The sequence below is a fragment of the Rattus norvegicus genome, chromosome 7 (assembly GCF_036323735.1).
Source record: "Rattus norvegicus strain BN/NHsdMcwi chromosome 7, GRCr8, whole genome shotgun sequence".
NCBI classification, from domain to species: Eukaryota; Metazoa; Chordata; class Mammalia; order Rodentia; family Muridae; genus Rattus; species Rattus norvegicus.
This window is the reverse complement of record NC_086025.1, coordinates 20923074-21033822: the sequence shown is the minus strand read 5'-3', so window position 1 is coordinate 21033822 and position 110749 is coordinate 20923074. Positions and strand designations below refer to the sequence as shown.

Here is a 110749-nt window from a genome sequence, read left to right as displayed (position 1 = left end):
TGAGCACTCGTAAGCTGTAGCTCACAGCACATTTATCGTTTTCATTTGTGTGAAGGCCGATGAACTTGCCCCTGATCGAAGAGCTGCTAAGTGTATCTGAACCCAAGCAGAGAGTCTCATCCTGGACTGTGAGCTGTTAGCTACTTGGTCACAGGGCTCCTTGATTCTCCCAACCGAAAGCATTTTCCACTGTTGTGATGCTAACAAATGCTAACCCAGCATTTACCTCTCCTTCTCTTGGGGTCTTTCTTCCCATTTGACTTAACATCCTAAGAAAGAGTGGTAGAATTTGTTTGCCCCTGGTCTGGAGACATCTTCTGCATTGGGTAAAGGCTTTGGTAAGCAGGTTTTAACCTCTCCCTCATGTGCAGCCTAGATGGCTGTTTTTGTGGGAAACCTGGCCTCCTGGGTAGGGGAGAATGATATGTTGTGACACCAACCAGGGTTTTTCAGAGAAAGGACTGTGGGCATTGGAGGTAAGTGAACATTTTTTCAATTCTGTAGTCTTGCCCATACCCAGACTCCCCTCAGTATGCAGAACATCTGCCCATGCGCATCCCCCACTCACTTGTGATAAGATGGACTTTAAGGAAGATCCCTTTGCCTTCTCAGACACTGGGACCCTCCTTTCCCCAGCTGACTTCTGGGCTCCTGGCTCTTTGTGAATATATCCCTGGACAGGTACAGCACTGGAGACATTTTCTTCCACCTGGAATGGACTGATGGAATATATTCTAGTGTATTCTGCTAAAGCCTCAGGAAACAGATCTAAATTCTTTCCCGTGAGACAAAGGCTGTGAAATGCCCAAGTCCGCTGGCTCTCCAGTGCCGCCAAACAAACCCATCCTTGGCAAACCCTGCACGAGCAGCACATTCAGTCGCAAGCATAGAAAAGTAAACTCTTTTTTTTTTTTTCCGGAGCTGGGCACCGAACCCAGGGCCTTGCGCTTCCTAGGCAAGCGCTCTACCACTGAGCTAAATCCCCAACCCCAAAAGTAAACTCTTAACGTGCTCTGTTCTGTCTGTTAAAACGTCTTTGCCTCCCCATACTTTTGGTGTGGTGTTATGATTGAGTAATTAAAGAAGTGTTAGGTCTCAAGGAAACCTGGAGTTTGCATGGGACTGAGATAATTAGAGATTTAAAATCCAACTCCACTTAAGTGACAAATCTCAAGCGCTCTCTCTCTCTCTCTCTCTCTCTCTCTCTCTCTCTCTCCCTCTCTCTCTCCCTCCCTCTCTCCGGGGTCTCCCACACCTCTGTGCAAACCGTCAGGCTTTTGTCCTAATACCTTAGTAAAGGGAGAGAGCAGCATAAACCCAAGGAAGCACAAAACTATCCCTGGCTTTTCCCCACCTTGCTTCAAAAGTCTACCCTCCTAGAGATAAAAAAAAAAAAAAAAAAAAAAAAGTCATGGGTCTGGGATATAGGTGCAATGCAAAAAGTCTTACAAGGGATTGTGGTCTAATAGACAACATCATCACTGTCAACCAATTGTAGCTGTGGAAGATTAGGGACTACTTCCTCCAAAGTGTCCTTCGTTTCACAAGAAACTTTTAAAAAATCAGGATGAAGAACAAGAATGCAATGTTAAATGTATTATTACCTACTGTGATTTTATTTTCGAATTATGAATTAAACACAAGCTTATTAAGGAACAAACAATGCACTAGAACCTGGAGAACAAGGTGATTCTAGTTCCAATGGTCACAGCCTGAAGAACTAGACAAGTACAGAGGTTACGGTATTAGGTCACAGCAGTGGAGAGCTTTGCTAGAGATGTAGATTGACAGCTCCTGCCTGCCAATCAGAAAGCTGAGATTTTTAGCTCTCCAGGTGACTGTGATCTGTGGTTCCACTGTGAAGAGAACCATCTTCATAGTGGAAATCCAAGATGCCTTTGTAGAAGACAGCTGACACACCTGAGCCAAACTTGCTGTCCTGCAATCTGTAGATCACTTTCACAATCCCTTCCAGACTACACTCTAAGTACGGTGCTCTCTGGTAATTTAATTCACAGGGATCATTCAAATGTAGTCTCTCCAAGTGAATCTTAAGGATTTAAGGAGAGGGGCTGGTCACTCTTAGTTTTAAATGATTATCTTACATGTGAGTGTGGGGATCAGAGGACAGCCCTCTAGAGTTGCCTCTCTTCTTGGGCGCTGTACCGAGCTTTCTTGATGGCCTGCATTTATTCATTTATTTATTTATTTATTTATTTATTTATTTATTTATTTATTCACCTGGTTTCAGAAGTCTACCAGCACAATGTTTAGAATTAAGCACTGAGGTTTAACTAGCTAACTTGGTAAGCAGATTACCTTAGGGCCAGGTTAAAAAAATATCAGAAAGCTTATACTTAGAAATTTTAAGAACATCCTTATAATGGTTTCATTATATTAGGTACCACCAGTAACGTTAGGTGAATGATTAAATGGTCAGCAGCATTGTGCACACTCGTGTGACACCATCCATCTCCATGACTTTTGCATTTTCCCAAACTGAAACGATCAGTAAACAACTTTGGGCATCTTTTACCCCTTCTTCCCATGGGATTTTTCTTCCCGCTGAACGTGCCTGAACTCATTTCAAATTTCAGTGGCAAACCCCCTTGTCTTCTACCAAACATACACAAAGATGTGCATGTTTACTATTCATAGAGATTTTAAGTGTATTCTAAAAATTTTTTAAAAACAATTAGTGCAATGATGAAACTTTAAAACTCTATTAGTAATCCTTAGGCTTTGTTTCCATCCTTGAATTCCACCACAAGCCATTATTAATACATTATCTTTTCTTTGGAGACAGGGTTTCATGTAGCTCAGGATAGCCTCAAACTTGCTAGGTAGCCAAAAATGCCCTTGACTTTCTGGATTCCCTACTACCTCTAGCTTCTAAAAGGTAGGTTATAGGTGTGTGCTACCATGGGGGGTTTATGTGCAACCCCTGGTTTATTTGTTGTAGTGGGGAACAAACCTGTGCACAGTACAAACTCCCTCCCGCTGACATTTTCTCCTACTGTTATCCTATATAGAAATATCTGACATAGGATTTAGATGTATCTTTTTCTCCCAAACCGTTAATTAACTCTTCTAATATAATTTATTGGGTTTTTCCTACCCATTTAATTTTGCGAGGGTAATTTACTCCAAGATCACACATCTGGGAATTTAAGTAGCACTTTTTTGTTATACTTTATTGACACTAGAACATTTCTTCCCAACCTATTACGGTCATCCTATGAGATTTGATTGTTGTCCATTACACGCAGGTACTGTTGTACTGCACAACATACGTACAGTTTAAATTGAGTTAAATCTCTGCTTTAGAGGTTCACGTTGTGGTCAATGTGTATTACCGAGTCATTTTTTGGATTAGTTATACAGTTAGAACTACTATATTTTTGCCGTATCTAATCATTCTGGGGATACTGGATATAAACCTGTCTGTTGGGAGTCTAGGCGAGACCTCGGAAGTACACCAGTGGGTGCAGTTTTCCACATCCGGCTCGGTCACTTCCGGGTTCCTCCGCAGGTTAGGCCCGGACCAGGCGGAACCTTTTGAAGCGCCTCCCGTAAACAAGCGCAGCGGGGACACTGGAGGACTACGCACACCACTCTCCGCGTGCTGTTTGAATGGAGCCGCACGGGCGGATGTGAACATTCTGCCTTCTTCCTTTACCGTGGGTGGAATGGACGTGCTAGCTGAGGAGTTCGGGAGCCTGACTCCGGAGGAGCTGGCTGCGCCGATCCCGACTGTGGAGGTAAGCGCCGCGAGCGCACGCAGCGGAAGAGGCTGGAGGCGACTGAGGAGGGGTTGCCGGGAGAGTTTTTTGAGAGGACGAGGGCGGGACACTAGACTTCTGCGCATGCCCAGGACTTCTGCACATGCTCAGAGCTCCCGGTGTGTGAGCCTTTACAAGGTCTGAATCTAGCATGTTGGTAGCCGCATGAACAGAGGGTCGCTTAGTAGCGTCTTCCGTTTAGAAGCTCAGCCAGTGGCTCTCGGATGAAGCATTTCTAGTTCAAGTATGCTCTGGCAAGAATTGGCCCTTGTGTGTTCTCTGAGGAACAAGTATCTTTTTGCCGATCTCACCTGAAAGGACACCGAGATCCTGAGAGCTTAGGCAATGTTCTTGAGGTCACATAGCTGGCTTTGGTGGTTAAAGTGAATGTGAATCTCACGCTGGTCATCATTTTCGTTTAAATCCAGAGTTTCTTTGGACTGCAGGCTTAGTTTAAGTATCATGAATATCCCCTCAGCCCCCATTTTTGACCTTGTATTTTCTGAGGGGCCCCTATAGCTTTCATCAGATTCTTAAGCGATAATTGCTCCACGCTGAACTGTCTGATGAAGTGCAGTGGCTGACATGATTTTGTTTCCTGAGAAGGTATATAAATTCTTTCTGGACCTTGACATCTTTGGCACAGAATATATCTAGGACTGAAAATGGTCGAGGAAGAAATTCAGGCAGAGGGACAGACTGTACACGACCCTCAGCCACACTGTCGGATGTTTCAGAGGAGGTGCTGGGGGAGGAGGGCAGTAAAGAGAAGTTCCGGATTCTGAAATTAACTCTCAGAAGGTGTTAAGACTTTCTCCCTGGGAATAGTAAAACACCATTGAAGGGTTTAAATGGGAACGACCGTCGTGAATGATAAAAACTTCCTTAGGGCCCTGAGGTGGCTCAGGGATTGAGGACTACTAGTTGCTCTAACAGAGCACCCGGGTTTGATTCCTTCTGTCACAGTTCAACAGGGTGTGGGGAACCATGACTAATCCCAACATTTGGTCTGTGGAAGTAGGAGAATCACAACCTCACTGTCTCAGAGGGAGTTTGAAGCATGAGTTCCAAGAGTCTCTTATTGAAAATATACAGTATTTCTCTTTGTGTTTGGCTTATTTCACAGTGTTTCCCCACTCCCACTCAACAGGACCTGCAGTCCACACAGCAAAGGATAGTTAAGCATGTAGCCCAGTACAAAACTATAGACTTACTCAAAACATGAGTGCTATTTCATTTTCCTTTTAATATTCTTTGGTATGACTCTCAAGTGAGAATTTTGCAGATCACAGTGTCGTATTACAGTGTTCATGTAAGGAACCCTCCTCACATTCGCCCTGAATTTCAGCATCAGTTGGGACTCCATGTCTTCCAAATGGGACACTACAGTGCTTTCTGATCCTTGTCTTTGTGTTCCTCACCCCTAACTCAGCATTTGAGCCACAGTGCACTGGCTCATTGGAACCTGCTGTCACCACATTTACTACCTTAAGCTTCCTCAGTGTACCTACCCTCCTCTCCTCACCATGTCTAATCCGTAGAAGGCATAGACATCCTCAGTGTTTTCAACCCTGCCAGCTCCTTCAACCCTGTTGCTTGTGCACAATGGCTCCCTTTATTTGGAATGCCTCCCTCATTCCCTCACCATGCTCAGGCATAGCAGTCTATCTAGCATCTATACTGATCCACCTCACTATGGCTTTGGAAGCCAGGAGACACGTCTGTCTGCTTGTTTAAGTAGTAAGACGAATTAGTATTTGCTCAACTTTTCAATGAATAATAACCAGCCCCAAAGCTTGAGTAACTTTTCCCGCCATGGTATAATATGAAGGAAAATATATTAGAAATTATTGATTCAAATGAAACAGAGCTCCGGCCTAGAAAGTGTAGAGAATGCAGGTTGGGAGTTTGAATAGTAAATAGGCTAAAAGGAAATGACATTTGTTTACTGCTCTAGTAACTACTGTTCAGATTACTGATCATTGGCTCAACAATGAGATTCTAGTTTACTTCACAAGAATAAATGAGAATAAGCTTTATGAACAAGTACTGTGTCAATTTTCCGAGTCTCCAGTGTCATTCTAGGACCTTCTTTGGTGAAGGCAGGACCTGAGGACCCCACTTCAGAGCATAAGACGTGGGGATGGGGCTAGCGATGTTAGAAACACGAAGGTCTATGGCAGACACTGTGGTAGGAGGGAGTCAGTGCCTTCCTAAGGAAGTCAGGACTGATGTACAACATTTAATCTACAAGTTAAAGCTGAAACGAGAAGAAAACCCACCAAAGGCAGGATGAGCATACAAGAGGAAAAAACAACAATAATATAACCAAAACCAAACAGAGCGAGTACAGTAAGCAATGGTGGGAAAGAGGTGGAGAAGTAAGCACTGGCCAGACTTGGTAAACTACCACTGTTGATGACTTTAGATTTTATCCTATGTCTCAGTGTCCTGTGAAGAAGAGACACTGTGACCAAGGCAACTCTTATAATAGAAAGCTTTTAATTGGGGGCTCACCAGCAGTCTCAGGGGTTAGTCCATTATCATTGTATCAGGGATGGTATGCATGGTGCTGGAGAAGTAGCTGAGAGCTTTATAGCCTGATCTTTATGCAGGCAGGGGGTGGGGGAAGAGAGAGACAGAGACACACAGACACAGACACAGGGCCAGGCATGGGCTTTTGAAACTTCAGAGCCCATCAACAGTGACATATTTCTTCCAACAAGACCACACTTCCAAATCCTTCTAATCCTTTCAAAGAGTGCCACTCCCTGGTGACTAAGCCTTCACATTCATGAGCCTCTGGGCCCATTCTTATTCTAACTACCATACCCTAAGTGCAGTGGGCAGTATATTCCTAAGCTTAAACCATTCCATGGAATGGTAATGTTTAGAGTTCTATTGCCAACTCTCAGGCTCTCTCTCTACTGTTGTCCTTGCGGCGATATAATGTTACTTATGTATTTTCTTACTTCCCAGAGACAGGGTTCTATGCGGCCCAGGCTAGATTTGAATTGATAATCGATATCACGGAGGCTGATTCTAAACTGGTTCTGCTTCTGCCTCGTAACTGCTAGGGTTATATAGGCCTGGGCCATCACAGCTGGCTTAAAGGTTGAGAACAAACCAATGAAGAAGGTTGCTGAGTACACATCCAGGAGTTGGGGTGATTGAGTAGGGGAGGGTTTCCTGATTTCTAGAGGAGATTAAAAAGTGTTTGTGGCAGCGAGTTTTCTACAAGGACTGTGCATTCCTTCTGTTTCTAAGACAGGAATTTCATTGCGCACAGAGGGGAAACTTTGAAATATGGGAGCAGGAATTTGAAAAGCTAGATTAGTGCATAGGATGGCTGTGACAAAGTACCACAGCTTGATAGTGTGAAAAACCAGATGTTTAATTCCCCACCTTTCTGAAGGCTGGAAATCCAAGATGAAGCTTACAGAAGTCTGGGAAAGATTCCAGCGCGTGCCTCTTCCCCAACACCTGCTGCTTTACTGACAGCCTTTGACTTACAGGGGCATCACGCTGAAATCTGTATTCATCTTTACCTCACAGTGTCCCTTTATGTATCTGTCCAAATTCCCCCTTGTTATGTGGGTGCCAGCCATGTTGAAGTAGAGTTTACCTACTGACCTCTTCTGCAGCCCCGCAGGCCACATGGAAGCCAGTGTAGGAATTTAGTCTAGCTTGTAATTTTGGTCTTCATCCTCTTTTTCTTTTTCTGCTCAACGAGATACAATGGAACACAGTATTGCACAGATACTGAGTGTCGCTTGCTTTGGCTCTGATAGTTGCAGATAAGGGAAACAACTGTTATCCAGTGTACACTCTAGAACATTTCCATCACTCAAAAAAAGTTCTCTTACAACCTTTTCACACACACACACACACACACACACACACACACACACACACACACACACCCAGCACCCAAATACTCTTGCTTTCTATTATCACAGACTGGCTTGCCTGTTTTCTGGGCTTCCCCACATCCTCGTCCTCATTTCTAGATGTTAGAAATATCCATCATCCCCCCCCCCCTCATTTTTTGAGTCAGGATCTCACTGTGTAGCACTGGGTGTCTTGGAACCGGGCTGGCCTTGAACTCACAGAGATCTGCCTCTCAAGTGCTGGGCTTAAAGGTGTGCACCACTGTGTTCAGCTTTTCTCATTTCGTGCAACTTGTTTTCCATTGCTCCTAGGCAATCTCATTGTCCCTTGGCTTTAGTAACTGCTCCATAATTTATACCCCAGGGCACTCTTTTTCTAAGTTCCAGACATCTACTGCCCGTTAGACATTTCTACCTGAATGTCTAACTGGTATCTCAGACCCTTGAAAACCCGTTGCTCCTACGCCTGGCCCCATCCCCTCATTTCTGTCAATGTTGTCTCTATGCCTCTGTTTCCTCAGACCAGAAACCCTGGTGTTAATTTTAACTTCACTTTTTTCCAGGGAGCCATCTAGTCTGTTGTTTTACTGGCTTTGCTCAAGCACTTGCCTGCTAGCTAAATGACTTCCCACTTCCTACCTGTACTGTTACCGCCTGGGCTGCTGTGATCAGCTAAGCGACTGCCTGCTTCCAGCCTTGCGCATGCCCACCCAGCATCCAGAGCGATCCAGTTGATACACACAGAGATAGTACATCACCCTCCACTCAGAACTTTCCAGTGCTGCTCAGGTCCCTCAAGTGAAAGCCAGTTTTTGTTCTGCTTATTTTTGTTGTTGTGCTTATTTATTTTATGTATATAAATACTCTTATCTGCATATATACTTGCCTGCCAGAAGAGGACTTCAGAAGATGGTTGTGAGCCACCTTGTGATTGCTGGAAATTGAACTCGGGACTTGATTGCTAGGAACTGAACTCCGGTCTTTTGGAAGAGCAGCCAGTGCTCTTAACTGCTGAGCCATCTCTCCAGCCCCTAAAGCCTTTTTTTGTTGTTGTTGTTTTTTTTTTTTTTAATGTTTGCTACAAAGCTGTGGGTTGTCCATAAACCTTTCCTTAGGAACAGGATATTCTGACTTTAGACTCAGCTGTACCCAGCTGTTCGGGCTCCCTTAGCAGATGGGATAAGTGAAAAGAGGCAGTCCCCAGATATAGTGATCTTCAAGTTAAGTCCCCAAACTCGAGTGGAGTGGCAGTTAGCAGTCTGTCAGTGGAGGAGCAAATACCCACATGTGCTGACCCCCGGAAGCCTTGAGGTAGCCTGAGGCTCTGGTTCAGAATGAACTCAGACTTACAGATCTCTTTTCAAGCTATGATCCTCCCTTCAGCCATGAGAATAAATTTGAAAGGTGTTTGGAATCTTGTCATCCAGAAGAGGTTTTATTATGGAAAACCTGTGGTATATATATATGTGGTTATACACATGTACACCACAGAAACCTGATGTTTATAATAGCAATTATATTATAAAATATTCCCTGTTTGGTTTGCTTCTTTCTAAACTTAAACTTGGCATACCACAGTAATTGTGTTTTGTGGTTACTACACTTGTTCTCATGTTCTTATTGTTTGGTCCACAGGAAAAATGGAGGCTGCTTCCAGCATTTTTAAAGGTAATTGTTTGATATTTAATAATAGTTATTTTTCACGTAATAAGTCACTAGATGGTCCTTTACATTTTGTTTTTAATTAAATACGTTATTAATCTTGCCCTCACTTGTATTTGAGAAACATGGATGGTTGGTTACCTGTGGCCACAGTGACTTGTGTAACCTGTTACTTTGTTGCTGTCTTTTGTTCTTTCTCTGTTTAGGTAAAAGGCCTGGTGAAACAGCACATCGACTCCTTTAACTATTTCATTAATGTAGAGGTGAGTATTCAGGGTTAAAACCAGATGTAAATTGAGGACCAGTCGGAAGCAAGAGCTCTGTTTCTCATTCTGCACTTTCTACTACAGATAAAGAAGATAATGAAAGCCAACGAAAAGGTTACAAGCGATGCTGATCCCATGTGGTACTTAAAGTAAGAAACAACTGCTCTTAAATAACATTCTCATTGATTTTAAATACTGGAGAACTTGCTGTCAAATCTCTTCTAACACCACTATTTTATGTATTTAGTAAACTAATTGTATGTTTTGTTTTTTTTTTTTTTTTTTGGTTCTTTTTTTCGGAGCTGGGGACTGAACCCAGGTCCTTGCGCTTCCTAGGCAAGCGCTCTACCACTGAGCTAAATCCCCAACCCCAGTAAACTAATTGTAAAGTGCTCATATTTGACTTTTAATTGTAAATCATTGTAAGAGTTAATTGAAAAGTTACTAAAACTGTTGGTTTAATTCTTTTAAGTAAGCCTTTAATGAGTTTTATATATAATTAATAATGATAAAAACATTCAGGATTTGTAGCACAGCCTATGTTACTACATTATATAGAACCTGAGGAACCAGAAGTCATCGGAACCAGAGAGTTACATTGTAGTGCTGTCAGCTGAAAGGAGCCATGATCTGGTATCTTCCCGTTGATGTCCTGTGTCTTGTGCTAGAATCAGTCCCTGGCCCATGTTAGGCTGTCTTTCTTTCTATGGTCAATTCCACTGAATAAGAGTAAAGATGTTACCCAAATTCTGTGGTCAAAATATGCAAGCTTTTCTTCCTAAAGTGGGGTTGGAGAAAACAGCATCAGACATAGGAGACAGTGGGGTTTATATAGCCCTCAAACTTGCAAGACTAGGAGGATTTCAAGGGTTGGGAGATTTCCAGAGAAGTGTTGGCTATGTAGGAACTTGGCTGAACATTTCAAAATGACTTGGCAGAACATCTTATCAGGTAGAGCCTAGTGTACAGGGCAAATCCTAGAAGATGGGCCAAGACCCAGTCATAAAACAGGAATGCATTTATCTTGACCTTGTAATAAGATGGCTTCTCATCTTTAGATGGTCCATCTTTATGTATATGTGTGTCTGTGGGTATACAACCGAGGGCAATTGCCCATAGAGGCCAGAAGAGGGCATCAGGTCTCCTGGCACTGTCTGATGTGGTGCTGGTCACCCAACTTTGTGTCCTCTTCAAGATCAGTAGTACATGGTCATAAAGTCTGAAACGTCATCCCAGCCCTGAGGTTGTCTGGGTTTCTTCGTCCCCTGAATCTGATAGTCCTCTGTCTTACCTGGAGTCTCACGGCCATGACACTTTTGAATGGTTTGGTCAGGTTTGCAGAGGGTCCCTCAGTCTGAGTATCCGGATGCTTGCTCATGATTAGATTGAGCTCACAGTTTAGCAAGAACACCTCAGCCATTTTTCATGCCATTTTTACTGACTCATGTTAGAGGGTAAAAATGTTAGTATGTTTTAACACGATTTACTTGATTAGCACGATGTCTGCCTTTCAGAGTTCTCCATTGCAAAGACGTGATTCTTTTCTTTTTATAACAAGCATCTACAGGGAGGTCTTTTTAACAACGCATCTTTCAATATTTTCACCACTAATTTATTTAATTAAAACAAAACCTCCTGTGCCTGGGTTTGTATTTGTGGGACAAGTGCTCTACACAGAGCTCGGTTCACAACCCCTCCCCACTGGTTTTAATGTGCATTGATAAATTTTGTCCTCATAGTAGCTGCTACTGTGAGAGAAGGCTCTCTCCCATCATGCATCTGCTTTTAGTATTCCCACGCCCTCATTGTACCTTTCTGTATATTGTTTTATATCAATACTGTGAGTCTAGGCTCGTGGTTATTTAGTTTTTTCTGTTGTAGTCCAGTGTTATTCTCTTGCTCAGATTATTTTAGCTTTGTCATAGGGAGATCCTTCGACTTGACTCCATGTCCTTTCAAAATATGCTCTTGTGTTTTACCTACTCCTTTACTCTCTGGAACCATGGGATACAATATATATTTGTTTTTGTTTTTTCTGTCCCCATCTGGGAAGCAACCTCTTCTCCAAGAGGTTTGGTTTGAGCAAGCTTTGGTTGCTTTTATTGGAAGGTAGTACTTTTAGGAGAACGGATGGGCACTAAGAACTTTGCAGACAGCACTAGCAAATACATGTATATGTACTAACACATTCATGCTCACATCTGTGTTTCTGTGTCCCATCCATCCTGTTTATTTTAGAGACTTTAGACTGAAGCCTTCTAGTCCCAGCCAACAGCACCAACTCATTCCAACCGACTTCCTTTCCTTTCTCGTGACTTCACTCCCGACAGTGAGAAGTTTGGTTCATGTTATCTATGATTAATTTTAAAGTTTCAGCCCTATATTATACACAGAGTAAGTGACCTTAGGATTACAGATACATTTGCAAGAGTAACATTTGCTAACCAGAGGACAGATGTGTGCAACCCTCTCTGTCTTTGGCTTTACAGGACACAGGACACAGTCGAGCTGCTACATCAGAATACTTCCAGTAGAGGGGTTAGACCTGTGCATACAGTGTCCAGAAGCTCCTGGTTTCCTCCTGCTTTTTGTTTGTTTTGTTTTGTTTTGAAGGCACCACTCCTCTGTGTAGTCCCGGCTATCCTGGAACTCACTCAGTAGATTATGCTGGCCTTGAACTCAGGGATCTACCTGCCTCTGCCTTCTGAGTGCTGGGATTAAAGCCATGGGCCACCACCACCTGCTCCTCCCTCCCAGTTCTTTTTACCAGGTTTCCAACTACTTCTGGTAGTTAAGAACATTATTAGTTTCCTGTTATCCTCTCTTCTTTTGTACCAATGAGCATATATTTGCTCCTTGTTCTCCTTGTAAGTCCTCCCTTTGTTTAGTTCACCAAAACCCTGAGTGCCTACATAGCATGGCAATATCTTACATGTGGCTGTTATCATTGGGCATCATTTTTATGGAACCAGAGCTCCAATATGTTCCTAATAAAGCCTTCAGTATCTTTTAGAATCACTTAGGAGGCCAGAGAATGGCCGTGTGAATAAAGTGCTGAGCTTGGATCCCACGCCGTCATGTAAAAGCTGGGTATAACAGTGTGTACATCCAACCACAGCACTCGAGGCGTGAAGACAGGCAGATCCCCAGAGCTTGAATGTAGCCAACTCCAGTGGTGAATTTTCTGTTTAGTGGGAGACTGTGTCTCCAAAAATAGGGCGAAAGGGCTGGAGAGAAGGTAAGGAGTTAAGTTAAGGCTTAGGAGCTAAGCCCCATACTGTCCCTCTGTAACTCCAGTCCCTGGGGATCCAGTGCCCTCTTCTGGCTTCTGTGTAATGCATGCACAAGGTGTATCCATGGAGACAAAACGAACACATAAAATAAAAATACCTTTAAAAATACGCAAGGTGGAAAGCAATAGGGGAGGAGGCTGTGCATTAACGTCTGCAGGTGCACCTGGGCACACAACTGCACATTCATACAGCACACACATGCATGCACACATGCGAACACACACACTACACAGAAATAGTTTGGTAGCATCTTCCCTCATTTATAAGGTTCTATGAACTGTCACTTCAAGAAGGTCACTGTTGTTCATCATCCTCATCAAGGTAAGCACTTATCAAATACTGAGGGACCACTTGTGTATAATTTTTAATAATTTGCTTTTCAGGTATCTTAATATCTATGTTGGACTTCCTGACGTCGAAGAAAGCTTCAATGTAACTAGACCAGTGTCCCCTCATGAGGTACTGTGCTTAGACCTAGAGTCTACTCTTACTGTGTACTTTAAAATAAAATTTTTTTTTAATTGAAACTGGATCCTGTGGAAGAGCAGCCAGTACTCTTAAGCCCGCAGCCATTCCTTCAGCTCTACATAAGCAATTTTAACTGGTCAGGAATAGAAAACTTAAACGTTAAAATCTCAGACACCATTGTAAGAGTTAAAAGAAGTGGAAACCTAACTTCTAGTAGAAGCCACGGGTGGGATTTAACATGAAGAATTGCGGGCTTAATTCCAAAGGGATTCTCCTTTGAAGCTGTAAACCAGCCCACAACCGTGAACGTGATGTGTTGAAGCCACTGGGGAGTTTGCATGTCCTCTCCTATCTCTTCCTGTGGCTCCTTGGTCCCGCGCCTTCCCGTAAAGCCGGGTATAGCAGTGTATAGAGGGTGATGATGTCCCTTAGCTCGGTTTCATGCCACGCTGACACATGTTCTAAACACAATTTCTAAAATCTCCCTGATGAGTCAGAGGCTGCCAGGATGGCGCGATGAATGGTTTGTGCTCTAGGTAAGGAGCTCTGTGATACAGTTTATGTGCACACACATTTCTTTCTTACATTTATCATTGTTAACCTTTTGAGCACATTAATTATTAGGAACAGTCTGAGAGTTTTTTTTTTTAAAGACGAGGAAACAAACGAGTGATTTGCACCAGGCTGACGAGAAGAAAAGTCACTCCTAGGGTTAGTGTTTCGTCTTTGGACTGGCAGGACTAGTGTCGTATCAACACATAGGCCAATGCTTGATGCCATCCCCTCCCCATGCCCTGAGGCAGTGCATCAGCAGCTCAGGGCGGAAAGGTCGGTTTGGTACGCACTGCATGCCTGGTGGGATTGCCGAAGGGAAGAGGCTCACTGACTGCGATTCTGTTCCAGTGCCGTCTGCGGGACATGACGTACTCCGCCCCCATCACCGTGGACATCGAGTATACCCGAGGCAGCCAGAGGATAATCCGCAATGCCTTACCCATTGGCAGGTAAGAAGCAAGGCTATGAGGAGCCACACGGCCTGGAGCCTGGCCCCGTAATCTGACCTTGAAGCCAATCCATAAGTCCTCTTTGCCTCACCCTCTCCTCTGAAGGCTGTGGGAACAGCGCCTAGCTTATAGGATTGCTCTGTGGATCCTTAGGGTAAGTAAGGGCCAGACAGAGCTGTGGTCTATTGTCATTGCAGGACATTTTCTAAGGCTGAGGCAGTGCTTCTCTCTCTTCTGACAGCAGCAATGAGTGCTTAGTAGGTCCGTTATAGTCCATTGAGTTCTGCACTGGGCTTCTTGGTGGGTCTGCACATAGCTTTCCTAGGCCTTTACCTCCTGCAGCAGTAGCTTTGGGAGAAGTTACTGTCTCCTACAACACGTTTGAAAATAATGGATAGTATCAGCGAGTAACCTTGGAACCTGGCTTTTCTAATTAAGGACAGATGTTGAGTCCTCTGTAGAAATAGCTATGAATTTATAATGTTTTTGGTTTTCTTGACGTAAAACCATGTGTACCTAGACTTCCGTTTTAATTTGTTGGAGAGTGTAGCTTACTTCCATCTATTACACGTACATACATACACATGCACACGTGCACGCATGCATAGAAGTATATATGTCTTCGTTAAGGTGTTACTGCTGTGAACAGACACCGTGACCAAGGCAACTCTTATAAAGGATGACATTTAATTGGGGCTGGCTTACAGGTTCAGAGGTTCAGTCCATTATCATCATGGCGGGAAGCCTGGCAGTGTCCGGGCAGGCAGCCAGGAGAATGGTCTCAAAGTGACCCCCATCTCTCCTCACCCCATGACACACTTCCTCTAGCAAGGCCGCACCTCCTAATAGTGCCGCTCCCTGGGCAAAACATAATTCAAATGACCACATATATATTTACATATATTTCTGTTAGTGTATTCTGCACGTGAAATCTTTACAACTTTTTATTTTTAGTTTTTCTCCTTCTCTCCATTTGAATGGAACGTTTTTCTTCCCTCTTCTACCTACTCTGAAAGGCCTGTGTTTCATTCTGGTTATGTTACATTAGAATTAAACTGCACTAATGAACGAAGTTTGAGCATATTTTTATTTTTCTAGGAAGAGTAAGACCTTAGGAAGCTTTGACAGGTCAAATCTGTCCTTGACTTTTAAAATTTTGTCAGCCTCAGTTCCTCTTGTCTTGGTTTCTTTTTCTTTTCTTTTTTTTTTTTTTGGTTCTTTTTTTTGGAGCTGGGGACCGAACCCAGGGCCTTGCGCTTCCTAGGTAAGCGCTCTGCCACTGAGCTAAATCCCCAGCCCCTCTTTTTCTTTTTTTAACCCATAAATTCAAAATTATTGTTTTATAAAGTTAACATTTACTTACATTTCTGCACATTTGTTTTCTCGGGTGTTTTTTCTGCATGTATGTCCGTGTACTTCATGTGTTTCAAAGGCAGGCCAAAGCCAGCCTACGATCCCCTAGAATGGAGTTAGAGACGGCTGTGTGCTGCCTGGGGGTGCTGGGAACTGAAGCTGGTCCTTTGGAAGAGCAGCCAGTGCTCGTTTCCTCAAGTCATCAGTCCAGTCCCTTGATTGGGTTTTCTTTGTGCAACACACATCTTTTCATGTCAGACTTTGATTTCATGTTTACTTCCCATCCTCTGAAGGCTTCTTCCCTAGCTGACCTCCATGTGGTACTTATCAGAGTACTCACGTGCAGGCTGTCCCCTTGGTCCCCAGTGCTGTCATCTACCCGGTTTCCCTTCTGGTCATCTGCCTTGGCTCTTGTTTCAGGCCCTCTCTTCAGCCGTGCTGTGTTTATCTTGACCGTAGTCTGTTTACATGTGGTCCTCTGTTTGTTCTGTGTAGATAGTACTGTGAAGGCTCTCAGAAGTGTTTAGGTCCACAGCCCTTCCGAGCTGAGTCAGTCATGTAGGAGTCTGAGAGCTGTGCTTCAGGTTGCTCATACATGGCTCTTCCTAGAATGCTTCTCTTCAGCTCCGTCTCTTAGTTTCCCTGAAATGGCATCTTTGATACCTTCTCCCATTCAGTGGTTCTCTTCCCAGCTGTGCCATCGTCACTGTCCAGCACAGCTGTAGGTCCTTGTCATCTGTGCCAGAAGATGTGTCTGGGGAAATCTCAGTTTTCCCGTGGCTTTCTCCTGGAATGCGTCTGCTGGGTGATTACACGGATATGCAGGCCCCTCTGTCACGTGTTCATTGCATAGTTCTTCTGTCAGTCGCTGCACGGTAACTTACTTTTGTCTCTTTAAACAGAATGCCCATCATGCTCCGAAGTTCAAACTGTGTTCTGACAGGGAAAACTCCAGCAGAGTTTGCCAAACTCAACGAGTGTCCATTAGACCCAGGTATGTGGGTGACTCGGGTGTCCCCCCACTCCAGGCATGTGGGTGACTTGGCTGTCTCCCCCTTTCCTTGCTCTGTTACTTTTCTGAGTGCTCTACTGCAGACTTCCTGCCTTCTGATGATTGTTGGGCAAACTGTGTCCATAAAACTTGTGAAGATTTCACAGCAGCTTTATTCTGGATTTCTAAACATTTGTTGATTCTTCTGTTGTCGGCTTAAAGGTGCTAGCAGCTGTCTTCCGCCTTACGGGCATGGCCTGTTCTTCCCTTTCACCTCTGTGCAGTAGTTTCTTTTGAGATACTTGATATTTGAGATGCTCCCAGAGTTGCTGTCTAAACTGTTCTGACCCCAGTAGCTCACAACAGTCTATGTTAAATGTAGAAAAGGGAGAGAAATGAAATTTATATTTTTGTGCTTATTTCTACAGTATTTTGGTAAAACTTCAAACAGCGCAACATGGTTTTTCCTGATGCCTTTACCATGATTTAAACTGGCTTACAGTTCCTCTGCTTGCACTGCTCGCTGCGTCAAGGCAGATTTTGGTGGTGGTGGTGGTGTCTGTTTTTCAGGAGACAGGTTCTCGTGTGGCACTTGCTGGCCTCAGACTTACTACACAGTTGAGGCTGGCCTTGATCACCTGATCCTCTTGCCTCTACCTCCCAAACGCCCCACTTACAGGCCTGTGCTACCTCACCTGGTTGCATTTAGGAAGAGTTTAGTGAGAACCTGACTTTGTAGACTCTAACCAAGTTTTTCATAAATTAAATGTATTGCCTTGGTTTTACTTGTATTTACAAATAGAACAAAATTTCACTCTATCCTATTCTCAAATTGTGTTGGAAAAATGTAATAATGGCATGTGATTTTTATTTAGTATAAAACATTATTTTGGGAACTCAGTTGTCTGCTATTGTTCCAGATTTGTTAGAAGTTAAAGCAAGTATCAGTTTCCATTGATGACCCCAGTTATTCCTGTGCTTAAGAGATGGACAGACTCTTCTGTTCAGTGCATTCCTTTCCGGTCACCATGATACACCCTGATAGAAAGCCACTTGGAGCAGAAAGGGTTTATTTGGCTCACACTTGCAGGTCTCTTATTGAGGGCAGCCAGGGCAGCAGCTGAAGCAGGAGCTGAGGCAGGAGCATGAGTGAACAGTGCTTTGTGGCTGGCTCCCAGGCTGTGTTCCTCACTTTCTCCATAGCCCAGGCCCACCTGCCTAAGGAAGGTGCCGCCCATGTGGGCTGGGCCTTCCCACATCAGTCAGCAGCCATGGGAAGGCTGCAGGCAAGTCTGAAGGCTGTTCCTCAGCCGAGGTTCCTTGTCCCAGTCTGTTGACACCGGTGTTAACTAGTACATTTGATCTTGTCAGTTTGACATGCAGACATATCCCTGTTAAACCGTAGTTTGTCTTTTCTGGCTTGTCCCATATCTCATGTTAATATCATAATGTACAGTGCAACCATAAAAGTCCCCCAGTCTTCAAAACCACAGTGCTTTAAAAGTGCAAGATCTCTTTAAAAATACCAGCTCTTAATGGGTGGGCTTCAGTAAAGTCCCAAACAAGTTATGACTTCCTTCTTCCAAGGAGGAATAGGGCACAGTTGTAATCGGATCAAAGCAAAATCAAAATCCAGTAATGTAAAAAGTTCAGTGTCTGACATCTGATATGTACTCGTGACCTTCTGGCTCCAGAAGGTTTGGACAACTCCATTTCTCTCGTCCTGCTATCCGCAGCTCACATAGCTTGTCACCTAGGCACAGAGCAGCTTCACTGCACACCTGCCCCCACCCTTGGCAGATGTCCTACAATACTGGTGTCCTCAGTATCTTGGAGTCTGCACTTGAGCTGAGGCTTCACCTTCCCCTGGTCTCTCTTAGGGGACTGGAACACTGCCACGTAACTGCCAAATCTCGGTCCTGTTGCCAAATCAGTACCATGTAGAAGACTTAAAACTAATAAATTCTGGAGCACAGCTTCTGTGGGCTTACCCTGAGGAAATACTTCTCAGATTTTTCATCAGTGATGCTGGTCTCTTATTAATCACAACTATTTCTCAGTCCTGCTAACCAACCACCATTGTCCCAGTAAAATATAGAAGGTTTCACTTCCACAGATTCTTTCTGGAAAATACAACACAAACAGCCCAAATGGAGTTTTTGCTTCCCTCTGTACTTTACAAGGCAGGGCCCCATTGTCTGCATTTCCAGTGTTCTTACCTTCCAGGCTTCCACGGAACCACCCATTAATCTTTGAGCACTCAATCTGGAACCCAGAGGTCCAAATACTGCCGTGTCTTCTTAAACCAACGTGGTCGGGTCCACCACAGAGACACCCCACTTCTGGTTCTGGTTTCTGTCCTAGTTTGCTTTTCTATTGCTGGGATAAACACTATGACCAAAAGCATCCTGAAGAGAAAGAATTCAGTTAGCTTACTCTTCCAAGTCACAGTCCCTCATTGAGGGGAATCTGTAGGAACTGAAGCAGAACCACGAGGGAACACTGCTGTCTGGCTGGCTCCCAGGCTTGTGTTCTCTCTCCTATGGCTCAGGCCCATTGCCCTAGGGAGGGAGCAGTGGGCTAAGCCCTCTCTACATCAATTAGCCATCAAGGTAAAGCCCCAGAGGATAGGCGTGCCCAGCAGGCCACATGATATGATGGAAACAATTCATCAGCTGAGGTTCCCCCTCTCCAGTGTGTCAGCTTGACAGCACAACTAACCAGGTTCCCCCTTTCCAGTGTGTCAGCTTGACAGCACAACTAACCAGGCAATAGACCAGCCATTAACTCTGTCTTAAAGAGGTCTTAGCTTCGGTTCTTTTTGTAAAACTGTGTCTGACACTGTCATCAGTTCATAGAACAATGTCAGCAGCCCAGTCAAATCATTAGATTGTTGGTGCCTGAAGTAATGACCATAGACACTTACCCGCAGTCTGAGCTTTTGGGAGGTGGGGACAGGGCCAGTTCAGGGCCACTCTATACTGGTATTCTGGAGACCACCTTGAGCTCCTTGCCCTCACTGCTTACATTGGGTATGGAAGAGGTGGTGAGCCTTTCTTGTTTCCCTCGGACAGGTGGCTACTTCATCGTTAAAGGAGTGGAGAAAGTCATTCTTATCCAGGAGCAGCTGTCCAAGAACAGGATCATTGTGGAGGCAGACAGGAAGGGGGCTGTTGGGGCTTCAGTTACCAGGTATGGGAAACATGGTGTTTCCAAGTATTCATCATGTTAGCAACAGTAGGTGGCTGCCTTCACATGTGGAAGGGGCGGTATTTCCATAGCACACGGTGTATGTGCAGTGCACCTGTTGTGTGCAGCTGTGAACACAGTATTGGTTTTAAGAGTTCAGTAGTGGAAATATGAGACAGGGTTTGGAAGGGCACTCGTTAATTTAGGTTGTGTTCTTTATTAATCTATAGCATTAAAGAAACGTTTAAGTTTAAAGAAAGAGGCAAACGAAGCCCTTCTCAGAGTCCTTTCCAGGATTTGTAAGCAAGGACTGTTTCATGTATGATATTGTATGAACTGTACCATGGACTTAGCATGCTATTGTTAGCTGTCCACACTGGATTTTTTCACAGTGCACCCATGATCTAAGAGTAACTTCTGTTCTCATGTGATTTGAAACCTGAGGGCTGTGAGGACAGGAAAATTGCAGCGTAGGTGAGACATTGCATGCAGTAATTGATCTTGTGGTGGCCTGAATGAACCTGTTGACACAGAGTTCTGCAGACTTCTTTCTAGTGGAAAAGCAGCTAACAATAATGGCCCTTATCAAAGGCTTAGTAGGAATCAGTCAGTTTCTTTGGTACATTATGGTTTTATCTATTTGTTCTGATTTTTTGGGACAGGGTTTCACTGTGTATCAGCCTTGGCTGTCCTGGAACTTGCTTTTAGACCAGGCTGGAATTGAGCTTTTGAAGTGCTTTCTAGTCTGTTAAGAATCTCAGAACAGAGTCACCTATAGAAGGAGCTAAAATACGATAACTTTACATTTCATTCTGGGCCGATACTATGGGTAACTTTTTTGGATTACTGATTTTAAAGCTTTCTTCTTAGAAATTGACCCGGTCCATTTTGAGATTTTTCTTTTCAAAAAGAAAAATAGGCCATGAATGTAAGTAATTCAGGTGTAATAAATGTGAGATATGTTATAAGCCGGGCAGAGGCACATGACTGTAATCCTAACACGAGCACTTAGGAGGCAGGAGGAGGAGGCATTCAAGACCATCCTTATGTAGCAAGTTCAAAGCCAGCCAGCAAGCCAGGCACACAGGGAAAAGGAAGGGAAATTAGGTCAGAGGGTGAAAGTTACTCATCCATCCACAGAATTCCCACCATAATCTTGAAGGTGAAGAAGCAGTTGTGTTTCTGTGTGTTCACGGAAGTGGCAGGAAGGAAGGTGTGTATCTGTAAAGCTGATTAACTAGAGACAGTTGTATCTGCTGAGCACCTGTACCTGACTGAGTAAAGAACATTGTTATTGAAGTTACTGGGGAGGGATGCAGTTTGACTGCGTCTGTTTACTTACAGCTCCACCCACGAGAAAAAAAGTAGAACCAACATGGCGGTGAAACAAGGGCGCTTTTATCTGAGGCATAACACCCTGTCTGAAGATATACCCATTGTCATCATATTCAAGGTAAAGCTGCAGCTGTCTGCCTGGACACTAGACAGGCTCTCTCTGGTTTGTTTTATATGGAAAATATAATATGTAATTAAAATGGTATTGCATTTTGTTTACCTTTTTGTGCATGCATATAAGTGTTGACATGTATGCGTGACTGTACATGCCACAGTGTATGTGTGGACAGTCTGCAGAAGACAGTTCTCTCCTTCCGCCATGTGGATTCCAGATGAACTCCACTCAGCAGGCCTCACGGTAGCACCTTTACCCACTGAGCCATCTCAACAGACCGAGTGTGTTTTCATAGAGAATTAGCATTTTGGCAGGTAATGATGGATAACCCTTTCTCCACCCTCTTCCTAACCACAGTGCTACCAAATACTGCCCTGTTGTGGTCTCCCGTGAGCCTTTGGGAACTGGTTTTTATGTGATCTGTTTGGTTGATCTGTGCAACGCACATTATTTTACACTTAGCTTTTAGTTTTGGTTTTGTAACTTACAGCTTGGACATGCATGATAGTCGTACATGCAGGCTTGACCCTGACAAAAGCAACTTAAGGGAGAAAGGGTTTATCTTGGTTCACAGTTCATTGTGGCAGGGAAATTAAATGGCAGAAGCCTGAAGCAGATGGTCACATTGCATCCGTGGTCAGGGAACAGAGGAGAGATATGTGTGGTCAGCTCACTTTCTCCTTTTCATGAAGTCCAGGATCACAGCCCAGTGAATGGTGCCGCCTAGAGTGGCTGTGTCTTCCCACCTCATAATCTAATCAAGACAGTCCCCCAGTGTGTGTCCAGAAGCCTGTCTCTGAGGTGCGTCTAAGTCTCATCAGGTTGACTATTGGGATACGTCATCCCACAGACCTGTTACATTTTGACAGACTGTCGTGCTTATTTAACCGGGTCCCAGCTCATGGACACAATAGCCGTTGATATTATAAAACATGCTGTGATATGTCACAGGGGCAAGGACATCTGTGGGCTTGATCAGGGAAATTGTAGATCTGTTCATTCCTATGGACTTCTAGATTCTGTTGTCTCTAAGTAAACTGGTGTCTTTACTATCCACCTGGATACTTAAAAGTGTGTTTGAGGTGCTAGCTTAGACCCTGAAAAGCAATTTCCTGTGAAATGCTTAATTGATCCTCTTCTCCAAGAGCTCCTAGGTTAATGTAGGTATGGATGCTGTGAGGTGTGGATGTGTGTAATGTGGATCTTGATGACTGAAGAGCCCAGATGGGCTCCGAGGCTCCGTGCAGTGTGCCAGACGACCCTAGAGCCCAGCTCTGCTCCGGAGCCACCCTTCAGTTCACGTTAGGACTCAGCGTTCCCGTGCCATGGTTGCTCTAGAGTAGAGATGCCTTTCATCAGAGGCAGACATCCCCTGCAGACGCAGGACCCAAGCTGCTTAAAATGGAAAATCATTTGGAGTAACAAGAGACTGAGCCTCTACTCCTAAAGAAGATGTTCCTGGGCAGCATGGGAGTCAGGGAATCTATTTTCTTCAAGTCTGGCTTGTGCTTGTGGGCCATGGCCCCGGTCATTCACAGGTATTGACTGGGTGCTGACTAGTCCAGTTCTAGATAACCATAGTTAGGATGCAGTCATACGAAGGAGCTGATTCTGTGGAGTGTTCTTTATGTCTACTTCCTAGCTTCTGTATACTAGCTTTCCTAGTATAAAGGATAGGGTCATTCACCCTCTTTACCAGATGACAGTGGTAATCCCAGGACGGCTTCATCTGTGGTCCAGAGTGTCTCACACATGTCTGCTGCCTTATTTCCTTTCTTTGAAGTTTGGGTGTTCAAGCACAGAAGGAAGAGTGTGTGTGTGTGTGTGTGTGTGTGTGTGTGTGTGTGTGTGTGTGTGTGTGTCTGTGTGTGTGTATGTATGTATGTATGTATGTATGTGAGTGAGAGGGCTTTTCTCAGAGGAATCCCACAGCTCCCAACAGTGTCTCCTGTACATACGCAGTGATGGAGAAATGTTATTCGCCAGCGCGGAATCACATCTTCAGCAGAGGGCAGCATGTCTCCATGTATCCAGGGGACCTCCCCCCAGAGTTTTGAATGTGAATAGCATTTCTGTCTTTAGACTAGGAGGGCTAATTAATCAGAAAGCATACGGTCTTTTTATCATGTGTAATGAAACACGTGCATAGATTAAAAATCTGAAAAGCTTTTAACATTTCTTTTTTTTAGATGACCACAGTTTAATAAAACACTTTCTCTTGTTACAAATTTGTTTGATATTTATGTTGAAAGCATAAACAGATGTAGCTGACTTAAATTCTATCTAGAAAAAGAAAGGCCACGAATTAACAATCTGTAGTTTTCATGTTGTTAGCTAGTTAAAAAAAGAAGGAAGGCTCTGAGAGCTTCCATACTCCACAGGTCTTTTTCCCCTGACTCGTGATACCCATAGCAGCTTATTCGTGTTTTACTTAACAGTAGACTACGGCACTGTCTGCGTCCTCATCATTAGTGACTTTTATGTGTGTGATTTATTTTTCGGTTCTCTAGAGTAGGATCTTAGGTGTCGTTTTTTTCTTTTCTTTTTTTTTCTGTTCAACTCCAATATTTTCATTCTTAAACACATGCTGAGAGTTTGAAACGTGGTAAGTATTGTGTGCGCTTTCCAGAAATGTGTTAAGATAAGCATTTAACCCCCTACCCCCTTTTTTTAATCACATATGGTTGTCACTCTGGTCCTCCCCTTCAGAAGTGTTTAGTGCACTGCTGAGAACTTGTGTGCTTATCCCCTCCTACATTTCTCCCTGGGCGGCAGTACCAGGTCCTGGAGATCTTAGAGGCACACAGAGTTAGCCTCAGTTTCCGTTTCTCCACTTAGTAGCTGTGTGACCTTGGGCAGAGTTCTCAGCCTCTCTGAGTCCTGAATAACTCATCCATGGAGAGAAAAATTCCCCTCTGAAACAAAGGAAATCACATGTTCCCAGGACGGAAGGCCTTTCTCTTTGCTCAGCCTTCCTTACCCACTTTTGTCAGAAGCTGAGGAAAATAAAGTGGGACGCTAGAAGAGGCACATCATTTCTCTTTGTGTGTGGCGAGGCCCTAACCCAGCCGTTGACAGTCATTAGGACACGGTGGTTGTTGATTCTAACCCAACAATCAGGCTAAAAGCAGCAAAACGGCAGGGTTTCCAGATGCCACGCCGATTCTGAGTATGACCGGTTGGGCTTCTGAGGCCCGGAGCAGCCTTATTTATGGGCCTGTATCGCCACAGAGGTTCTCCTGCCCATGAATCTTCCCCTCTTCCCATTTTGTGTCACAAGCTTTCAGCACTTGCACTGGGGTGGCATCTGTAGCCCAAAAGGATCTTGGGAGCTGGGCTTTGTTTCCTAGACACCAACTTCTGTGGGCAATTTTTATCTTTAAAGAGAAACAACTGCAGGTTTAAAGAAGTCGTCACTCTTCCCGAATCTACCAGGACTGCTATGGTGATAGGTAATTTCAGCCACTTCAGAAAACCAGAGCTCCCTGAGCCTTGGCTGTATTTAGATGTCGCCTTCATCAGAACCCTTACACAGTGTATTTCAGCATCTCTCCATAGGTGCAAGTCATTCTGTCATGCTTACCAGGATTTTCTGTGTCCTACTTTTACAAGTTACACTTTGCCGAAGTTTGAGGACAGTTTTGTGCCACTTCGAAGAGAGAGCCTCTCTTGGGCTTTGTTCAGGATGACTGGTCACGTGACCATCGGTGACTTTCAGACAAACATTATCTCCACCATTTTTACCTAAGGTGTTATTGTATGGTGTTTTCTCTTGACTTACTAGTCGGAGTGATGGGGCTTCAGGAGTACAAAGAGTTCCACATAATGCTACTTCTCAGGTGCCTAAATTAAGTCTGTAAAGCAAAATGGGTGGGCATTTTGTTTGTTTCCATGGCATTGTGGTCATCTGCTTGTAGCCGTGACTGCAGAAGCTTCTCTGATGATGCTTGACTGAGCTCTGGCCCTGCACCTCAGTGACTTGAGAGGAGGAGTGTAGGCTGTGCTGGAAAGCTTTGGCCACTTTCTGCTCATGGTGCCTTTCACCGTTCATGGCTTGGCGTAGTTTCTTTCTTTTATAGGTTAGGCGTGCATGGAGGGCCCAAGCATTCTGTGTAGATTTATTTTAAACCATTCAAAAGTGGCAAACAATTTTAAAACGACAACTTAAATTTCACACCAGGACACCTTAAGTGGCTAACCAAACGACAGTCGAGGAAGGATATGTTTTTATTAAATTTGTTACTATTAGCACCAAAGTAGGCGATCAAGTTTGTAGTCTCTTTGTACTTAGAGATTGCAGAGGTAAAAATTACTGAGATAAGCCCAGGGGGCTCCAAATTAATGGTTCAGATGTTAGCATGCCTACTTTTTGTTCCTCTGTTTAAAAAGTTAAAATTGCTCACCTTTTGAGCTGCTATCTTTTGACTCATAAAGGCTACCTTAATTTGCATGTTTTTAAAATAACGACATTTATCTTTAGCAGTTACTTGAATAAATGCCTTTTATCAAGTTAGAGATAGAAGGACTACAAAAATTAATAGAAATGTGATCTGAGTCTCGAGAATTTACGTGTAAAGGAAAAGTGCGAAGCCACTGTGGGAGAGCATGCCTATAATCCTAGCACTTGGGAAGCTGAGGCAGGAGCGCTAAGTCCAAGGCTAGTTTGTCTCAAATAACCATATGTTCAAATAGTAGATTCAATTGCTATAGTTTTTACATTTACTTTCTGAGCCGTGGATGAATTATCACCCTGTTGTGTGGCTCTTCCTGAGGAGACATGGACAAACACGTTTTCACGCATCTGGGAAACGGTTCCATCTCAGTTAAGCTTGGTGAACCGGTGAGTTTCTTGGCTCCTTACATGAGCATGTGTGACTCAGGGCATCTGCATAACCAAAAGAGCTGTGCCAGCATGGGTGACAGGGAGCCACGTTCTCGGAGCTCCCTGTTGAGCTTGCAGGCGTTTTCAGTGTAGGTTCTGCTCTCCCTAACAGTTTGTTCAGAGTTTATGTAACTCTGGAGAAAGACCTCCTGAGGTTTTAAATTTTGTTTTGCTTTGTTTTTGAGACAAAGTCTCACTGTCAAACCCTGACTAGTCTAGAACTCACTGTGTAGATCAGGCCAGCCTGGAACTCAAGACATCCACCAGGCTTTGAACTCATAGAGATCCTCCTGCCTCTGCCACTTGAGCACTGGGATTGAAGGCCCGTGCCACCACACACCTGGCTGTGTCCTAACATTTTCTGAGTCTTGTAAGGTTCATCGGCCTCCTGAGTCCCCTGTTTCTTCAATTTCCTGAGTTTTGTCAGCTTCCCTCTTTGCTGTAGGAGGGGATTTGTCAAGTCAGAAATAGAACTCAAAAACGTGGTTTGTTTGTTTTTACCTCTGAACCTTCTCACAGTCTTCATGTCAACTCTCATGATTTAGCAGCAGGAACAAGCAGGAAACTAGGGTCTGTAAAAACAGGTCTCCAAGGCTGAGCTACGTCTTCCCACAGAGGGGAGTTATCAAATAAACTGTGCTTGGCGCTGGGGACTTGGGGACATTTTCAAAGTCCCCTCAGTTGAAAGTACAAAAGGGACATATCAGCTTAGTTAGCATCACCCCAGGTCTTCAGAACTTTGAAGGTCAAATGTGTGACCATAGAACTTTGAGCTGGAAGGCGCCATTGCTGCTGCCTCTGCCTCGGCGGCAGCAGGAAATACAGGAGGGTAGTAGAGTTGGCACAGTCTCGGAGAACGCTAAGGAGGCATGGCTTCCAGATAGATGCCCTCTCAGTGGTGTATAGGACAGTGCCCTTGGAGGTCTGCGTTGAACTGGGGACTCGGTCTCCTTCTCTTTGGTGTGGAAGAGAACTGAGAAGAGAAGCAGCAAGCTTGATGAAGACAGTTATCCTCTTGTTCATCTTCTCTCAAAGCTGAAGGAAGACAGTTTGATGCAAGCATGACTTTCCCCTGACTTCTAAGAAACAGGTCACTACACCTCCAGAGTGGTTAGTGGGCTTATGCTGTGTCTCCTCGCGCCAGCATTCCCGGCAAGTGTCTGAAGAAGTGAGTGGGCACAGGACCACATGGGACCTACAGAGGCATGGAGTCACTGCCACCTCGGAACTCTTAAGAGAGTTCCTTAGGCTGGCTAAGTAGGTTCTAAGTTTTAAATGTCTCATAAAGTTTGTAGAGTCTATGGTATCTATAGAATTTGGAACCAAAACATCCTTTAGGAAAATTCTTTTCATGTGAATATGAATGATTTGGTAATTTTCAGAAAAAGATAATCTTGTGGCAAAGCCAGTTGGGGTCACACTTAAGTTCAGCAGTGCTCTTTTCTGACTCCCTGCCCTTTTGGGGGAGGGGGATGTCTTGCTTTTATTTGCTCTTGTCACTGTGACCAGGCCTCTCCACTAGACTTCCCAGCCTCATTTCTATATGGTGAAACTCTTAGAATATTTCAGAAAATTGAGAGGGCTGTACACATGCAGAAAAGTGCTTGAGGATGTTTGATTTCCTCTTCTGAATGACGATTTCTGTTTCAGGTTCTTGTACGGCCTGGGCCGTGGCTGCCAATGCCAGATGGCACCGTTTCTGAGGGAAGAGCTGGCTTTTGCTTAGAAGTAATACCACAGCCAATGGCAGATTAGCATAAGCAAATGTCAGCGAGGAGACACAAAGCCCACTCTGCCTTCTTCTCTTCCCGTCCTAGGCCATGGGTGTTGAGAGTGACCAGGAAATTGTGCAGATGATTGGAACGGAGGAGCACGTGATGGCTGCGTTTGGGCCCAGCCTGGAGGAGTGCCAGAAAGCTCAGATCTTCACCCAGATGCAGGTGTGTCCTTTCATCTCTGCGAGCCACCGCTGCAGTGGCTTTGGAAGTGTGAATGGGAAGGCTGCTGAGGAGAGGAGCAGCACAGAAGTCCTTTGGAGGAATGAGTGTGTAATCCGGAGGAATGAGTGTGTAAACCGGAGGAATGAGTGTGCCTGCACACCGTGCATCCTCAGCCTGTGCTGTCTTGGGTTTTCAGAAGGGGTCTCCGTGGGCACGGGGCTTCTTGTGTGCTTTGGTACCAAACACCATTTCTTCTATTCATTCAGGGGAAAAGTACACTTTTAAGACTCTGGCAGTGCTAATCTGAGATTTGCCTGTTCTGTTTTCTCTTTACTATCTCTGTGGTGGTGGTGTTGGGGTGCGTTGCCATGATTAAACACAGTGTCCAGAAGCAACGAAAGGAAGGTTTCAGTTTAACTGGAGTTCCAGAGAGGTAGAGTCTGTGATGGCGGTGAAGACATGGAGCAGGAAGATGACGTTTGTGTGCACACAAAGGACGTGGCAATAGAGCAGGAATGTTACATCCTCCCTTCTCTCCCCGTGACATACTTCCTCTAATATAGCTGAGCCTCTCGAAGGTTCCGTAATCACCAACTGGGGACCAAGTGTTCAGACACATGAGGGGAGACTTTTCTCTTGTAATACTCCAGGGACCAAACCCAGGGCTTTGTACCTGCTAAGCAGGCACTGTGCAGTGAGCTCTGAATATCCATTTTACTCCCCACTTGCAATTGTATCTGTAGGTCTTCATCCTGTTTCCCGATTTCTGTAAGATCAAGAGTAGTTTCTTTTATTACCTCAGGGTCTTCACTAACCTCAGATACGTCTGGTGCGACCCTTGGAATCTGAGGACAAGACTCTAAGATGATATTAGGGAACCCCATGTGTATAAACAGACTTTAAAAACTATACTTGTTTTTTCGTGTGTGAGAGTCCTAGTACTTGGGCTTTTCTCATAATGTGTTTGCTCACACTGAGTCTACATCCCCTGGGAATCAGGGATGCGTCTCTGTAGAACTAGAGTGGGTGGTTTGCATGTGTCCATATGTGCATTGTCTAGCCCATGAGATAGAGGGAAGCACAAATCCTGGGCTTCTTTCTTTTGGCTCTGGATGAATGTAGAGAGAGCATTCCTACTGAACGTCTGCTGGTGTGCTGTGAAATCAAGTCAGTCTTGATGCTTCTTAGATTCAGTCACACTTAGGAAGCTTGACATCATCCTTACGCGTGCATCAGGTCAAAGCACAGCTCACTAAGACTGTTTGCTCTTTCCTCTTTCCCTGTGGTTAATGGATAATTGACTCAAATAATTGGCAAGCAACATCAGGAAACATTTGGCTTAGGGGTACTATTTTTGGCCTTTCCTGAAGGTGAAATATTTGATAGGCATGAATCTTCATTCAAAAGTTAAGGACTCATGTCCAGGCTCTCAGAACATGGACAGGAAACATTAAGAGATGTACAGGAAGTAGAAAATGAACACCAGTCAGGAACAGGAACTGCTCTGGGAGATGTGCTGCTCTGTGAAACAGTTTAACTATCATTGGTCAGATAGCCCTTAACATTACAGAACTGAAGCAAGGGCAGAGGATTGGAAATTCGTTCATATCCATCAGTACACGCTGATGGGAACTCTTCAGCTAACTCAATTAGATTGGGTCAGAGAAAGATAGAAGAAAGAGTTAGTTAATATAAGAAAGACACGGGGTTGGGGATTTAGCTCAGTGGTAGAGTGCTTGCCTAGGAAGTGTAAGGCCCTGGATTCGGTCCCCAGCTCCGGAAAAAAAAAAAAAAAAAAGAAAGAAAGACACATGTTTTGTTATCCTGAACAGAAAGTGCAAATAGCAGGGGTTTACAGTCTGTGTGCTAGATTAATAATAACCAAATGGTAAGTACATTGAACAGAGTACCGGGTATGAAAGCATGAGCATCCTCTCGCTCTGAATGAGGACAAAGCAGGTGCACTTCAGTGAGGAGTAGTGTTGTATGACAAAACTTCTCCTGGGAGACATAACATACATGTCTGCTCACCCCAGGTGACGATCTCATGACAGATCAAAGTATGGATAGCACCAAAGTCAAATTTGGTGAACCAATGAGTTTTATTGGAAGAGGGTTGCTTACAGGAGCAGAATTGACTAAAAGACAGCTGCATCACCAAAGCTCACCCCAGCGTCATGCATGAGTGAAGCTCAGAAAAGCTGGGAAGCTGGAGCACACTGCACAGCTCGCAAGAAACTCAATAGGTTGGAGAGCATCTCTTCCAGGCAGCTCAGCTGGTTTCTGCTTTTTACAGGTGCTGGTTTTCAGTTTTCTTTGCAGCTCTGTTCACCTAAGAGATGAACTCTCATCTTTAATCATATACTCTGGCAGAGAAGGGCCTAGTGCATCTGCTCAGTTTTAGGAACTTCCTGAAGTTATCTTGAGTTGTTTATCTTCCTGCTCATGGAGTTTCCCTGCAGAATGGAATGTTTCCATCTTGGAGAAAACTGTTATACCATAATTAGCCTTTTTGAAGATGTGGTGCTTTGTGGTTTGCTTAAAATGTATAGTGCTTTGTTTTTCTGCCTGTTTTTAGCCTTCACTATTTTATCTGTTCCAAAGCCTTAGCTCTATGATGTTTACATGGTTTTTTATCATTGTCCAGGATCTGATGAATAGAAAAGGTGCTCTTTGCTTTTGATGATGTGGCTAGGGATAATATTTTGGCCTTCCTGCAGCCCTCACTGCAGGAAACTGACATGGCTGGGTACCCAGGAAAGGAATGGCAGTTACATCAGAAGTGATTCCCCTCTCCTTTGTGCCCCTCCTGTTTTTGCCTCAAAGAAGTGAGGACTCAGGGGTTGGGGATTTATTTAGCTCAGTGGTAGAGCGCTTGTCTAGGAAGCTCAAGGCCCTGGGTTCGGTCCCCAGCTCCGAAAAAAAGAACCAAAAAAAAAAAAAAAAAAAAAAAAAAGTGAGGACTCTCATGCCCTTCCCCAAGGGGGAAAGTTTCATGAGGATGTCAGTTGAGAGACCACCAAGCTGCCTCTGTACCAGGCTAGCTTCTGTCGTTTCTTTGTTGTTGCCTTCTAAGAAGTCACCAGGAAGTGCTTCCCACCAGGTCTGCCTCTCTCTAGGCGTGTAACTGTAACCTTCACTGTAACTACAGAATGCACAGTCTGTTCTGAGTTCACCTCCACCCTCTGACCCCCCTGCATTATAATGGCTTTACCTTCTCTTGTTGTTCAGAACTTTATGCACAGAATCGGGTTGTGTTTTGTGTCTGGCGTTTGCTAAGCATCCTGTGAATTTTCCCTGAGGGTTGTGGTAGTGTTTGCTGTCCTTTTCATGTTGGTCATCCATGCTCTTTGTCCCTTTGCTGCTTACTGATATAACGTTGACGACTGTAACAGATTTCCCCTTTCTGTGTCGATGCTCGTTTGGATCTGTTTGTTTCTGCCTTTATGGACAGGCTACTATTAACAAATGGTTGTATAGATAAGCTTTTATTTCTTTCATGTAAATACTTAGGAGTAAAGTACTGGGCCTGAGAACAGTGTACAAAGTCAAAACTACCAAACTTTTCCAATCTGCAGACCACCAGACCATTTTGTATCACTGGCTGCAGTGTTCGAGTCTGGGTGCTGTCTGTTCTCACAGTATTTGGTGTGTCTTTTTAATTTTAGGTGTTCTAACAGGGGAGGAGAATTACCTTATTGCGGCCTTAATTGTTCTCTGTTGGTAAACTGTGCAGAGCACTTTTTCATGTGTGAATCGGCCCTAGATCCTGTGTAAGATGCTCAGACTATTTATCTGTTCATCATCTTCGTTAAGCTATTGATCTTTTTATTAATGAGCTTCAGGGAGCCAGGCACTGGTAGGACAGTCCTTAACCCCAGCACTCTGGAGGCACAGGCAGGCAGGTCTCTGAGTTGGAGGCCAGCCTGGTCTACAGAGAGAGTTCGGAACAGCTATGGCTGCACAGAAAAACCCTGTCTGGAAAAATCAAAAAGACCAAAACAACAGCAGCAGCAACAAAGGCCTGGCTAGAGGCCTCACGTTCAGCTTTTGTACTGTGAACGCTCACCTGTTTCATTGCTTTCTGCTCTTTTTCTTTCAGTGTTGTTTAACTTTGGGGAAAAAACAAAACCTTCCTGGCTGTCTTTACAATTATTACTCTGTATCCCGTTAAAGACACACTTGCCTATTTGACATTAGGACATTGTCTGTGTCTTTCTAGAAGCCATATAGTTTAGTTTCCATCTTAGGTCTAAAATCTTTTTTCTATTTTGTTTTTGTTTTTGTTTTTCAAGACTTGGTAGCTCAGGCTGTTTTGGAACTCACTCTGTAGACCAGGCTGGCCTCGAACTCAGAGATCTGTGTGTACCACCTCCTCCCAGCAGGTCAGAAGTCCGATCTCAGATCACTTCTTCCTTTGGAGACCAGGATCCTTGTCCTCACCACCAGTTTTTGAAAGGACAGCTTCTTTATTGTTTTGTGGCTTTTGTCAAGAGTCAGTTGACCACTCAGCATAAGGGTCTCTTTGGACTTGTGATTTGCTTCAGTTTTCACTCTCTATGCCATCATCATACCATTTTTATCACTGAGGGGGTTTTGTTTGTTGTTTTTGAGACAGGGTCTCTATGTAACCGAGACTGGCCTTGAACTCATAGAGATTCACCTGCCTATGCATCCCAAGGGTTGAAATGAAAAGATTGACATCAGCACCCAGCTACTGTGGGTTTATAGTTGAAATCTCTGTTGTTTCAGCTCTCCAAGTCCTTTCCATAGCTATAAACTATAGAACCTCAGACTTTAGAATCACCTAGTTTGGGGCTTTTTAAAAACCTGCTAGGAATAAAATGATCTATTGTGAATTTATTGGTTACCTGAGAAAGACTTTAGACTGTAAGTCACCTTTAAACATTATCAAGCCATCTAGTTTAAGACAGTGTCTTAATCCTGGATTTATTTAGGTTTTGTTTTCTCTGTAGCTCTTACCATAGCAGTGTTCACATGGTTTGGTTTCTTTATGGGAAGCTCCACATTGCACAGTGACATTCTAAGTGGAGAGTTGAAGGCAGCCTAAACACATACACACCAGCACATTTTTCATCCTTGGTTTCTCAGTTCCCTTCAAACAATTATGTATCAATTTCATAGGAAAAAGAATTTAGAAATTAAAATTCGGTAAGTGGTGGGCTTTATTATTTTGTCATTGATTCGTGATGTCAAGTCTTTGTTCCCAACACAGCAACTGGTATCAGCAGGGTTCTTGCTTTTTTTTTGCTTGTAACAGCGATCAGCACTGATAAAAGTAATCTCCAGTAATTTAATTCAAGCACTGTTTTGTCTTTCATAGGCGTTGAAGTATATAGGGAATAAAGTAAGAAGACAAAGAATGTGGGGAGGTGGACCAAAGAAGACCAAAATAGAAGAAGCAAGAGAACTTCTGGCCTCTACCATTCTGACCCATGTACCAGTGAGTAATTGCCAGATACGAATAATGTTTGTGAGACTCATTAATTCATTCTAAAGACTCTTGAGTAATGGCTTGTGCTGTTTGAAGTTGCAAATGGTAGCTGAGAGTGAAGTCACGTGATGGGTTTCCTGAGGCGGATGTCCATCATGGCCTCCTCACTCATAGCAAACTGCCCTGCTTTTCTCTTGCACTCTGATGACTCAGGGCTCGAGGCAGGTAGTGTACTAGTGTACTTAAGGGTCAGTCTGGGCCTGCATGGTATCATTTCTGGTATATCTCAGTCGGACTCACCACAGGCTGGTCCGTGGTGGGCAGTGATGGCAGTCCTGGTGGGCAGTGGCTGAGTGGCATGGAGGACATGGAAGTGAGGCAGTTAACCTAGTCATCTTTGAAGGAAAACTAGCTCAGGCAGTAAATGCAGAGACGGAAAGTCCGCAAACCTCTTGGGAAGTTTAGACTAGCTGATTTCCTAAATTAGTGAATTGTAACGTTCTTATTTGAATGTACTAACATTGACTCTTTTCTCAAAGGCACCATCTCAAAATGTTTCTCCGATTTTTGACCTTCAGGTTAAGGAATTCAATTTCCGAGCTAAGTGTATCTACACGGCAGTGATGGTGCGAAGGGTGATCTTGGCCCAAGGAGATAACAAGGTCGATGACAGAGACTATTACGGCAACAAGCGACTGGAGCTGGCAGGCCAGGTGCTTATGGTTTTCATGAAGAATTTTATTTTCCTTGATCAAATTAGTTTTGTTGTTGTTTAAGATGTGAATACATCCCAATCTAATAGAATCTGTATGTAGTTTGAAATATAATTTTCACATGAGTTACTTAGATTTTCTTTTTTTTTTCTGTGAAAAGTCTGTGTTATAAGTATTCCTGTAATGTGTTTCCTGTGTTATATCTTATATCTTATATCCTTATATTTCTTAGACACCTGTGTTCCAGGCTCACTCCTCACTCCTAGGTGCTGGTGCTGGGCATGCAGGAGGAAGTCAGACAGAGAGGGGTGTGTGTGTGTGTGTGTGTGTGTGTGTGTGTGTGTGTGTGTGTGTGTGTTTGCTCATGCTCGAGTGTACATTCAGGTGCCACAGAGGCGCAAAGCTTCAATCCTGTGGAGTCACAGGTGGTTGTAAGCTGCCTTATGTGAGTGCTGGGGATCCAGCTGTCCTCTGTAAGGCAGGAACCTCTTAACCTCTGAGTCCTTTCTCCAGCCCCACTCACTATTAAACAAACTTGAACTGATCAACTAGACAGAGGTGGGATTTCTAGACTCCACATGTCTGGATTTCATTTTACGTAGAGTGGATTTCTCTTCTTTGGATTTGGTTTTACATGTGATATGAGCTGGGTTTTCAGTTGTGGAGAACAGGTTTGGGGATAAACAGGCCAAAAATGGACTGGCCAGGGAGGTGACAGCGATGGACCAGGTGACGATTGCCAGCTGGGAGGACATCACATTCCACAGCTGAGATGAACTTTTTATTACATTGAGGGCGTGGGTGTGGGTGTGTGCATGTGTGCATCCTGGAGGTCGGGGATAACTTGCAGGATGGTTCCGCCCTTCCACAGTGTGGTCCTCGGAACCATCAGTCTTGGCAGTAAGTGCCTTTACCCACTAAGCCATCTTTCTAGCCCCTCAACTAAATTTGAAAAGTAGAGTTCCAGACTTAGAACAGTTTTGGGGCTTTGGGGAAGCTCTGGTGGTTAAAGGTGACCACATTCAGAGCAACTCCTCACCCAGAAAGGGTTCATGGTGTTCTGCTGCCCATCCTCGGTTCAGTTAAAACAAATCAAGCTGTGAAGTGAGTCCTTAAAAAAATGGGTTGTTCAGAGCAATCCAGAAGAGAGTGAGGAGGAGGCTAAAGAGGATATCCTGTTGCTGAAGAAATTAGAATTAAAAAGAGGACTCCCAAGAGCAAGAAAGCAGAGCTTAGTGAACAATGTAGGCACGGAGAAGGCACTGTGTGGGCAAGAATCTATAAAAACAATAGCTGCTGGTCCCCACCCTGGGGACAAGGCCGGGAAATGGGCCTCAGCTTTAGATAACAGAGTTGTCTCCATCGGCCCAGTGAGCTTTCCCTCAGTCTGACCGTCACCGGAGGGTTTCCAGGCCAGCTGCCAGTAGGTGTTAGCAAAACCTCCCGATTTCAGGCTTAATCTTTGCACCTACCTTTTCTTGTTCGGTAATGTGTTCATTATTTGCTGCGCGTTACTCTGCTCTTTGTCTGCAAATTTTTTGTTTCTAATGCAGCTTGCTTTGTATGGGAGAGATATGGAATAGCACCAAAATCCAGCACCCTGGAAAACCAGGGATTTTCCATTCAGGGACAAAAGAATGCCGTCCTGACTTCAGAGATTGCCTAATCCCAGCTGCTCTGATAATGTAATTAAGGCTGCCTAATGTCTTTAATTTTGCAACCAGTTTGTGTGAAAAGGAGAATTTGGCACTCTGAAGGCTTAAACACTAAATAGCAATCCCAAGGCGCCTAATTAGCATTCTCTGACATTAAGCTAATTGGTGAAACTGTATTTCAACGGCTTAACTTCTTTATTAATTTTTTAGCATTTTCATTGGAAATCAATTGATGAGCTGTCAGCAGTTTTCCCTTAAATATGAATTTCTCAATGGCGCGTCTGTCTTCAGCAGGAGGAAAGGCCTCACAGCGGCAGTAAGGAGTGTTGAATGTCAGCACTCATTTTACTTCCGACCCAGATATTGTGGTTCATTGTACGGCTTAGCCTTGCAGCCTCTCTCTCCTCGCTCTGGTAACTGGACAGCATTATTTCTCGAAGGTTGAAACTTCAGGAGAGGAGAAATGTATTCCTGGAACAGTTTTGTTGACTATAGGTTCCTATTCATGGTGTTTAGCACTGGGGGCATTTTCTTGTGTTTGAATCAGGAGGCCACAAAAGATTCAGCTGGGATCCCAAAACACTTTTTCATAATTTGAGACAAAAGCAGCTAAGTGTAAGGGGCTAATTAAAAGGAGCGCTGGGCGTCTGTGGCCTGGTTAAGGGCACTTGATTCTGTTCAGGATGCTTATGCAGGTCCCGTTGCACTGCCCACAGGAAGTGGCTGGAACCGCTTCTCTAGCCCCTCACCCCCTGCACCTGCTTCCACTCCCACGTCCTTTCTTCCCATGACTGAGGCTGCTGGGCCTGACTGTAAGAAAGGATTAAGCTCTCAGGGAGGAAGTTTTCTTTTTAGAACACTTTTGTAAATGCAAGTCCAAAACCCTGGCTTCCTGATCTGCAGGCTCGGTTTTGGTGGAAAAGAAGATGGATGTGTCCAACTTACGGGGGACAGCATTTGAACAATGATCCAACTTAGAAAAGTTGCCTTAAAGTTAAGGAAGACTTGGTTGTTTTGAATAATTCTTCATTAGGAGCCACATTGTCCTTGCCCTTGATAAACACGCAGGAGTATAGTCAGGGTGGGATTCAGGGACATTCAGCTCCAATGTTTTCAGTGAGTCTCAGAACTCCTCTTTAAGTGAACCATTTAAATGTTTTGCTAATTTACTTAAGTTACAAATATCTGTGTTGAACTTTTCTTATTCTGTTAATGAAAGGAAAGCTTAGGTGGGAAATGCGACTATGATTGTGAATGGAGGTTGGTGTTTGTAATAGCTACCGTATTTATTACTGAAGGAGTATGCCAGCTCCCTTCCCTAGTGTAATAGCTGCTTAGTCTTTTCTCTGTGAACTTCCCGTTCAGATATTTTGGTTCTCTGTTGCTTGCCCTAAGCGGCGGCTTCGTTTTCTTAGACCTGACAGTTTTGTGCATCGGGTGTTCAGGTGGAATGGGGCTTTACCCCGTCTTATGTGGTGCTGGTGGAGGACAGCCATTGGTCATCTACTAGATGACCAGAGGATAGGCTAAAGGGCAAGGCCCAGTGGGGATGTGACCTCTCAGGGCCGTGGCTCTCTGGTGGCTCCACACTCTCAGAGTCCGTGTTCTCATGGGCAAGACCGAAACTCTGTGACTTAAGGCCTAGAGGCACAAGGCACACCATATCAAAATGGTCGCAAGCCCTGTCCGTCTTCAGGTGCTAGGGGTGCATGCCCTGTACCACATAGAGTTTTTGTAGTTCGGGGCTGCCCAGAGGTTGGGGCGGTGTTTATTTGTGTACTTCAGAGTTGCTCCTTGTGGCTCTCCTGTCCAGGACTTCCTCTCACTCCTCAGCTGTTGATGTTCATTAACTGGGATTGCCTTTTCTCTGGCTCTTCATCCAGGAGTGGGGTCTCTGTGATTTAGCGCGCCGTCTGCATTCATCACAGTGTGGCCTACTCCTAGGTGAAAAGTCTTAAACAAGAAGTGTAGCCAGTTTCGCCTGCCCGTGCCTTCGAAGATGACAGTGCCTTGTTCAGACACGATCTCTGTCTGGAGGCAAGTCCTTCTGTTAGGTGTTCCTTACCTCTAGTTCTGAAACAACCATCTTACATGGTTTCAACACCTCCTGTTCTAGCCATTTTCTTGGTTTTCAGGATCAAAGCGTGTGAAATGTGCATTATTAATTTTAATAACACCTACTTTAATGCTTTTCTTAGCAAAAGTTAAAGCCATATCACAGAGATATGTAATGAAGGGTAGAGATAAAATGAACTCTGAAAGCTGCTTCTCGGCTTAGCCTGTCGCCAATACCATTCCGTTTGCCTAATGTCCATCTCTCCTTTCTCCACTGTTAGAGATATTTCCATTTATTATTAGCTGGATTTAGTATAGTGGGTTTTTTTGTTTTAAAGGTTTGTGTCCTTATCTCTAAGTATGCATATGTATGTAGGGTGTGCACATAAGCTTAGATGCACATGGAGGCTAGAAACCTTAGATCCCCTGAAGCTGGAGTTCCAGGGCAGTGTGAGCTGCTAGCTCTGGGTGCTGGGACTCGAGTCCCCTGGAACGGTAGCATGCTGCTCTTTACTGGTAGTCTGTGCCTCTATCCCTGATTGCAAAGTTTAAAACCTTTTATTGCAATATAGGTTTTGTTTATTTTTTATCTTTATAAAATGAATTTATATCATGTAATTCATCTGTAACTTCTTTTTATTGGTATTTTTAAGATTCGGCAGCACTGTGTATCAGCATAGTACAGTTTTGTTTCTGTATTACGTCCCATGAAATACAACTACTGTTCTGCCCTATCTGCCAGTCAAGAACTTTGTATCACTCCTGGTGCTCTACACCATGGCTTCTGCCTGGCTTTTATGTATTTGTCTCTGGTGGTTTCACAGTAGCATCCTGGATGTCTTTATTTCCATTTCATGTTTGCCAAATCTTCTTCATTGTTGTGGTTCTCCTCCTCTTCCTCCTCCTCCTCTTCTTCCTCCTCCTCTTCTTCCTCCTCTTCCCCCTCCTTATTTGTTTTTTGAGACAGGGTTTCTCTGTGTAGCCTTAGTTGTCCTAGAACTCACTCTGTAGACCAGGCGGGACTCAAACTCAGAACTCAGAGATCTGCCTGCCTCCCCCCATATCAGGGCTGGGAATTGATTTTAGTTGGTAGAGTATCTGCCTAACATACCCATAGTCCTGCGTTCAGTCCCCAGAACCACGCAAACACTGTGTGGTGGTGCATTGCCTATAATCTTAGGAGGTGGAGGCAAGACGGTCAGAAGTTGAAGGTCAGGGGCCGGAGAGGTGGTACAGAGGTTAAGAGCATTAGCTGCTCCTCCAGAGAACCGAGATTTGATTCCCCAGATCCTATGGTGTGACTTACAACTGTCTATAACTCCAGTCCTGGGGTTTCCAACACTCTCTTGCGGCTTCGATGGGCACCAGACACTCAGGTAGTACCCAGACAAAATATGCAGACAAAACGAACATAAAGTAAACGTTCTTAGAGTTCAAGCTCATATATACTCTATAGCAAGATTTGAAGCCAGCCAGGTGTGACACCCTGCTTCAAAAAGGAAAGAAGAGGGGGGAGGGGAAGGAGGAGGAGAAGGAAGAGGAGGAGGAGGAGAAGAACCCAATTTCATTTTTTTCAGATGGGTAGCCTGTGGTCCCAGAGCCATGTGTAATGCGTGCGGAGGCTGTCTCAAGGCTGTGCTCTAGGCCTTTAGTCTGATTGCCTGTGTATCTGTCACCCTTCCACAAGGCCTGGACTATTTTATGCTCTTGGATTTTTCTTACAAATCTTAGAATTACTCTGCTAATTTTCATACAAATTCTTCTCAGTATTTTTTAATTAGATAACATTTAAAGAAAACTAGTAAACTTAAAATATTCGTCTCTTTGTTCACAAATCTTATTTAGGAATTTTTTCTCTTTCATTAAAGATGTCTCCAGTGAAAGTCTTATGTCCCCTTTAGTAAAAAACCCTTTTATTTGTGAAGGTAGGCAGATGGCTCAGCAGCTAAGGGCATTTGCTGCAGTTGTTTATCAGACTTAGGAGTTCTCTGGTGGAACTTTTGGGGTCACTTAAGTATACTATCATATCATCTGAAAATAGTGATATTTTGACTTCTTCCTTTCCAATTTGTAGCCCTTTGACCTCCTTTTGTTGTCTGATTGCTCTGGCTAGGACTTTGAGTACTATACTGAATAAGTAGGGAGAGAGTAGGCAGCCTTGTCTAGTCCCTGACTTTAGTGGGATTGCTTCAAGTTTCTCTTCATTTAGTTTGATGTTGGCTACTGGTTTGCTGTATATGGCTTTTACTATGTTTAGGTATGGGCCTTGAATTCCTGATCTTTCTAGGTCTTTTAACATGCAGGGGTGTTGAATTTTGCCAAATGCTTTCTCAGCATCTAATGAGATCATCATGTGTTTTCTTTTCCCTTTGAGATTGTTTATATAGTGAGTTATGTTGATGGATTTCCAAATATCGAACCAACCCTGCATCTCTAGGATGAAGCCTACTTGATCATGATGGATGATTGTTTTGATGTGTTCTTGGATTTGGTTTGTGAGAGTTTTATGAGTATTTTGGCATCAATATTCATAAGGGAAGTTGGTCTAAGTTCTCTTTCTCTGTTGGGTCTTTGTGTGGTTTAGGTATAAGCATAATTGTGGCTTCATAGAAGGAATTGTGTAGTGATCCTTCTGTTTCTATTTTGTGGACTAGTTTGGATCGTATTGGTATGAGGTCTTCTATGAAGATCTGATAGAATTCTGCACTGAACCCATCTGGACCTGGGTTCTTTTTGGTTGGGAGACCTTTAATGACTGCTTCTATTTCTTTAGGTGTTATGGGACTGTCTAGATGGTTTATCTGATTCTGATTTAACTTTGGTACCTGATATCTGTCTAGAAAATTGTCCGTTGCAACCAAATTTTCCAGTTTTGTTGAGTATAGGCTTTTGTAGTAGGATCTGATGATTTTTTTTTAATTTCCTCAGTTTCTGTTGTTCTGTCTCCCTTTTCATTTCTGATTTTGTTAATTTGGATATACTTTCTGTGCCCTCTGGTTAGTCTGGCTAAGGCTTTATCTGTCTTGTTGATTTTCTTAAAGAACCAATTCCTGGTTTTGTTACTTCTTTGTATAGTTCTTTTTGTTTTTACTTGGTTGATTTCAGCCCTGAGTTTGATTATTTCCTGCTGTCTGTCTACTCCTCTTGGGTGTATTTGCTTCTTTTTGTTCTAGAGCTTTCAGGTGTGCTGCCAAGCTGTTAGTGTATGCGCTTTCCAGTTTCTTTTTGGAGGCACTCAGAGCTATGAGTTTTCCTCTTAGCACTGCTTTCATTGTGCCCCATAAGTTTGGGAATGTTGTGCCTTCATTTTCATTAAATTCTAAAAAGTCTTTCATTTCTTTCTTCATTTCTTCCTTGACCAAGTTATAATTGAGTAGAGCATTGTTCAGTTTCCATGTATATGTGGGCTTTCTGTCATTTTTGTTGTTTTTGAAGACTAGCCTTAGTCTATAGTGATCTGATAGGGTGCATGGGATTATTTCTATCTTCCTGTATCTGTTGAGGCCTGTTTTGTGACTGATTGATTATGTGGTCAATTTTGGAGAAGGCAGCATGCTGAAAAGAAGGTATATTCTTTTGATTTAGGATGAAATGTTCTATAGATATCTGTTAAATACATTTGGTTCATAACTTCTGTTAGTTTTATTGTGTCTCTGTTTCTGTTTCCAATGATCTGCCATTGATGAGAGTGGGGTGTTGAAGTCTCCCACTATTATTGTGTGAGGTGCAATGTATGCTTGGAGCTTTAGTAAAGTTTCTTTTAGGAATGTGGGTGCCCTTACATTTGGAGCATAGATGTTCAGAATTGAGAGTTCATCTTGGTAGAGTTTCCTTTGAGTATGAAGTGTCCTTCCTCATCATTTTTGATAACTTTTAGTTGAAAGTCTATTTTATTCGATATAAGAATGGCTACTCTAGCTTGTTTCTTGGGACCATTTGTTTGGAAAAAATTTTTCCCAGCCTTTTACCCTGAGGTAGTGTCTGTCTTTGTTATTGAGGTGTGTTTCCTGTATGTGGCAAAATGCTGGGTTCTGTTTATGTATCCAGTCTGTTAGTCTATGTCTTTCTATTGGGGCATTGAGTCCATTGATATTATGAGACATTAGGGATTAATGATTGTTGTTTCCTATTATTTTTGGTGTTAAAGGTGGAATTATGTTTGTGTGGCAATCTTATTTTGGTTTAGTTGCAAGAAGATTACTTTCTTGCTTTTTCTAGGGTATAGTTTCCTTCCTTGTATTGGAGTTTTCCATCTATTATCCTTTGTAGGGATGGATTTGTGGAAAGATATTGTATAAATTTGGTTTTGTCATGGAATATCTTGGTTTCTCTATCTTTGTTAATTGAGAATTTTGCTGGAGATAGTAGCCTGGACTGGCATTTGTGTTCTCTTAGGGTCTGTATGGCATCTGCCCAGGATCTTCTGGCTTTCCTAGTCTCTGTTGAGAAGTCTGATGTAATTCTGATAGGTCTGCCTTTATATATTATTTGACCTTTTCCCCTTACAGCTTTTAATATTCTTTCTTTGTTTTGTGCATTTGGTCTTTTGACCATTATGTGACAGGAAGAATTTCTTTTCTGGTCCAATCTATTTGGAGTTCTGTGGGCTTCTTGCATGTTTATGGGCATCTCCTTCTTTAGGTTAGGGAAGTTTTCTTCTATAATTCTGTTGATACTTACTGGCCTATTAAGTTGGGAGTCTTCACTCTCATCTATACCTGTTATCCTTAGGTTTGATCTTCTCACTGTGTCCTGGATTTCCTGGATGTTTTGGGTTATGACCTTTTTGCATTTTGCATTTTCTATGACTGTTGTGTCAGTGTTTTCTATGGTATCTTCTGCCCCTGGGATTCTATCTTCTTTCTGTTGTATTCTGTTGATGATGCTTACGTCTATGACTCCTGATCTCTTTCCTAGGTTTTCTATCTTCAGGGTTGTCTCCCTTTGTGATTTCTTTATTGTTTCTATTTCCATTTTTAGATCCTGGATGGTTTTGTTCAATTCCTTCACCTGTTTGGTTGTGTTTTCCTATAATTCTTTAAGGGATTTTTGTGTTTCCTCTTTATCTGTGTTGTCCTATATTTCCTTAAGGGAGTTATTTATGTCCTTCTTAAAGTCCTCTAATGGTATCATGAGATGTGATTTTAAACAGAATCCTTCCTTTACAGTTTGTTGGGGTATCTAGGACTTGCTGTGGTGGGAGAACTATGTTCTGATGATGCCAAGTGGCCTTGGTTTCTGTTGCTTAAGTTCTTGCACTTGCCTCTCTCCATCTGGTTATCTCTGGTGTTAGTTGGTCTTGCTGTCTATGACAGTGGCTTGACCCTCCTGTAAGGCTGTGTGTCAGCGCTCCTGGGAGACCAGCTCTGTCCTGGCAGGATCTGGGTACAGAGAGCTCTGGCACAGGGTCAGCTCCAGGTGCAGACGGAAACCAGAGGATCCTGCCCAGACTGCTCCTTTGTTCCTGTGTTCAGAGGGCCCTGGGCATGTCCCTTTGAGCAGAAGTGGTGGTCTTACCTGTGCTCTTAGGTGTGTCAGCACTCCTGGGAGACCAGCCCTCTGTCGGCAGGATCTGGGTACAGAGACCTGTGGCACCGGGTCAGCTCCAGGTGCAGATGGCTCTAAAATGCTTTTTAAAAGAGTTTGCAGAAGAAAAATTTAGTTCTCCACTTTGTTGCAAAGATGGTGCAATGTGTGTTTTTTGACCGCTTTTGATCAAGACTGCATTTGAATGTGTAAGACAATGTAGAGACTTTATCAATCATCTACTTGGTCATCTCTCCTAGAGAGTTCCAGTCATTTGGTAATATTTTAATTATGCTTGCTTTCTGTTTACTGGACCTGGATCTTGCAAGCTTTCATAATGCAGTTTCTTTTTGAGTCCCTGTGATCTTCCCTCTCCCTGATCTGTAATCCTCAAGCAAAGACGGCTTTGTAGCTTCCTTCCCAGTATTGCTATCCACCCCCCCCACCCCCCCCCACCCCCACCCCCGTGTACCCCTTGGAGCTGCCTGCCTTCTCCACTGCTGGGCCGAATAGGAATGTGAAGGTAGTCCTTAGTCCTGTTCCCAGTCTTGTAAAGGAGCGCTTCCTGTTTCCTGACCCTTCCCCCTGGCTGGGCCCTGCGGTGCAGTGTGCAGTGATCCTCAGCCTGAAGAGGTTTCCTGCCTCTCCCCCAAGGAAGCTGGGTGTGGGGTCCACCTCATCCCTCTGACATCAAACCTTTTCCTTGACATTAGTGACCAGAACATTAATAGTCTTCTTCCAGGGGCAGCCTGCTGTTCCTTGTTTCTAGGTACAAGGCCTGTGGATGGCAAGGAAGGGGCCTTGTATACCTCTGCCCTTCTCTGTCTGCAGGTCACTCTTGTCTCCTGGACCTGCTAGACAGGAGCTTTCCTCACCCTTCCCCAGCTGCTGCCACATTTATGCCATATGCAGGAAAATACAGGGAAGCAGATAGAGTTCAGATAGCCTTTTTCCGACAAAGATGTCTTTCTCATGGTTTCTCTTACTATTTTATGAGCAGTCCATGGGGGGAAGAAAATAAAACTTGTGGTATTAAAGACAGAAGAATTGTAAACTCTCATGGTAATCCTCAGTTGGCCTTAAAGTCGTCTGTAAGGTTAAGAGGAAACAGACATGATTTGTATATGATTTCTTTCCTTGAGTGTTAGTTGCTGTTCATTTTCATTGGTTGCTAATGTACTAAAGATATCTCAGCTTATGTAAATATGACTTGTATAGGTTGGAATTTAAAGCTAATAGCAGTGGTGCTGCCCGCATACGGCTAAATGTAGGTTTCAGTAGGAAACTCATCACCCCACACACCTCGTCTTGTTTTTTCAGGCAGGGTTTCTCTGTGTGACCCTCTCTGTTCTGGAACTCTATGTGTAATGTGTTAGAAGCGCAGATTACTGTGCTTTCCTGTGACCTGCTGAACCAGAGACCTCCTTGTCAGACGCCTGTACCGGCCAGTGTTGAAGCCTCGACTGCTCTGGAGGACAGGGCTGGAGGGCAGTGTGGGCCGTTTTCTAAGTAGCTCTGGTAATTTACTTCATACCAGTAGTGCAGAGAGGCTCAACTAGCATCCTGTGTTCAGTGTTCCCAGATTTGCCTTCTCAGCGCCGTTCTTCGTGAATTAAAAGTCAGCCATTGGTGAGCGCATCACCGCTCTCATTCAGCACTCCTGCAGCGTTGACATACGTTCATCAAAACTCTGTACATGTGCATTACATCGAATTTTTAAAAAAAAAAACCATATATCGTTTTCGGTTTTAAACTTTGTCTATTTTTAAAAAGCAGGTCCTTGATTAAGACCTCAGCTTAACCATTGTGTGCTTTTCTTCTAGCTCTTGTCTCTTCTTTTTGAAGATTTGTTTAAAAAGTTTAATTCAGAAATGAAGAAGATTGCAGACCAAGTGATTCCTAAACAAAGAGCAGCCCAGTTTGACGTCGTGAAACACATGCGCCAAGACCAGATTACCAATGGCATGGTCAATGCCATCTCCACGGTGAGTCTGCAGCCTGTTTTGCAGTTTGTGACTTCATCAAGTGGACCAGAAATGGGAAAGACTCTGGGAACCCCTGTGACAGAGGTAGAGATCATAATGACACATTTACACCAGAGGCAATGAGAAAATCACATATGCTCTGAAGTCAGTGTGAGGTTTAAGGTTCTCAGTAGGAACCCCTAGGCCAGAAGTCTCAAGACTGCAACTCTCTGAAAACACTAAATGAGAAATTTTCAAAAGTAGTTCATAAATTTAAATAACTTCTATTTTTTCCTATTTTTCTTTAATTTTTACTATTATTACTTTTAGGTCTATTTTACCTGTATTCTTCCTATTTTTATTAACTGTTGAGTTCCGACTGTGCTTAATTCACGATTGAACTGTCTTGGGTATGGAGAAAGAACAGCGTGGGATCACAGGGTTCCGTGGGTCCCTCATCACAGGCATCCATCCCCCGGGGCCTTGGAACGGCTCCCCATGGATTGGGAAGGTCCACTGTACAACTGCTAAATGATGCTTCTCCCTGTGTGGCAAGATGAGATGTTTGCTTACTGGGACAGGGGAAATCTCTTGGTTGAAGTCACTCCGCTCATGGGTACTCTCCTCCATTTTTCTCCTGTAATAAAATTGACGAATTTCAGGCAGATTTCTTAGTTGGCCTCTTTATCTCAGAATAGGATTCATATTCTTCAGAGCTCCATCTGGGCACTGAGCCTGGTCCCTGCAGCTGCTGTGTTATTTAGGGTCTGTCCGGCTGTTGACAAAGGTTATCAGATAGGTATCTGTTCGTTTCAAAACTCATAGCAACTGTAGTCCTATCTGATCAAGTCTGCCTCCCATCTGATGTACCAGACACACAGTTAGTTTTATGGATGGGATCTTGCCTGCCCCAACAAAGAACATTGTGTCCCTGCACATTGACTCCCATAACCATGAAACAGTAGTGTGGGCGTGCCTCAGTGCTCAGCCTAGGAGATTTAGTGCGTCTGTGTAGGCAGCTACTGTAGAGGGGCCTTTGACACATTAGCCTCCCGTGGGCCAGGTTCTCAGGATAGAAGAGCCTGCAGTGTTAAGCACCCTCCTGCTGAGGCTGCTCTCGTTCCTCCCGACCATGTTCCCTAGGCCTCAGGAACATGGCTCTGTCCTCTCAGCGTGACGCTGTTTTGTCTCCTTGACCACCTCTGCATTTGAAGGCATTAGGCCTGTGGCAGGTGTGTCCAGATTGAGGGGACCCAGGAGTGAAACCCCAAGAAAACACCGTCACTAAGTTAGCCTCACTGTGGAGCAGTTTCAGGCTCTCGTCCTCTGCTGCCTTAGGTTTTGTCCTGCAGAACAGGAGAACAAATTCTCTCAGCTTCATTCCCCACCTACTTCCTGTTTGCCAGCAGGCTGCCTTGCGTTAGCTCTGTGCAGAATGTTTGCTGGTTTCCTTACCCTCTGGGCATAGCTCTCATCTGAAGGATACAGGTAGTCAGCTGAGTATGCAGTAACCAGACACCCATCCCTGAGATGCCTGTCTGTCTGCTCTTGGCTTTTAAGGTGTAGAGTTTCATACCTAAAATTTACCACTTTGCCACACTGTCAAAAAGCTAAAGGTTTAAAATAAATAGATTCTGGGTTTAACAAAGTAAAACGTTGCCTCATGAGGGACATGCCCTGATGTCATAGTGTAGTATAAACCATTATTGGATTTCACAGAACCACACCAGTTTTCCTGACTGTAAGTGCATCCTGAAATTGAATAGAAAAGTTCATGTATTTGCCCTCTGTTTTTCCTAGAAATTCACAACTTTCACCTAGTTCTAAAAGAGGAAGCACCCCAGTATACACAGATTTCCTCTATGAAGTCATGAAGACAATTGGGTCAAGGTTTTTTTACTCTGCTCTTTCAAAACATAATATTTTCTGTAGTTACTTCACACTGCTGTATGTTCATATTTTGGGGGGATATCACATTACTGTGTTCAATGAATATAACCAAAAAATTATAATTAATTTGTTCTGACATGTTCAGTATACATGAGATAAAATTAACACTCAAGGTTTACTCATGAAGTCCATTTTATTTTATTAATATTTCACATTAGCATTGGGGACTCTTCTGGGATGAGCGTTTGGAGCTTGTTGCTAGCCACAGTGTGGCTTTGTTCTGTGCCTAGAAAACCCCAGCAAATCATCTGGCAGAGTTTTAACTTTAGTTGTGTCATGTTGGTTTCTATCGTTAGATCATGGCTGTGTGTGCATTAGCAGGCATTTGCTGGAGACAACCTTCCCAGTTTACAGAAAGGTGAGTAGCCTCATGTGTTTCGTCTCTCTACAGGGAAATTGGTCTCTGAAGAGATTTAAGATGGACCGGCAGGGTGTGACCCAAGTGCTGTCTCGCTTGTCCTATATATCTGCACTTGGCATGATGACAAGAATCTCTTCCCAGTTCGAAAAAACAAGAAAAGTGAGTGGCCCTCGTTCTCTGCAGCCATCTCAGTGGGGAATGCTCTGTCCCTCCGACACACCTGAAGGAGAGGTAAGGTACCATGAGCATCCCTCTGGGGTCAGAGGTCATACCTGTTGAGTGGGAGTCTGGGGTTCTGCTTTTGGACCCATGCACGAGGTCATTTCTTCCATTGTTATTAACTGCTTATTTGTCAGAAAACACTGCTGCAGCTTGTCAAGGCTACAGCGTTGGGAAGGCAGCAGGCTCTGATTCCATATCTTATTAGAGGTCCATACACAACATTTCTCTTTCTCATTTTACCGTGAGAATCGAACCATGCAACGAAGAGGTGATTAGGATGTGGAGCACGGAGAGAGCAATTGCCTGTGATGTGCAGGAGCTCTGAGGAGCTTCTTGTTTTCTTCAGGTTTGCCTCGGCGAACCCACGGACACATTGGAACATATAATCCAAGACCTAAAGTAACTCAGACTTATACAGGAAGCATAAGCCATTACCTAAACCCAGAATCAAAGGATTTTGCCAAGATTTAATTACTTAGCCTCACTTTCTCCTCTGTCTGTTCCATGGCCCTTTCTTTATAGATTTTTTTTGTTTTGTTTTGTTTTAAGATTTATTCATTTATTATATATGAATACACTGTCGCTGTCTTCAGACACTCAGAAGAGGGCATCGGATCCCATTACAGATGGTTGTGAGCCACCATGTGGTTGCTGGGAATTGAACTCAGGACCTCTGGAAGAACAGTCAGTGCTCTTAACCGCTGAGCCATCTCTCCAGCCCCTTTATAGTTTTTTAAACAGTGTGTGTGTGTGTGTGTGTGTGTGTGTGTATGTGTGTGTCTGTCTGTGTGTGTATCTGTGTGTGTCTGTCTGTGTGTCTGTGTCTGAGTGCATGTGTGTGCACTACTTACATGCGGGTAGCGCAGAAACCAGAAGAGGGCAGGTAATAGTCTTGGGGACTGGAGTTGCAGGAGATTGTAAGCTGCCCAGCATGAGTGCTGGGAACCAAACCCAGGTCCTTGGCCTCACTGCAGTCCCCGCCTTTTCTTTCTCATGATATTGTTCTTAGTGTCACCTGACTCTGTTTCTTCTGAGTCCTAGACTAACGGAGGGAGGTGGGCCACACTGAGTCTTCAGGCTTCTACACTACAGGCCCCATAAGTATATGAGGACTGAAAAAAAATAAGTTAGTAACAAGTGAAAGGTGTCGGCTTCAAAGTGTAGGAATTTGCTAAGACTCAAAAGAGGGGAAAATTAGAAGTCTAGGCAGACTGGTTTATCTTAAACTGTAAGGAAATTCATACTAATTTTATATAGTTTTCAATGTATACATTGTGAACTTTAAAGTGCTAAAATTAGGGGTTGGGGATTTAGCTCAGTGGTAGAGCGCTTGCCTAGGAAGCTCAAGGCCCTGGGTTCGGTCCCCAGCTCCGGAAAAAAGAACAACAACAAAAAAAAAAAAGTGCTAAAATTAACCAAGGATTCCCTCAGCCAACACTCATAGCTAAGTTTATTTTCTGTCTTTCCTCATTAGGGTTTCTGTCACTCTGAGGGGGCTGAGCCCTCATCAGCAGCTTCTCCTGGGCTCTTTTCAGGGGCTCTAACCCTGCTACTTAGGTCCTAAGTCTCAGCTGATCTCCGTGACCCCTGCATTCCTGGGGTTTCTACTTCAACTGAGGCTGCTCATCCACCCAGTGGCCTCTCAGCTGCTCTCCATGATGCCTTCGTGCCTTCAAAGCCAGTACCACCTCAACATTCTTACATGTTACTAAGTTGGGCGGCCTTGGTTCTCTCTCGACCACAGCTTTTGCATGCTGACCTCCCAGACTTACCATCCTCAGTGCTGAGGCTGGGCTCTCCTCAGTCACTGTTACTGCTTCAGTCCCAGCTCTCCAGTATCGGTGCTCTCAGCAAAGCAAAGGTTTCACTTCATTGCTTTTTAATTCAAAATACTAAACCCCCGTGATAGAGTCTTTAAGGGGCTCTCAAACGTCTCTCTGAATCCTCATAAGCCAGGCCTCCGTTGTCTCCACTGATCTCAGCGTTCTTATCTTCCAAGTGTCCACAGAGCAACCCACTAAGCACTCAATAGTTTTTCCACCCCAAAGTTCAAATGCTACCACAATGTCCACAAAGCACACAGTCGGGTCTGTGAGAGCAGAGCCTGTTGACCTCGTACCAATGTCTGTCTTCCATAGGGTTCCGTTGCTGGGTTAATGCCATGACTATAAGCAGCTTGGGGAGGAAAGGGTTTATTTAGCTTACACTTATGGCCATACTCCATCCTGAAAGTAGGAATTGAAACAGAAGCCATGGGGGACTGCTGCTTACTGCCTTGCTCCTCCTGGCCTGCTCAGCCTGCTTTCTTATATGTCCCAGGCTCAGCAGCCCAGGGGTGACACCACCCATGATGGACGGGGTCCTCCCACATCCATTACTAACTAATACATGTACTGCAGACCTGCCCACAGGCTGGTGTTCTGGAGGCTTTCTTTTTCTTTTCAGTTGTGGTTCTCAGATGACCGTAGCTGTGCCAGGTTGACAATACTAGCCAGGACAATGTCCTCTCTTGTTTTTTGAGGATAAATTCCTCAGGTTAAGGAGTATTCACATTTTAAAGGTGGGGTAATTTGTTTGAGGCAGTGTGTGTGTGTGTGTGTGTGTGTGTGTGTGTGTGTGTGTGTGTGTGTGTGTGTGTTTGAATTTCACGTGTCCCTTTCAAGGCTGTATTCTTTTATGTTGCCAACAACAAAGTGGTGAGCATTTTTCAGATGCGAGCCGTACTTCACATGCTACCGTTTATTCTTAGACGTGACTGTTGTTTTTTGTTAGGCCTGCGGTTTGGTTAAGAACTTGGCCCTCATGACACATATAACAACCGACATGGAAGATGGACCCATTATTAAGTTAGCTGGGAACTTGGGAGTAGAAGATGTGAATTTATTATGTGGAGAAGAGCTCTCTTACCCAAATGTATTCCTTGTCTTCCTGAATGGTAGGTATGCTACAGAGACTAGGTCATCCTAAGCCTATGTCTCTCCCTTGGTGGGGGTGGGAGGTGTTGAATGACACTTTCACGAGGGTCGCATATCAGACATCCTGCATATCAGGTGTTTACATTACAATGTATAACAGTTGCAAAATTACAGCTATGAAGTAGCAGTGAAAATAGTCTTATAGTTGGGGGTCACTGTAACGTGAAGAACTAAATTCAAGGGTTGCAGCATCAGGAAGGCTGAGAACCGCAGTCCAAAGCTAACTTTTGGAAGGAGAGAGACGATATACTATGTTTTTATTTAGAGCATAAACATACTTTAATTCTGACACTAGGCATATCTTAATTTATTTTTTATTTGTTTTTATTTAAAATAAATGTTTGTCATGCAATATATTTTAGTTACAGTTTCCCTCCCTTGTTTCCTCCCAGGACCTCCCATCTCCTTGCCCTTCCAACTCTGACTTCTTTTTCTGTCTCTTTAGAAAACAAATAGGCAAAACAAAACAAAGCAAAAACCCAAACTAGAATAAAACAAAAACACAAGAAAGAGCAGAAACACATACACACCATCAAAACCCATAAAGCGAAACACTAGTATGGTAAGAAAAAAAAAAAGCCTAAACAAAGAGCCATGAGACAAAAAAAATCTCCAAAAACACCACTGAGTTATTTTTATCTTGGTCACCGCTGCTGAGCACGGGCCCGCCCTTAAACTGTTTAGTATACCCAGAGAGACGCCACTGGGGCAAGTAACTTTTCTTTAGGGAGTGGCTGTCAGTTGCAGATAGCTTCCAGAGGTCCAAGCTAGATGGGGCTCCAGGGCTGAGAGGGAGAGCGGTGGACACAGGTGCCATCCCTGACCAGGAAGCTCTCCCCAGCAGACCTTAATTTAAAGGAGGAAATGTGGGGTTGGGGATTTAGCTCAGTGGTAGAGCGCTTGCTTAGGAAGCGCAAGGCCCTGGGTTCGGTCCCCAGCTCCGAAAAAAAGAGCCAAAAAAAAAAAGGAGGAAACGTGAGTACACAGACAGTTGATCCTTTGCCTCTGGTGCCCAAGTGTCTTTAGTTTTATTGGTTTCGGTGTATTTCATTGCTATGAAGGGACAGTGCGAGCAAGACAACCCTTATAAAGGAAACTTTGAATTGGGGCTGGCTTACAGTTTCAGAAGTCCAGTCCATTATCAAGGCAGGAAGCTTGGCAGTGTGCAAGCAGGCATGGTGCTGGAGGAGCCGAGGGTTCTACATCTCGATCCAAAGGCAGCCAGGAGGAAACTGTTTTCTGTAGGCAGCCAACATGAGACTCACTCTGTCACACTGACCATACCTGAGCATACATATGAGATCTCAGAGCTCCACTTCATAGTGACACACTTCCTCTGGTAAGGCCAGACCTCCTAATAGTGCCACTTCCCATAGTCCGAATGTATTCAAACCATACTCCACACCCTGAGAACACAGAAGAGCACTGCTGAGGTCCGTCTGCTGCTTTCTCTCCATTCGCATCTGCTAAAATATCCATAGTCAGATAAGGTAGCTCTGTGTAGTGTCTTGGTTGCTAGTTAAATATGTACATAGTTCTGCAGAAACGATCAGATCAACTCACTCCACACTATTTAGCCTTTCAGTCACGTACAGCTGAGCACCTATGACAAAGGAGATGCTCTGCTCCTTTGGTCCATGTCCGTTTCTTCCTTCATGTATACTCTGCTCTCCTCCAAGCTCCCAGAGGCTGGCAGCTGTATGCCCACTCTTCTCCCTTTAACTTGGTAGTTGTATCCTGTCTGATGTGCTCACCTCTGGCCATCCCTTTCCCCCGATCCAGAGAGTACTATCTCTTGATAATACAAGCTCTGGAGAAGGGTCAGGACCTCAGCATGGCTGCCTGCCTCATCAGTGTTCCCCAAGGGTTCATGGGGGGCCAGCCTTAGTCTGCATGTCGTCCTATGCTTCCCTGGGTCCTGGGAGGTAAAACCTGGCATCTTGGTTTCCGGGAGGTCCAAGACAGAGTTCTCAGCACTTTCCCTCTACAAGACACCTGTGGAATGAATAGGCCAGGCTTCATGCCTGTTCTGGAGTGAAGCTCAAGGCCCCATCACCGTGCTGACAGCTGAGGGCAGTCAGGGGAACACTTGGGGAATTGCTCAGTCCGTGTCTAGTGTGATGGCCACAGTCTTTAAGGCCCTTAGACCGTCTTTGATCATACTCTTGGGCTGCTTCCTAGAGCCCTTGGATGAGCTCTGATGTTAATAACTTTTTAAATGACTACTCGGTGCTTCTCAGTGTTGTCATTGGATGTGTAGTTTAAGGCAGATTATTTTTTGTGTCTGACTCACCTGTCTCTTCTCCTATTAGGTAACATCCTGGGTGTCATTCGAGACCATAAAAAGCTTGTGAGCACGTTCCGGCTGATGCGAAGAGCAGGCTACATCAATGAATTTGTCTCCATCTCCACAAACCTTACGGACCGATGTGTTTACATTTCCTCTGATGGCGGGCGCTTGTGCAGGTGTGTTGCCGTGGAGACCTGGAGAGTCTCTGTGCACTTGGGAAGAAATGGTCTTCCTCTAGTTCTGAAGTTTGCTTTAGCCTCTTTTTTATTGTGAAGATAAATTTAATTCAGTTATCCCACAAGTTAGAGAAAAATGGGAGATTTGAAAACCAACAGGAGACATTTTCTGTTCTCCGAGAGTTCAGTCTGCCAGGAGAGGCAGAAACCATGACTAGAGGCAGCCAGCTGTGCTAGGAATGGACCTGAGTTGCTGTCTGTCGTTTTACTGGGTATGCTATGTGGCTAAGACCATTATCTGAATTATCTTCATTTTGATGAGAAACTCAGCGGTCTGTGAGGCTGAACCACATGCCCAGAGCTAGAGCACAGTAGACTTGGGTTTTCCTGGTGATCTTTAAATGTCACTTGACTCCACCGATCATGTTTTACCTCTGTAGTCTGCCCAGCTTTAAAGTCTTGGTGTCCTGACCCCTCTGGTGCCTGCAGTCCTTCCTGCCCATCTTCCACAGGATTTCCCGGGCTCTGCCTAATGTTTGGCTGTGGGTCTTGGCATCTGTTTCCATCAGCTGCTGGATGAAGCCTCTCTGATGACTGGTCCAGCTGGAGACCCGTGCCACGAGAGGGAGTTTATACTACCTAGAGGGCCGGGAACCAGAGGCTGAATAGTTCAGAGATGCAGGGTAGAACCAAACAGGACCGGCAATTAAAGAATAAGGAAGGAAGGAAGAAAGGAAAGAAAGAAAAGAGAAGAGAAGAGAGGAAAAAGTCAGTGAAGGGAAAAGTCATAGGCAGAAGCCTAGCATAATCAGCCTTCTGGTAAATTCTTAATGCTTCTAGTAAAGTAATTTTTTGCTTAACCATCAGAACTGGTTTCGCTTACAATGTTGCTGAAAATAAGATACCCACGTTTGAGTCCTCACCAGCCAGTTAGTGACCGTGTGATTCTGAGTATTCCTAAGTTTCTGAGGTTTGGTTCCTTGACTGTGAATTGTAGGTGGCAGTTCCTCCCTAGAACTCTGCTAAGAAATAACAGGTAGGCTGTGGTGTGTGCTTAGCTAGAGCTGCTAACAAATAGCTCAGGCCAGGCATAGTGGCCTTAATCCTAGCATTATCAGGTAGTGTGTCTCTGTGAATTCCTGGTCTCTGGTGAGATACTGCCTCAAGAAGAGGCAAGATGGGTGCTGGAGGGATGGCTCAGTGGTTAGGAGCACTGACTGCTCTTCCAGAGGTCCTGAGTTCAATTCCCAGCAACCACATGGTGGTTCACAACCATCTGTAATGAGATCTGATGCCCTCTTATGGTGTGTCGAAGACAGCTACAGTGTACTCACACACATTAAATAAATAAATAAATAAATAAATAAATAAATAAATAAATAAATCTTTTTTAAAAAAGGAGGAGGACATGGGGTGAGAACAGCTTGGCCTTCTGGGGGCAGGAGAAGCCGTGGCATGTTCTGAACTATTCCTGTTCAGAATGTTTTCATTTTACCTTATCCATGTAATAAACATGTTCTTTAAAATGTTAGTTGTTATTTAGAAGTAAATTTGTGGTAGCAGACCAGAGAGCTGCCTAGAATGGAAATTATTGCACAAAGCGGCTTCTCTGGCTCCTGTTGTCGATTGGGAGCCTTAATTTCTCTGAGCTCCTGAGGTAGCAGTGGGCTGAGCTCCTGGGGTAGGCCAAGAGTGGGTCTCTGTTTCCTCACCAGAAGTCAGGACGCAGGGGGTCCTGCTGACTTCCTTGAAGAGAAGAGCAGAGCACTCTCTGCTCCTGTCAGCAGCTCATGTCCCTACTGTGAGTGCCTGGCTCCTCTTCTTGCCAGTTTCAGAGCGCTATTAGTCTTCATGTCGAGATTTGGGCTCCAGGATAGACACAGTGTCTGCTGGCTTCCCGCTCCCTCTGTAAGAGCTGCTTATCCAAATAGCAACAGCCCTTGACATTTCCATGCTGTGTGCCATTCTTTTTGTGGCTATCTCCTTGTGTGGTGGCAAAGCCCTCAGAAGCAAGTCACCACTGACAGTTACAGGTTAATCTGACAGAGTCCTCCCTCCACCACACCTCCATCAACCATTACAAGTCACCAGTAAGGAAAGGAAGCTGTGTTCTGTTCTCTATACACATAAAGCAAAGTATAGCTTTAAGTCTTGGTGACGCTAGTCATGTATCAGACCACCCCAAACCCCTCAAAACAGATGCTGTTGCTGTCCTCAGTGACAACTGCATAGGTGTTACAGCGGCTCTCCCAGGTATGGGACGTGTCAGGATCCCCAGGGCATGCCTAAAACCACCAATGGTACTCCGTCCTGAAAACTGAGACTGCGACTAAGTGGCCAGCAGGCGGGCATCCTGTCAGTGCTGTGTAGTGTGGATACACTAAAGAGAAAGGGAGCCCTTCCCAGGTAAAACAGAGCAATGTGGAACAGGATTCGGCACCATGCCCAGATACACACATCATTTAAGACTGATTAGACTACAGTCGGCCCCAAGGGACTCAAATCTCCAAAGCACCGGACCCCTGAAGCATGGGTGAAGGGCGATGGCTCTAAACCACCTGTTGTACTGGGAAATGAAGAGATGCTTCTGGATCACCATTTGCACAGCTTACAAGATACGGTGTGAAGATTCTGTACCCTGTGTAGACTATCGATTATGATCTTTGTGTTGCTTTTCTGTTTAAATCCAAATGATTCTTGGGATAACTGGAGGAAATTCTGTGTAGTCTATTCATACTCACATGAACATACAGTTCCGTGTGTGTGTCAGAGAGGGCTGGGGGAGAGAAAAAGACCCTACGTGTTCATACAGAAAACACTACTAGGTGTCACCAAGCAACCCAGAGCAAGCTGTGCGTCTGCCCTCGCTCGTTCCATGGTGGCAGATAGAGCTGACTGCCGTCATTCTTCTATGACGTATTCTTTCCTTTTCTAGGCCTTACATCATTGTCAAGAAACAGAAGCCCGCAGTTACCAATAAGCACATGGAAGAGCTGGCTCAAGGTTACAGGTGAGTGACCAAAGGTAGAAAATACTCATCTCTTCAACTAGGTCCTGACGTGCTCCAGTCAGCTGCGGCGTTCCCTGACACGTGCTGCTAGGAGAGTCTTTTAATCTCCGGTCTATTCCCTCCCTCCCTACCAAGGTTGCCAGCAGCCAATTACGAATTATTCCCCATGCAGCTGCCTGCACGTGAGGAAGTTCTCACCACCCACGCCATGAGGAGTGCGGGGCCTTGGTAGAAATTTCCGTCTGTTAATACTTCCACCAAGAAAAACCCCTGTGGACATACTGTTAACACGAACACCGTCTCTAAACTCAGTACTTTTAGAAGTGGGGCCCAAAAGTCAACCTTTAGTGCTTCTATCTCAACAGCTCGTGAGTCGTGAATGACGTGTTGAGACATTGATGCTCTCTAAGAGAGCACGGGATGTGGGGAATAAGTAAAATCCAGGGTCTTCCATTGTCATACACAGTGCTGTGGTCAAGTCGCCCTCCTGTCTCTTTTACCAATATTTTCCAGGAATTTTGAAGATTTCTTACATGAGAGTCTGGTTGAGTACTTAGATGTGAATGAAGAAAATGATTGTAACATTGCGCTCTACGAACATACAATTAATAAGTAAGTAAGAATCCCATCAACCACAATTAAAGCTCATCTGTCCGTGGACTTCAGTGCTGTCTGCTTCACTGTCTTGTCCAGACCTTCTGGGGGTCGCTCTGAGGATGCTGTTTTGTAAGAAAGCACCCCTGTCATTTGTCCCAGGGAAGTCCCCACACCACTAGTGAGTAATCTTTAGATTTGATCATCCCTCTTAAGCGTGCGATGCTCAGTGTATACATTTAAGCGGGAATTGCCTCTCTGATTTTAATACCCAGCTACTGTAAACATTGAGCAAATCAGTCAGGATGCATAAAATATGATTGTCTCTCAGAGATAGGAGTTTGTCAATGGACATCTGAAATCTCATTGTTAGAGGAGGAATTCCACACGTAGTGTGGAGTAAAAATGTCTCCGCACATATGTGCAGTGTAAACTCGTCATGCCAGTGTGTTCCTAATACTTCTACCACAGTGGTACTTTGGAAGCATCTGCATCCAGTTTGGGAGACGTTAGAGGACATCTGCACAGCTTGTCTGTGACATGTGTCATTAATGTACAACTTGCCCCAAACTGGGATTTTTTCAGTTATGTTTTTAAAAGGGATTTTAATAGTCATCCTTGATAACTGTTTATATCTTCAATCACAAGCAAGTAATGTTTTCTGCTATAAGATATATGTATTATATTATTTGTATATATTACCCCTTCAGATGGTGAACTTCTCAAACTACTTTTATATTCCACGTTTCAAGAAGAAGTATTTTATAATGGACTCTTTTTAGGGATAGGGTCTTCTTACTGATCCAGAACTTACTGTGTAGCCCAGACTGACCTCATACTCATAGAGCTCCATGTGTGCGTGCGCGCGCGCGCGTGTGTGTGTGTGTGTGTGTGTGTGTGTGTCTGTCTGTCTGTCTGTCTGTCTCCCAAACACTGAGGTTAAAGGTACGTGCCCGTCTGGCCTGCAGTTCACTCGGAAATGACAGCTCTGTCTGTCCATTGTGTTTCTATAGCTCTGGTTGCTCTTGCCTCACGATGTACGGAGGCTGCGCTTTCTTCCCATCTCTATCTTCCACTCAGCCCATGCTGCTGCCATTGCTCATCCCTGGTAGCTGTCCTGGCTCTCGGAAGCCCTTGCCGATATCACTGGGCTCCTAACATGTGCTTACACTTGGGTCGCCTACACCCTCTGCATTCACCTTCCCTAACTTACTGTGACAGCCATACCGGGCTCTCTTCAATGCCCGGAACACTGAATGGCTCCTGTCTCTCCTTCTGACCTGTACTGGAGTATCACTCTGTTGGGAGTCTCTGAATGACTGCTTTTAAAACAAACAGCCAGATCTCGCCCCCACCCCTCACCCCACTTTATTACTCGTGGTTACTGTAGAGTAAAGTCTTACTGACTTACTTGCATACAGTGAATCTGCTGCTGTAGGTCATTAGAAAGCAGTTCCCAAGCACCAGTCACCAAGATACTGTATTTACCAAACTCATTTTATTTTACAATATGGTAATTATTTTGCTCATAGTCAAGATGTGTTTTTAAATGCAGATGTCCATAACATTAAAAAGTGAACTTAAAATGGGGATGGACCCTGTTGGCAAAGTGTTGGCCTGCCATACCCAAAGCACCTTGTAAACCCCAGCACCAAATCAAACCAGCTACAATGTCAGGTGCGGTGCCCAAGCCTTTAATCCAGCACTTAGGAGGCAGAGGCAGGCCGATCTTTGTGAATTCAAGGCTAGCCTATCAACACAGTAAGTTATAGAATAGACAGAGCTACAAAGTGAAATCCCATCTTAATAAAATAAAACCAAACCTGGTTTAGCTCTGCACACCTGCATGTAGTCCTGTGACTGAAGACATGGAGGCAGTAGGATCAGGAATTGAAGGTCATCCTCAGCCATATAATAACTTTCACCCTGTCCTGTGCTCCAAGACCCTGCCTCAGTGAAGAGAATGAGCCTGCTTTCTTCCCCATCCCTCCAGACTCAGTGGTTCCCGTGAGCTTTCTAAGTAGGTCCACAGGGACACCTGTGGCCTACAGGACTCATGTACAGACCACAGGGACACCTGTGCCCTACAGGACTCATGTACAGACCACAGGGACACCTGTGCCCTACAGGACTCATATTCAGACCACAGGGACACCTGTGCCCTACAGGACTCATGTACAGACCACAGGGACACCTGTGCCCTACAGGACTCATGTACAAGCCACAGGGACACCTGTGCCCTACAGGACTCATGTACAGACCACAGGGACACCTGTGCCCTACAGGACTCATATACAGACCACAGGGACACCTGTGCCCTACAGGACTCATGTACAGACCACAGGGACACCTGTGGCCCTACAGGACTCATATACAGACCACAGGGACACCTGTGCCCTACAGGATGAGTGTATAGACCACAGGGACACCTGTGCCCTACAGGATGAGTGTACAGACCACAGGGACACCTGTGCCCTACAGGATGAGTGTACAGACCACAGGGACACCTGTGCCCTACAGGATGAGTGTACAGACCACAGGGACATGTTTGCACTTTTCAATTGACTGTCCTGTGAACACCTTGTTGTTAGTGTGGGCACATTATTTGCCTCCATATATAGTTTGTTTAACCTGGCCCCTGATGGAATTTAGTGGTTTTATTTTGATATCAAGTAAATGTAACTGTCTTACGTATAATGGAATCTCTCAGTCCCTGTTCAGGAGAAATAGACAGTGATTGTGATTCTAAAGGGAATTATTTTTCCTTTCCATAAAACTAAAATTTAGAGCATTTAGATATTCACTGTTTATGAATAACTATTTAGTCTTTAAAAGACACTGTTTTGTGATCAAAGAAAATCATTGTGCTTCACCTGGGATCTTGTGCTAGTTATGTTAGTCATTGAACCACATCCCCTACCTAGCTCTGTTTTACTCTAGGGTAGAAAATTCTGCTTTGAGCTATGCTTCTTTAAAAAAAAAAAAAAAAATTAAACTTAAAAAAAGAAATACCTATTCTGATGCTTCTTAAAACAAACCAAGACAAACCCACCTAGACCCTTTCCCAGCCTGCTGACACAGGTACAGATATGCGAGTAGCCCCCACACCTCCGTTCCCCACCCCATCCCTGTCCCCACCCGCTCACCCCCATATCCCCATTCAGCATAGCTTGCTGTGTGCTGGAGAAGTAGATGAGGAAGCCGGAGACCTTCTGTCAAGTATGTCACAGCCGACCTCCACAGCGGGTAGGGGCCTGCTCTTAGAGATCACCCTCTCCTCAGGCGCCCTGAACCTTAGAGGCTGGGGCTCTAGTTCATGGACCTTTGAGTTAGGGACACAGGATTGCTTGCTGCATGGCATGTATACTAAAGGTGGTCTGTGCTACTTTGAATAAGATCCCTTACACCCTCTGGCTGCTCTTTCCCAAAACCACCTGTGCTACTTTATAATTTCTCTCAACCCTGAATTTTCTGCAGAAATTCAGAATTATTATGAAATAACCAAGGTTCTGACAACTGCTGGTCAAATGTCTATGGCAGGCCCTGTCCTATAGGAGTGTTGTGCTAGGCACTGATACATATGAATCTCTAATAGCTGTAGTTAATGAATAATTATGATTTGGGGAAGGGATACTCAGGATCAAATCTAGGCATCACACATGCTAGGTGGGTTCTTTACCATCAGCATATAACCTCAGCCCTTGATTATTTTTATTATCCCACCATGTCCAAAATATTATATCATCATGTAATGAATATTTTTAAATGAGATATTTTACATTTTCTCATTGCAAGTCTTTAAAATCTTATACATAATAGCTAAATTTCATTAAAAATATTAAATCTGATAGAACTTTTACAGTTGAAGAGGTAGATTAACAAATTTAAGTTGTGTGAAATATAATGACAGTTTAGAATAAAATTGAGTTATTTAAATTTAAACTTGAGTTTTAAATTTTAAATCCCTTAAAATTGGGTAAAGTCTAAAACTCATCTACTCAGAAGCCTACTGTTTGAATCCTTCGGTGGACAGTCAGCGAGTGACCTTGGCTCTGGTCTGCATAGGTCTGTGCCATTCTCAGAGAGATCTGTTCCTTCCCCCCACGTGACACAGAGGAAGAGCAGGCTGCTTGTCTGTGGGGAAGTTACTGATACCGTACTTCAGTGTTTCTTCTCTCACTGGTGGTGTGCACCACGACAATGCTTTGCTTCTATATCAGCACTTCTACTTACTGTCTCCCTTCTCTCTTGTTTCCATCCCCGATAAGAACTTTTATCACAGAATAGTTCAAACTCTTTCGAGCTTTATCTCAGCATGTTTTCTTTTGCCAGTTTCATTAGCATCAAAGCTTATTATAGCTCCCTTGAGGACCTAGGAAATAGTATTTTTATTTAATTAAACAGACACTGATTCAGCGCTTGCTGTCCGACCACTGACATCTTCATTATCGTTCCAGAGACACCACCCACTTGGAGATTGAACCCTTCACTCTTCTCGGTGTTTGCGCCGGCCTGATCCCGTACCCTCATCACAACCAGTCTCCAAGAAACACCTACCAGTGTGCCATGGGCAAGCAAGCCATGGGTAAGGTCGCCTTTGAAAACTGCTTCTGAACTGTGTGGAGAAAGACTTTAGTCTTTACTCTCACTACTGTGTGTCTGGGCCATTCAGATGCTGGTGACACCGGGGTTTACTAAGCTCAAAGGAACTCCCCAGACTCGCAGATCTCAACTGGTTTCCTTACAAAGTTGCACATAATAAATTTCCCATAGTTGTGAGAGTGACTACACACGTGAAAGCCCTGAGAAGTGTGAGTTGTTAACCAGGATTGCTGTGTGAAAGAGCAGAACCTCGGAAGGCAAAGGGAGGAGAAGGTTGAAACCATGAGAGGTTTGCCATGTAATGTGTACACCTAGATTGTCTGTGTGCCGGTCTCGAACCTGCCTTGTTCGTGCAGGTGCTCTCGTGTCTCCTAAACCAGTGTCCAGGTCCATTTCTTCCCCCTCTGGTTTATTGCTACGTCATCTATCCACTGAGCGAGACCTGGCAGTCAGATGTGGGGGAGGAGCCTGAAAATGACGTCAGCCAGAGTGCTCTGCTTACCGGGGGTCAGTGCAGTGGGAGAGTCCGCCACCCTAGACCAGTAGCTGGGATCTGGGAATTGAGAGAGGGAGGCCGCTTTCAAAGAGGAAATAAGAGCTAGTGCCTCAGGGGAGTCTCGATGTTTGGTGTGTCTCTGTGGTAAGATGTGGTAGAGAATGTGTGCTGCACAGAGGCAGGTACGACGCATGAAGCCGGACCAAGAATCCACCCCATAAACAAGTTCCACTTACAAACTTGTTGAAAACATCGTTCAGATCCTAAAGAACTTAATGAATTTTCATTCTCCATAAGACACGCCATTTCTAATCTCAAGGGCTACAGCAACTGCAGTTTCAAGCATTGTGAACGGTAGAGGGGAAGGGTCTGCATTGCCACGGTCAGCCCCTGTCTGTCCCTCTTCCAGCTGCAGCTGGTCATTAAGAAATCCTGCTATCATGACAGGCAGGAAGTACAGATATTTCTTCCTGAGCTTCACGCGCCCTTTGGCTGGCTATGGAGAGACGGAAAGCATATTGCCCCGCCACTGTTTACCTGAATAGCGTAACGCCTGGGCAGTTGGGGAGAATTCCCAGTGGGAAAAGCTCAACAGTGGCTCATCCATTTGGCTTGCTATTCATCCTCAGTGTGGGCCGGTGTCCGGCCTGTGCTCCTGACTTGCTAACAAGTTGAAATATACAGCACTGCACCCCATGTGCCATGAAAGGGCTATCACTTCTTTTGGGTTTACCAAACCATTTTGTTTGATGATGTGAATCCCCACTGAAACAATGCACCTTTTGTGTGTAGCCTTCAGCAGAATTAACAGGGCCAATCACTGCATGACTAATGCCACTCGTTTTGTTTGAAAACACAAACAGAAGCACCGGCCATCTTCAGTGCGTGAAGCTCTTTTAAAAATAAACAATATAAAAGGAAGAAAAAAATATTTTTATCATAACCCTTCCCACCCCCTAAAAAATAAAAAAACAACCTTTATTTTGTGGCCCCACATGTCTGAAGCCGGTTGAGTTAGTTACCACACACAGTTAAGCAGGATCAGTGTGCACAGAAAGCCAATTCAGTGTCTGTAGAGTTCTTTTGTCGTCTTCTGTGTGAAGGTTTTTTTTCCTCGTTTTGTTGTGAGTGTCATTTGCAATTCATTGTCTGTGTTTTCTGAGGTTGGTGTATTCAGCTGCTCTGACCCTGGGTCCTGCACATTTAGCTCCTTGGATACAATCCTCTGACGTTACTGCTGACGCTGGCAAGACAAAAGCCACTGAATATCTTAAGTCATAAAAAAAAAAAAAAGCCTTTGTTACTGTTTGTTATGATTAAAGCACACCTGACTGGGAAGGAAAGCGTAGAGACATGCATTTAAAGTTGGCACATGGCATGGGCGCGTTTCCCTTTGGACACTAAACTGGCTGCAGGAGTACCAAGCAGGATCTGTGTGAAAGACACCGAGGGGAAAGGTCAGTGAGAGAAGCCAGAGCAAAGACCCAGGTCTGAGGCAAGCCCAGCCCTTTGAGGAGTCTGCTCTGCATCCTTTGAGCTCCGAGTCTTGGCAGCTGGGAACTAAAAGCCACTTTAAAGAGGATCCATTTCTGAGACTCTTAATCTCAGAGTCCGTGTGGATTTTCCAGAGTCGTCTTTTACTTGTTAGTCCATGCAGAAAGTGAAGGAAGCGGTCTAAATACTCCAGCCAACCTGGAAGAGGTGCTGTGTCCAGCTCCTGGCCCTTTCCATACCAGCCCCTTCCCTCAGAATGAAACACTAGCTCCTTTTCTGTTGCCACAAAGAACTTTGCTAGGACCAGTGTGGACCACAGGAACTCAAAGCCTCGCCTCACACATCAGAGCCAATCCCATGCTGCCTGCATAGGTGCTTCTTAAACCACAGACACCCTAAGTTAGGAATAAAGCACTGAGACTCTCACTTCTGCCTGTGCCGTAGGTGTCGTGACGTGGCTCAGAATAGTAAGTCAGGTAGACGTCTGGTGCCAGTCAGTCACCAGGCCGTGAGCACTGGCTGCCTGCTGGGGCTGCAGTGTGCACTGGCAAGGCTGACTTCAGAGTCTGACTCTATCCTGGCTGGTTTACTAGCTGGCTGTCCCCTGGAGGAACACTTGCTCCTCTTCAAAGGATCACTCAGTTGCTATCAACAAGTTAATGAATATGCATCACGGACTCCTCCAGCCCTGCCCCCTTCAGCTCCAAATTGCTGAGACTTAAAAAGAAAACATCTCAGGAGCTAGGACAGCGGCTGGCTTTGTCTTCACAGGGTCTTCTAAGTGTTCTTCCTGTGTTTAAACTGCAGTGGGATGTCCTGGAATTGGGATGTTCAAAGCACATAGTATTCAAGAATCCTCATGAAGTTTTGTTAAGTCCAGGCCTCTACCCTAATGTTCGTTTTGCAGATCTATTCTTTATTTGTTCAGGAATTTTAAAAGGGGGGGGGGGTGAAGGGTTAGCCAGTTCTTCATAAGAATTTTTTTAATCTATTGATTTAAGTTTTGTTTGTTTGTTTGTTTTAATTGCTGTATTTGTTCTAGGTGTAAGTCTGTGTCATAGTGTTGTTGATGTTAGTCATTGTGACAGCCGCCACTTCCTGAGTACCCACAGAGGAAGGGTGTTGCTGGTCATTAACTCCCATGCATTCATGCCAAACATATGCTCTACCGCTAACCTGCTCCCCAGCCTCGCAGGTCTGACACGCATTTGCTTCTTTGAGCATGGTAACCGTCTCGTAAGGCTTGTGTTTTTCTTTCTGATGAGCAGGCTGAATTCCACAGTGGTTGAGTAGCTTATGCCATGGGACGTTGTATCTCCTATGGAATCTCCTGTAGGACTTACTGAAGTGCTTCTCTAAGGGCTCACTTCCTGCCCGCCTTTCCTGAACTTTGGGGCCTGTGAGGAGTCTAGCTTCTCTGCTGCGTTGTAGATTATGAACTCAGTGAAGACAGAGCTTTCTTTAGTGTTGTATCCTGGTGCCATAGCTTAGCAGGTGGTGTGATAAATACTTACTAACTGTTTCCGAGGGATGACTGCCTGGATACATGAGTGAATGGGCCAGCCTCTCTAGCCTAGAGCGGGGTTAGCTGCACGAGCCCTTAATTCCAGCACTTGGGGGGAAGAGTCAGTTGGATCTCTGTGAGTTCTAGGCCAGCCAGGGTTAAATAGCGAGATTTTGTCTCAAAACAAATAAGCAGAGTAGAGTGATTGGGGAAAAAACCAAATCCAGCATCAGCTTCTGGCCTCCATACACACACATATGCATGTATAACCACACAGTGTGCACATGTGCATGCGTGCGCGCACACCACACACACACACACACACACACACACACACACACACACACGGAGTAAGAGTTTTACACTAAAGAAGAGTAAACTAGAGAAATAATACAACTTGATTCTGATTTATTATAAAACAATAACAATAAAGAAAGTGTAATATTGATTCAGGGGCAGATGAGTGAGTGAATGGAACAGAATTAATAGTTAAGAGATGTGTGTGTTTATAGGCAGTTGAGTCTCTGAGCTGTCTCTCTCTCTTTCTCTCCCTCTCTCCTCTCTCTCTCTCTCTCCCCCTCTCTCTCTCTCTCTCTCTCTCTCTCTCTCTCTCTGTCCCATCTCCCCTCCCACACCACCGTCTCCATTAAGAAAGGGTCTCACTATATAGGCTGGCTGTCCCTAAACTCACGGAGATCTGCCTGCCTCTGCTTCCCAGGCGTCAGAATCAAAGGTGTGCTACCACACTCAGCTGTGGTCTGAGTTTCTTTACACGCATTATTCCCCATCTCGAAACACTAAGTTATCTTCATAACTAATGTTTGGCTTTTTAAAGAATTTTTAAAAATATGTGGGAGGAAGAGGGTGTGTGTATGTGAGTGCTGGTGTCCTTAGAAGTCCGAGAGGTCAGATCCCTTGCATCCAGAGTTATGGTAGTTGTGAACTGCCTGGTGTAGGTCCTCAGAACGGAACTCACGTCTTCTGAAAGAACTGCCGAGCCATCTCTCCATCTGGCAAATGATTTTTGTTTCTTTGTTTGTTTGTTTGTTTGTTTGTTTGTTTGTTTTTCGGAGCTGAGGACCGAACCCAGGGCCTTGTGCTTGTTAGGCAAGCGCTCTACCACTGAGCTAAATCCCCAACCCCTGGCAAATGATTTTTAATGAAGCTGATATAAGAGTTTATGGGGAAAAGAAAGTTCTCAGCTAAACATTTTATTTTGCATATCTATATGTAAAAAAGTGAATGTCAGTTCCTGCCTGACACCATAAAGAACGGACACAAGCCAAATCGTAGTCCTAACCGCAAGAGCCGAAAGGCTTTCTCACATAGGATACAAAAGGCAGAAGCCATAAGAAGAAAAAGGTATAAATTGAATTTCTTAAAATTAATTTTCTTTCTCTTGAAAAACATCTTGGGGTATGAAAACGGGGGGCACAGAGTGGGAGGAGTCTCCCTCCAGAGATACCTAGTTTATATAAAGAAACCTGGTAATAAGACCACCAGTTAAAAGAAGAGCAAAGAAAACGCCAAGGGAGACACTGCACAGAGTGCACCGAGTGGCCGGTGTCCCTGTCAGGCTGCTCTGTAGTACAGTTGTCTCAATACCAAGTGAGACCACCTCGAGGTTCTCCACACACCCTCCTGCAGTGACCCTAAAGGCTGGCGTCCTGTGTGCCAGCGTGCAGGTCAGCAGAAGCCTCTGGCGTTGCCGGTGGAGAGAGAGGAAGGTGTGGTCTGTCTGTCCGTCCAGTTCTTTGGCGGTGTCCTAGCTAAGCATCCCATTACCATCACCCTTCATTGTCTTTGATAGTAATTGATTGAGGCTCAGGACAAAGAAAGGAAGAAAACGTAAATGCACACGACCTCACTTTCCCATAAATACTACTTTCTTACCCGTTTAGAGTATTTTCATCTGGGGGTTGGGGATTTAGCTCAGTGGTAGAGTGCTTGCATAGCAAGCTCAAGGCCCTGAGTTCGGTCCTCAGCTCCGGAAAAAAAAAAAAAAAAAAAGAATATTTTCATCTCACCTTAAAGCACCTTTCCCTCTTTGAATGCACATCTGTGTACTTTGCCACGCCCCTCGATGACTTCCTTATCAAGGAAATATGGCTGAGTAAGGGAAAGCATGTCCTGGGGGTGAGCAAGGGAAATTACCTTAGACAGTGCTCACAACAAACCGGGCCAGTGGAAGCAGACCACAGCTTCCAGGTGTTCCTTTGCGTTAGCTGCGTGTGTCATTTCCCCCAGTGTCTTTTGTGGTGTGCTGTGTGCATGCTGGGTGAGCCCTGCTGTTGATCTGCAGCCCAGTCCTGCTCTTTAAGGAAACTAAAAACAGCAATGAGGACATTGAGTCTGACCCCATGCTTATACAGGCAAGCCTTGATTGGATTTCTTTAGATACTTAATAATCATCCATCATTTTAAGAAAATAATTATAGGGACTCAGTGGCATTGTAGGATCTTGGAGTTTTCATATACACACCCATTGTGTTTCTACAAACGATGTGTACAAGTCTAGTACACAAGTTGGTTTTGTTTTTGTTTTAAAGAAAAGTTTCAAATGAGTCATAACCCAGATGTGCTAAGTGATTTTGCTGCTCCTCTGCTTAGCGGTCAGTAGTAATGCTGGAGAATTACATCTGGCCTTGAGAGCACGATTTAGAGCAGGATCAGGCTCCATGGCTGTTGTTGACGAGGCAGCCATTTGTGTTTCCCTGCTGCATGGTGACACTTGTCGCAGTCTCAGAAGACATGTCTTGGCAGCCTGGTGGGACATTGCCTGAATCCACAGCTCAAGCTGTGTCAACTACACAGTTGGAACTGCAGTCACAACGTACATTTTAAACGGTTCCATAGAGAAACGTAAACGTATTGTCTATGAGCTGTGTCATGACCCCAGCAGCAGTCCTAGGCTAAAGCAGTGAGTGACGGCCATTAGGTACCCTGTCCAGCTTATTGGTTGTCACTGTGAGGTCCAAGTGACTGTCATTTTTCAGCTGGCGTGCGGTGAGTTTGGGGAAGATTTAAGCACAGATGCACACATGCTCTGGTAAGGAGCCCAAGTTCTTCCCCTTCCTTCACCCGACATTTCCTGAGCAGCCGTAATGAGCTCCTCGCTCTGTGGTGTGCCTTCTGTGCTGCTCTTGTCATTGCCTTTGGCGGTGATTGTCGAGAGTGGCAGGGTTTTTATTTTTTCTGCTCAAGTAGTTGGTCTCAGTCCTGATTTAAGATTGCTATTGATTTTTGGGGGGTGGGGCAGGGGAAGTAGCGGTCGGGGATGGGGAAGGAACACAGGTGAGCTAGGAACTCAAAGATGGAGACGTCAGAGGACTTAAATACAGAGTTGGGTATCCACACTGTGGCTTAGTCCACACAGTGGCACCTAGGGCTGATGCGAGAGAGAGAGAGAGAGAGAGAGAGAGAGAGAGAGAGAGAGAGAGAGAGAGTGTGTGTGTGTGTGTGTGTGTGTGTGTGTGTGTGATCATAGAAGGCTGTGTGTGAAGCAAGCAAAGCGTCCCCCTGATGCTAGCACCTCCCTGCGGTCATTCATGAGTGAAGAATGTGTGGAAGTGAAGGGTTCAGTAGACCCCATGAGATCTTACAGCGAGGCAGATCTGCGTCTCCTAATTTTAGAGTTAACTGTGTGTCTGTGAGCTCAAACACACAGCTTCTACAGGAAGGCCATAAATTCCACTGTAGGGTTAAAATTCAGATTTCACTTGTAGTTAACAACATAACCCAGGAACACACCCTTCTAAGGACTGTTGGGAGAAGGCTAATTGCTAAGGAGGAAAGAGTTGGGGTTGGGGATTTAGCTCAGTGGTCAAGCGCAAGGCCCTGGGTTTGGCCCCCAGCTACGAAAAAAAGAAAAAAGAAAAAAAAAAAAAAAGAGCTCACCCAGCCAGGCTGTGTCCTCTCTCCTCACCCAGCCAGGCTGTGTTTTCACTTCCTCTGGAGAGGGGATCTAGCCTTTCACAAAGTGTTAAGAACAAAGCAAGTAACAAAATCAACACAAAAGTGTAGCAGGATTTGTTCAGGGTAGATGGCCTTTGGTTTTGTTTATCATTTGTTTGCTGCTTCATGAATAACAAGTGAGCAAGACCACACCTCTGTCGAGATCTTCCCGATTCCATTCTCACTTTCTCGTACATTTAAATCTTTTGCTGTCACTAGTGTGTGCATTCTTGCCGGGCTGTGTAAGTTCTTGCATGTGAAAACCCAACGCTGCTCACATCGTCCTAAGAGAGCCAAGTGTAGGCTTGTGGAGTGAACTTGTGAAATTAACTGGTAAAAACCAAAAATATGCAAATAGGATCGATTATACTTAGTAAGTCCAAAAAAGTTGAAATTGTTTAGATTGTTATTACTGATTATATTTTTTCTGAGATTTCAAATATTTAGTGAGAAAAGCCACTATTTGATATCCCAGAAAAAAATATGATCAGAGTAATAAAGTTGCTTTAGAAATCAATAACTACCATATGAGTATTATTTTGAAATGTTTAACCTGAGATTCTCTTCCTTCCAGTTAAGCATGTTTAATGTATTTAAACTCATTGCTACCTGATTATTCTACAGGATATAATGGTTGGTTTTATTTTCTCCAATATCAATGAAGGTACCATTGGATACAATCAGCGAAACAGAATTGATACACTAATGTATCTACTAGCATATCCACAAAAACCCATGGTTAAAACAAAAACCATTGAGTTGATAGACTTTGAGAAATTGCCAGCTGGGCAGAATGCAACTGTTGCCGTGATGAGCTACAGCGGCTATGACATTGAAGACGCCCTTGTTTTGAACAAGGCCTCTCTGGACAGAGGTAAGTAAATTCTTAGAGCTTAAACACCAGAAGTACTGTTTTTGCAGAATTAGATATAGTAAGTGATGATTATAAATATTACTTGGGGTCAGAATCCAGTACAGGTTCAGAATGGTTTGGACTTTATACACAAACTGGGGCTGTTGTATGTTCTTTATTTAAATTGAGAATTCCATACATGAGTATTGTGTTTATATCATTCCCACCTGGCTTCCTCCTCCTTCATCACCCTACCCAAATTCTTAACTTCTTTTTTGAGACACACAGACCTAGACACACACAGACACACACACAGACACACACACACACACACACACACACACACACACACACACACACACACACACACCGGTCTGAGTGCTTTAGTGTTGCTTGTGTGTACAAGTGTTTAGGGATGACCACTTGGGATGGACTAATCTGGCAGGGAGCCTGTTCCTTAAGAAGACTGATTCTCCCTCTCCTGGCAGCCACTGATTGCCTGGAGCTCTTAATCCAGCATAGAAGCTTGTAAATTCCCCGCCCACCTTGGCGCATCAGCTGTGTTGTCGCTGTGCAGCTCGAATTTAGGCAGCCATTTCCTTGAGGTCTCCTGGGTGCAGGGCAATGCCAGGTCTAAAACTGTAAGACCTGCTACACTTTCGTGTTGGTTTTGTTACTTGCTTTGTTCTTAATGACTGACATTGAAACAATGTATTGAATGTGTAACTTCGAGATCTGTTTTTATTTTACTAGCAACTTGAACGTTTCTCAAAGAAAGAAGTAAATGAGAGGTTTTTTTTTCCCACCAGGAATTAAATAGTATGTGAAAGGCTCATTTTTGGTGGGGGCTGGTGGTATTTATTTTTAATCAATCTGGTAATACATGCAACAACAGTCGTGTTGAGAGGGCAGGTGGAAAGGCTGTTCCTATACAGCTTAAGCCCACAGTCTATGATCCATTCGTTAGCCACGTGTCAAAAGCCAGAATGTACAGAGACACAAACCTTATCTTGTAGTTTTGTGCTTTTTTATTCTTCCCTCTTAACGTTCTCCTTCCACAGGTCAGCACTGCATGACCTAGCCAGCACCACCTGGTCTGCAGGCTGACTTCTCTATTCAGTCTCCAGCTCCTTCCCTCTCTGGCATACCCACCATGCCTCCCCTTCCCTCTCCCTAGTTGCTAGGCAGCCCTAATAGTACTCCTAGACATGTGTCACTGGCATTAATGTTGGCTGCACTGAATTTATGCCCCTTTTTTTCTCAAGTGACAACAGCCATGCTTTGAAACGAGATATTTTCCTTTCTGATTAACTGGTAACGTTGATGTGGAAATCTGAAGACTTTGTGATGTGTATCAGAAACACAGTTTAATGATCAGAGTTTACCCTCTGTTAGCTTTTAAGCTCCCACCTATAAATAAAATGTCCATTTACGCTTAGAAGAAGCCATGGGATGATTTCGTGCAATTTGGACCCCCATGCACTGCAGCCTGCTGTGAATGGCTGTGGCATCACAGTTTCAGATTGTGTGATATTAGCAGAGCAGCTGGCCCTCTGGGCTGGGTTTACCGTGGCCGTACAGGTCACTGGGAGCCATGATGATAAGCAGTGATGACTCTGTCTATCTTATATTTTGTTCACTACAGTCACTTTCACATTTAAAAGGGAGGAGGCAGGGAGCACATGTGTGTCCCTTCCTGGAGAAATAAACATTATTTTTCTTGCCTGCTTAGATCTAGCCATAAATGCTAGAGTCAAAGAAAGGAAGACCTTTCGGGGAAGCTTGGCAGAAATTATAACACAGAGAGTTTGTGTGTTGAGCAGCCTGGCCTGAAACGTGGTCTGTTTTCAGGTGTGCTAACAACTTCCTGGGTGACTGGTCGTTTAGTTCTCTGGAAAGGTGAATACCACAAGTCCATGTCTTCGTTTCATATTACCAGGGATTCTGACCCATTTGGGATTTCATTTCAGGTTTTGGGCGTTGTCTCGTCTATAAAAACGCTAAGTGCACATTGAAGCGATATACCAATCAGACTTTTGATAAGGTGATGGGTCCCATGTTGGATGCTGCTACCAGAAAACCCATCTGGCGACATGAAATTTTAGATGCAGATGGCATTTGTTCTCCAGGTAAAAAAAAACCCTTAAGAAATAATGAACTTCACTGTGTACTTTTTAAAATTGTGAGAGTTATTTAGCAGTATTTCTGAATTTTTGGTAAACAGGACAGAAAGAACCAGTCTGTAACACCCCATCTAGATTCAGCCAGTATGGTCATTTTCACTGAATGTTCTTCCTATGTTTTTCTATACATCAAGTGTGTTTTCCTATAGCAAAAAGTGTATCCTAGGTATAATCTTAAATTATACAGTAGCCACACTGGAGCCATGTTTTGACCACAGTCTTGACTCTGCGTCTGTGCTGGTTATTTCCTAGTTCACACAGTTTGCTTATGGCCTGACTTGGGACTTCCCTTTCCCTAAAGGGAAGGACTTCATTGTGATTATAAATGTGTAATGAATTTGTATGTACAACAGACGACCTTGCCGTGGGCCCTGCAGGCTAGTGGAGAAGGCTGGCAGTGCATCAGATTACACACAGGCATGTCAGGTTACATCCAGAGTAGGTGATCATAGAGAGAACTGTGAGACCATTGTGTGGCAAGAGGATTTGCCCTGCTGGGGAAGATCTGCACCACCTCTGCTGGGAAATGAGGTGGTGTCTGCCGATGGTAAGATGTGTCTGCTACTAAGCCAGAAAAGCACAAGCGAGACCTATGTGAGTCCGGGAGTTTGATAGCCGAGGCTGTCCGAACGGAAGACTGCCATCAGGGCGGTGCGGAATGGGGAGCAGCTGAAAAGCCTGTTGTCAGCCTGGCCACCTTCCATACACCCAGCCATAGCTGAGTCGGTGTGGACAGTCTTCTAGGGAACATGATTCCCCAAAGCCACACTGTGTGTGAGTCTCCTTAAGTCTGTCTACCTTGTTTCTTTGGAAATATTTGTGAAGCTTTCACACTGATCACCGTGACTTTGAAAAGAAGCATGAGGATGATTATTTAAGTAGCTGGTCCTTAAACTGAAATAGTAGCGAAACCAGAGATTTTTTTTTTCCTTCCCAAGGTAAGCTGGTGCTGACTTGGTACTGATTGAAATGTCTACAAGCTCCTAACCTATTCTGATACCCTAAGAGGTAGACGGGTGAACTCTGTTGACTGGGGTGGTGCCATTCTAGTTAAATTGAGGTAGGGTTTTACTTGGCATGCCATCGTCAGTTTCTCAGTCATCACATGAGAAAGGACAGGTGATGGCGATCTGTTTAATGCTCTTCTCTTCTGTAGGTGAGAAAGTAGAAAACAAGCAGGTGCTTGTAAACAAGTCCATGCCCACAGTGACTCAGATTCCTCTGGAAGGGAGCAACGTGCCACAGCAGCCACAGTATAAGGATGTGCCCATCACGTGAGTATTGATAAGACACAGATGTTTGGGAAAAGAATGGGTGGGCAGTTACATGTTATATATGATATGGGTCGGGTAGTTATCCCATTTCTAGTTCTCCGATATACATAGATACAATGTATCATATAGTTATATATTTTTATAAGTGGAAGAACTAGAAATGGCAACATTGGATACCTTTCCTTACATGAAAACAGTGTGGGATCATGGAGATGGTATAACCTGGTGAGAGGAATGGGCCAGTGGACAGGAGCTCTGTGTAGAAGAGACAGCAAGTCACTGGGTAGAAAAGGCCCAGGTTTGGAGGATCAGTGAGCTTGCTAACACGGGGAGAACTTGGGATTCATTCTGCAGAGCGTGACACAACCGGATTTGTGTCATAAAAAAAATAAGACAGCGGCTGCATCATGACATCACCAATGTACTAGAACGGAGCAGTTTCTAGATTAGTTGTAATTACGTTACCTCACCGGGATAAAGCATCTAATCCCTTGTTTTCACTATGTAATGAAAGAGTCAAGTTTATTCATCTTGAAATTTCTTCTCAGCTCTCAAATGTAATGGAATATGAAACGTATTGAGGTGAGGCAGTAGTAGTTACCCAGTGTGATAGAGAACCATCTAGGGAAGATGACTGTTCTGCCTTGGACCAGCTGACTGAGGCTAAGGAGAGGGGTGGGAAGAGGCTGGCCTAGAGCAACAGAGACTCTCACAGGAGAGAAGTGCACTGGCTGCCATCATGCTGACCGCCTACTGTGCTGGTCAGTCCTCTGGGCACCCTCTGGGTGAGAGCTTCGGCAGCCCTTTCACCCCATGAGCTGTGTTCTCTTAGAGTTCATGGGAATACAGGCAAGGAAAACCTGGGTGCCATCCCGAGGCCACCGGGGTGTACTTGGCAGGGATAGGACTTGAATGCAGTCTGGTATCACAACCCTTTTGAGAGCTATTCTAAAGGCAGCAGCACGAGGCAGAGCCATGAACTTGTATGTGGGCAGGAGAGCAGGCAAATCACTTGGGAATGGTCCATGGTACCAAGTCCCATCAACAGAACTCACTCCTGTGCAGTTACCTGTAGGAGATGCTCTCTCCTCTCTCCTGGAGGAGGCGGGTGCTCAGGGCCCGCCTTGCCATCTGCTGGCACGTTCCTGTCTTCCATTCTTCAGAAACCTCGCTCTGCCACTTGTCTTGTCTTTCCATACCGCCCACCTGTCTCGAAGTCGCTTCCTTTCCCTCCGTAGAAAATGCTCTCGCTGTGCTAGTCATCCTCGAAGAAAATTGATTTGGGATTCATTCCGAGCTAGTCCCCCTTCTGTTTCTCTCTCTTGGGGGTCTCCCCTGTTCTGCTTTCCCACCTCCCTCCCAGATTCTCATCTCTATCCCACTGGGAGAGCCGCAGTGCAGGCAGCCTAGGACAGCCTGTGTTCTTTTCAGTTCAAGAGTGGTTTAGGTTTTTTGTTTTTTGTTTTTTCTGCCCTAGGAGGTATGTTAGTTACAGAAGACAGCAGTGAGCCAGCCAATGCCATCCATGCCCTATGGATCTCACAGCCTAGTCCAGGAAGAGGGGATAAACAGATAAAGAAACCCAGAGTTGGGCAGATTTGCCAAAGTCAGTGGCATCTCCTGTTCTAGTCTTGTGGATAAGTGTTTCTCTCATCCACGAGGTACCTCTCGTGCGTGACGCGTCTTTCTAAAACATTTGACACCGCAGACAGACAGACCCTTGATTTTTCTGTTAGCACTGCCTTACCCCACTCTCCTCCAGTCTAGTTTCTCACAGTCTCTCACCCCTATTGTGTGGCCTGGTGGCAGCCTTGTCCCTGGTGACTAGTAACACTTGTCCCTCTTCCAGATGTGCTTCCCTACTTGGAGAAACCTAACCCTCACTCCTTGGCTCCTTAAGATGTGCCCAAAGGACAGCTGCCTGTGGCTGGCTCCATGTGGCCCTGAGCCAGACCGTCTTCCTCCCCAGTCCCAGACTGGCTTCTCCTAACACTCAAACCCTTAGCTCGCTCGCTCTCTCTCTCTCTCTCTCTCTCTCTCTCTCTCTCTCTCTCTCTCTCTCTCCCACCCCCCCACCCCTCTCAGTAGCTGAATTCTCCCTGCCTGGGCTGTTATTCTTATCTAATCACCCAGGCAGGCTGTCAGCCCTCCACCCCTTCAGCTGCGTGTTAATTTCCTGAGTGACCAAGTGATTGTTTTTTGTTTTTTTTCTGAATTTCTTTTTTCTTTTTTCTTTTTTCTTTTTTCTTTTTTTTTGGTTCTTTTTTTCGGAGCTGGGGACCGAACCCAGGGCCTTGCGCTTCCTAGGTAAGCGCTCTACCACTGAGCTAAATCCCCAGCCCCTAGAGTGAACTTCTAAATGACAGGGATGCCTACGAGAATGCTCCCCGGCATGCCTTTTGTCGTTATGTGCACACCAGCCCATGTCTCTAGGGAATTGTCTCTTGAAGACATACGTTTGGGCCACTCCCTCTGCGTGAGCAGGTCTCACGTCTCAGATCACCTGTGTTAGAGCTTGATAGCCCCCCTCCCTCTGACACTGTTGTCTTCCTAGGCTCTAGCAGGACAGCTCCCTGAGTGTCTGATTCCCATAGCATCGATCGACCACTCTGCCTTTCTTACTGGAAGCAAGCTCCTTTTGTGTGGGAACTCTATCCTTCAATGGCTTTATGTCAGAGCCTCCAGGGATCCAACCCTTGGCGGACTCCTCATAGTGTCTGTCGTATAAAAAATACATGAGGCAAGATGTGTACTAATCTAATAAGTTGAAGGACTTTGCGAAAGTGGTTAGGCACTCCAAACTGAGTCTGATCAACTCTGAAAACTCAGCTTGGCTCCATGAGGCAGGTGTTTCACACAAGCTGTGTGGTTGTCTGTTACTCTGTTGTCTACAGCAATAACTGTAAGACTGTTACCCTACGTCTGCCTCATAATAAATGTGTTACATTTGTTTTATATATAATGTATTATATTTAATTGTAAAATTTAAATTTAATGCTGGAAATAAGTAATTTTTCAGAGCATGACAGGAGAATATCAGAATATTTTGTGGCGGGATTGAAGAGTATGCCATACAGTGACAGACTAGCAAAGGGCAGTTAGAGGCTACTTGAATGACTTTGTCTTCACATCAGGTACAAAGGTGCAACAGACTCTTACATCGAGAAAGTGATGATCTCTTCCAACGCTGAGGACGCTTTCCTCATCAAGATGCTCCTGAGACAGACGCGGCGTCCAGAGATCGGAGACAAATTCAGCAGTCGCCATGGACAAAAGGGTAAGTGGGACCCCAAGTGTCGTGTGCTAATTCTCCGATTCTCCTGATGATATTAATGGTTGAGGTCATTACGGTGGATGAGTTTATCCTGTCAGTCACTCATTCCCTTCTCTTCACTTCCATGCCCAAGATTATCAATCCAGGCACCATACCCATCAAGGTGCATTTAGCAGGAATATTGATCCTTCTTAGGAAAGGCACGTGCTTGGGCCTTTCTCTGTTCTTTCTGCTGGGTCACAGAATCTCGGCTCCAGGAGGTACCCAGAATTAGATATCCCTCATCTAACTAACTGAGATTTTATTACCCTCATTTACTTGACTTAATATCTACACAGAAAAGAATTTGACATGTTAGAAAATGTCACTATTCCTATAAGAATTCATATCGTAAAGGAGTCTCCCATTCTGTATCAACCTACACATGTCGCATTACTGTCCTGATAGTTCTGTGTTAACACAAGCTACAATCATCTGAGAGGTGGGGTCCTCAATTGAGTAAATGCTCTGTAAGATCCAGCAGTAAGGTGTTTTTTTCAATTAGTGATTGAACTGTGAGTTCCCCTCTGCCTGTTGTGGGTGCTGGTGGCCCTGGGTTGAGTAAGAAAGCAGGAGGAACAAGCTGTAGGCAGTAAGCAGCTCCCATCCATGGCCTCTGCAGCAGCTCCGGCCTCCAGGTTCCTGCACTGACTTCCATCAGCATTGACGAGCAGTGATATAGAGTGTAAGCCAAATAAACCCTTTCCTCCCTGCTTGCTTTTTGGTCACGGTGTTTCATCAGAGCAATAGAATCCCTGGCTGAGACACATTCCCATGTCCATTCACTGTTGTGTGGAGGGCTGGAGATGGAGAAGCATGGTAGAGCTTATCTACTAGGTTCAGTCCCACTAGTTACAGAAACATGCCTTTCCAGTCTTAACTCATAGTGAGGCCTTTCTTGGAGCACATGCTGAGTCAGTACATGCTAGGAGTTTCTGAGTAACCAGACGAGAGTTGAGGCTACCTGCTGTCTCGATGGGTGGGCTGTCCTTGGGTCTACCTGGAACCCCCTGTGAGTCCACACACAACATGGACAGAGCACTGCTGTCCACATGAGCACTAGTCAGTAAGCGCCATAAACACGGGCCTCTGAGTGAAATGTCAGGAAGGCTTTGTGCTGCAGCGTTTCCCAGACTGTCAGTATGACAGGGATCGGGCTCCCTGTCAGAAGCGTCTTTGGCTCAGTTGTTTGCACAGTGGCCTTAGAGAGCCGGTTGGTCTTGGGGCCTCTGGCATAACACATTTCTCTGCGAGCTGAAGGGTGTCCTCCTGGGGTGGCTGACCTTTACTTCCGTGAGGACTTTGTCTTCCTAGTTTTCCTTTTCCAGATGCCTTTTAATCCAAGGTAAGACCTTCTGATTAGCCCCCACTCCCTTGATAGTCCTGTCTTACAGTCTTGTCAGATTTATTGAGCAGTAAGGCAGCAGAAAGGGAAGCAGCCAAACAGAAAAATAGGTGGCAAAGACTTTAAGAGAGTAATGAAAGGCTAGGGCTCTGGGTGAATATAATTTCCTTGCAAGCATGATTTTTATCAGGTAATAAACACACAGTATCTTGTCATGTGTGTTATGTTTATGTGTGTGTTCAGTACCACATCTGTGGCAGTCCTGTGCCTCCTGGAGTTTAAACTCAGGTCATCAGACCTGGCAGCCTTTACCTACAGAGTCATCTCAGTGGCCCACACACGTGATTTTAAAGGTTGATTTGTTGTATTTGAAGTGGAGGTTTGAGCTGGTGATACAGTTCTATGGTAGATGACGTCCTCTGGAGACCCTGTGCTTTCAACACTACAAATAGAAAAGGAGGGCCGTGTGCTAAAAGAAAACTTGGTCCTCCTCCACCTGTGTCTCCCAGAAACAATCCTGTCCCGTTTACACCTTCATATTTCTAAGTATTATTAGACGTACTCATTATTTTATGTGCTACTCACAGATTCACTCTTGGATGGATAGGTGGGTCCAGGAACCTGCACCTCTTCTCACACCCTACCCTCGGCACCCTGATAGGACTGTTGTAGCAGTGGGTCATGTAATTACGCTGACAGATTTAGTACAGAGTGAGCAGTCATTGAGGGCTCCTCTGTAGCATAGGTTTCTTTCTGAAGCAGTAGCTCTTTCGTTTATTTATCGGCTATTCTGGGCATTACCTCTTCGCCTTTATACTGGTCTTGCATACCATGAGCAGCCTCTCCGTACAGCTTTCCTCAGGATCAGTACTCTATGGAGCCTCCTCCTTCCAGCTCCAGACCGTGGCATTCATCCTCCGAAGCAGAGCTCGTTAGCATTATTAAGAGCACAGTGTCTGGGTTAGGGAGATGGCTCCACTTGTAAGGTACCTGCCACTCAAACAGTGACCTGAGGACACATCCCCAAAACTCATCCAAACAAAACCAAACCCAGGGTGTCAGTGCACATGTTAATCTCCTCACTGAGGACGGAGAGGAAGGATCAGAGGATGTGGGGCTTGCACCAGCCAGTTTGACTGAATTGTGGGTTCTACCCTCAGTGAGAGACTCTGACTCAAAAAATGCGGTAGAGACCAAAAATGAAGATACCTGATGCTGAACACACATGCTGGGGTGCAGTAATGCTCCTGAGCCAGCAGTTTCACAAGAATACTGGGGACACTCTGTAGCCATACAGTTTGGCTGCTACAGCAAGTACCACAGATCCAGGAGGCTAGAGCAGCAGTAGATGTGGCCATCCAAAGGCCAGGTGTTAGCAGATACAGGCTCTTTTGAGGCCTTGCTCCCTGGCTTGCAAACTGTCACCTCACTGTGTCTTCAAATGGCGTTTTCCCCTCTGCACACATATCCCCAGTGTTTGTTTTATAAATACACCAGGCATATTGGATTAGTTTTCATCCCTGTGATTTCATTCAACTGTAATTACCTCTTTTGTTGTTGTTTGGTGGGGGGGAGGAGGTTTTGTTTATTAGCTTTTGAGACAGTCTCACCATATAGCCTTAGCTCAATATGTAGCCCATGCTAGCCTCAAACAGAGATCCACCTGCCTCTGCCTCCTGATGCTGGGATTAAAGCTGTGTGATCACTAAATACAGGTGCCAAACTGTTCTCCTTGTAGAAAGGATCATGGGAAGTAAATTTCACCAGGTCACGTATGTATAAGCATGTCCTGTCCTCTGTCATCCTCCTTATTGGCCTGTGCTTCGTTTGGAATATTCTAGCATGAGAATTGTTTTCCTGACAGCATAACTATGTTGTAGATCCAGTGTTGCTCATTCACAGAGACTGACCTCACAGGACTCCTTGTGCTGTGTGTGTGTGTGTGTGTGTGTGTGTGTACATGTAGGTACCACATGCATATGAGCACATGTGTGTAAAGGTTCAAGGTTGGTGTCTGATATGAGTCCTTGCTCATATTCCACCGTTTTTCTTTTCTGTTTTTTTGAAACTGGTTTCTCAGTGACCCGGAACTCATGGATTAGGCTAGACTGGCTGACCTCTCTCCCTTAACCTCGTGACTTATCTGATCTGTGCCGCTCTGCCTAGTTAGTCTGGGTAACCTGTAAGTACAGAGGTTTACTTCTTACAGTTCTAGAAGCTAGAAAACTCAAGGCCAAGGGTCCCACGTTTGTTGAAGGCTTGTTTAATTACTTCATCTCTTGGTAGACAGTGAAAGGGTAGAAGCACACGGGAGAAAGAGCATGAGCTGCAATCTGCAGCCTCAGATGCTTCTGTGTTCAGCGCTAATCTGTTCATAGACAGCACTCATAGGCCCTAAACACCACCCAGCAGTCCCCAGCACTCCACACTGGGGACTGAATTTCTCACACATATGTTCAGGGAGATAAATCTAAGCCACATGATGTCTGTGCCCTGAGCAAGCGGTTTGCTCTTTAATAAAGTGGGACGAGTGGGACAGGAACCATGTTCTGGAGTTAGGCAAGGGCACCCCTTAAGAGTTTGACCCTCGGGTTTGTGATGTCTGGCAGACTCTTAAGTAAAGGTGGCAGTGGGTGAGACTGGGGCCAACAAGGGGGTGTACACTAGGGATAAAATTTGGGATCATGTGTGCTGTTTGTCCCCTGTAGTGTGGCACCTTGGGCACACTGATAATGGTGTAACATCTTATGTGTGGTCTGTCCTTTTGTCCATACAGTTCTAGTCTCCTACCATACAGAATGAGGCATTTCAACCTCAGAGAGGATGCTTGTCTGATACAGCTTAATGCTTGCAGGACTAGATTGGAATCCAGAATGTTCTGAGTGTGTTGCCTCTTCCATTAAACTGTCTGAGGTGTTTCTTCTCTATTCTGATACCCCATTGTCATCACCTCTGAGATTGCCACCCTGCTTGAAGTTTCTCCATAGAAAAGGTACCGCCTTTTCCTGTTGATATCTGCCAGGAAAACAAAGCAAACGCTACCGTAGACCAGTCCAGAAGGCGCACTCCCAGCCCTACTTCCTGCTTGATTGATTGCAATTCAGTGTCAGGAAAATGAAGTAACTTCTCAGCCTCCCATCCACCCATTCTCCTGATCGTCTGGCCAGGTGTGATGTCTAAGGATGCAATGTGGAGGGTTGTTGAGGACAGTGGTTGAAGTAGTCACACGACTCAGCTGACAGAGGCCAGAGATGAACTGGGTGGCCCCTAGGACGGTTAGATATTGCCACGTAAAATGGGAATACATCGGAGACTGTGGGCCATAGCACCAGCCGTGTGCTTAGTTATCGTTGCAAAATGAGCCGATAAAAGCCTCAAGAGTTTGTGGGGTTCTGGGGTACATGTGCCACGACATCATTCCTGGTGTGGCCAGTTTGTTGTGGTCCACACAGATACCTTCTAGGGTAAGAACAGTAGTCAGTGGAGCCTAATTTCCACTCTTTTGAAGTAGACTTGTTTGGATAATACAGCACTGCCTGCAAGTTGGCCTGTAAGTCTTCTCCAGAAGGAAACCTGCAGATTACTTTGATGTAGCCTGTACTTATGCTCCACCTTTAAAGCTTGGAGCTGAGCTCGTGGTGTTCCGGGAGTGGCGTGTATGCTCCTAGAGACGGACTGGCTGGTTTGTTATCTGCTTTGGGTTTAGGGGTTTTGTTGGTGTTTGTTTGTATGTTTGCTTGTTTGTTTTTAAAGCTGTTGTTAGGAATTCATTCAGTACATGTACAATACACAGATTAGATTACATTTCTACACTAATACCTCTTAAAACAGCCTTTCCAGGAGTTGGCTGCAAGTTGTAGATTTTGGTTACACAGATCATGACATTGGTCTCTGCTCAATCACAGTTAGTCACTTCAGGGTAGCAGGATAAGAAGTAGCTAAGTGACGCCACTGCGGCAGGAAGTTGAACATTGGTAGCTCTGTGCTGTGCATGATCACAGAGCTGATAAAGACTGAAGAGGATGGGATGGGTGGGTAAGGCAGAGCAAGAGAATTCTCCACAGCGTGTCCCCAGTGTGATGAGCGAAGACCACAGTTAGCCAGAGGACGGCAGTAAGAAGCAGAAGAGTTTTCTCAGTCCCTGCAGCCTTCCTGTCTGGGTCTTCCAAAACTCAGGGGAAGCCCTTAATCCCAGCACTTGCCAGCAGAGAGAGGCAAGATGATCTCTGTGATTTCAAGACCGGTATGGTCTACAGAACAAGTTCCAGGACAGCCAGATCTACACAGAGACCCTGTCTCAAACAAACAAAACAAAAACACAAAACACAAATCAACAGTAATACCCCAAACCGGGACTAAACTGACAGAGCCACTGATGCAGAAGGGAAGTCTTGGATGGAGATCAGAAAGAGCCCAACACACTCTCAACGCCTGCTGCTGCATTTTGCAGTAGAGAAACTGCAGTCCCTGTGACATCCAGAATCTTCATGGAGTACATACAGACATGTCTTTCCTGGTCCTTTATGAACACCATCGGCGAGATCACCATCCAAAGAGCTTTGAATGAAGACTATCTGGGGAGTGTGGGGTTACTCAGTGAGGGCCTCCTCTACAGCCAAGAGCCAACCTGCCTGTGTGTTCTCAGGGAGGCAAAGTCTGCTTTGGTTTTGAGTTCTTTGGGGAGTTTTGATCTTTTCCATGTTTCAGGGTTTCACTTGGGAGACAGCTGGGCCTACCTTGCTCATAGGCAAAACACAAAAGGCCTTCCTGAGGGCAGTAGAGCAGAGCCATGGGTCTGCAAGCTCGGTGCCTTCCTGTCCTGTCCTCGTCACTTGGTAGGTAAAGAGACAGAGATGGTCACGTGGTGCTCACTGGAAACAGTCTGAGCTGAACTTCCTCTCTGAAACAGAAATAAGTGTATCCAGATCCCGGGTTTTTATAAATTTTACATAGACAAAACTCAAGCACTTTTTTAAGTTGGTGCCAAATAATATTTTCATATCGAGACTTTCCTCTAACAGTGCCTTTATTAGATTTCATCCTTGGTCTTTTTAATTCGTTAGGAAAAGAATGCGTTAGTCTAAGGAGTTAAGTTTCATCTCAGTGTCCAGGCAGAGCGAATTATTATATTTCTGGATATCCTCTTTCTGTTGCTGCCATTCACGGTGAGCAAGGAAAGAGTAGCCCCCTTTGATGTGGAGAGGGAGAAGCAATATATCACTCTCCCAAAAGAGCATTTCTCAGTCTCTCGTGTGAAAAAGGATTAGCACCTCCAACAAAGGTCCCAGATCACAGGACGGCAGCAGTGCCAAGCCGTGTTTCTAAGGAAAACTGTATTTGAGCAAGAGTGTTTGTCCTGGCAAACAGAAGCATTTTAATAACTGCAGATCTGAGATAATGCCATCCATTCTTAGTGCCCTCCCTCCTCCGGGACCAGAGAGCCACTTAGGCGCTCGGAAGTCAACTTTGATGGGAAGTAAAAGCTCGGGCGGGCATATCGAAGTACAGTTTCTCACTTAGCTGGTCAGCATGTTTATTTATGGTTGGCTTAGAGAGGATAGTGTATTTGTGGACAGAATTTTCTAGAATAGTTATCGTTGACTCTTAAACAAAGTAAGTCTCATTAAAAGACTTGTCTCTAAAAATTATTCAGTAATCTGCTAAGTTAATTTATTAATATTTTTATGAAGTATATCTTAAAAGAAGTTCTGGCCTTATTATCCAGAACATCTTCTGTAGTGCTGCAAAGAAGCTGTGGGAGCTAAGAAAATGTTCATTTCTCAGGCCCAGAAAACCTGAGAGCAAAGTTTGTTCATTAAACAAGTAAAAAGCCAGTTTTCCCAGAATTCCGTTCACTATGTATTTTTCTGTAGTGCTTTCTAAACTGGATGAGCGAGAAGAGCTCAGCCTGGAGTAACAGTAACATGGCTGGCACCTGGTCCTCACCCAGCTCTTCAGGGTGTAAACTGCACTTCCAGGCTACCTTCAGACACACTGGAGGTCTTCGGCCCCAGCTGCCTGATCCTGCTTGAATGTTTAAGTGGGAGGGTAGACGGGTGACTGAGTAGAGTACTGGTGGGAGCCTAAAGATAAAGGCATTTTGTCCCACATCCCTAAAAGTCAGAGTCCAAACAGAAATTCCAACAACTTACTAATGCTAGAAGTCCAGATTCTGCCCACATAGACACCTGGTTGTAAGAAGACTTCACTTAATTTGTTTTCTAAGAACAAGTGTTGGGCCTTGTGTGGCTCACTGGAGCTCTGCCCTTTCAGTAAACACACAGCTAAAGCTTAGAAATTAAGGTGTTTAGTGCTTTATGGCCTAGAATAAAAATCTCCCATTCTGTTTCCAAATAGTGTAGGCTCACCACATTTCATTAAGTTCTTGACACATTTAGCCATGTGTATTTTGTAAAGTTCCTATGGTTATTGTTTTTACAATAGCTGCTTCCAGAAGCACTGTAAGGGTTTCAATTAATCAGCCCTTTGTGTGCCTCAGACTATGCAAATTTATCACATCAAACCATTCAGCTGCTCATGGGAAAGCCGTGTAAAAACGCTATTGTCTTCTAGCGCCTCCTCTCATTTAGAGTGATGTTTTAATAAGAAAGCTAATCAAGTTTTCTTATGCATTATTTATCTGTTAACATGTAAGGAAGAGCCGAATTGAAGTTACATCAGCAGGGATTTGGCAAGTGACGTGCTAGATCTGGAAGTGATAGGACGCTTTTTGTCTTCCGCTCTCCGGCTCGCTAGGGATGATTTAAGGTGGTGGTGAGAAAAAGAAAAGGTTAGTTTGATAAGTGGAAGAAAGGGAAGAAAGGAGGCCACCTGTGGTAGCCTTCACATTTTGATTTAGAAATTTGCATTTCTGAGGCCCATAGACATGAGTTTAACTGAAGTATTTCTTACTTGATAGGAACAGTGGAACTTGAGAGCATTTTGACTGCTTTTTAGCCCTATTTAGTGCCGTATTCATCAGCAGGAAGCAGTTTCCCCCTAGACACTCCTTGAGAGTGGAATGGCCAGAACAGGCTGAAGGAAGCCGGTTCCAACCTCCACAACCACAGTCAGGGCAGCTGCTCCTGGCTGGCCAGTCATTAAGTTGACCTCTATAGTATGTCCTGCTGAGAGCAATTAGATCCTTTATAGAATAATAATTCCTTGCATTTAGATTCTTGTCTAAGGACCGTAAAGTTGCTCTCGGATATTAGCCCATCAGCTCTTCTAACACAAGTAATGGCGGATGATGAGGTACTGATTATTCTAGTATCGAGACTAACGTCCTCGGCACCATCACTCCTCCCTCCGTTCACTCAGACACGACTGCCAGCGAAGTGTCTCACCAACTACAGTGTAACTGTGGGGGAAAGGCTCACCAACTACAGTGTAACTGTGGGGGAAAGGCTCACCAACTACAGTGTAACTGTGGGGGAAAGGCTCACCAACTACAGTGTAACTGTGGGGGAAAGGCTCGCTTCCTACAGTGTAACTGGGGGAAAGGCTCACTAACTACAGTGCAACTGGGGGGAAAGGCTCACTTCCTACAGTGTAACTGGGGGAAAGGCTCACTTCCTACAGTGTAACTGGGGGAAAGGCTCACTAACTACAGTGTAACTGGGGGAAAGGCTCACCAACTACAGTGTAACTGTGGGGGAAAGGCTCGCTTCCTACAGTGTAACTGGGGGGAAAGGCTCACTTCCTACAGTGTAACTGGGGGAAAGGCTCACTTCCTACAGTGTAACTGGGGGAAAGGCTCACTAACTACAGTGTAACTGGGGGAAAGGCTCGATTCCTACAGTGTAACTGTAGGGGAAAGGCTCACTAACTACAGTGTAACTGGGGGAAAGGCTCGCTTCCTACAGTGTAACTGGGGGGAAAGGCTCACTTCCTACAGTGTAACTGGGGGAAAGGCTCACTTCCTACAGTGTAACTGGGGGAAAGGCTCACTTCCTACAGTGTAACTGGGGGGAAAGGCTCACTTCCTACAGTGTAACTCTGGGGGAAAGGCTCACTTCCTACAGTGTAACTGGGGGGAAAGGCTCACTTCCTACAGTGTAACTGGGGGAAAGGCTCGCTTCCTACAGTGTAACTGGGGGGAAAGGCTCACTTCCTACAGTGTAACTGGGGGAAAGGCTCACTAACTACAGTGTAACTGGGGGAAAGGCTCGCTTCCTACAGTGTAACTGGGGGAAAGGCTCACTTCCTACAGTGTAACTGGGGGAAAGGCTCACTTCCTACAGTGTAACTGTGGGGGAAAGGCTCACTAACTACAGTGTAACTGGGGGAAAGGCTCCCTAACTACAGTGTAACTGTAAAGGAAGGCTCGCTTCCTACAGTGTAACTGTGGGGGAAAGGCTCACTTCCTACAGTGTTAACTGTAGGGGAAAGGCTCACTAACTACAGTGTAACTGTGGGGGAAATGCTCGCTTCCTACAGTGTAACTGTGGGGGAAAGGCTCACTTCCTACAGTGTTAACTGTAGGGGAAAGGCTCACTAACTACAGTGTAACTGTGGGGGAAATGCTCGCTTCCTACAGTGTAACTGTGGGGGAAAGGCTCACTTCCTACGGTGTAACTGTGGGGGAAAGGCTCACTAACTACAGTGTAACTGTAAGAGAAGGCTCACTTCCTACAGTGTAACTGTGGGGGAAAGGCTCACTAACTACAGTGTAACTGTGGGGGAAAGGCTCACTTCCTACAGTGTTAACTGTAGGGGAAAGGCTCACTAACTACAGTGTAACTGTGGGGGAAAGGCTCACTTCCTACAGTGTAACTGTGGGGGAAAGGCTCACTAACTACAGTGTAACTGTAAGGGAAGACTCACTTCCTACAGTGTAACTGTGGGGGGAAGGATGACTCTCTGTCATCCTCCCGAGCAGTGTGAGACTGGAGTACATAGCCTGTAAACGGTGAAGTATCTACCTACTTGGACCCCGGTGAGTGAGGTTCTGATGGGTGTGATTTCAGTAGCCTTCCTGTGATGTTCAACCACAGCAAGTGCACTTATAGAAGGGTGTTAGCTTCCAGCATTCTCTCAGATTGATCTATGGGGCTGCATCTGCCTGCCTAGAGTTGTGTCCTCCTTAGAGTGTGTGTCACACAGTGTATTACTAAAATATACTGTGTGACACACACTCCAATAGAAAACCACATGTTAGTCAGTCCTCAATGGGATGTCACCTCAGAAATATCCCTTGCATTAAACACATCACCGCAGTTGTCTTGATAAGGCTCTAGCATGGTAAATTTTTTCTTTTTTTTTTTTTTGTGAGGGGGGGTTCATTTGTTTGCCTTTCTTTGAGACAGGGTCTTGCTGAGCAGCCCAGGCTGGCCTCCAACTCAGAATTCTCCAATACTTGCATTAGTGACATGAGCTACAACACCCTGATCTTTCTTCTGATATGTTAACTCTTGTCTATTTAATTTAAAGTATTCCATCACACAGATCTAACCCACTAAACCCAACAGGTCAGTTGCTATAAATATTAATTATTAGAAATACATTCTAAGAAAACCAAATGATTCATAATGCCGACTGTATTTTCTCTGGACAAACCTGTTTCTACATGATTTCTGGGTTGCTCTCTGAAGCCATAGAAATAAAGTTAGCAACTTGGTACTTGAGCCTGCAGTGTCTGGGTCCTCTGAGTGGGCTACCCAGTTGTAGCTTCCCTGGGCTCCGTAAGTTCTCTGTCTCTACCCTTGGCACTAGTGTCAATGCTGACGAAGTGATACTCTTGACGGGGCGTCATCTGCTCCTAACTCTCCCAGCTTCTGTTTTTGTTCCTCGGTTTGTGTGTGCAAAGAGTCCTGTGATACAGTCTGTGGCCTACTTCCCATTAGCCCCCAGTGAGTACATCCAAGTTCCAGAGCAAAACGTATTTGCATTTTGCTACCAGGAGGCTGTGCTATAAACAATGGAGTTGAGACATCATCAGCATAAGCAGGGGATGAAATTTTATTTTAAAATCTGAAGTGCTGTGTAAGCATTTAAGGTATGAATCGGTAATCATTTCCCCACAGCTCCCATTAGCCATGCTTTATTTGGAGCCCATCCTCTTTCCAGGGATGCAGGGGTGGGGGTTAACACACTGGAGCACACAGCATAGCATTTGCATTTTAACCCAGCACTCAAGGGACGAGACCACAACTTTCAAAACTTCTTAGTCCTGGAATGGACTTTCTGCTTCTGTTCCTTGATGAAGCACAGTTTTAATTTTTCACTGCAATAAAAGAAAAGAAACCTTCTCAGTGTGGTGAAGATTGGAATATTTCTAAACCAGAGAAGTGTGGAAGGAAAGAAAAGTATGGGGGAAAAGTGTGCTTCTAAGGTTAAGAACATTCTTTACCCCTGATGGATCAGTAAAATGCAGATTTAAAAAAATCATCTGTCTAATTTGAGATTCAAGATCATCAAATTGTGTCTAAATATTTTGTTTTAACTTCTAAGCTCATTATGGCCCCTTTGTGTTCGCTTGTATTAAACTCCATCAGCTATGACTGGTCTCATAAGCACAGTCAGTGGGGCAGAATAAGTTAATTATTTACTTGTGTCACTAGTGCTCTCCATGTAATGAAATGCACAGCTGTGTTGGATCTGCAGTTGGATGTGTAGCCCCCATTGTTCGGCAAGTCAGCAGAGGGGAGAAGCCGCCGTGATGGAGAGCCCTCGCCTCTCTCTGTGTTCTGGCTTTCTGTGTCGATTTCATGGGTCTTTTATCACTCGCTTTCTCACAAAACAAACAACACAGGGCTGTCTGCTATGGGAACCATCTTGGCATATAAAAGGGGTTTTAGAGACTCAAGTAATTTTAAGTTAGCGAAGATTTAATTTTTGGCTTACAGGTGTCCTTGGTTCAAATAGAACCAAAGCAATTCTATTATAGGACGGAATGAAAAAAAGTTCCTTGTGTATGTTTGGTTGTTTGTTTTTTTTTTTTTTTCCCCCAGAAGTGTCAGGAAAAGGCAGAAAAGAAAAAAAAAAAAAAAAACTTCCCAAAAGGAAGCTGTGCAGTAAAGATCAACCGAGCCTGGAGGAAAATTACTAGATTCCGACTTTAGGAATGAGCGTCATCTCAATGGCATAATGAGGTTGAATTGGCTCAGTTAAATGTGTCAACTAAAACCAAGGCACCAAGCGAAAGTCTTCTGTATTCCTGCCCTCCCCAAGTTCCAGCCTGCATGTCCCACCGCCTCACTCTGCTCTGAGACCCTGTCCCCAGCTCCCACTTTCTCCTGGTGGCCTAGAGGGTAAACCGCAGCCTCTCCCAGGCTGACACCAGCATCCCTGGGAGTTCGTTTGTGTTTAAAGGATCTCTGAACCCAGACTCTCCCCAGCCTTCACAGGCTCTGCTCCTTTCTTCGGGATGCCAGTTCCAACATTGTGTTCTTTGCTGTACGGTGGTGGCCTCAGGCTACTCAGGTTTCCAATGCGATCTCTTTCAAAGTAGACTTCCTAGTAACTTTCGGCCTCTGTCAGATAATTTCAGTATAGATAAGATGTGAGTTTGGAGGGAAGGGACAAGTCACATACTCTGCTTGATGTCAATTTTGGCACACAGCTGGATTTGCATATCAGGTGACCGTTTCTGTTATTCATACAGGAAAGCATTCCTGATATGGTTAAAAAAAAAACAAAACTTTTCAACCAAAATAAATATCAAAGAAACTGTTTGCTCTAGAATCCAACTCCACAAGCCCTGGCTGCAGTCTTGTGCATAGCCACTAGAAAGCAGAGTGCTAATGTTAGACAGTTGTAAATAGGCAGGCAGACTTTTGTCCTCGCTGCCTTGGCGCTTGGTGATATGCAGATCATAAAGGTTTCATGTAAAGAAGTTTGGGGGTTCCAGGGACACCTGCTTATCATGTCCTAGGTTTTAGCTCCAACCCCATAATAATTACAACTCCGTTTGTTTTAAAGTGGCTTGAATTGTGTAGAGGACAGACAGGAATGAAAATCCTGAAGTCGGTCCATTCACACACAGGGGGAAGGCGTTTTTATTTTTATTTTATTATTGTTACAGTAAGAACATCTGTCTCCTTACTCTGTGCTGTTCCCTGCAAGCCTTCCAACTCCTATATGCACTGCAACTGATCACCTAAATTCTCTCCCCACTCATCTTCTTGGGAAAAACAGATCAGTTTAGCAGCAAGCTCTCTTAAAGCTCAGAGCACTCTTGCAGCCTGCTCAGGTCTGCTGCCTCCAGAGAACACCGGTGGAGTGCGCAGCCCTGCCCCACTTCCATTCCTAGAATTCCACATCTAATTCTGGCCTTTTGCTCTAAGAGTGAATTGGCTCTTACTTTTCTTGTTGGTCTTTACAAGTTCAATCAAAGATCACTTTTCTAATGTGCTGTAAGCTATAAGGATTAAAATTCCTTCAAGCAGGTTAAGTTCTGCCAAGGAATCCCTGGCAAGGCAGCCAACCCTGCAGCCAGCGCACGCACCTGTTAGCATTTCAGCCATGCACACGGTTCCTTTTTCTTTTCTTTTTTTAATGATTTATTTATTTATTTTGATTTTATGTGCATTGGTGTTTTGCCTGCATGTATGGATGTTAGATTCCCCTGGAACCAGAGTTACAGACAGTTGTGAGCTGCCATGTGGGTGCTGGGAACCGAACTCGGGTCCTTTGGAAGAGCAGCCAGCTAACCACTGAACTGTCTCTGCAGCCCACACAAAGGTTTGTTGTCCTGGTTTAAATCCACATTTTACACATTTAGTTGTATTCAATCATTCTTTGTTGGTGGTTTGAGAATTTGCATTCCTGTGGTTTGGGCACAAAACCCAGCAGACCACAACCTCGCTGACAAGAAGCAGAAACTGTGGATTGAAAAGCTTCCGGGACGAGAGCCGGCTCGAGCCTGCCCTTTGGTCTTCGTGGTGCTCAGGGAAGGTAGGCAGGCGGCCTGACAGCAGCACCGCACCATTGTGTGCCATGCCAGCATGCCACTCGGCGGCCTACAATGCTTTTCTGCAAGGAGAGTCGTTTTGAACTGCTTGGCTAGCAGGGTTGTTGGAAATTGCTTTTGTTGCTCTTGATGGAGGCCATGGGGAGGGTTTCAGAACAGTGGGAATAGAAACAGCAGCAGGGAGATCCCAATTAAGTACTGTGTTCTTCCCTCCTGCCCATTTGCTTCCCGTGCTGTGAAATCTCCTGTCCCCCAGGTGTCTGCGGCCTGATCGTCCCCCAAGAAGACATGCCGTTCTGTGACTCTGGCATCTGTCCCGACATCATAATGAACCCTCACGGCTTCCCATCGAGAATGACGGTCAGTCACCTTTGGGCTTTTTAGCAGCACTGCTCTGAGGGAAAGAAGCAGGCAGTTAGTTTAGTTACACTGAGTGGCCCCCTGACGGATAAACGGACTCCTTGCCCTGTCCCTCACTGTCCTCTGGGACACAGAGTCCTGTGTGCTGAGCCTACCTCCATGTCTCTTTGAGCAGTCACTTCCTGTAATCTGCAATCCTGTCGCAGGCCAAGGGGCCGTGGCCACAGTGCTTAGCTCTGTACTTGAGTTTCAATATCTGAAAACTAGGGAATTCAGTCCGGGAAGTTAGTCCCACAGGCCAGGGTTCTTCGGCAGGATACCCAGGAATGCTGGTGTTGGTAATGTTTCACTATCGCTGGGTGTGGTTGAAGCTGCTTTTTCAAAACATAAGCCAAAGGCAGGGATGCTGGGAGAACTGACAGCCGGGCGGGCACTCACGTAGTCTGTCCCCTTCCTGTCTCACAGGTTGGAAAGTTGATTGAGTTGCTGGCCGGCAAGGCAGGCGTGTTAGACGGCAGGTTCCACTACGGCACCGCCTTTGGAGGGAGTAAAGTGAAGGACGTGTGTGAAGACCTCGTTCGCCATGGTTACAACTACCTGGGGAAGGACTATGTCACCTCGGGCATCACCGGGTGAGTGTGCTGCTAAACAAATGCTAGAGATCGGAGGTGAGGGCCTGAAGAAGCGGGCCAATGAGGTATAACATTCCCAGACTGCCTTAGTGGGAAGGAACGAAGCCTCGCTGCTTTAGGAAACCTGATCCAAGAAAGGCCACATTTAAGAAGCCAGATATTGAGGACCACTAGTTGTGTGGTAGGACTGTCATTTTTTTTTTTTTTTTTTTCGGAGCTGGGGACCGAATCCAGGGCCTTGCGCTTCCTAGGTAAGCGCTCTACCACTGAGCTAAATCCCCAGCCCCCAGGACTGTCATTTTAACAAGCTTGGATTTCTGCGTTGCTTTTGTGGACTACGTTAACTGCATCTGATGCAGTGTTTCCCAGACTGCTAGATTTGTGTGGAGCACCAGAGACAGTGCTTGGTTTCATACCCTGGAGCCCGGTGCTCACATCTAATATGTGCTACATATCGAAGGGACTGCAGTAAATAAAACCACAGAGCTGGCCAATTCGATTTGTTATTGGACGTGGAATAGTAGCAAACACAAGGTGATTTCCAGCAGGCCTTCAGTGACTGCCTGCCAAGCAGGTGGTTGTCTGGTTTGGTTTGGCTTTGAGGTTTTTGTTTTTGTTCTGTGTTGCCGAGGATTGATTCCAGGGCTTCATGCATGCTTAGAAGCACGCCATGACTGAGCCTCACCTCTGCCCACTGACTACCCAATTCAACTCCGCTCTGGTGCTGCCTGTCTCTGCCCCACTGCTCTCCATAGCCGTCGGTCCTCAGATACTGCTGTCTGTCTCCCAGCTGAGACATAGCCTCCGTGAGAGCAGGCTGCCATGCTGTGTCTACTGCTCGGTCTCCACAGCCTACCACAGCACCTCACAGCACAGCTTCAGTAATGCCCGGCAGGCAAATCTGAGAACCAGCGCTCAGTCATGAAGACGAGGAGGAGGAGGAGAGAGTGTGTAAGACATGGAGGGACAAAAGCTGTGCCCTTCAGAGTGTTGCACAGAGGAAAGTACACTTACTGAGTAGACCCCAAGAACTGGTAGGTGCCCACCCAACTGTTATTCCAGAAGGAGGTAGCTGTACAGCCTGAGGTGAGGTTGGACAAGACAGGGCGAAGGGTCTAGCTGCCATCTTTGAAGGACACAAGTCCATGCAACTACTGTGGATGACGAGGTCTTGAAACAGCCCACATAGAATGTACGATCAAATGGTCTGTATGGAACCCTGTGACACATAAAATACCCAGGGGGCGGAGACAGAGCTCAGCGGTTAAAAACACTGGCTGCTGCTCCACAGGACCCAAGTTTGGGATCCAACACCTTCTGGCCTCCAACCATGGACATGTAGGCACTCGCCCGTGCGCACACAGAGTGAGTGAGTGAGGAGTGAGTGAGTGAGCGAGCGAGTGAGTGACTGAGTGACTGAGAGAGTGAGTGAGTGAGCAACTGAGTGAGTGAGTGGGTGAATGAGTGAGTGAGTGAGTGAGTGAGTGAATGAGTGAGTGAGTGAATGAGTGAGTGAGTGAATGAGTGAGTGAGTGAATGAGTGAGTGAATGAGTGAGTGAATGAATGAGTGAGTGAATGAGTGAGTGAATGAGTGAGTGAATGAATGAGTGAGTGAATGAGTGAGTGAATGAGTGAGTGAATGAGTGAGTGAGTGAGCAACTGAGTGAGTGGGTGAGTGAGTGAATGAGTGAGTGAGTGAATGAGTGAGTGAGCGAGCGAGTGAGTGAATGAGTGAGTGAGTGAGGAGTGAATGAGTGAGCAAGCGAGTGAGTGAGTGACTGACTGAGAGTGAGTGAGTGAGTGAATGAGTGAATAGGTGAATGAGTGAGTGAGCGAGCGAGTGAGTGAGCGAGCAACTGAGTGAGTGAATGAGTGAGTGAGTAATGAGTGAGTGAATGAGTGAGTGAGTAATGAGTGAGTGAATGAGTAGGTAAATGAGTGAGCGAGCGAGTGAGTGAGTGAATGAGTAGGTAAATGAGTGAGCGAGGGAGTGAGTGAGTGAACCTTTGTATTAAGACCTCAGGGTCACGCTGGAGCATGGGCGAGGACATGGTGCTTAATGTATTACTATGAAGAAGTGCTCCAGAAGGGAGAGCGCCTGCCCGCAACCCGTTTCTGCTGGAAATATGGATCCAGTGCTTGTGCAGATGGCATTGATACAGGTTTCCTTAAGTAAGTCATTCTTAGGATGTTTAAAACAAAATGAAACAAAACCTCATCCTATGAAAACTCTAATGGTTTCCTTCATTTAAGTATGGTTCAGTCATGTAGTTAGGTGTCCATTTTTTAAAAAACACAGTCATCGCTAGACCTATGGCCTTCATTTCTACTCAGGAATGAAATTATCCAGAGAGTGTGCACCACCACAGGCCCCATTCAGTGCAGCTTCCTAAACATAAGTGCACTGAAAGATGCGGCAGGGCCACCTGCTGTGTGCTATGCACAGCTGTGCAGACAGCTGAGGTCTACACTGCTCCCTTGGTGCCCACATGGGTTTTCCTCTCTTTGCCATTCACCTCCATGCCATTCACTTCCATTCAGGGACGCACTGAGCCTGCTTGGGAGGGCGTTTGTGCCCCTCCACCTGCCCCCACCCATGTTCCTGATCTTAGCTAGACGCAGCAATTGCATGTATGTGGTTTACTCTGTTGGTGATGAAATAGCATTGGGTTGTAGGTCCATGAATTCTACTATGAGTTACCATCCCTGAGGACCACAGTCACTTACTTATTAGAACTGCAAAGACCCTTGGCTGACCACCTTGATGCACAATCAAAACTGAATTGGGGAGGTCATGCAGTGTCCATGACAGATAGGGACAAGAGCAGGGTCTCTCAAGGCCCTTGCCACCATGACTTCCTGGGGTGCCATTGGGCTGAAATTCACAGAGCAGCTCAGTGACTACAGCGGCCCTCACTCGTGTACTGGCACAGGAGAACTGGGGCAGGCAGGCTGGGCCAAAGACTGCAACCGCCTTTCTGCAGTTGGTGGCTTCCTCTGCTCTTCCCACTTGACCACATGCTTTGCTCAAAGTCAGCTTGTTTTTCAGACAGGCCGCTGTGGCAGGCAGAGAGAGCACGGGATCTGAACCTGGTCACCCCTCTCACTGCTCTTACCTCACCTCTCGGGCTCACTGGGCTGTCTCTACACCGTCAAAAGTAGAGGCTCAGTACACTAGATTAAACAGCGCTGACGAGAACTTCCTTCTCTTTGAGGAAGGACACTTGGGGAAAATGAAGAGCGTTTTGAAGGTGTCCAATCCTTGGCTCTTTGCTTCTGACAAGACCTTTTTTTTTTTTTTTGTCACAGCACTCACTTTTGAGATTTTTACTATATTTATTTATATTTATTCACTAGTGGGATAAGCTGTGTAGCAAACATTTATCGAGCACTAGTTGTATGCCAGGCAAGCTCATAGATGCTGGCACCACTGTGGCAAAAGACAAAGAACTGACTTCTCACGGGAAGACAAAAGGCAAAGAGACAAACTGATTATACACAAAGATGCTGGGAGCGCTACAGGGTGGAGTGGTGGAAGGGGTGGTGGAGCGTGAGGGAGGAGGGCTCCTTCAAAAGGCTCCCAGCTGTAATCCTAGCATGGGGGAGGTGGAGACCAAAAGCTTGCAGGTTTGACAGCAGCCTGGACTGTGTGGAAGTTCCAGGCCAACTGAAGCTGCACTGTTGCCAGGGCCATGCTTGTACCTGACAGAAGAGCAGTGTCAGTGTGGGCCAGGGGGAGAGGTCCTGAGGTAGAAGGTGTGATAGCCATGTACAATTTGGACTACATAGAATCTCAGAAGAAGCCATTGGGGATTCTAGAGCAAGAATATGCTCTGATTTCCGGTTTGGGAGGACTCTCTCTGGATGGTTCCAGTAGATCAGATTGTCTAGTGCTGAGAGTAGACGAAAGATCCACCTAGGAAGAAAAGCTGTTGGCCTGGTGCGGCAGGTGAAGAGGGTCATCCTGCTGATGGTGTTTCTCTGTGAAAGCATTATCTTCTCAAACAGTGGCGTGCTTCTGTAGCTTGGTCTAGCCTTGCACTGACTACAGGCTGAAGCTTGTCCTCACACAGTCGGACACAATCTCTGAGAAGACAATTAAGGAAATCCTCCAGATGATGAGACCTAGTGCAGGCTGTCTGTCCAGTTACCCAAACTCTGTTGCCTAAACCCAGTGTTGCCTTTTCTTTCAGTGAGCCCTTAGAAGCCTACATCTATTTTGGGCCTGTGTACTATCAGAAACTGAAACACATGGTGCTGGATAAAATGCATGCCCGGGCCAGAGGACCACGAGCTGTCCTTACCAGGTACAGAAGCACTGCGTGTATGTGTGTGTGTGGTGTGTGTGTGTGTGTGTGTGTGTGTCTATGTGCGTGAGTGTGTGTGTGCATGCGTGAGTGTGTGTGTATGTGCGTGTGTGAGTGTGTGTGTGAGTGCGTGTGTGAGAGTGTGTGTGTGAGAGTGTGTGTGTGTGTGTGTGTGTGTGTGTGTGTGTGTGTGTGTGTGTTGGGGCTTTGGGGGAACTGCTGATTTCTCTGTGGAGGTAAACAGTCCCAGCCAAGTTTCTGTTTCCCTTAAGATACCAATTACTTAGGTGTGTTAAACATTGCCTTGGTTACTTTCTATTGTTGTGATTAAACATAAGGAAAAGCAACTTGGGAGGAAAGAATGTAATTAACTCTTCAACTGTCAGGTGATACTCGTCACAGAGAGAGGCCAGGGCAGGACCTCAGGCAGGAACTGAAGCAGAGGCCTTAGAGCTACTTACTGTCCTGCTCCTCCTGCTGTCCGATACCTCTAAGACCACCTGCCTAGGGACAGCACCGCCCACAGTGAGCAGTTCCTGCCACATCGCTCAAGAATTAGTCCAGAAACTATCCAACAAGCTTGCCTACAGGCGACCTCAGGAAGCATTTTCTCAACTGGGGTTCCTTCCTCTCAGAAGACTCTAGCATAGGTCTAGTTGGGAAAAAGGAAAGAAAAGAAACAAACAAAAAACTAGCCAGCACAGTTGGTCCCATGTGAACTCAGCACAGTACTATTCAACAGTAACGTTTCCTTTCTTGTTTGTCCCCACAATGTCATATTAATATTAATATCATAATGTAAAACATCCCAACTTCTAAAAGTTCCGTGGTCTTTAAAAAAATTCAAACATTTTAAAAGTCCAAAGTTTCTCTAAAATTCTGAAGTGCCCTCAGTGTAAGCTCCTGTGTAACCTAAGAACAAGTTGGGTATTTCCTTCCTTCAAGAGGGAAGAGTCATGTAGAGACACAGCCAGTTCAAGGCATGGTGTCAGGGTTGTGAGCTCGGAGTTGGCAGGAAAGGAAGTTAGGACTGCTGTCAGCCTCCTGTAACTACACGTCTTCATGTGAAGAGAAAAAGTATTGGGAAAAATAAAATTACATCACAGGCCTGTTAGATGGCTCCATGGGTAAGGGTGCCTGCAGGCCTCGTCTCTCCACAGTCCCTCTCATGGACCAGGTACAGGCACACAAAGACAGGTGTCCAGTAAGGACCTGCTCCCTTATTCTCACTGAGCATGCTGTACCGGGAAGAGACTGGGAAGCCACCGTTTGGCTTGGCTTCTTAAAAGCCAGACTCAATCTTGACCATAACTTGAACAGGTGCAATGCCTGTTAAAATCATAGATGTGTGTATGTGTTTGAAAATGTTGATGGGTCTGGAGAGAGCGCTCAGTGGCTAGGAGTACTTGTCGTTCTTGCTGAGGACCTGAGTTCAGTTCCCAGCACCCACATGGGAGTTCACAGCCATCTTTAACTCCAGTTCCAGGGCATCCCACACCCTCTTCTCATCCCTAAGGACACCAGGCACACATGCAGTGCACATACATGTGGGCAAATTCTTAAAATAGAACAATCGTTTAAAAATGTTTTTAACGACTAAAAGGAAGAAGAGCTAAGACTGTCTAAGCAGTGAGACCCTCCTGGGCCAGGTGCTGTCCCCCCAGGTTCCATGTCACTGAGTGTCCCTTTCCAACATGGAGGTTGTCTGGGAACTGTTGTCTATAGTCAGTTATCTCAGGCGGCTGAAATGCAAGCACCCACAAGGAGGTGACCACCTTCACCTTGTCTGCCCACCTCAGTGAAGGGAACGGTTGTCTGGGATGGGCAGTGTTCTTGGTGATGTTTCCTCTACAGAGGGCCCCTTCAGACCTTGTCTCGGCTTTTCATGTGTAGCTTTTCTTTCTAACCTGCTCTTTGATTGTCACTGTAACGTCCAGCCACAGCAGGAGCAAGTGTTAACACTTCAGTGTATGTTCAGACACTGTTTGCTGTGTCATGGGAAGTCAGGAAAGTAGCAGGCTTTGGGGCCTGCTGTACTCTGCTCTCTGCAACTTGGAAAGGAAAGGTTTGTTTGGCTTATAGTGTACAGTCTGTCACCTAGGAAAGCCAGGGAAGCCACAGAAAGAAGCAGAGACCATGGAGAAACGCTGCCTGTTGGCTTGTTCCCCCGGTTGCTCAACGCACTTCTTACACAGTAAAGACCCTTCTGCCCTGGGATGGCACTGTCCACAGTAGGCTGGGCCCTCCCACATCAATCAACAATTAAAAAACAAAATAGCCCTCAGACATGCCCACAGGTCAGTCTGATGGAGGAGGCATCACTTCATTTGACACTCCCTGTTCCCAGTTGACAAAAACTAACAGCACAGAGACCTTGCAAGCGGTACTGGAAACCCGAGTTTCTTCCAGTTTGGGTCTCTTTCTTCTCTGCTTCTAAGTAACAGAGTACATCTCTAAAAATACTCAAAGATAGCGCCCTCTGATGTGAAGACTGTAGCAGCCTAATAGCAGTGGCCATAATGTGAGAGTAATGAATGCTGACCCTGCTATCTGGGGATTATATAAATAATATAGCCTTATGTCACATGATAAAGACGTACAATTACAATTTTTTCCCACAATGATAGCCACCAGAGCGCCCTTTTGAAGCAGTTCAAGGCCACTGTCAAAGCCGTGCTCTTAGTCCGCATGTGATACCACCTCCCTTTTCTGTGTCTGACGTAGTCTGCTCTCTTCAAAGGCAGCCCACTGAAGGGCGATCTCGCGATGGCGGCCTGCGTCTTGGAGAAATGGAGCGTGACTGTTTAATTGGCTATGGAGCGAGTATGCTTTTGCTGGAGAGACTAATGATCTCAAGTGATGCCTTCGAAGTTGACGTCTGTGGGCAGTGTGGACTACTTGGATATTCTGGCTGGTGAGTGGACACCACATGTGGTCTCTCAGACCACATCCCTTGGCCTAGGTAATGGCTTAAGGACTGCTCTGGACCAGACTCAGCTGCTGTGCAGCCTTTGCCTGTGATCACTTGATGCCCCCAGGCCGTGTGCCACCATCCTGTGTGCCACCATCCTGTGTGCCACCAGGCCGTGTGCCACCAGGCCGTGTGCCACCATCCTGTGTGCACCACGTTGTGTGCCACCATCCTGTGTGCCACTATCCTGTGTGCCACCATCCTGTGTACCACCAGGCTGTGTGCCACCACACTTGTGTCCATGCTTCTATGAGTTTGAATTTGTATGTTGATTCTTTAATGCTGCATTTATACTGCTGTAATTGAAGCCCCTAAATAGTACAGACTGTAATTTTATAATATCTCAGAGGCTGGAGACATGGTGTGGCACTTGTTGTCCAGATCCTGGGTTCAGTTCCTAGCACCTACATGGTAGCTCACACCCATCCATAACAAAAATCTCAACCTAAATTAAAGGAAGGAAGGAAGAAAAGGAAGGGAAGGAAGGAAGGAAGAAAGAGAAAGAAAGAAAGAGAAAGGAAGGAAAGAAAAACAAAGGAAGGGAGGAAGGAAGGAAGAAAGAAAGAAAGAAAGAAAGAAAGAAAGAAAGAAAGAAAGGAAGGAAGAAGGAAAGAAAGAAAGAAAGAAAGAAAGCTAGCTAACTAGCTCGCTCCTTAGGAAAAGTTGTACCGAGAGCCCTTACTGCTAACCTCAGACCCCCAAACCACATTACCCCATATCTTACAGCAGCAGAGCTAGGACTGAGACCTGGTGTGTGTACTGCACACACCTGGCGGATACATCTGACTGACTGTTCCACAGTGCAGTGTCTGTCTCACCTGCTCACCCAGCAGACATCGAGTGTCTGTTGTGTCAGAAGCAGTTCTAAGTCCAGGAGTACGGTAGTGCAGAAGACATACCAGCCCCCTGAGCTCCACTCCACAGCTGGGAGGTGCTTAGTGAAAGACGTGACTGCGCGAGCTCCCGTGCACTGTGGAATTGCCAGTATGTTCATTATGCAGTTTACAGGGCTGCTTCAATCTCCATGCGGAGTCGGGTGTCTGAAGGCCGTCTTAATGGGCGTTGCTCCCCGGGCCTGGGTCCGATATGTGCCGTATAGCTGTAGCACATCTCGTTTGTGTTCATGCCGATTTTCCGGGAACAGAAGCGTCTGCTTAGGGCTAGTCGGCGTCTGGAGCCCTGTGGTCCCCATGTAGCTGACAAAACCTGTGCTTCCCAGTTCCTCCTCGCTGATGGATCAGAGGCAAGGTCTCGTGGGATCTCAGATAGATGTTCCAGGGACAGAGAAGAGCCATGGTACCCTCTGCTGCCCACCTCAGCGGCCCTACCCAGAGCCCCTCCTTCTCAGATGGAAGAGCGTCTAAGGAGACATGACACTGAGAGAGCATGGCTGGGCCACGGAGCACATGGCCACCTTCCCCAGACTCCCCCAGAGCCTCTGTACCGACCTCTCAGCCTACCACTGCTGTTAAAAGCTGCGCTGCTTGCTTACACCAGGCAGGTCACGGATCTGCAGACGGCGGGCCTGGCAGCCCGAGCATATGCATGCACGCGTACATACGTACATACACATATACACACATATACACACATACATACACACATATACATACACACGTACATACACACACATACACACACATATACATACACACACATACATGCATACATACACACATACATACACACACATATACATACACACGTACATACACACATACATACACATACATACACACACACATACATACACGCATACATACACACATACATACACACACATATACATACACACGTACATACACACATACATACACATACATACACACACACATACATACACACACATACATACACACATACATACACACACATATACATACACACACATACATGCATACATACACACATACATACACACACATATACATACACACGTACATACACACACATACACACACATATACATACACACACATACATGCATACATACACACATACATACACACACATATACATACACACGTACATACACACATACATACACATACATACACACACACATACATACACGCATACATACACACATACATACACACACATATACATACACACGTACATACACACATACATACACATACATACACACACACATACATACACACACATACATACACGCATACATACACACATACATACACACATACATACACACATATACATACACACGTACATACACACATACATACACATGTACATACACACATACATACACACACATACATACACGCATACATACACACATACATACACACATACATACACACACACATATACACACATACATACACACATATACATACACACGTACATACACACATACATACACATACATACACACATATACATACACACACATACATGCATACATACACACATACATACACACACATATACATACACACGTACATACACACATACATACACATACATACACACACACATACATACACGCATACATACACACATACATACACACACATATACATACACACGTACATACACACATACATACACATACATACACACACACATACATACACACACATACATACACACATACATACACACGTACATACACACGTACATACACACATACATACACATACATACACACATACATACACACATACATACACACACACACACACACACACACACACACACACACACACAGATGAACCTGATTTTGTGTTTGTTAAAGAGCAAGGGGACTTAGAGCACAGTGTACACTTGCTAGCTCAGTGACAAACCTTTTAGCAGATTATCTTCTGATTGCTGAGGGGATGAATTGATGAGTCCTGCTTATGAAGTTAATTTGGACACTAATGGAAGAGGTGGCCACATTCCGGTCCATTCTTTCCTTAAGGTCACAGAGATAGTCACATTCTTAGGAGAGTAAGCCGAGCCCTTTCTTCTGTCAATGAGAAGGGGGTTCAGTCCTAGGATGTCCATTTGTCTTTTGAAATGCATATGGAGCATAGTGTGCACTGTATAACTAAAGGGTGGGTGTGGGGCCCCAGAAAGAGTCCTGGATTCCCTTTCCTGTCTCCCCTGCCCTCTGACGGGATGGGAAGCCGTGAACCAGGCTCCCGAGGCTCATGCCTTTGTCTGGGTGCTGGATGCTTGAGTACACTGCCATGGGCAGGAAGGCTCCACAAGCTGCTCCATCTCAGTCAACCTCTGCCTCTGCTGCCTTGGTCCCTCTGTGTTAGCTCCCTGGCCGCTCGCAGCCCCGGTCATGGGTTCAGCGTGCTAGCCTTTGAAAGAGCTGGATCAGGTGATGTCTCTGACGTCTTTATCGGTGGCCTCACAGACTTGATCTGTCTGTCTGATTGCCCTACTTATACCCTGTTGCCAACAGTAAAAAATGCCAGCCCCTTCTGCAGTCTGGCCGCCTCTCATGTGCCGCTCTTGGCCAAACAGTATAATGATGCTGTCCTTTTTCCAATCATTACCTGGTCTGTGTGCCCAGCTCGTGGGAGGGAGCAGGCACAGCTAGTCGGAGGAAGTCGCCCTTTAATAAGCTGCACAATGGAGGCTGGGTAATTAGAGCGGTTCAGTACCTTGGAGCAGGCCCCCGTGGGTGACTTGCACATTAGTAAGGCATTGCTATGGGGAGGTTTACAGCAAGACTGTTGTTCCTCAGAGGACCCAGGGCAGAAGTCACCAAAGAGCCCCATTAAGGTAATTAGCTCATGGAGGACGCGCACTGGGCATGGGCCTCACATGCAGCCACGGCTTCCTCTTGCTGCTCTCTTCCTAGAGATCAGTTTAATTTTTTTTGCTCTTGGTCAGGTTTCTGCCTTTTGCAAAGGCAGACATAGAGGAGAAAGCTTGGGTGTGTGTGTGTGTGTGTGTGCGCGCGTGTGTACGTATGTGTGTGTGTGTGTATGTGTGTTTGTATGTTTGTGTGTATGTATGTGTGTGTGTCTGTGAGTGTGTGTGTATGTGCATGTGAGTGTGTGTGTATGTGTGCATGTGTGTATGTGTGCATGTGTGTGTATGTGTGTGTGTGCATGTGTGTGTATGTGTATAAGTGTGTGTATGTGTGCATGTGTGTGTATGAGTGTGAGTGTGTGTATGTGTGTATGAGTGAGTGTGTGTGTATGTATGAGTGTGTGTGTGTTTGTGTATGTGTGCATGAGTGTGAGTGTGTGTATGTGTGCATGTGTGTGTGAGTGTTTGTGTATGTGTGCATGAGTGTGAGTGTGTGTGTCTGTGCATGTGAGTGTGTGTATGTGTGTGTGAGTGTGTGCATGTGAGTGTGTGCATGTGTGCATGTTTGTGTGTGTGTTACATTGGAATGTTTTGAATCAATACACTAAGGAGATTAGTGGGTTCTTCGACTATGAATCGGCACATATGGAGATTTTAACTAGATTAACTGCAGTTGGAGCCACCAGTGATACACAGGACAGGAAAACCAGTTACTGCAGTTCAGTCTGCCTCCCCAACTTAAAGTGATACAGGAGGGTGATTCCTGACCCACCCAGGCACATTAAAAGCATGTCTTGATTCTAATGCATTAAAGAAATCTTTGAGCAGTCTGTTAAGAAGTTTTATATCGCTGAAGTTTATACCATCAGTGTGTCTGCTGTCGGCATGGGTGATGTCGCCTCCTTCTCCCTCCTGGGCCCACAGGAAGCTGTGTCTCTGAGGTCACCATGTAAATTCTCAGCCTCAGCACTTGCTCCCCTCCTCTAGAATTTAAAGTGGGAAGGATTATGGTGCTGCCCACCTACCTCAGCCCTGGTAGATGGCAAGGCCACCGCTGCAGGTTTGAAGCCAGCCCGGTCTCCTCAGTGTATTCAAAGGCACACCAAGGTCCCGTGTTAAATACAGCACACATACACACAAAAGCAAGAAAACACCTGCACTTTGCTGTCTGTAGAAATAGCCTTTGCTCAAAGCTACAAGTGAGGGACACGGGCTTCCCCTTGCCCCCAGGGGATAACCGCTTGTGACAGCTAAGTGACTGTCGCTGGCCCGTGCCTGACCATCCTTATGTTTACTTACTTTAGAAATCATGAGCCCTTCCAAGATTCTGAGAAGAGAAGAACGTCTAAATAGGAACCTTAAAAACAACAACTTCATGCGGCCTATGCTGGCCTTGAATTTGCCTCTGTCCCCCAAGTGCTGACTTACAGGGCTGTGGGATTGCACCACCACGTCAACCCAAATACACACACGTTTTCCTTTTTACATTTATTCTTAATTTTTGTCTATGTGTATTAACATACAACTGCCAGAGGGCCCTTAGGTCAGAGGATAATTTGTCAGACTCAATTCTGTCCGTCCTTTAGGTGGGTCCCAGGGACAGAACTCATTACATTTGGTCACGCACCCACTGAGCCGTCTCTCCCCCCACGTTCTTTCTCTTTTTAATATGTATGGCTGTTCTGCCTCCATGTATGTCTGTGCATGTATGTGTGTGCCTGGTACCTGTGGAGGCCAGGCAAGGGTGTCAGATCCCCCTGGAAATGGAGCTACAGAAGGCTGTAAGCCACCATGTGGGTACTGAACTGAACCCAAAATCTTCTGTGAGAGCAACCAATCTTCTCACCCACTGAGCGTCTCTCCTCCCCTCTTTACTTTTGCATTTTCAGAAGTCTTCAAACTTGGATGTGTTTCAGGGCTTGGGAATCCCTGTGAGGCCCCCTCCCTGGGTGTTGTTGAGCTGATGGGAGTTTTCCTTCCACCGTATGTCCTGGACATCTCCCATTTCCATGACCGAGTCTCTGCCATTATTTTGACTATATAATGTTCTTCTGTACAAACGTCTGGATAAGAACCAGCTGCCCAGCTGGCACTCGAGGAGTCTCTACTTTGTGATCTTGTTAATAGCCTTACTGTGCACATTTTTCAGAGTGAGATTTTGCTTTTACTGTAAACCCTGGAAAAATAATTCACTTTTTCCACAAGGGACCGTCTATAGCCATAGATTAAGACTAAGAGGGTTGGGGATTTAGCTCAGCGGTAGAGCGCTTGCCTAGGAAGCACAAGGCCCTGGGTTCGGTCCCCAGCTCCGAAAAAAAAAAAAAAGAACCAAAAAAAAAAAAAAAAAAAAGCCTAAGACTAGTTTGTGGCCCCTCTGGAAAGAAGTAGGAGGACAGAATCTAACGTGTAGTTAGCATATTGGACGGGACCCAGACTAGTGTACAGGTTGACTTGAGTATTTGTGTATATGAGCATGTATTTCTCAGAGTTTTACAGCGGCAGCTCACTGTAAACACTGACAGACCAGTCCTGAGGGCCTGCTGCTCCTGTTTCAGCCTATTTAAAAGGCTTCTTTTTCACTTTAAGTGCCTCGGTGGTGGGAACTAAATGTTTTTGTTGGTCATGTTGCCGAGAATAATAGCGTACAAAAACAACCCCAAACATATGGGGGTTGGTGGGGTCAGCAGGAAACTCATCTGGCAGTGAGATACTCCAGTTTCCAGTGATTCTGATTGCTGGGATGTTTTTTCCAAACAGTGTATCAGCAAATGTTTTCTCTTATGAAGAGAATGTTCTAGAAATGTAGTTAATGGACTCCAGTTGGAATGCTTTTAAACTGCAAGAAGTGCTTTGCACCATGCTTGATTTTGCATCCACCAATGTTCCTTTACTTTTCTGAGCCATCAGTACGTGCCTGACAGTGATGGGGGAGGAACGTAGTGGTACTGTGTGCAGGCCGTCCTCCCCGCCCCTCTGATGCATGCTGACTTGGGTTTCAGGTGTCACTACTGCAAGTCCTCGTGCCACGTGTCCTCCCTCCGCATCCCATATGCCTGCAAGCTGCTCTTCCAGGAGTTGCAGTCCATGAACATCATCCCCAGGTTGAAACTGGCCAAGTACAACGAGTAAAGACGTGCAGTGCTCACGAGGAGGATGTAGTCTCGGCGACCTGTGCAGCCAGAGGCAGAGGGCGCACGGTGACTTCTCTGCTCATTCTGCTTCCTGGAGAACGGCGAGGGCCAGCAGCAGCTGAGGTCCAGAGGCTGGCTTGACACCTTGGACCTGCATCCTCGAACCGCAGGAGGTGCTGGGCCCCACACAGCACAGCACCGTGTGGAGTCACACACAGATGGGCACAGGCTAGAGAAAGTGCCAACGCCTATTAATTTTGTCGTTTGTTTGTTTGTTTGTTTGTTTGTGTTGAGTTGAGTTGGAGCCTCACTCTGTATCCCAGGCTGGATTGGAACTCACCCCAATCCTGCCTTCGTCTTGCACAAGTGCTGGAGTCATGGATGTGAGCCAGCATATCTGGTTTGTTTATGTTATTATGTTTTAAAATTTACGTATTAGAAAAATCTTCCTCCTTAAAATCCCCCCGACGTCCTCTGGTTAGCAGAACTCTGGGTTCTTGTCAGATGTGGAGGAAGTAAAGAATCATTTGAATTGGGACTAAGACGTTACCTCAGTCAGTCACGTGCCTGTTGCATATCTGTGACCTGAGTTCACCCCCAGCAGCCCGTGTAAGGGCTGGACATGGCACCTAACACCGTGTAAAATCCAGTACTGCGGGGTGGCAGTGGGGAGGAGACAGGCAGGCCCCTGGCGCTTACTGACAGCGCATAGCCAGTCCGTGCGCTTCAGATCCAGTGGGAGACCCCATGGCTTAAGTGGACAGTGAGTGAGGAGGACCCCAGTGTCCCTCTGGCCTCCACACATACATACAGAGAATGGGTAGATTTGTGGGCACAACTTTTGCTGAGGAAGGCAGCAAGTGACACGGGTGAGTCTGGAAGGCCGGCGGCCACATCTTGCTGTCACACGCTGAGACTTTAATCTTGATGGAATGTGATCGGTGCCTTTTCAGAGTCTCCCTTTATCTACTTCCTTTTGGCCCTCCGGGACAGACACCTGGTCATTCCCTTACTCCTGTCCAGTCCATTCCTGCCAGGATGGCAGTTGTCCATTCTCTCAGCTTTTCTTAACTGTAGCATCCTGAAGCCAGATAACTGTTTATACTGAGTCAGAGTCCCAGAAGCATCCAGTGATGGCGCAGGCTACATTCTCCTGCCACACCAGCTACGCTCCTCAGAACACTGACCATGCACACCCCGAGAGGGTCAGACTCAAGTGTGCAGAGGCTGAGGAACGTGGCGACTACAGATCTACTCACCCTAGGCTCATCCGGATGAGTCACTGACCTGAAGACTCAACCCTGTTTTGTTTTCTTCACAATAAAGATGTGTCGGTCAGAGCGACACTCTGTCTGAGAGGTGACTATGAGTGGGCAGCCTCTGTGCGCCTTCAGACACTCATGGGTATTGTGAGTCAGAGCAGAGTCAGACAGACGTCCACATCCTCCCCGCAGGGTTGGTCATCCCTGCAGATCTGCCGCCCCACTCTCCTTACTCATGGCCCCTCCTCGTTACTATACCGGGGTGTGTGTGTGTGTGTGTGTGTGTGTGTGTGTGCTTGTTGGGCCTTCAGAAGGACTTTTTTTCTTGGATGATCTCGCCTGATTCTACCAAATCCATCCAGGGCTGTTAACCCTGCAGTACCAGACCCATCCCATCATTGAAAGGTTGAGGCGTGTTCTAGGTTCTGACACCAGGACATCTGCTCCGCCCTTGGTACAATGCACTGTGCTACGGCTACCAGGAGCAGGATGTGTATCTTCTTGGTGGAACACAGAACCCAGGAGAGGTGGCCCCAGCCCACGGTCAGACCACAGTTAACCTCGTCAGTGTTGCTGTCACACACTCAAGATCTCAAAGCACTTTCCAGGGTGATTAGCTCCCTATTACAGCTAGAGAAACCGAGGCAGAGTAGCCAACCCACACCACACACCACACTACCACAGGGGGATGACAAGAGCTTCAAAACCTCAGGCTTGTGAGGCTTAACCCATGGTTCAAGGACAGTGGTCTGGTTTAGAAAGTCAGATGTCACTGGGTGTTACGTTTCCTGTAGATGAACATGGTCAGCCACCCCAGGCACTCGTGATCACCTGACTGAAGGAGGAGTTTACAGTTCTTCACATGAGAGCGAGCCAGGGTGCAGCTCAGGGGTGCACCACTTGGCTGGTGCCCCCCGTTCTGTGCCCAGCGCTTACACAGTTCCTTAGTCCTAGGGCAGGCATGTTTTACGTTAGTCTAGGTCCATTGCCTCAGCAGCTACCGATTAGATCCTATTTATACCAAGGGTGGGGAGTTCTGACAGGCAGCCCACGACCTTTTCCCCTGAAGGATTCTAACGGATTGGGAGAGACATGGGTGAAGTTGGAGTCTCACCCCAACACCCACCCCGACGCCACCTCTGCTTCAGCAGAGTCATGAGGCTGCAAAGACAGAGTCTCAGCCGTTGCCAAGGTACCCGACTGGACAGGCGGACATCCCACGCAGGAAGATGGGTCAGCTCAGGCTGCGGGGTGGCAGAATACCACAGGAGGGTGGCTCAGATGACAGATTGGTTTTCTCAGTTACAAAGGTTCAGAGCCCATGCCGGTCTGCAGGATGCTGTCAGCCAACCCCCTGATGGCTTTTCTTCCATGCACCCTCAGAACACCGCTTGGCCTCCCCTTAGAAGGACACCATCCCTGCTGGATTAGCATTCTGTTTGTCTGGTATACTTTAGTCCCTCAAAGCGTCTGTTCTTGGGACACAGAACACCGACAGGGCTTCAGCCTCAGAAAGCTGAGGAAACCGCTCAGTCCTTTGTACCCCTCAATACTTCATTGCAGCACAGGCAGAAGTGTGGGGAATTCCTATCCAAGCCTCGTCACCAAAACAGCAAGTCCACTCCTAGACGTGTAGCCAGTGGGAAGTATGGTGGTGTGTGAGCGGGTGTATGTGTGTGGGTTTGCGGGTGTGAGATCAGTGTACACTGTGTTCCCAGCAGCATTGTCCTAGCCCCTGGTTTTACATAACTCCTGCCCACTAACAATATCATAGCGTACAGTATGTTCCCCTGGTGGAATATTATGTGGTGAAGAAGAGGAATTGCTATTACATTTAGTATCAATCATTCATCTCGCAAATTAATTACTGGAAGAGGTCCCAAAGATTGCATATTTCATTGGTTCTTTGTGGCCTTTGGTGATGCTGTGAGAGCAGGTCTCACGAAGTCCAGTCAGCCTCAAACTCTGTGTAGCCATGAGTGGTCTTGACTTCGGACCCTCCCACCCTCACTCCTCAGTGCTGAAGCTGCAGTACACCTCGCCCCCTGCCTGGTTTAAGTGGTGCTGGGGATCCAACCAGGGCTTGTCGTGCTAGGCGAGCATGCTACCAGCTGAGCCAGGTTCCCAGCTTAGAGTCGGGCAGAATTGCTCTGTGACGTGAAGCCTCCATGGTGGTTCCCTGGGCAGTGGGCGGGCGGCTGAGTGGAATGTGCTAAGGTCCTGATGGTGGTGTGCATTATGTGTGCGTTTGGTAATTCCTCACATTATATATTCAGGGCTGCCTCTCCATGCCCGCTTCTCCCTCTCTCTGGGGATAGCTGGCCCCTTGTACACCAGGCTGGGCTGGAGGGAGGGAGGCTTGTTCAGGGCCTCGGTCCACAGTGAGTTCATAGGCAAACAACACACACAGCTGGGAACGGCTTCGGAGAGCTGGTTCAGTTTACTGGGGGAGAAAGGGTAGTTATGGCCCTGGGGAGGGGGCCAGGGCGTCTGGGTAGCAGTGTTGGAAGATGCCTCATCTACATACTGAGGGGCTGTAGTGTCTGGGTGAGGTAGGGGTGGGGAGACCTTGTAAGATCAAACAAGGAGTGAGGCCTGATAACTGTCTGGGTAACAATTTTTTTTTTAAATAAAAAATTGTATTTACTTAGAAGCATTCAGAATGCCAACAAAGCAGCCACATTTTTTTTTTTTTTGCAATTACAGAGTGGTATTCAGTTAACAGAACAATCACCTTCGTATAAGCTGCATCAGAGATGATTGAAAATGAAAAAAGAAACCCAAAAATAAAACCAAAAGAAATTAAAAAAACCAAACTCCTGTCCCCATATATGACTAATTCATGCTGTGCACCAACAAGAACCTGCTTTAAATTTCCATGGCAACTTACAACCCCCAGACTATACCAGGCAAGGGGAGTGGCTATTGAAGATGCCACCAGGACAGGGCCAGCTGACGACACATTCGGTAGTGTGTGAACTATGCAAAAAGAAAAAACACTGTACAGTTTAAAAACAAATCTTACACAGCCTTACATTTCAATTGTTTTCTTTAAAAGGAGTGAGTTGTGTATGGGGGGGGATTAAATCCTGTATAGACAAGAAAAAAACTGCGCTAGAACCAATTTACTCATCTTCCTCATCTTCCTCATCCTCCTCATCCTCTTCATCATCTTCCTCTTCCTTCGTTTTCTTGTTCTCCCCAGCCTTGACCCCGCCCCCCTTTTTCAGGTTTTCCTTTAGCTCTGTAGGCAGCGAT

At 45.4% G+C, this 110749-nt stretch overlaps 1 protein-coding gene across 1 annotated transcript; it reads left to right on the top strand.

Moving 5' to 3' along the window:
- Positions 1-3689: 3689 nt before the first annotated feature.
- Polr3b (RNA polymerase III subunit B) lies at positions 3690-106957 on the top strand. Its single transcript, NM_001191878.1, has 28 exons — positions 3690-3761; positions 9308-9340; positions 9541-9597; positions 9685-9749; positions 13277-13352; positions 14265-14365; positions 16621-16712; positions 19784-19901; positions 21243-21351; positions 28048-28170; positions 33515-33634; positions 34204-34338; positions 45398-45559; positions 47880-48080; positions 50844-51006; positions 53359-53512; positions 56448-56522; positions 57036-57134; positions 61574-61701; positions 69831-70040; positions 71990-72148; positions 73359-73476; positions 76611-76753; positions 91304-91407; positions 91873-92039; positions 96234-96347; positions 99088-99261; positions 106098-106957. Exons 1-28 carry the CDS (start codon positions 3690-3692, stop codon positions 106225-106227), a joined length of 3402 nt encoding a protein of 1133 aa, NP_001178807.1. The 3' UTR covers positions 106228-106957.
- Positions 106958-110749: the final 3792 nt, after the last annotated feature.

What these genes read in the sequence shown, in the direction of transcription:
- Polr3b (NM_001191878.1), top strand. Translation starts at nt 3,690, where the DNA reads ATGGACGTGCTAGCTGAGGAGTTCGGGAGCCTGACTCCGGAGGAGCTG. An exon ending in AGATCTTCACCCAGATGCAG is followed by an intron (nt 28,171 to 33,514) that starts GTGTGTCCTTTC and finishes TGTCTTTCATAG; the next exon opens with GCGTTGAAGTATATAGGGAA. An exon ending in CCACGAGCTGTCCTTACCAG is followed by an intron (nt 96,348 to 99,087) that starts GTACAGAAGCAC and finishes CTCTCTTCAAAG; the next exon opens with GCAGCCCACTGAAGGGCGAT.